General features: G+C 42.1%; 2 protein-coding genes and 1 long non-coding RNA gene across 5 annotated transcripts; 1 reads left to right on the forward strand and 2 right to left on the reverse strand.

The window, feature by feature from the left end:
* Positions 1-18,031: 18,031 nt before the first annotated feature.
* Positions 18,032-24,591, reverse strand: LOC308060578. Of its 2 annotated transcripts, XR_013926797.1 has the most exons (4): positions 23,075-24,591; positions 21,637-21,725; positions 19,581-19,684; positions 18,032-19,036 (listed from the first exon to the last, which is right to left on the reverse strand). It is a non-coding gene; the product is annotated as an uncharacterized lncRNA (long non-coding RNA). The 2 variants fall into 2 exon arrangements; XR_013926798.1 differs by having other exon boundaries at positions 21,637-24,591.
* An 84-nt stretch (positions 24,592-24,675) lies between these two features.
* On the forward strand, positions 24,676-32,484 carry NRSN1 (neurensin 1). Its single transcript, XM_080379488.1, has 3 exons — positions 24,676-24,794; positions 29,688-29,885; positions 30,912-32,484. The coding sequence occupies exons 2-3, from the start codon at positions 29,697-29,699 to the stop codon at positions 31,308-31,310; spliced, it is 588 nt and encodes a 195-aa protein (XP_080235614.1). The 5' UTR covers positions 24,676-24,794; positions 29,688-29,696; the 3' UTR covers positions 31,311-32,484.
* Positions 32,485-35,394: 2,910 nt separating this feature from the next.
* Positions 35,395-121,597, reverse strand: DCDC2 (doublecortin domain containing 2). 2 transcript variants are annotated; one of them, XM_080379486.1, is made up of 11 exons: positions 113,324-121,597; positions 108,000-108,051; positions 94,729-94,743; positions 89,437-89,513; positions 89,190-89,321; positions 84,640-84,786; positions 83,520-83,574; positions 80,775-80,973; positions 61,381-61,481; positions 48,586-48,933; positions 35,395-46,992 (listed from the first exon to the last, which is right to left on the reverse strand). In XM_080379486.1, exons 1-11 carry the CDS (start codon positions 113,614-113,616, stop codon positions 46,885-46,887), a joined length of 1,527 nt encoding a protein of 508 aa, XP_080235612.1. In that variant the 5' UTR covers positions 113,617-121,597; the 3' UTR covers positions 35,395-46,884. The 2 variants fall into 2 exon arrangements, with proteins under 2 accessions (XP_080235612.1, XP_080235613.1); XM_080379487.1 differs by lacking the exon at positions 94,729-94,743.
* Positions 121,598-121,896: the final 299 nt, after the last annotated feature.

The following is a 121,896-nucleotide window of genomic DNA, read 5'->3' on the forward strand; positions in this document are numbered from 1 at the left end:
AGCAAGACAGTTCTGGAAACTACACCTTGGGTCAGTGAGTCCTACTTCTTGTTATTAAAGTTTAAGCCTCATTTGAACAAGTAAATAAATGAGGGCAAAAAAGCACTTTCAAAGCAGCCGTGGCCAGGGTTACGTTTGGGAAGTATAGTTTTCAAAACTCTGCAATTTTGCTTGGATAGGGAAATCAAGAATCAGACCATGCCGACTCCAGACAACTGTTTCCCAGGACACTGCCCAAAATCCAGGGATCAGGGGGAAGCACAGGTGCCCCCTGCTCCTCCACGTGACAAGGAGAGAGCCACTGCACGTGGCCAAAGGGCTTTGGATCTGCTGAATGGGGAGACACACCAGGGCATGGTGCACCTCCCTCTCAACAGCCAAGCCAAGGGGAAGCTAAATTAGCTTAAAACCATATCCTTTGAGAAGGTTCTTCTTCATTTCCTTCTTGTCAGTGGCCCTTACTATTAAAAAGTGTTTCTGAAAGCTGCATAGGAAGAAATATGCTTATACAATAAAAATTTGCCCACCCCCAAAGTCATCCTAGAAAGTCCTTCCATTCACTGCAAGTTGCAGAGCCTCACCCCAGCAGAGGGGAAAGTGCCCATGAAAGACAGAGGAGCCCTTCTCCAGGGAGCCTACTTCTTTTGAAAACACATATAATTTAGTGGATATCATAGGTTTACTGTTATTGCTTCCATAATAAGTTGCAAATCCCCAGGACTGAACTCCAATCTTAACATGGAAATGGGGTGAACTGCTAGAAGTGATGGAGCAGAGAAAAAGTATCACAGAGGGTTCCCAAATGTCCACAGCCTAGGGGCCAAGAGGCTGGGATTGCTCCACACACCACAGATCAGCTGATAAACATCTAGCCCATGGAAGCACTCAAAATAAAGAGTGATAAAGTAGCACAGTCAGTTCAAATCATGTAAAATACACAGAGGAGCTATATGGGTGCAAACATCAAAGGATTCCCCATCTTACTCAGCCCTTTGGGACGAGGGGCATCACTGGCACCTGCTGCTATCTTCTCTCTTTCCTGATCTGGCAGCCACAGCGGGAATGACCTCAGGTTCCCCACAGAAAGGAGGACCATCTATCTGGCCATCAGTTGCCATCACCTTCCCTCCAGCCGTGGCAAATGTCCCTTCATCTTGTCCACTGAAGGAGTCTCCCTCTCCGGGAGTATCTTTTGGAGGTGCTGCTTAACTCCTTAAAAACTAGAGATGTATTCGGAGAGACCCAGCCAGCAAAGAAAGACTAGCAGCTAGCCTCTCTCTTCTCCTGCTGCTGTCCCTGGGGGAGTTTTCCTCCCATTGCATGATCATAAGCGACCTGCCCAATGCAGACTCCAGTCCCTCTCGCTCCCCACTCGTTTCTCTCAGCTGCGGGGGTTTATCTCCCTCCAGTTTCACTTGTGTTTTCCTGCCCTACCACACCCTCCTTCTACAGCATGGTTTCTACGGTGGCAAAGGCCAATCTGAGCAACCACCACAGGGAAAAAGGGGTCATGAACTCCCAGTGACTTTGCCTGCATGGAGCACCAGGCCTCCATCTTCCATCTGATGGTTTCACAGGTTGAAGGGAAAGATTTAGTGCCTCAGCTCTTAGAGCTGCAGGTATAAGAGTCTCTTGGTCTGAAAAGGAATCATAAAAATGTCACGTTGTCACTCCTCACACATGCATTCAGACACGCCTGGGCTCTTTTCTCTTTCCACACATGTTTATGACCATTGAGGACTGCAACTTGATCTCCAGATTCATTTTAATACAAGGGATGATGTAAGAGGGAAAACACGTAACAGGAAAAACAGAAGCAATAAAGCAAGACAAAGAGATGTAAAAGCAGTAAACCAAAGAGAAACACTTAACAGGAGAAGTCTTTAGGTCTCCTGAAAATAATCTTGACAGCAACTACCCCATTTTACACCAGCAACTATGAAGCTTGCTACAGTGGCACTTCATAACTTTCAAGGGGAAATTGTTCACTTTCCCCAATTTCCCTTCGACTGAAATGTAGCAAAAAATGCATTCTTTGCCCAACGTGCAGACAGAACTACACTTACCTGTTTAACAGAAAGGAGCACTAAATCTTACTTTTTCTTGCAAAAACCCAGACAAGAAAAGTAAACAAGAATGATAGTTTGATCTCCTTTGGCCTGTTAAGATGCCACTATAAAGTTGCCAACTAGAAGAGCAATCTTCTCTCCCCCTCACTTTCCTCAAAATAAATTAGAGGAAAAGCTGTGAAAGGAAGAACTGACATGATTTCATCAGAAAAGCATTGCACTTGTCCACACTGACTAGCTCCTGATACTGGAAATTTTAATAAGAAGGGTAGTATGTCAGAAATACTTCTTGTCAAGTGAGGGAAAAAAATTACCACCAAAAAGGTGCTACACTGAAGGGTACAAAAGTTGTTCTGAGATTTCACATTAAAACCTTAAATGTAGAGATTAAAACAATATTTCTTAAACCAGAAATGCTGCATCATTATTAAAACTTCTGAAATCAATTCACCGTTGCCCTGGGGCTTCTTTATTAAGTTACAGAAGTGCAAGACTGATGTAAAACTTCATTATAAAAATCTTACATGGATTTGCATGGAAACCACAAGGAATCAGGAAGGGCATAAGTGGCATGATGAACAGATTTGGGATCCTCTACCACAGGCACAGGAAAGCTGGATTTAGGAAGGAGAACGGGGAAGAAAGAAGCTCATGCTTGTGGTTTGCATAAGACTTAGTTTAAAGATGGAAATACTGAACACAAAACAAAAGTCTTTTCTTCATATACACAGACTTTTTCTTGATATTCAAAGAAAAGTTGTTTTCTTACTTTCACATTTCTGTGCTTCCTTTTCTGGGGAAAAAGTACTGATAATATAGGGAAATATTTTTGATATATCCAGAAAGAGCTTGGAAAACTACAACTCCAAATCTTACAAGATTACTTTTTAGACAACTACGCATCATTTAATCATTTTTCCAAAAAAAATTTCACCAAGCCTTTGGCAGCAGGTCAACTGCCACTCACGAAAAGCCAGACAGAGTCAAGTGCTCAAGCAGCCACCAGAGACAAGGTCCACTGTGCTCACACCGTGGGGTTTCTAAGCTGCTCAGGAGGACAACAGGAGTCAGGACACCACTCCCTTTTCTTCACTGTGAACAAAAGGCCGGCGGCTGAAGAATGAAGATGTACAAGGAGAGCGAAGGATTGTCACCTGCCACCTCTCCCTCACACAACATACTTTTCTAAATCCTCCCGATATACAGGGTCTGAATCCCATCCCAGCTTTTCCTCATGTACACCTCCCATGCTGCCAGGTGCATCCAGCGTTCTCCACCCGACAGCTCCCGCTCTCCACTGGATGCTCATGTTCTTCACAGCAACTTAACTCAAAGCCCCACGAGAATGAAACGTTGCCTGCAGCCCCCGTTCCTGGCACGCCACAGGAGAGCAGCTTGCTTTTGTCTCAGGAAGCAAAGATGACAGCAGCGGGAAAGCTGCAGGTAGAAGAGATGCTGGCTATGAAAGATGGGCCATTTGGAAACTGAAGTTTGGTAACATTACTTCTACTCTTGAAAATGAGAACATCAGAAATCCCAGTCAGTGGCCCTCATCCTCTCAATGCACCCAACCTCATGAGGATCACTTGTGCCTAAGGGAATCACCAGTGCCCACGGCCATAGATTTCTACATCTTATATCGTAAACACTAGCAGAACTATGTGGGATTTAAATTATATTGGGAAATCAACACTGCACAGGAGCACCAGCAAAGGAATATGCATGAATCTTGGGTGTTTTGTTTTGTTTAGGTATTTTGTTTGGTGGTGTTTTGGTAATGGGGTGGGGTGGTATGTGGTGGGTATGTGTGTATGTGCCTTTGGGTTTTTTTAGTCTTCTTCCTTAAATGTGCTGTCCTTGTCTCAGCCAAGACAGCTGTTCACATCACTGAAGGTGCCTGTTGTTATATGGATAGTATATGTATAGTACTTCCAAGATGACACACAAATGTGATTATATAGATAGGCAGCATGCTCCTAAAGGAGCGAATTAGAGATACAAAGTCACACTGTATTGTCTATAGAGAACTAGGTTTTTTTTTTATTCTAGCACTGCGAGCTCAAGAGTGATGCTCCTAGATGATTAGGATGACAGCCATAGGTTTGCTCTTGGGCTGGCAGCATTATTTCCTCCCACCCTCCATATTTGCAGCAAACATACGCTGACTATTTCTGTACTATACAACACCATCACAGCTTCACAGCTCTTCTATAGTTACAAGACCATCCTGACCCCAATGCAATTATTGCTGTCCTGCCTTTTCTGCCTCCTGCCTTTTTTCCATGATTGTTTTCCATTCGATACGAATTTCCTTCCATCAGTGCCCATGGCAACATCCATAGAAATCACAGCAGACTAGACAGAGGCCATGAACAGCTCCCTAACCATGGAAACCTGCCAACGTTTATCACAAATATAATAAGACGTGCCACAGAAGCAAAAAGCATAACAGCACTTCTTATACTCTCTTGCACATTCTTGACATGTTGTGGTAGCCAGAGCAATTTGTGAACATGGTGAACTGCCCATCTGGCCTTTTTACATTTATAACCATATGGATACACTTTAATGGCATGTTCAAAGATTCTAGGACTATACATTCAACTAAATAGATACCTTTGCATTAGCCATTGAATAATACTTGAGTCACCATGCTGTCAAAGATGCTATTGTGATAAAGATGTACCACACAGTCTGTCTCATGCTGAAAGAAACAGCAAAACTGTTTTACATTGGAAAATTTTTAAGATGCACACTGAATATTTAAAATTTGCAGCAATTAGGGATATGGGGTTTGGGTATGGGGGGTGTCTGGATTTCTTTTTAACTTTTGCTATGAGAATTTGATGGCAGGGTGACACAATCGTACCCTGAAGAATGAATGATGATAGCCTGGAATCCTGCAGTGATTTCTTTTAAAATAATCACCAATTGCCTCCCAGAGTGTCTGTTTACTGAGAACAGTTTGCAGTGGTGAATCAGAATGAGTAGCAGACCCAGGCCTATTTGGAAAGCAATCAAACTATATTTAGACTGGAAGATGTTGAATGCAATAAAACACAGGCATGCTGTTAGGAGTCTGCACACAGGGACAGAGAAACTTTCAGAGTGCAGCAGAGAAGTGATCCGTCTAGACTGCATGAGAATCAAGTCCAGGTCTATATGCACTTTAAAGAAAGGCACAAGAAAGTCCATGCCTGGCTGCCGTGTGGTGCTCAGCTACTCAGTTTTTCCTCTCCTTCAATCAATTTAAGATGGGTTATGCCCCAGAGCAGAGGTTCACATCCCTTATTTAACAATCAAGTTCAGAACCTCAGCTTCTGTTAAACAGCCCTTGCCTCTAGGTTACATATTTTCACCTGAATGCCTTCCACTATTACTTGGAATGCTTGGTCACCTGTAAAACTGCTTCTCCTTTCCAAATCCCTGTCAATTTACAAGACATAAGCCTGTGGATGCACCAAGCCTCACACAAAAGTTTTTAACCTGGAGGACTTGCTAATGGCTATATTTTAGCATTTCTGTATGCAGGACTGCTTACCGGAACAGGGAGATGATTACCATAATATCATTGATAATTATGAGGCTTTATTTTCAGGTCCCCACAATGTGCAAGATCTAATGTGTTCTGTATAGCCCAAGGTATGTATTTATGCTGGTATACTATGATAGTTTAACAGCTGCGCACATGCATACACATCTAAGCCAACACATTCCCATCAGAGCATCCTCATATAGGGTTGCATGGATCTACCTACACCTATATAGTTACAGCCATACAACAAGGAGCAGTACTTCTTTTAGAGGAAGATTCAACCCTTCACTTCCACCATCTCAAACTAATATTATTTCCAAGTCCCACTCTGGACTCCTGAAGCTGCCTATTCCTTCTCTCACCTATCCAGTGAAGAGGCTTTTAGGCTTAGCCTGTCTAAGCTGTGGTAGCGCTGCCAGCACTTTGTCAGGTCAGCCTCCAGACCCCTCCGTCGGGTTCATGGGGCCATGAAAAAAGAACCATAGGCAGAATTGAATGAAGACGCAAAGGTGGGGATCACAGTCTCTAAAGAGATGTTATGAGAAGCAACAAGTCCCTGCTCAGGCTGCAGCAGGAATCAGGGGACTTCTATCACAAAAGTGAGATGCCAGGTGCCACCATTTAGCCAATCCACAGTATCTTGTCTCACATCAAAAGATAAACTCAGTCTCTTGCTGTGGTTTGGTTGGGTTTTTTTCCCCAACACATGTAACTTCTAATTTGAGCATGAGAAACTCTAACACAGCACCTCAGAAAGGTGGTCTGCTCCCTTCCAGACCACGTACCAGCAGAGCTTAGCATGCAAGCTATCTGACAGAGAAGACTGCAACAGCAGAACAGCATTTTCACCCATGTTATTAGTCTTGTGACAGTCAGCCTGCCTTCATACTCCTGTAAGATCACAGGACTATTGGGCTTGGTCAGCAATTCAATATTCTTAGGAATGACTTGGGCAAGGCGGGGGGGGGGGGTGGGGGGGGTGGTGCGCGGGGAAATACCTGAAAATATTAGACTGACTCACTGAGGACTAAACCAACTTCTACTTCATCCACCTTCACCCCAGCTATGGGAGTAAAGCCAGCAGAGCCCGAGCGCAGGGGTCCTAACCATACCACCCCTCAGCTTGCAAGCTTAGCATAAACCACACTGGTTTCCTCTAAATGCCCAATGAGTTAGGCACCACCATCCTAGAAACAGTTGTAGAAGCAGTAATAGCAAGTGAACTGCAAAGCAGTGGTATGTCTGTAGTTTCTTGCCCTTCACTAATTACTGCCTGGGTAATGGAGCTGAACCTTTTCACACAGCTTGGTGTTACTGCAGCAATTTGCCTGATGTAGCCTAAAGACCCAAAGAACATGATATTTCTGTGGGAGTTAAAGGGGGGTTAATATCCAAGTACAATTTAAAGGAAATAATTAAAATCTCACTTTCGTGCTTTTCTAAGAAGCTAGTCTCTCAGGATTTTGAAGAACAAAACCTAGTCAGGCACACGAGAGAGATATTTACTAAGTAACAAAGCTGGAATATCAAGACAAGAAATGATTTCTGTACACTACCATCCCCAAGAACTGAAAGTAGCAATAAAAGGAAACTGAGAATGTCATCGTAGACCTTGAGGGAAAAGGCTTTATAATTATATTTTTCAAAACTAGCAATGGAATTGAAAATTACCCTAATGATTTAAACATCTTTAAAAAGTTATAGAAAAAGCTCTGATCTCTCTGGGCATCCAAACAGCATCCTTGGAATGAGCATCAGTGCTTATGGAAGATTCCTCCTTGATATTCCTTCTCAAAAGCAGTTGGGAATTCAATACACTCCCAAAAATAATATATTTTTTTTCATATATATACATACACGCCCCAATATAAAGAGGCAAACATAAATTAGATAGCACTTCTTAAACATCTAGACTTGAATTTTATGTGTTAGTTTATGTAAACCAAGTAACTTACGAGTTCTTGATGTATGTGTATAGCCTGCAAACTGCCCTTTCATCAAGTTTAGGCTGCATGCATTTGGTTTAATTTTAGAAATTTGTCCACTTAACCTTGAACCCAAAGAGCAGCTATCACACGGATAATTGATTTTGGTTACTTTCTTAACTTTCTTTCCAGTGAATACAGCAGGAGCACATGCCCCTTTGACTTTCAAAATATAAAATTCCAAGTTAACAACTGTCCTGTTTCTGCCCTTCCCTGTTAACGCCTTTTCCATTACAAGCATCTTTGATAGAAACAGTCAGGGGGTGATGCTGACTCAGGTACACATAGGACTGATTAATCACGCAGAGCACCGAGGCTACTGGCACAACTGGCTTTGATGGAGGATGTGCACACTTCTTACAGTGCAGTTGAACTGTACTGCAAACTGCCGGGGACGGAGACAGCATGGGTTTTGCTACAGAAAGTCAGAGTACAGCTGTACGAGACAAAGCTTGAATCCAGCCCCAAAGCAGTTCAGACTAAGCTGAACTGAACAGACTGAGTGACTAAGGTGAACCAGACTAAGCGGCTACTATTTCCATGGCCTTTGGAACAGCATTCCAACCTGAAGTGCCCCTAGCATGCACCCTCACTGCAACGTCCACCACTTTATTTTTGGCATCTTTTATCCCAAAGGCATCCTAGCCGCAGAACCACCTGCAAGCCTACAAAAGCAGTGTCTTACATCTCCTTTGCTGGGAAAAGTTACATTCTCGCTTCGCTTTTAAAGCTTGTCTTCATGTTGATCAAGACAGTGCACTGCCAGATTCTGGTGCCAATCTTACATTTTAAAAAAGTATAGCTCCATATTTACTTGCACTAAAATTTCTGTCCTTCCTCTGTCCTCTGAGGAGTGGGAATCCAGCTGCTTATGGCATATAAAGCAGGAGAATAAGCATGGCTTTTGAGACTGGTGGAATACAGCCTTCTGCCAGTAGATTTGTTCAAGGACTGCTTCCAAAGTTCATGTCTATTGTTCTAGCTATCTCACAGATAAGGACCAAAGCAAGGTACAACTCTGCTTCACAGGGGCTCAGTGCGCAACAGGTCACAGGGCACCCTCAGAACATATCCGTCCAGTGTCCACCAAAAGCCTCATACACAGTGAAGCTGCATGCAACTTTATTTCTTACAGTAGAGGTTTCTGAGCTCAAAATCAGAAGCCTATGGATTTTTCAGTTTCATTCCTGCATCACAAAGCCAACCCAGCCTCACTGGCAGGAGATACACAAAGACAGACACTGGGGGATGAGGCAGGGGAAGAGCAGAGACATTTGGAAGAAATCCTTCCCCCAAATAGAATATGCACTTGTAAGAAATCAGTATAAGGAAGAAATTGAGTTCAACCTGTCACATGTGAAGATCTAAGCAAAAGGACAGAAGCCTTGCTAGCTAGCTTCAGATTCCTCCCAAGCCCTTGCCCCACAGCAAGCAGTCTGCAGAACTGGGAACCATTCACTCCGTATTGGAAATCAGTAATCTTCTGATGCAGAGGGGCTGGGAATGTTCGCAAGATTTACACAGAAGCGCTGAGCAAGTTGTATGCATGTGCTTAAATGCAAAGGATATGTGGTATTAGAAGGACATTGATGATGTTAATTATAGCTGTTAATGAGGCAATGGAAAAAACAAGAGAAACAAAGGTCACAATCCTTAAATATCAACATGCTTGAATATCAATCAACTCAAGAATATCTTTGCAAAGAGCAGTGAAATGATCTCATTGCAGGACAGATGTTTCTAAAAGCTGACTAACCGGCAGAGCAGGATGATCATTTTATAGCAAACCAGGTATTTTCAAAACCAGCCCAGTGTGACCAGGAGCTGTAGTGTTCTTGACAGATCTGCTAACATCTACTGTGGGAAGCACATGAGAAAATATTTTCAGAAGACACCTATGAGGTGTAAGAATCAATGGATGTTAACTTTTATACATGGCACGGTTCATGCATCAGTTGATGCTAGTACACAGGACTGAGAACCTCAGATTAGAGACATTTAGGCACTCGTACCACAGAAAGGACAGTGTCTGAGAAGGCACTTCTCAAGAGGCTGGAGCAGCCTGTTGAGATATTCAACACTTCATTAATTTTCAGAAAACATAGGCTCAAATTCAGGGCTCTTCAGTCACTGTTTTAAAACCTTGGAAGGCCTCATACTTCTCAGGGGTATTTGAAGTATTTAAATCCCATTATCACATAGGGGCTTCCACGGATCAGCCCTCAGCATGTACGGCAGGGGATGTTCAAACACGTTTGAATTGGCTCCTGTGGGAGTTAGTCATAAAAACAAAAAAGTAGGACAGGACTAAATATAGACTAAAACCTGACAGAGGTGGTCTATCTTAAGGAATATCTTTGGAGTAACAATTTTAAGAACAACTATATTTAACTGTATAGCTGAATTCACAGTTAGAAAAACAGTCCTTACTATCGCAGACAAACTCCTGCTGCGCAGTATGTCCCACTCCCTGCGGTGTTAGTGGGCAGCTGATTATCCCCATTTTTGTAGCAGTCTTGAAATCTTATGCCCCAACTTCAGCTACTTTTTTTTAACAAGAGCACAATTCCTGCATACTTCCTTTGACGAGCATACTTCTGAAAGCTTTAGTTTTACTACCTCTGAATCTCCAACACACTCTTTCTGGACATTTCAGGATTAAACACAAGAATTCAGCAATGCCTCAATGCTGTTGAGAGGAACATTACCTTGTACAGAACTGTCCTGTTCAGGAGCTGTGGAATGGTATCTCCTCACTGCAAGAGCATCATGTTGATGATCAGTTATGTTTGTAGCCTCTGTTAGCTCTTTTCCATGCCCTCTACTTCTATTTCCCATTCAGCTTTCTTCAACCATTTTAAAAATTAGGCCTCACATTTACCTTTTCCCTGTTCTCCAAGGTGACACCCATCCTCTAATAGTCCTTATGAGGTGACTGCTAATGGTACCAAACCTGCTTTGGTTCAGTCTTTCACCACCTCAGAACAAACATGTCTGAAGGAACTTTATTTTAGCCTTTAGAAAAAGCACACTTACTTAAAAAAATACCCTGCTTAGAACAGAGTTATTTAATGGTAGATGCCCCACTGCATTTCCAAGATGCAATTGCAACTCATAGAGATGTGCTTAAGCCAGACTTAACCATGGTTATCTGGCTCAGTTTCCATGTTCTTACCAAAGCTCATTGGCACCTGCTTCGTGGCTCTGAAACTAGGTGCAAAGTGACCACGGCAACACATTTCTCCTGCTGTACAAACACAACAATGCCTAGCTCCCAGATTCTCCAGCAGATACCTTCTGAACCATTGCAAACGGGATTTCCCATGTTAGCCCCAGTGAGATCTCAATATCTGAACACCACAAACCATGAAGAGGAGAGGCACTAGTCCACAGTGTTTATATATTCTCCTCTCACGTGTCTAGGGGAGAAAAAAGTTAACACAGTATATGTGTTTTCACAAGAACTGCGCATTTATTGCATGTCATTATAAGATTTATAAATGGGTATGCCTGTAAATGTATTTGCCCACATCACTGAAAATTAAAGCACACAAAATCTAAGAACAGAGACCAAAGGCAGAGGAAGGCAACGAGAAACGGCACACTGTGCCCTTACCACCCGAGGAAGGTGTTAATGCCCAACAGAAGACATCGCTGTGGTAATCCAGTTGTCTTTTGAAATGCAATTATAACTTCATAGCAGCCTGGACCAGATAATTTACAACTTCAACACTTTCAGGATTCAGGCAGAATCTTGGTGCAATTAAGCAATTTATTTCTTGATTAGCAATGAATTTAACTAGCACAGGTGACATGGAAGAAAATATGAAAGCATAGGCTTTCGAGAAGTGGGTCAATTAAAGAGTTAATTATTTTATTAATTTATGTAGTGAGTTGTGCTCAGCTTTACTGAGTCAGAGAGGAATTCTTTGTGTCTGTGTCAAGGAGGGAAAGGTGACCCCCTCTGTATACCCACTAAAGTCAGACATGCAAAGGCCTCAGGTGACAAATCATTCTCTGGCTACATACAGCCAATGAACCATCAAACCAAGATGGGTCTGGAGCCCTTCCAGGCTTCTTCCAGTACATCCTGATCAGGAGAGCCATTTCCTCCAGCCACAGCTGACTGATAATCTCTTCCACGCTCAGAACTGAAAACCAAGTTCCTTCAGATTCAGACAAAAGATCTGGATGTGGACAAGAGAGCAGAGGAAGGGGGATGTCACTGTACAAATGACTCTTAAGCATGAACCTGGAATTTCTTTACCATCCCCCATGACCATGCCTATCCTAGTGAGCCAGCCACGGCACAGGTATGAGCACTGCCTTGTGACACTGCTTGTCACGCTGCCTGACCCCATTGTCACCCAGACAAGGCAAGGGCACTGTCACAAAGCATGCTTCTCGTGCGCAGTATGGAGGGCGGGCAAAAGTGGGGACAGATGCGCACATAGCCCTGCTGACAGAAGCCAGGCCAGGCCAAGTTGCCCTCAGGACCACAGTGAAGGACCTGGCCTGTCTAATTTACTGACAGGCACATACCTTATAGAAGTACTGGGAACTGCAGAGACAATTGCTTCCAAGAGATGCCAAGTACTATAAAAATTACACCAGTTTCCTTGGTCTAAAAAAAGCCTAACATTCTTTTTATTTTTGACATAGTTGAGTCAGCAGATAGGAAAGGCAGTTCCCAAATATAGCACCTTACGCCAGAGGACACAGCGAGAAGAAAATTTGATCAAACCTCCTCCCTCACATACATCACAGCAAGACATTGCTTGTGGTGAGCCCCGTCATCCAAACAGCATTGCCCATCGCCAACCCTTCCTTAAAAGGTCCCTGAAGCATTCCAACAGTGAGCAAAAGAAAGCAGTATTTTGCTTTAGATGAGGAGATTACTTCCACAACAGGCAGCTGGGAAACTTCCTGACACAGTTAAGACTATTTGGGGTACCCAGCTGGAACAAGAACAAACAGTGACCAAGCAGGTAGCTATCTGCATTGTCACACCCTACCCAATTTTAGGCAGGTCTCTTACTAAAAGCATCTTCTCTGGATCATTTTGATATTTCCCTGGAAAAGGCTTCCTGGACAGACATTCCAGACAAGACACTTATTATATATGCTGCTCAGCATCAACAGCATGTGCTACAAATTTTGTGACACTACAGGTCTGCCCTAACTGTTGGCTGTATTTCAGTGCTGTGAGATGTAAGAATCCCATAGCCATCCAACGGCCAGTCCCTGGCTTGCCACCTTCTTCTGAAGAAATACTCAGAAAACCCAGTCATGAAACCCAAACCTTTCTGCAAGATTAAGAGTATTGCAATGTAATCCAAATTTCAGAGTATTTCTGGCTTTATGGCCACAAGTCCCAGAAGACAAAATTCATCACAGTTCTACCAGCTTCAGACAGAGCTATATCAATTTACCCCACAGAGGGATATAATGTGAATTAGGTTTCTGGACCCCTCCTTGAAGTGTCCATGAAAAAAAGCTTATGGCATTTGTAAGAATTACCTACAAAGACTCTGGTATCAAATTTTCTTTCATTTGCCCAGAAATCATGTCTTACAGAGTTTTTGAGACATCATTATCTTTGTAACTTGTTTGATATTCTTACATGTTTCTCCTTAAAAACACAAAGATGTCATTATATCTCACTAATACCTGAGAGTAATTTTTGTGTAACAAATTATACAAAGTGTTTGCAAATTATACTGACAACGTACAGGCAGTTTCCTCTTTCACAAGATGTCTGCATACCAGGAAAGAGAATATTTTTATGAGTACAAAAATGCAACCACCAGACTCTAAAGAACATATTGCAGAACTGATTTTTGAACGCAAATATGAGATAAATTGTGTAAGTCATAGTGTAAAGTGAACCTCATTTCTAAGTTCACCCCAATTTCATAAACTGCTGTGTCTCACTGGAATACAGCAACAGGTTTGAGTAGAAGTGTGGTTTACCAAAGTTTCCTGTAACATTCAGGGTTTGTATTTAGCAGAAAAGAGCTAGATTTTAGGAACAGAATTTAATAAGCCTACATAATGCTGAACATAAATCAAGCCATCTACACCTCCTCCTCAGATAACCTTGATGAAGCAGTCAGCCACATTCCACTTCCTAATTCATTGCCTGGTCCAAGAACATAAAAATATTGATGTATTTCCATGAATTTCAGAAGCATTTGAGCCTTCAAATTTGGCCATTTTTTTCTCATGCCTTCAGGATCAAATTTATGCCTTTCCATAAAGCTGTACAGTTGCTAATATGTAATGAGAAGTCACTGTAGTGTACAAAGGCAAACAACCAGACAACTTGGTAAATTATATGTCTCCAAATCCATGGGTATCAAACCACTTACCCTATTTCCATCACTGCCTCTATTCATTTCCAGCCTTACCTCACTCAAAAGATACCAGACATTGAACATATCTATATGCCAAACGATTGTGCTGCAGAAGGATGGAATCGATTTTTGAAGGATGTGTGCTAAGCTACCCAAAAGACTAAGAAATAAGACCTCACAGCTGCATTTTTAATCCAGTTTGCACTCCCAAGTCACTGCATACATTACCTGTAGCTATATGTTGGGCTAATTGTCTATGGTGAGGTATGAACGTGTTGTTGGCATGACATCTTCCTTCTCAGAAAGTACATTAATTGCCTTAGTGCCACCCAGGGTTAAGGATGTTCTCAGGTGAAAGAACAGTGGGTATGAGAACCTGCTACCTCAAAAACATGCCCTTAATAAATAAAGTGATCCAGTCATCAGACCGAAAGCCAAGAACAACAGGTTCTTTCCCCCCCCACAGTTACAGAGCACTGCACCCAATATCTCTCGCAAAATGCATTTAAGGCCTGTTAAGTAAAAGACACAAACCAACAGGTAACATATTTTGGAGACAGAAGACACCAGAAGTCTATAAAATATCTGGTGCAATTAAACAATAACTGATAGCAAAACCCAATTTGTTTTTTGTTGCATTAATGATTTTCAGTACAGTTTTTTCCTAATTTACCTTATAGCTTCCAAGACCAGATCACAGAGAAACATGCAAAAAAGTATAATAGAAGAATGGCCACACTTTACCAAAGCAAACAGATACACAGAAACAAGAAGTTCCTTGCTGGCCTTTCTATATCAACTTTTTCCTCATCAATAAGAGCACAGCATGAATGTAATTAACATACAAGGGGAATAAGAGTCATAACAAACTGGATCTCAAGAGATGAAAACATAGCAGCAGCAGCAGATGGAGGCAGCAGTAAACATTAAAGATGCTGGCAAGACCTAGTTCTCTCCTCTGTCTTTTCTGAAGAAATATTTACTCAGAGTTAAGCATATGTACATAATAGTCAACTTACAAGGAGCACCGTTGTCGAGTGTACAACCTCAGCATAGAAGTACATGCAATTGTATCCAACTCACACAACTAGTGGATGGGCTTCCTTCCATCCAGCAAGCCCAGGAACAAAACTTGTTCTCAAAAGCAACATGCAAAAAAAAGCCAAGGCTTGAGAAACTAATTAGTAGCCATTACACATACCAAGGAATGGAAAGGGCTGGTACCAGCTATCTCCTATCCACTGTCTTGCAGGTCCACAGCCCTTCTAATGACTTTACTAAGAAAGAAGTTGAGCTGCTCATTCCCTTATAGCTCAGGCAACACATGTGTGACCCTCATTATAATGCACTCCTGAAGCTGGGTTTAAATAGGGTAATAGATTAAATACCTATTAACTGGGAGTCAAAGGGCATAAGAGTGTTAATCATGTATTCAGGAGGCCCTTGAGCCATCATGGTAGCAGGTTTTAATTGGGTTGTCTGCTGAGGCAATTCCTCCTTTGTGATTTATCATGAAAAAACGAAATAGTCTTATTTTGAAATGCTAACTCATTACCTAGCATAAGCCTAATTTAAAAAAAAAAAAAAGAAAACCAGCAAACCAAAAAACCCATAACCACCAAAACCCTACTCTGGATAACGCAAAGATCTGAAGAAACTACGTAACCATCCTGCCAAGGAAAGTCTTTGATACCACTTGATCTTTGTGTAGTAATTCTGAACACTATGTGGTGAGCTGCCTCGGTAGATCAGATACTAGAGGCATCTGGAAATGTCCCTGGCCTAAGGCTTGAAGGAATCTGAGACTAAAGAGTGCTATAAGGCTATTTTTCCATGTAATTGCATTGAATTTGCATTTGGAAGCCACTGCTACAACAGTCAGGCAGGAAGACAAACATCTTGGCAAAACACTTTTATCACCCCCATCCATACAATTAAGGCTCAGACAGAGGCAGCCGCAGGCTTTATTCCACACAGCCATCCAAAATGAGGAAGCAGTTACTGCTGAGTCAGTGCTGAAATGCAAACTCCATTGACATTTTGGGGAATTTTGCCATGGACTTCAATGGAGCTACACTATTGCCCAGTAGGTAATAAGAAGTGTTACTCTCTTTTAAGGTAATATTGAAAAGCACAAAAGTGTCTTCTCATCTTCTGCATAATTCAGGCTATATGATCTCAGAAAACTTCTGAATGAAGTTATTTCTTGTGGACTGAGGCATCTTCCAAAAGGACTGCCAGTCCTGATTAAGAAATAGAACAGATGAGAATCTATCAAACTCCTAGTCAAATTATTGAAACAATTAGCCTTTCAGTTAGAATAACGTTCCTCATTTCCAGCCTGCATTAGCACTGCATTAGTTTTGAACACCTTTATCACCATACCATATATTGTCTTAGATTATAGTCATTAACTACCAGAAATCACCTCTACTACAATAGCCACAGTGTTGATTACAGCAATGAAAATGCTATAAATCAACTAAAGAGACACAGTCTAGTCCAATGTCATTAAACAGATTATGACCAAGATGCACCTTTACAACAGCAAGACCATCTAACCACTGGAATAAGTAACAAAGTAATTACCCCCACTATAGCCGGAGAAACAAAGGGCTGGTTGGTTTGGTTGCAAAACACCAACATTTATTTTGGACAGACATGAAATGAGAAGTTTTGTTTCATTTTGGGACTATTCCATTTCTTTTTCTCACTTTTTTTCTCTCTATCTTGGTCATTTATTAAACAAAACCAAACCACTATTTTAAACGGAGGAGTCAAAGGATTACATTTCAAAATAGAAATATTTTAACATGTCAAATGTCACTTGAAATATTTCATTTTGAATAGTGCTTTATCAAAATGTTTTTCCAAAATCCTTACTTCCTACTTCCATTTTTTGATTTCTTCACTGAACCAAATAAAAAACAATTCCTTTTCCCAACCCTCCAGAAACTTTTTTTTAAAATGAATTTACAATCTGTCAAAATAAAATGATGTGTTCATTTATGTAATAGTTAAAAATAATTTTGTAAGTTGGAGAACAGTATTATTGCCCTTGGTTAAGAGAGATGTTGAGAAGCAAAGCATAATGGTATCTTTCAGCCTTAAAATTGATAACATAAGCAAAGAAAATTTTCTTTGAATGCCAGGTATATCAATCATGAATGTAAAATACTAGCTTTTCCACTTCTAGCTGTGAAGCATTCGGATTGCATCCAAACCCCCTAAAGCCAGGTAACTAAAAAGACATAACTGGTGACCCACTGAAAGTTCCAAGCTTTGTCAGTATCCACCAAACCATGTCAGTGATGTTGTGGTCATCTTATCACCAAGCAAAAAATTATTGGGACATTAATGCACTGTAGAGCGTGAAGTGGTAAAAAAAATAACGTACCAATTCCTCAGATTAAAACAAAAAAAGCAGCAATCAAATATATTATTTAGACAATTACATCTCCTTGGTTTCAAAGTGCTTAGCTCTCTTTGATGTGATACCATTGCCAGAATAAGTAGATCCCAAAGCAGGTATTAATATCTGGGCCTTAGTCTTCAATCTTTTCTGCACAGAACACTTGGAGCAAACGGCTATCCTGAGCATGTTATTAAAAAAGGGCATAGAATGAAAAAGCACCTGACTTCCCAGTTAAAAAATTTGTTCTGCAGAGATACCTGGAACACTATTCCTTTTCACAGTGAATTAAGGCCACAACCCATTTCAGCAGTTTCCAAAAGCAAAAGTGGATTCAAAAAGCAGTGGGACTCCTAAACACATGAGGGAAGGTTCATTAACGGCTATTAAACACTAAGAGGTTGGCTATGATTTCCTCTAGCCCATAAGTCCCTAGGCTGCATCCTGTCAGAAGCTAAGAACTTAGAGAACCCCATGTGATTGCCCCATTTTTATAATCTTTCCACAAGCACCTGCAGCTGTTCACCATCAGACACAGGTGGGGACACAGAGGGACACAGGACTGCCCAGTACTCCTAACTGATCCCTGACTTCCAAGGAATTACTCCTCTTTCAAGCCTTACACAGCTAGCTATAACAGCATATCACACCAAGCAAGCAGACAGCAGGAAGCAGACAGTGAAACAGATTTTATTAGGGAACACATGTGCTATTTCCTCATGAAGTCTGCACGCAACTGTTATTCTACTCTGTCCAAATAAGTGATTATCACACTCTCTTTGTAAGAGAAACAATATTAGTCAAGGTAAGTGCAGGTAATTCATCCCTGGGGAGCAGCAAAAAACAATGAAATTTTTGGGTGTCAATGCAAAAAACAACTTTAGGAAAGGTCTTCTGCTGAATTAGCTTTACCAAGCGCACCACACTCCCAGTGAAATATGCTTATAGAAATCAAAAGGATTTTAAAACTCTGTAGGCACAAGCAGAAGACTTACATCAACCAATTTATCCTTGTGACATCTTCACAGGGGCAGCAATGTTTTAAATGTCCCGCGTGCAGGTTTGAGGATAATGTCAAAAGGACAATATTCACACTGGAACCTGGCTGGGTTATACATCAAACAGCACAGGGTAATTCTTCTCACTCACAGGTGCCCATGAGAGTGGAACCTGTCTGCCTATGGTTGTTGCCTATTTACTTTTGAACATCATCAGTAAATTAAGGTGGGCAACGTCACCAGAGAACTTCAATTATTTTTTTAGTTCAGAAATAGTAGTGTTCTGCTCTCTTAAGGGTACCTGCCTGTAATCCCACCAGTCCTGAAAGTGCATTAGGGTCAAATGCGGAACGAAATTTTTACTGGACTGGCTGAAAACATTTCCCTCATGTCTTTATTCAAACAGCTTGTACAGATTTGACACATTTATTTTGTCATAACATCTATAAATCCTGTGAACAACCAGTGTGAGGTCTCCTGTTTGGGGTTTTTCCTTCTAAAAAGAGGTTAAAACTCCAGTAAAGCCTCATAGCAACAGAGGTGCTGTCTTCGGGTTGCAGCTGCATACAGGTTCTCTTGAAAGTAAATATACAGTTGGTTGCAAAAGCATCTAATCCTTCTCACAACCCTCAGAGAAGTAATTGGAGAGAGACTTTCATCACCAAAATCCAGCAGTGTTTTCTGAATGAGGAATACAGATTAACAGACAATCAATGACAGCCTGGCAATTGGCACTTGATACGGTGTCTAATTACATTACAAATACAGCATGATTACACTGTTTCAGACAACAAAAACAACTTCTTGAAGCAGAAGATGCCTTTGCACAGAGGTTTGTACAGCGTCTTCTAGACAACGCAGTTCCTGCCTGATAACAGCCACTCGCAGGCACTGCCAGTATGCAAGGACAGTAACAACTTCACAGTGTCATCCTTCCCATCGTTGGCCTCACAATCACAATATGCCTTTTAAAACCCCATTAACATTGATTACACTGTATTTGTGTACCATCTTCACTCTGCCATGTTGTCAACATTTGGATTATACATAAAGGTATATGAGAGACCAACCACAGAGTAAATGTGTTATTAACTTTCAAAGGCTGCTTTATAAAAGCCATCCAGTTTATCAAAAGCTGATAGGAAGCAGTATAATGACTTCTGGGATAGCGATCAGCCAGAATGTTAAGACTCTACGGTATTTTGAGAGCAGTTACTAATGTTACCCTCATGACCTTCAGCATTCACAGTAGCGGTCAAGTTTTCAGATGCTTCATTTCCATGCAGGCACCAAAATGCAGAAGAACCCGGGCATCTTTAGCAACCTCACCTATGGGGACAGAAAGCACAGGCATGTAAGAGTTACCGAAAGACACTTTGGTTCACACATTTTTCCTCACAGGCACAGGAGGAAGGAATACAACACAGAGAGAAACTCATCCGATGTGGCCAAACCCACTCAAGCACAGTAAGTCACACACGTGGCAGCCACAGCTCAGCACAGCCAGAAACTCGGCCCCTGGCTGGCTGTCCCGCTGGGAGCTGAGCACACTGGCAGGTCTGCTCTTGACAGGGATGCTCAACACTTGAACGTACTTTACACCACAAGTCCTCTTGAGACACCGAATTTCTTAGAATGATTCTGAATAGTTTTCCCCCACCTGCCCTTGACGTTGAATTACGCTTCCCTTGAGAAGCCAAATTTCACAAATTAACCCAAGCTCCTAGCCACCAATCTTCATAGGCAGTGTATTTTAAAACAACACAGCCGTCTAGCGGTAGTAGTAGCTGTTGCAAATAAAATACTTACTGTGGCACATGTTTGCTGTCCAACGCTTGACACTTCTAGAAAATGGTGGGTTTGACATTGTCCCATTTCGTGTGGATCTATATTAAGGTTTTTTGCCTCTAAACCTTGAATCTGCAAAGCTTATTTGGAAACAACCAGGCCTAAGTGCAAGCAAATTTCTTACAGAACTCTGGAAACACAAACATGATAGGCGGAGTGAAGATCAGTCACTGAACACCTCTAATTCCTTCTGCCTATCCCTCTTTGCCCAGCACTTCCTCACGGGCAAATTTTTGCTCCTACATACAAACTCCCTGTTGTTGCCATATCTTCAATCACTTGTCTGTATGTGTTTGGGTTTAGACAGCTCGCAAATATTCCCTGCTATCATACTATTCAAATACACCAGCAATGTGTACATTTTACAAATACAAATACAACAAGAATGAAAAATAGAATTAACAATTCCTAGCCCATATACTTTCAGGGTAAGGTAGAAAAATAGCACCTAGATTTATGATTTAGATTCTCAAGAAAGCACCTTCTGTATTTCTGGCTCAGGGGACAAAGACAAATCTATATAGAAAGATGGTGATGGCAGAATATGACAAATTATCACAATTAATCATTTTTTTCTAGCTAGAACATTCTGAAGAAAGCACTAGGAGATACACCAGTATTTGAAAAACAAGTAGCCAAGTACAGATTTCTAGACAGTATCAACAAGCAAACCACTTCAGATTAAACAAGAACAGAGCAGCTGGCAGTATGTGTCCAGATGCTGAAAAAAACCCCACTCCTTCCATTCATAGACCATGCTCTGAATCAGAAGTTTTGAAAAATAAGATACTCGTTATAAAATACCCTCTGTGTCTACTTGATTCAAGCCAGTCTGCAGAGCGAATGGCAACAGCTGACTCCCCCAGCACCGGCCTGTCTCACCAGATCGCTCTCCAAAAGTAGCTGGAAGAGGACATCAATCTCATTTCTAGCAGCAGAAAGGCAGGCAAGTACCCAATATGTTCGTAAAGGCATCCATGTCTTTTAAGCCAGGACATTGAATCTGTGCTTCTGACAGCTACGGATTTGTCCTCCAGGTTCTGCTATCAGAAAACAGTGTGGATCCCAGGCATCCTAACAGGAGCATCTGTTCCAAATGAGGGGAGGGGGTGAGAAACTGCCACCTTTCCCCTCAGCCTCCTCTAGTCATTTTGAACTGCCACAGTGGCAGCAGAATGAGCACCAGAAAAGCACCACCAACCTGAACTGGCCTCTGCCTTTTTGCCCCATTCCTCCCCAGTATTCCTGCCTACCGGAAGGCACCACCTGAATGGCAGCAACAGTTCCTGGAGCACACTCAGTGCGAGGGGCATGGCAGAGGACAGCTATTAGCTCCTGCTCCTCACAGCCCTCTTCAGGCACTCCTGCAGTGGAAGGAACTCTCCCACCACTCTTCTGCTGCCCTTTAAAGTGTGGAAGGTGGGTGGGTTCACCTTTAGATGGCCGAGCTGCTCCTTGTGGTTCTGTGGCAACTAAAGATTTTCCAGGAAGAGGAAGCTCCCCGGCGAAGGTGAGCCAGGCACTAAGAAGAGAAGGACAGGCAACCATGTCAGTCAGGTCACTACAGTAGAACTATCCAGGCCACGGCTTTCCACAACACATGAAACAGAAGCAGAGCTTCTGGAAGCTTGCCATCGCTGTCAAGCAAATAGGGAGAGACACCTGCAACTCAGCGAACATGAGTCTCATACCAATTGCTGTATTTTGCTACCAGAGAAATGCGTTTTCCAGAAGCTGTAATTTTTCCTACTCAGCACAGACTCCCAGAAACTAACTCAGCTGCATTCACCAAACTAGCTGATATAATCACTTCACTTCTCAGTAAGAGAGAAAGAAGCCCGTAAACTCTAGGGTGACCAACACCACCACCTACAGAAGTTGCTGACATACAGGATCGTTTTCCTTGGTGCTCACTACCGTCCATCAGAAGCCTATAGCACAGCAGGTGGAAGATAAGGAAAGCACTAGGCTTGGGTTCTGTCTCCACAAAAGAGAATAAAATCAAGTGAACAACATCTGTGGCTTGAGGTAGAGTATTAGACTTGCTCTCCATGCCACTCCCTGCTGAAGCCTTCAGGATAAACACAGCCTAAATTCTGCAAAAACTAAGAACTGAGAAAAAAATTAAATTTAGAAATTCCGCCATATAACAACAGCTCACGTCCTGAGTCACACTGTGACCTATAGACTCTGATATTCTAAAACATCATTGCATTGATATTACTGAATTCAAGGCTAAACAGGACATTTACACTCTTCTGTTCGATACCTCTCACAACCAAGCTCAGCTCTGCTTCAAGAAGAGCTCTGATCTCAGACTGAGTTCACAGTTTTCCTGATGCACTGAAAGTACCCTAAAAGCAACTTCTGAGATTATCAGTGGTTAGCCTTCAGGGTTGTTATTTGGAGTTCACAGATCATTTTTAGCATTCCTTTAAATGTGCCCATTGCTACAGTGCAAATCTGTCTTGGTTTGCTGAGCATATGATGTCCATACCAGGAAACAAAACTGTACTGGGCCGATAGAGGTATTTCACACTCCTTTTATTTATTCCCTTTGTCAGTAGGTAAGTAATGAAAAGAAGCTAGCTTTGGAAATAAAGGACAGCTTGTGTAGATTAATTGCTTTTTCTAGAGAGGACATCTTCCTGATTTGGGATAAAGCAGCATTGAGTCCTAGCTGTGATACTCCATGTAAATCTGGTGTTAGCCTTACAGGGCAATCAATCAGGAAATCCCTTTGAAGACTGATACTCCATCCTGCTTTTCACTCATTTATCACTGCAGTGTATTTTCCTGTTTTTTCACAATCAATTGTCAGCTTATAACCATGTCAGTTGCCTAGGGCTGGGGTATGCCCACGCTACTCACCGAATAGAACACTGCTGTGGAAGTACCTCTGCCCAGGTCAGGGGAACCACTGTTGGCATCACTTGTTACTTGAAACAGGAAAGGCACCACAGCTTTGGAAGAACAGGGTGAAATCCACTGAAATCAGCACTTCTTCCTCCAAAAGTACTCCCTTACATGCTCATTTTATAGCTATTTTTATGATTCCTAGTTTGCAATTGACCAAACTTACTGTTGTCATCAAGTGCAAGGTTTTTTCAAAGGAGCTTGGGCATTGCTATTAATGAAACCACCATCAATCGCATCTTCTTCTTCATGCACTATAGTGATTTAAGCACTTTAAAAAGACTTTGTTTTGCCGTTGGCTGATACTTACCCCATTTGGCTTTAATGCACTTCGGTTTTTCTGCATGCAACTGTGGCATATGAAGGTACGGACTCTGGTTGTGGTGCAACCAGAGACACTTCATTGTACAGAGAAGCTCATATTTATCCCTCTGAGCCCGGATACAAATTCCAGCTGCAGGTACCACCAGGCTCAGGGCAGAAACTGTTCCTGCAGTTACATAGCTACATATCACTACAAGCATGCAGACACCTTTTGGCTAGATAACCTTGTTTATCTTTCTTACTTTCCTTCATAACAATCAGTTGTTCTCTAATCTCCTGTCAGATCAGATATTCTCCATCCTTCTCTCATACATCTCTCTTCAGACATTCCCCATCCTCCTCTCCCACATGCAACCACAATCTATGTCTTCGTGTGAGCACTGCAAGGACCCTTCAGCATTCTCGCCCTTCAGGGTCTGGTTATCTGGTTATTTTTTCAGAGGAATTACTTTGTGCGGTACATGTTAGCATCTCCAGCCAGTAGCGCCTTGCCATGCCTTTCCCTCGCTCGCTTCAGTACCTCCTCAGGCCGCCCCACTGAAGCCCGTTTCTGCTGAGCAGCCGACCCGCAGCCGGCAGGGCAGGCCCAGCACCGGTGCCCGGCGCTCGGCATCGCTGAGCCCCTCCAGCCCAGCTGGGGCTGGGGCTGGTTTACATTCCCCTGCTCCCAGCACCTTGCTCTGTGCCTCGGCCACCGCTGCTTGTCACCCCTCAGCCACCCGGCTGGAGCCACTGCAAGTGCCGGGCAGCAGGAGAAGGCAGCAGGGCAGCCGAGGGGGCACGGGGTGCTGGTGCCAGTGTGATGCGGGGTGCAGGACACAGGGTGCCAGTGGGATGTGGCTGAGCCCATGAAGGGAGTGTTCACGCGTCGGGTCGCTAGAGCTGCAAGTGCAGAGTCTACAGCCAGAACCGATTCCCCAGACGTTACCTTACCGGTGCCCTACACCCAGCACCCGTACGACCCACCAAGTACTTCTGACGCCGCGTTTCCCACCACAGCGGCCGAGCCCCCTCCTGCCGCCGCCGCCTGGCACGACCCCGCCATGGCCACGGCTGCGGTGGGCACCCGGGGGGCGGCGCCCCGGACCAGCGCGCCCCCCGGCCCCGGCGGTGCGGCAGCCGCAGGGACCCCGCTCCCGCAGCGGGGGGGCCTGGGGGCGGGGGGCCCGGCCCCGCTCGGCGCAGGGCGCTCAGTGCGCAGGCACGGAGCGGGAGCGCGCGGCGCCCCGGGCCGTACCTCATACGTGGTGTCTGGGGCCGGCGCGGCGCGGCGATGGGCGCGGGGCGGGAGGGCCGCAGCTAGCGCCGCCGCGGCTGCTCGACCGGCGGAGGGGAGCGGCGGGAGCGGCAGGTAACGCCGCCGCCTCGGGCGCTCTGGCGGCGCGGGGAGCCGGGGGGGAAGCGCCTGGGACCGTCGGTGCGCTCGGAGGGGCGCGGAGGTTCCCGCGGGGGGTGGCGGCGGGGGGGGCACAGCGGCGCGCCCCGGGGGGGGGGGTAGGGGAGGCCGGTGCCGCGCTGCCCCGCCGCTGCCGGGCGCTGCGGGCGCCCGGGCCGTGCTCTGCCCTCGGGGCTGCCGGGCTGGGGGCGGGGGGATCGTCCCCTTCGCTGGGGAAAGGGGCGCTGGAAAGCGCGTCCTGCCCGGCGGGCGGGGTGGCCCGCTCCGGCCTGGCCATCGCCCGCCTGCGGGGCCGCCACCTGGCGGGCGGGGAGGCCGCGCTGCAGCCCCCCCCGGCCTTGCCCCCCGCCCCGGGGAAGGCCCTGCGCACAGCCGGCGGGGGGCAGAGGCGCCCCGAGAGCAGCCCGGCACCCCGGAGGGCCCCGGGGGCAGCCCCTGTCCCGCTGCGCGGGGTGCCGGCCGCGGGGTGCCTGGCCGTGGCGGTGGGGCCGGCAGGGAGCCGAGGCATCCGGAGCCCAGCGCAGCGCTGCCGCCGGAGCCGGGGTATTGATTCCAGGATTCACGCTCCCACAGGGCTCTTGCTTCTGTGGGCAGGGGCTGCAAACACGGGTCTCCGAAGGGAAGGGTCAGGGCGTGTGAGCGCGGAGAAGGGAGCGGGGGACCCGCCGGCGCCACCCGCCGTGCCTGTGCCGCACGCTGGCGGCTGGGCGCGGCGGCGGAGCACTGGCATGGCCTTACTTGCTTTGTCCTGCCTTTCAGGGGCCAAATGTGTCCGACCCTTCAGTATGAAAGCAAAATAGTTGAAAAAAAATGATTGGGTGATTTTTCTTGGAGTTTGCTCATCTTTTAATCTGCCTGTTCACCAATCCAGTCACATCTCCCCGGATCAGTGGAGAATAGTAAAGCTCAAAGTAAACAGGACGGCTTTTGCCATGGAAACAAAAGTTGCTAGGGGATGGATTGCTACTACGCAGTGGTGTGCTCCGAAGCTGTGATCATACATCCCACGTGTTCCTGGGCACCTCGGGTTTAGGCACTGAAAAACTTTTAATGATTAAACCGCTTCCTGCGGCCTGGATGCATGTTCTAAGCTTGTGTGTAACACTGATTTGGGCAGCAGTGATTCTCTTTTTAGCAAAAGTTTCCCAACATTTCAGCATTTAGTTTCTCGGCCATGAAGGTGAGACATGCAAATGCACAACACTCAGGAGATCATAGCTACTGCAGGATTTATTCATCCAATGTAAATTGATGCTGTGACACACGTTTCCTTATTTATGGAGAGCCGTTTTCTCCCACCCTACTCTGACTGTTCCAGTTCCTCTGCCCCAACTGTTAAGTAGCAAGAAAAACATGATGTTTACATTGTAGCTGAGAATAGAGACCATCTTAGGCCAAATTACCAGGCTGCTTCAATGACTCATGTAGGGCTGGGAAGCCTTCTCTTTTCTCTAAGGAATGAGATAGCAAAAGATAGGGCATTACTTAGAAGTGGAAGAGTCTGAGCATAAAGAAAATGTTCAGTAGGACTAATATTAGGCAGTGCTTGAAAAGAATTAATGATGCTGGCAGTCTCTCTTTTTTTTTTTTTTTTTTTTTCCCTTCCATTTTAAAAGGTCATGCTACCTGATGCTATTGCAACTCTTTCAAGGAAAAGAACATTCTTGTGTTTTCTATTCCACCTCCCAGCTGTTATTTATCATTTGCTCATATGCCTGACCAAACCCACCTATTAGCATTTTAGATTGCTAAAGAAAAAAAGAGTCTGCATGTAATGTAAGTGATTCAGGCTGTGTGGTTCTTACAGGCAGTTCTTCATCAAGCTGTTAGAAACGCTACACTCTCATTTCTCTCTCTTGACTAAACCTACTGACAGTGCAGTGAATGCAAGATAGTGTTTATACGGCTTTCTGTCACGTTACGTTGAGTTTTCTTAAATTCATTGCAATAAATACGGTTGTTGGTTCAGCAATCTGTTTCACCTGCTTTCTGAATTCTGGAGAAGCCAGAGCAGCTCAGATTCTCTCTTGGGTGGCAGCTGGAGTGAAGCAAGTGAGCTTTGGCAAACCACATTATCTGGTCGTGTTAGATCTGGTCCTTCCTTTTGTTGACCTTATGGAGTCACTTACACCTGGGGAAAACACCTCTCTCTCTGCTCATTATGCGATGCTGAATACGCTTACCTGAATGACTTAAGTTGCTCAAGGAGGTTTTTTAACTTACTTTCTTAATTTAATTTATAATTTACTTAAGGAGGTAGGGTTGATGTGAGAATAAAGATCTAAGTATGGACCCAAGAGAATGAGTCTCCGCAGAGCTTTTGTTACCCTCCATACTTTTTTTCTCTTTCTGATGTGGGAGATAAAGCACCTGCTTACTCATAACCAGAAGGTATGTTGAGGGATATAGATGGAAACTGTCCCAAACCTTGAGGTATAGGCTGTGTGATCCTGCGCGTGAGAGCTGGGGCACCTGCGGTAAACTACACCATTGCTTCATCCTCTGCTTTCACCCTAAGGTATTTTTATGACATGGACAGAACTCTGATTTGATAAGAACTATTCAGTGCTTGTCCTGTGAAAGAGGGTAGCTAGCTGTTGAAGAAATGGTGGCAGTGAGGAAAGAGGACTTCTTTTCCTCTCTTTTCAAGTAGGGAATAAAGAGCAGAAGGAGGGACTCTCAAGGGAAACAAAAAGAGCTCTTTGCAAAAGAGCAAACAGGCTCCAAAAGTAGAATAACTTCCAACATTCCCCCACAAGAGTTCAGATTATATACATGTATCCATACTACTTTTTTTTTTTTGTACCTCTAAGTGTTCAGAGATTCATAGCATTTTAAAAGAGCACAACATATTTTTTTTCAATATATTAACTGTAGTGGGAAACATCAGTATTAGCAACATACAACTTGACAGGAGGTGGCCCAGGTGCCAGGCTCTCTCTGCTCACAGGGTGAGCAGCTGGCGCTGCCCAGGAGTTTCCTGATGTCTCAAGGTCTCTGACTACCCTGCCTGTTTTTCTGCTTTGCCTGGGAAGGCCAGCACCTTGAGCACTCTGGAGGGCACTGATGCTGTACCATCACCAGAGAGCAGGCTCATCCACAGAGTCAGAGAGCACTTCTCTGATTTCCTAACACTTTACTGTGGCTGAGGCAGAAAAGGGAAACCTGCAGGGGATGCAAAGGCAGTTCTGGGTTCAAAGAAGGAGCTCCTGCCAGAAGCTGTGCCTGCTGCCACCCCTGCTGTTTGGCAAAGCTCAGCCACCGGCACTGTGCCCTCCTTGCCTGATGGGAGCTCTGGCCCTTGCTAGGGCCCCCAGCATCCGTCATGACTGCTGAGAGCCTTGAAACCTCATCACGAGTTACAGAGGGAGATTTGCAATTATAAGATGCTGAGATCATGAAATACTGAACTAAATACATATTAGATATAGAAAATAAATGAAAACCAAGATTACTGGGGTTTATAAAGAAGAAAAAGCAAGCCCCTCTTTATCCCTGAGCCAAGAACACAACCATATTCCAAAAGGCTGGAAGATCACTGTTACACCAGCAGCGATTTTGGAGCCAACCGAAAACTTCATTCAGGGTGTTGCCATTCCCCGTCGATACTTTCTGGCTTCTGCTTTGTTTAAATGCAGTGGCATTTGTTTTTCTTGCATACTCTGGTATTTTGCTCCCAGCAAGATCACCCAGTCCTGAAGGGCAAAGGACTGGTAGAGCTGCAAAACTGGGAGGTTCTAGCTGCCATGAGCACGTCAAACCTCTCTTCCTTCCCTCTAAGTAAAATTACTGTGGCAATCAGATGAACTGCTTGAAGCTGATACAAATTGAGCTGTGACATTCAGATGCACATACTGATTAACAGTTCCCTTTGGACTAAGGCTTTTTGAACTTCTTTAAAGAGAAGTCAGTCAGCTTAAGTAGCATTGACCCATTGCTCAAGGTGTTTTAGGGTCTAACATTGCTTCAATGAATTTGGTAGCATCACGTCTATGCAAGCAAGTTCAGGCCTGGGACCTGCATAGTTAAATACAAATACTGTGCATTAGGAGAACTTCCATGAAATAGAAAGAAAGAGTAGGGAACATTGGTGGTAGTTTTCATAGCAGGCAAAATTCTGGTTTTATTAAAGTCAGCAGGAACCTGGGCATTGATTTCTCCAAGGGAGAAGTGGTTGGCCACAAGTTTAGTATTTCCATTTCACTCTCCTCAGTGAGAGACTGGTGCTGTTATGGCATTCCATCTTTTTTTGTTTTAATTATCCATATTTAAGTTATAGGATATATATGACAGGATATATACAGTTTCAATCAGTCTAGTACTACCTTGCCTCTGTTCCTTATGGCTATCAATATGGTTATATCAATGCTTAGTCCTGCACTTCAAAAGCTTCAGCAAAACCATCAAAAAATACACCTAGGCCAGCAGTTTTGGAAGTTCCTAAGGTTGCAAATTGGTTGACTGATAGAAACAGTCTGGATGAGAGGCAGCATGAGCCCTTGAGGGATGCTGGCTTTTGTTACCTGATATATTCTGCTTTTTCCAATCTCCACGGAAACGCAGTAGCATGTTAGTGTGAAAGATGGGGAGACGGCACCCTGCATATAGGAGGGAATGTTCCCAGTAGCAACTTCAGGCTGGGCTGTGCCAAGATGCTGTGTGCCTTGGGTTCGCTCGAGCTGAGTCACTGCATGCAACTCTGTCAGGCTCGTTTGTTGGTTTGGAAAAAAGTGAAGGAAAGGTCTCTCCTGGGCTGCTTTTTTTTGTGTCATCTGGAGAGTCTGTAGCCAGCTTTTCTCTCCCACCACATTAATAATGATCTCCTTTGTGTGAAACCTTTCATTGCAGGTAGGAAGGATGAGCTCCTATGCTGACATCTGTGGGTCCAAGCATGCACAGGGCAGCACCGAGGGAGGGTACCAACGCTATGGAGTTCGGTCCTACCTGCATCAGTTTTATGAGGACTGCACAGCTTCAATTTGGGAGTATGAGGATGATTTTCAGATCCAGAGATCGCCTAGCAGGTGGAGCTCTGCATTCTGGAAGGTACTGCCTCTTGCTGTTTACTAGAGAGAGAGAAACTCCCATTTCAAGACTTTCACATGTAACTAATGGGTTTAGGTATCAATCCAGAAAGGTCTTCTGTTGCTCAGTTTTCCTTGAGATGACTTGATAACCATCTGTCTGAAAGCAGGGTGCTCTTACTGAAATACAGGAGCTTCCAAGGGCATTCTGGGGTCTTTGGATCCTATAGTTTCTCTGTCACAAAGAGCCATGTCACTGAACCATCAAAGTCTTGCGCAGGAAACCCCACCCATAGCTTCAAAGTAGCTTACCTCTGCTCTGCACCCACAGTAGTCCTGCCAGATTACTGGGAACAGGAGTGGTAGGTTAACAGCAGCAACCCCAGGACTGTGTGACCTAGGGATCAGGAAAACCACAAGGTCCGCATTAAGGCCAGAGAACCTGACAGAACTGGAGAAGACCACAGGCTGGAAGGGGCCTGTGAGACCATCTAATCCAGCCTCTGCTTTGATGGTAGGGCTGATCTGTGTGAACCAAAGTGTGCTCTCACACTTGAAAGGTGCTAGAAATATTCTGTGACCTGTTCCCAGTAATGGTAACTTCTTCTAATCCCTGTAAAGGAACAGCATTTTGTGGAGTAAAAGCAAGGGGTGGATATGACAGACCCTGTGCAGGGACTGAACTGCTGGTATTCACCACCACCTAAAGCAATAATCAGTCACAGGGCACTGAGGTCAAACTGCGGTCCTCTGTCGTGGGGCCTTCGGACACAAAATGCTATTTCAATGTGTAGATGCATATTCCATTGTTTCAGAAATGTCGGTTCTGAATTATGTAAATATGAATTAAAAAGACAGTTTCTCTGCATATTCTAGTTCTAGCAGGGCCACATATGACCTAAATAAAAAAAAAAGTATCAGCCCTCTCCTAAAAGAGAGAACTGTCCCTGCGAGACAATGAAAGCTAAACGCCTCCTAGGGCCACTTACCAACTGAAAACTGGAAAGGCATATTAATTGGGGGTTTTGTTTCTTTCTTTGTTTTCCAGGTCGGACTCATCTCTGGGACGGCTTTTATGCTGATAGGTTTAACGGTTCTTGTAGTGGGTTTTCTTGTGCCACCGAAAATCGAAGCCCTTGGGAAAGATGATTTTGTTGTGGTGGATACCCGTGCCGTTCAGTTTAATGGGTCCCTTGATATATGCAAGCTGGCAGGAGCAATCTTGTTTTGTGTTGGAGGGTCCACCATGGCAGCATGTCTGCTGATGTCTGCTTTTGCCAAAAGTTACTCCAAAGAAGAAAAGTACCTCCAGCAAAGATTTAAAGAGAGAATAGCTGATATAAAAGCCCATGCAAACCCAGTCACAAAAGCGCCAGCACCAGGAGAATCAAAGATACCTGTCACTTTGTCCAAAGTTCAAAATGTCCAACCTTTATCTGAAACCTGACCCTTATCCTTAGGTTTTGTTTCTCACTTGTAGATCACTTTAACTGGAAAATACCAGCCGTTGTTGGCGTACGTGCTAGTCAATTACAACATCGAGTGCTCTGCTATACAAACACACAGCTGATGGGGAAGCTGCTCCGATACAAATTTAGGATTGGGAAAAGGGAAAGTATGTGATTAGACCTGTGACCAATATATTCAGTGTATTCAAACATTTTAATCAGTGTTGAACCAGTAAGTCCTTGCAACAATGATTAGGTGTTTAGCTTATCAGATTGCATCCCTGGAAAACATAGGGTGCGTTTATGACAGCTGTACCAGGAACACCCTACATCCCACTGTTTACAGTTTAGATTAGTTGGCTTTTTGTTTAATTTTCTTCTTGCCTTCAAAATATGGTTTAATTTCACTTTTACAGCCTGGTTCTGCTGTCTGGGAAGTCAAGATTCTGCCCTTGTAATTTGCATTTGTCCTCCTGTCATGTGCTGTGGTCTGTATCAAAGTAATACTGCACAGGTGAGACATACATGACAGTGAGTGCCCTTAATCCGGTCCTGGCGCAGGTCACTTCCCAGCGATGTTAGTTTCTGGGAAAAGCAAGTTATACTTGGTCCCGAGTTACAATTAACTGCCACTTTTGTCTTAGTCATTGCCATATTAACAAAAAATACAAAATAAAGATAAGGAATTCATCTGGGAGGAGGAACGTCATACTTGTGTATCTTTGGTTTGATATTGTTTTTCTTTCATTATATTGTATTATGTTTGTAGCTCGTACAAAATGTTTTGGTTTTGGCTGGGTACAGATTACTAAGTGTGGTTTGACGTGCCCAGGGCCCGTATTCTGTCAGGACATTAATGCCATGTTAGATGACCTTAACATACTTATCTAAAGACATTTTGAAATGCTGTTTATATTTTTATAGAGGATAGAAAAAGTTATGCTTAACCAGATACATTTGTGTAAATGCTTACCTGAAGACTTGTCCTTTCATGGAAGACCCTTAATTATTTTCCCACCCAGGGCAATTATTTCACTGTCTTAATCTATGGATTTAAATTAAAATGTTTAAAGAAAGACGTGACATTTGTACTCTCTGACAATATGTGCCACCTTATAGTTCTGTCTATTTTTTGAATGGATTGAATAAAATTCTAGGCGTGAGCCAACCATGGATTTTGTGAAAAGTCTATTTCTAGTCAAGCAGGATTATCTATACATGTAATAGTTCAGTTTGAAAGGAAAATGGGCAGTTGGAACTCGCTGGTCTCTTAATGCAGCCTGGTTTTGTAGCTCCCATAGGTGGGAAAGTCACTTTGGTGCTGAATCAAATAGATTCCAGCACACTAACAACAGGCACATATCAACAGCTGTGCTCCTTCCCTCACTGATAAGACATTTTGTTGTCTGTGACTTGGTTCATACTGCCACAACTTAAATAAACCAGAACATACACGTTTGGAAGTTTCAGCTGAATCCACAATAATCGTAGCTGGCAAGAACATCAGGCGTAAAATTTTCTTCTGCAAAGGAAGTGCCTATCTTAGCAATGCAATTGCAGCATCCAAACATCAGCGACAGAAAGGTGGACAGTCAAGAGCTCATCGCATGCATGCAATTACAGAGCATGAAATGAAGCAGGTTTTGGTGTGTGCGATGGTTCACTGGCACACAGATATGTATTAGAAGTGCAAAAGCACGTTGCACCCAGTGCTTAAAAAAAAGATTGTAATCTTAGGGGAGGAGCAGACAACGCAGGAAAAGAAGAGGAAAAGAAGAGGAGCTGTGTCTTATTTATAAAGAAAACCAGCAAGAACAGGGGTGATGGGTAGAGATTATTCACAGGGCAAGTGGCAGGACTGGGACATGGGAGCTAACCTTTCGTTAGTTATTCCACCTGGAGAGGGTCCTCAGCGCTTTCTTTTCAGGTTGGGAGGAATTTTATTTACTGCCATTAGCTTTCACTGCTGTCAGGCTATCGGCATGTGGGCAGCAGAGAGTCAAGCTCTCCTGACCTTTTCGATGGAGAGTTTTAATTAAAAAATTGTGCATGGAGGAAATATGACATTTTAAGTTTTACAGTGAAGTTCACCAAAGGAGATGAGAGCGAGGGTTCTTGTAGCGATTACCAAGTCCCTTCTCTCCAATACCTTTGGTGAACGCCATACTAGAAGTTTGACTGGAATTCCAGCTAGAAAAGCACACAGAGGTCAGGCTTGTTTGCCTGAAGTAGCTATACAGGTGTACAGTTCTCCTTAGACACACCTCACGTGGGACACACATGCAAATAAGGGTTGCTAAATTTTTGTCCAGAGGACAGCTGACCCCAGCACCAGGTGCTTGGTCACGTTGCGCATCGCTCCTGCAGAACTGAACGTGCTTTGACAGTACGAGAGAGGATGAGTCATGCATGGCATTACCCAGGTGTCAGGGAAAAAGAAAAACCCTCAAGGATCTTACTGAAGCTTGCTGGGCTCAGAAATGCATTTGGGATTTATCAGCAGCAGCAAAGCCGGTAACGCTGTCACGGCTAGCGTTGCCACACACATTTCATCTCATTAAACCCGTGTTGCAGTTGCTTAGAGCTTTTCCAGAATTGAGACCTCCGGAGGCTGCAATCCTTCACAGCAGAGAATCAGTGCCACACAGGGCTTTTGTAGAAATACTAAGCAGAAAATTACTCTGTTACTATTAAGAAGCCACATACTGGAAAGGTTATGACATGCCAGAAACATTCTCAAGATCCATCTCCTTGTAATGTTTTAACACCTCTGTCCTTCGGTGCAGGAACTGAAGCAGCAGCAGCAGAGATGGGTTTTTTGCTGCCCTCATGGAAAATGCCTAGGGTATGTCCTCCAGCTGGGGAGCAGTGCGGGGCAGCCAAGCTCCCAGGGAACTTCCCAGTGAGGCTGGGGGTGCTCTGTCCCTGCACATACTGTTTGCCCACCATATATCATTTTCCCTTTTCCCATCTTCACCAAATTACAGCACAGGCTCCACAGCGGCACTGCCTGGGGCTTCCCCTCCCAGCACTGGCTGCCATCGCCTTTCCAAAGGGCACTTTAACGGACACCCTAATGCAAATAAAATACGGCTTAAGCAGCCGAGCTCTTCTTTTTTCCAACCCTCTGTCCTCCTTGCTGAAGAAGCTTCTTTCAGTTTCTCCACGGTACCTGATTTCTTGTTCCTCTCCTAGCCTCATTTGGCTTAAAATTACAATACAACCCCTCTTAGCCCAACACCGTTTTCTCTGCAGTTGTGGTGAAAGAAGTCACATTTTTCAGTCTGAGTAGTAATCACTGACTTCATTTTCATTAATACATGTTCTCCTGAAGCTTAGGTCTGCTTCCCCTACCGCACTGCGCAGAAAATGCTTTTCTCTTCAGCATCTGTTCTCTCCTCCCCGCTCCCGGCTGCCTTGAGCCCTTCATTCCCCATTTGTCCCCAGTGCACAGGGAACCGCAAGCAAAGGCAGAGACACGGAAACGTCCCCTCCTCCCGGGCTGCCTGTAGGCAGATTTAATTTCAGCCTCTACTACAGCCCCAGCCTGCCGCTTCCAAGTACAAGATTTATTTTTTTTTTAAATCATGTGCAAGCACAAGCAAACCGCCCTCCATGAGAGTGGTGGCAGCAGAGGGGAGGCACTGCGGCATCCCCAGCAGCGACCAGCAGAGAGGGGCTTGGGTGGGGGGAGCAGCAGCAGAACCTGCGCACCGGGGAGGCTGTTAGCCCTCGAGGGCGTGAAATCCAAGGGAGACATCAAAAGACTGCAAGGACCTTCGCTGGAGGCACTTTACCAGCAGTTTTCCATCGAAGGGCTAATAGAAAAATTTTGGTTAAATAAAGGAATTAGCGCTTTGGCTCCCTCAGTGCTGACCATCACCCTGCCATCACGCAGCAGGCTGCCCTCAGCTCCACACGTCAGCGCAGCGAGACAGCGTGATGCTCCCTGAGCAGCCTTTGGGGGCACAGCCTTGCTCCCTCCTCATCCTGCGGCTCCCACAGCGGAGAGAGCAGCATCCCTAGGGAGCATTCCCTTCCAGCCGGCACTGGGGGTTAATGCCCACACACCTCCTACAGAAACAACAGCTCAGTTCGGCCAGGTCACCCCCATGGCACACTTTGCCCCTGAGGAACATCGTTGCAAATGGGGAGACCCCTGTAGTCTCCTCCTATTTCCAATATCTATTTCCTTCTGGAGCCGTCTCATCTCTGGGCAAACAATCCATCCACACCCCGATTTTTTTTCAGCTCTTATCTGGTGGCGTGGGAGATCACACTGGGCACCTCTCCTGCGTCACTTCGCCTGTGTACGTGGAGCGGGGCAAAGCTCAGTTCTGCTGTCAGATAATTTACGGAGGGATTGGTATGAAAATAATCTCTGCGGATTAACGGTAGGTCAGGCAAATACTTCTAACAGCCCTGCCAACGGAAGAGACAGCATCAAGTAACTTCTTTTATTGTTTTGTCTAATCATTTGCAGCTGTTTTTCAAAAGCCCACTTATTCCACAACTTGCCATTCATGGGCTTTTGCAAATAGATAATTTTTAAACGCTGCTCACAAAGGCACCCCCAGGCTGAGGCTGAGAGGATACATCTGTGAGAGAACTTTCTGGAATATCCTCATTTCCCTGTGCCTGCTCTACCTAATGACTTGAGCATCTGCTGCCCTTTCTCTCCCCGTCTCCTTCAGGAATGTGGAGCCCTGACATTTCCTTCCCAAGCCTCCGTGCCTATTTTCGGGAGGGCAGCAGGGATGAGGGAGGCAAGAGGGACCCCTGCCCCAGGCGCCTCGAGGGATGCAAAACATGCCTCCCACCCAGGGAGGGAGGGCTGCAGCACAGGCAGGAGGGGGATGGATGAGGCAAGAAGGTGAGTGGGAAGGAATTCCCAGGGTGAAACGCAGCATTTCAAGCATCAGTACTGGCCATCTGTCATTGAACGTTAGAAGAGACGGTCAGTGGAAATTGAAAGTACAGAAAAACTGGCTGTGGGTCTAAAACCTGTGGCCAGAACAACACAAATAGTGGCTAAAATCTTTATGGAAGCAGACATTTAGAAAAAAAAACAAACCAACAGAAATCAACTTTTAGCATCAGTATTCTGTCCACCAGAGATGGCTAGACAAGCACAAGGACCTTATTGTTGGTCCAGTGCATTGTCTCCGGTGAGAAGATGCATTTTTTCCTATATTATACTACGATGATGAAATATTTTCTGATAGCTGTTGCTCAGGCTGGGTTCAGCTCTCAGCTGACCCCTTGCAGAGGCATTTCTCGTGAAACTGGAGCGGGTGTGTGCCAAGACAAACCCCCTCACTCCGAAGGCTGCCGAGCACTGCCACTGCCTCCAAGGAGCGTGCACCCGAGCCCCCTGCTCCTCGCCACCCCCAGGCTGGCCGGCTCCCGGGCTCGCTGCAGCCACAGCCAGGGGGGCTCACCAGCCCCTGCCCTTGCAACACCACGGGGACGGAGCTGATGGGCCAGGCACCCCACCGGGGCAAAGCAGGGGCCACCACTGAGATCCAGGACAGCCACAGGAGCCAGTGCCAGCTTCTTTCTGCCATAGCTCAGCTTTGAGGGCAGGGGCAGCTCCAGCATTTTTCAAACACATGAACTTCCTCTGCATGCCCCGAGCGGAGGTCTCTGATTTCCCAGCATCAGACACCACCATCTCCTGGGGGACTTGTGACTTGGGCTGTGGTAGGAGCTGGGGCCCTTGGGACAAACACCCATTGAAAGATGACTGTGATAGATACCAGAAGTTTAATGTATAACCTTAGCATAATTATTAGATTGTAATTGAGAAGTCCTTGCATTAGTATAATTATTAAGATTGCGATCGAGAAAACCTGGTATTGTATGGACAAGATTTATGATCTAACTTGAAAGGAACTTCTAGGATGAAAGGAAAGAAGTGATTGAACCTCATGGAAACCTAGCAGGTTTTGCCAAGAAAACATTATAAAAAGGACTAAGATGACCAGGTCATGAAGTATTTAGAAATTAATTTGGGCCGGTGGTCACAAAGGCAGCCCTTCGACTCAATTCAGAAGAAATGATGCATGCACAAAAGGAGGAGGGACTCATGTAAATGAATTCCAGGAAGAGAATGGAATATGTGTGGGATTTGGGGGAAATGCAATGCATATGTATGATTATACAGAATATAAGGGACATGTATTCAAGAACAAGGTGTACACATTAAGAGGAGATATCCCCCGTGCTCCCAGCTCCATAATAAAAGCTGCCTGCCTTCTAAATTTCACAAGTCTTAGGAAGTTTCTCTGACCAATATTTTGGTAACAATTGCACGTAACCAGCTCAAAATCCCAAGAGAAAAGACTGCAGCTGGCCTGAGCTGGCCCCCAGGCAACTGTGGAAAGCAATAGGTTGAGGTAGTTGCTTTAAACGTGTTTTGCATTTAACCATATGTCTACACAAGCTGCCGTCGAATCTTTGCCCTGACCTGGAACATTCTGAGGGTCCTCTGCCCTGCCACGTCCCTCCAGCAGCAGGGGTTGCCCCAGCACTGCCCTCTGACCCAAGCTGCTCTTTCTCTGGGTGCCACACACGCTTACCCCAGGTAGGTCATGAAAGCATCCTCCACATCACGCAGAAGCTCACCTGCCTGAACCAACGGCCCAAGCCAAAGGGCTCAGCTCAGAAGTGGCTCCAGAGCAGACAGCCAGGTTATTTTCTCTCTGCAGACGCACCCACAGCATCCCTGTTGGGAAGGCTCTGCCCCCTCCCCAGCACGCTGCCAGCTCCTGTCCCAGGGGTTGCCAGCAGCCCCCAGCAGGCAGGCGTGCAGGAGGCACTTCCCAAACCACTCCACAAGAGTGGCGTAGACCAGTCCACCGAATCCTCACCTCCGAAACACTCAGCTGGGGAGCACCCAGATGTTGCTGTAGAAGAGCCCCAAAGTGCGTACCAAAGCTCCCCCCGCCCTGCTCCGCTGGGAGGCCACTGGCCATGTCTCCTGCTCGTGGCACACCCGAGCTCGGGCACACGTGCAGCAAAGCGCATAGCAGAGGTGTCAGACTGCAACCCGCACCCCACATGCAGGGGAATTAATGTAGCATTTTTATACTATATTTGCTCTATATAAAAATATTATATTATGTAAATATATATATTTATGTAACAAATATAAAAATATTTATGCTATATATATGCCCGTTGCTTGTAAGCAGGGGCAAGCTGTGAAGGGGGCAGATCTCCTGGGAGCACTGGGGAAACGAGCTGCGGGTGGCTGGAGCAGGGTACCCAGAGACACACAGGCTGCTGAGTGCCCGACACGTGCATCGCTCCTTTCAGCTCCTTTTCACTCACTGGTGGAAGCAACAGGCTTCCAGAGAAGCAGGTACTTGTGAGCAGGGACAAACACTGCCGGGTCAGCCAGCACACTGCAACCTCCCCTTGTGCACCAGCCAGGCTCCTGCCCACCCCATGCCACAAAGCCCAAGGGCCCTCCGCAGCGTGGCTCTCCCTGCAGAGCTGCAGCAGGCAGGTATTAGTAAATAAAGCAAGCCCGACACCAGTGTCAAGGTCTTTGGGATGAGTTATGCACCCCTCCCTCCAAAAATGAAAAAAAAACAACAAACCAAAACTGCTCCTTTTATGCAAAACCCCTCTGTTTCAGTTGGCCCACAGGAACTTGCACTTGAGAAGGCTCTGCCAGGGAAAGGCTCTAATCCCCGCAGCGGGCACGATGCCGCCGCAGCAGACGGCTGCCCGCTGTCACACAGACGGGCCATCTGTAAGCATCGCTGTGCCTGAGGGTGAGATCCCCAGCCAGAAGAACCCAGGAGGTTTGGTGGCCCCACCTTCCTCATCCCAGGATAAACCACAGGCACAGGCAGTCAGAGAGCAAGATGCACCCTTCGGTCATCTTGACCTAGGCCTTGTGTTGCATGAAAAGGAGGAAGAGCCTTCATCCTCCCCTCTGCAGAAGGAGACTGCTTTTAGACAGTGGATTTAAAATCTTAGCCTTCAGCTTACCGAGTTAATTCCTGCTTGGTGCCAACCCTGAGGTGGCAGTGGGAGCAGTGAGAGTGGCAGGGGAAGGTGTAACACCCAGGCTGCCTCTGAGGACCCCAGCCTTGCACCAACGACTTCCAAGGGGGAAATAACACAGAGCACAGGCATTCTTTCTAGAAATGTCTTTTCTCACAACCGAACTGGAAGAGGCAAATGCAGCAGGGAAACAGGAGGCTGCAGAGATGATGTGCAGCAGTGAAACCGTGACCCGTGGCAGCAGAGGAAACAAGGGCAGCGTCTGCATGAGGACACCAAGCCAGGTGTGCGACACGCAGCAGCAGCACAACTACTCACCTCTGACACCACTGCTTCATCACCGAGGCAGAGGGGTTCCAACCACTCAAATCTCTAGTCAAACCAGAAGGCTTTCCCAACCAAGACAAGCCAAAAGATCTACATGTCACTGAGGTCTGAAGGTATTTTCTTCCCTGAAAAGCAGGAGCATCTAGTCACCCATCCAAGTGCAAAGGCACAGCACTTACCCCCCAAGCACTTGCTAATTAAATAGTTGTTCCCTTCTACCTCTAGCACTGACTTGGAGATCTCCCAGTTCCCAGATCCGTGCTTTTATGACATTCAGCTGGTTCTTCCATGAAACTGTTTCAGCTGAAGGCTGGGGTACTTCCCCTGCTAGAGCTGGCTGAGCATAGCCCCTCAAGCAGGAGCCCCACACTCCCACCAGCCTGTTCCCAGGCTGCAGCTGTGACAAAGGGGGTGCTGAGCATCACTCACACAGTTCAGCTGCACGGGGGAGGTGACCGAGGTGGGGGTAAGGGGCACAACCAGCCGGTGCAGCTGTGTGGGGGCTGTGGCTGAGCTCTGCAGGGTGCAGGAGGCTGCTTCTCCCTGAAGGGAAGGGGGAGAAGCTGGGTGGGCTGCAGCCAGTGGTACTGGCCACACTGCCAGAGCCAAACCTGACCCCCCGGCCCCGGGAGCCGGAGTCTGCACATCCCATCCACCTGGGAAGCAGCTGGGTCGGTCACCAGCATGCAGTCACAGTGCCAGCAGGTCCTGCTCAGCTACAGGAGAAAAGGGGTCAGAAGCAGTTTTCTTAATGACTAATTTCTTTAATGATCTCTTTAAAAAAAAAAATTGCTTAAAAATAAATTATATAATCTTGGTTTTTTCCAGCATCTTGACAGGATCTTTCCTATCAGACGATGCATTGGATTTGCAATATGCGCTCCTAGTAATGCTTTTTCCTTGGGCAGAGTTGAACAGTTTTTTGAAGGAGGAGGAAACTTGAATGTTTGTGCATTTGAAAGCTGAAAATCCAGACTGTTTTTTTGTTCATTTCTGATACAGCTAGGATGAGAAAGAAGAGGGAAGGAATGCCCTAAACTGGCAGGGCTGGAAAGCAATGCAGCGAGTCTTAGGAACTGTAGTTGCCCTTAGACTCTTCTTATAAACCTTCTGTTCAACATCTCCACACAGTCTCCCACTATGGGGAAAATGTGATTTTTCCTCCGAATGGTGAGGCTTGGAGCAGTTTAGTTTTCGAGGCAAAAGCTGCTCTGATTGCCAGCTGCCCACGCAAGCACCAGGTTACCTGTAATGCTGGTGCTGAGCGCCCTGCACGCGGCCAGGGATGCCTCTCCTGCCCCCACAGCCCCGACAGCCGAAGGCCAAGGCAGTGGCTGTAGAAAAGTTTGTGCTGGTGGTGCTGGGGCCCTCCTCGGTGTGTCAGCACCTTTCCCTTTATCCACTTTCCTCCCCTTCTGTGCCAAACTCTCCCCTGCGGCCCGCAGGAGCCCGCACGCACCCGCCGTTCCTCTGGGGACAGGGGGAAGGAGAGGACAAGGCCCAGCCCCAGGCACCACAGTGCAGAAGAGCACGCGGCTCCGCACACTGCCTGGTGTTACCGAAAGCATCCTCCACTTCGTGGTACGGGGCTCAATCTACATACCACCTCTGCAAGCTATAGTTCATTTCATGGTTGTTTAAAAAAAAAATAAAAAATGCTTAACCTCGTGCCAAGGGCAGCTACAGAATAACTCACCGCATTCCTTTTCTTCTCCTCTGACCAGATGGGGAAGTCTGGGGGTGCTGAAGAGGGAGGACACAGCCCACCACTCATCTCACGCCACTGGAGTTGTTACAGGGTCAGCAGTGCTTTGGTACTATGTTAATGCTTCATGGCGTGCTATTACTGCCTTCTGCAAGTGCCAGCCAACGTCCCTCCTGCCTGTGAAAGTCAGCTCCCGAGGAGGAGGAGGAGAGGAAGGGGGAGGATTTTGAAGCGGATGCCAAATGGACATTATCCTTCCACATCATCCCATTTCAGGCTCATTCTTAAGCTGCCTTTCACTAACGGTGACTCAGCCGGGACCTCAGATCCGTGGTACCACCCTCTGGAGGGCAGTTTTTCACCAGTCCCAACCTGAAGACCCCAAGGACCGGAGCCGGTACAACGCCAAGGCCAAACGTGCCGAGTGCGGTGGTTTGGGGACCTGGCTGGAGCTTCCTTGCACACCTGGAAGCCTGGAGCAGGGCAGGACCCCTCTCCTGGAAGTCACCGGTGTTGAGGCTGTAACTTGGGGTGCTCAGGATTGGGATTTAGCCTTGGACTAAAGTTTTTCATGTTTTATTTTAGAGTATTGAAAAAGCAAATGCCTTCCAAAATGATTCTACAGAGGGAGCATGGATTAGGAGCTTGACTTCACCTGCTGCACCCATGTGTGGGTGCCAGCACGAGGGCTGGGGTCGGGGCAAACTGTTCTTACAGAAGAGAGACCTGAGCCTGAGTTTGCACTGAAACGCATGGATGCTGAGCAGAGAGTCCACAGTATAAACAGTATGCATGAACCCCGTGCCTTTGAAAATCAATTAACCATAATTATCAATCTACATGTTCTTGACACACAGAACCGTGAATCATTTTATAGAGCATTAGATTCCTTCTAGTTTATACCAAATGAGATTTTTGAAACATTTTTAGATTAGAGAGTAGATGTCTCAACTAACAGAACCCATATTTTGAATTACATTTTGGTCCCACTGAGGACAGTGGAAGGACAAGGAAAAGCACCACTGAATTAAGGATTCATTTATAAAATCACAAATATTAGCGCTAAGTATCATCACAGCTGTAGGTGACTGCAGAAAAAATATCAACGTTTAAAGGCATTCCTAGCAGCCACACAGGTTGTTGGAAGCCTGCCTACTTTTTCAAAACGCGCCTCTGCTTAAATCTGATGTTCCCTGCACTGTAGCCAGTACTAAAGGCCTTTGAAAGTTTTGGTGTCACGTGTTGCAGGAAAGACTTGTACTTTCTTGAATTTTCCAAATCCTGTCCGCATCTCTGTGACCCGTGTAGCTCCCCATCGGTTTGAAGCTGCTATTTCCATTTTACCTTGGGGCTTCAAGCGTTCTGGGCTTGGCCCAGCGAAGCACCAAAGTACACACGTAACTTAAAAAGATGTGTCACTGTTTTTATGAGGTAAGTTATTACTAGATTTAGCTCTATTTTCTTATATAATTATAGCAAATTTCAGCTACAATCAATACTATCTTTTACCATCACTAACATTATTATAAATGCACACTATTTACACGTGCAGTATGTGTGAACACACAGCAAAGGCATTCAGTTACAGCGCTCACACACGTGCCCGTACGTTAACACTACAAATATGCACATGCACAATAACATAAAGACAGCAGATGGCTTTACTGTCTATCGCCACGTCAAAAGCTCTTCTTTTGTTTAAAACTTAGATGGAAGGCTATCAGCCACCCAAAACAACACATCCTTGAGCTGCATCCCATTAAATCATTCTGACTGCTTCTACTTAACAAATTCCCCCTTCCTCAAGATACTTCATTTTGCACTCATATTTATTGTCTTATGGTTATTTAATGTACCTTTGGGATAATCAGTCAAAATATCCAAGCAACAATCCTTTCCCTGTATTTTCAAGTAATCGGAATACTTCCTATGATTTTCTTCTGCAAGCAGGTTTATTTTGCTTTACTTTAGATGGGAGGGAGCAGGGATTATATTTACCTTATTTTCACCCATTTATTTCTGGAAACTAACTTTATTTTGGCTCTGATATGTCCAAGCATCAAAGCATTAGACAAAATTTAATGAAAACTGCAGTCCTATGGGATTTAAGCATATGCCTTAATGCTTTGCTGAAATAAGGAATTTCAGCAGGGAGACATCTAGAAGTTTGGGGAGTTTTCTCAAGTATTGCAAGTGAACAGATAAAACTCATGTTGTTTGCTGAGTATCGGTTGAACAGTACATGCACACCGATAACCCAGCCCTAACCTGAATGATGACAGTGAAAACCAGTGGCCAGTTTAACTGTGCTGTTATTCTTATGGTTTATAACTATGTAACAGCTAAATTGTCAGAGGAAAAAAATAATATTTTTTTTTTAAGTCCTAGTTATGGGAGAAACCTATCAGCTGCAAAATCACCAGGTTTATAAAGCCAGTCACCCAAAAATAGACTTAACATCAAACAGGCCTTGATAAGAGACAAAACACAGGGATACCTGTATGATAGTTTACTTTAATAGCAAATTGTTTTTAAAAACAAAACCAAAACAAGCAAACAAGTCTTAATAAAAGCCTCAGAACTGTTGCATATAAGCTTAATAAAATAACATTACATAAGCTTAAGGAAATAATGTATTTCTCATATAAAACAGAGTTAAGCCATCACACACAGCAAACCCAGACAGAAAAACTATTAGTGAGACCACCCGTATGTTTCTTGTTTAATTTCTACTTTAACATCAGAATTATTTGTTACGCATAAACTAATTTCTCTATATAAAAGAACCTGATACAAAAGCCATGCTGTCCATGTTGTAAGGTGAATGATAAAATGGTTATATCTCTATTTCCAAAAAGGCTGATTTGCCATTCTGAAGAAACATATCCTGTCTTTCTTACAAGAAAACAGAGCATTTTAAAAACTGAATAGCACTCAGACGGGTTTCATGTTCCCATGAAAGAAAACGATCATATTAAACTTCCCTAGAATTTAGTTTAAACTTTTAAAGTACTCTTATTGATACCTGTAAGTCTTTTAAGCATGGAAGACACCGAACGTTTCGGGAAAAGGGAAGAAACAACAGAAACCGTAGGTGGACAGAAGCTATATAAATAGAAACCAAAAGGAGAAAAATATCACGGCACAAATCCTTCATTTTCTTCTAAATTTCATTTCTAGGTACAACGTTTTGAGGCAGAGGTTCTCCACATTAACTATCTCCATCAGATATTTTTGGATATCGATTCAACCTCACACTTTTGAGGACAAAGGACATCTCAGAGGTTGTTCAGTCTTAATCTGCACTAAGATGCCAGCAGGCAGAGCCCTCTCTTTGGTACACTATCACCTTCCAGTGAAGAGCCCACTCCCAGTAATGTCGACGCCAGATTAACATAATTTGTTTTGATCCAGCAAGGTGTTTAAACCCACCCTTACCGGTGAGTGTACGAGCTACCCAGCTTTGGGGGAGCAGAGACGCAGCCTTAGCATTTCCCTTGGCCAGCTTTGCACAGCGGGGTCTGCAGGTAAATTCCCCTGAGTGCCCCAGGAGACAGAGCTGCCTCCTCTGGCTGGTTAAGCATTGTTCGAGGCTTTTGATGCTGCTGCAGGTATTATTCCAGTGCAGGATTAACTCTAAAAGTACCTAGAGGATTTCTGTGTGCTGGTCTTCCTCACCAGCACGTAGTTATTTTATTCATTCTGCTGTGGGGTTTTTTGTGGGCTGGGGTGGAGGGCTGGTTGGTTTTTTTTTTTACTTCTGCTTAACTTTAAATATTTTCTTAAATCTCAGTGAAATCAAAGATATTTGAGCATAGGCTTAATTGCTGTATCAAATAAAGGAAGCACACATACTTGCTAAAGAGCTTGGCTAAGTTAGGAGCTTATTTTGAACAGATCACAAATGTAATAATCCCTCAGCTCTTTGTCAGACAGTCCAACAGAGGACACAACTCAGACAATTCAGAGATGCTGCAGGGCAAACTGTTCTAATCCTGTTCATACAGCTTTTAACATTCTGGGGTTTATACTTACAGTGCCAATGCTCAGAAACACGCTGAAGGATCTCTATGTATTGCTACTCCATCGGAAAATGTATTTAATAGTAGAAAAAGTGAAGATGTTTGCATGAGTTTCAGTCATGACAAGTGGTTCTTCACATTCCTCAAACAGTCTTTCAAGTTCAATTTGTTCATAAATGTAATTTTTGTCTTAATGGCATGAAATCAATGAAAATGACATTTAGTTTCTCATAGTAATAATTTTCCAGCATTAATGATAAAGAAACACACTATTTCTTTTGTATAATTAAAGACATGATGCTCAGGGATGTATTACTATGAACAACAAATTATTCGCATTACTAACAGGGATATATAACAATAAGAGCAATGGAGTTGGTGTCATTAAGAGAACTAACACTGTGGATCAATGCCTTATATACCAATGCACAGCCTACTAGGAGCCAGCTTGCTCAAAGAGATGGTGACACTCTTCCAGCCATTACAGCTACGCAAAGGGTTCATAAATGCAGCGTTTGTTGCTGACTTTTACAGAAAACTGGTAGGCTCATCCTAATGTGTTTCTTATTAAAATGGCTCCATTGACAGCAATGGTTTCATGGCAATTTCAGTCTGAATCTAGGCCTATTCACTTTTTTTCATTAATAAATTAGATTTCACATAGACTGAACCACAAATCTATCCAAAGTCAACTTTTGAAACTCATCTGCTGCATAATCGTCCATTATCTTTTCTCCACTCTGATAACAATCCACTGCTTGGGGAATCGGTGCAGGACAATCAGCACAGCTCCCTGCTGGAAATGGTACCAAGCTGCAGGATTGCAGGCTGCCTACACACCTTCATAGTGCCCGGTAAGTGCTACTTGTGAATGTACAAACTAACCATTCTAATTAATATATTGAAAATCCACTATTTAGTAACATTAAGAGTGACACCTCATTATAGTGCACCATTTTTTGTGGTCATAAGTCCATTAAGTGAGGAACATATTTTAATTATATCTTAATGTTATGTCTGGAAATCATATATATCATGTGGAATATTAAAGGAAAAATTACATATATCCTCATTAAAAGTAAAACATTTTTTCTTTTCTGAACAAATCTGCAAGGAAGTTCTGACATTGAATTTGGGTGGGGGTTTTTTACCTTTTTCTGGAATAATGTAATTTTTGTGGTTATTCTGCTAACCACCTTATACCACAGAATAGCTCGTTCATTTCTAGTGCTATTATACAGTACTCTTGTATTTCCGCCCTCAAATTCTACTGGAAAATATTACTTTGTAAAATCTTACCTTGTAAAAATAATTCTCTGTTCCTCTGAAAACTATTAATGTTTCTTTTCTATATCAGTCCATATGCCATTATCATCTCAAGACTCAGTATGTGGGTACTCAACCTACCTTCCCATTGTAAATTATCAATCACAAAAAATAACACGCTTTATATTTAAAGTATTATAATATTTCATTTTCTGCTCACTACATTTGTTCTATCTATGCGACTGCAGCATAGTCACTACTCTGATCATTTTTTTCACTTTCCTGTGGGCTGGTGATAGTCACCCTTGGATTTGTGGATGTTTTTTCAGGACGGGAATCCACCTAGAGAAAAAGGATAGGTACTGTTGACTGGTTTGGGTAACAAAGATTTCACTTCAATTCAATACAATGTTAGCACTTCATACTAAAACTTCCACAAGGTATTCTTCACATGAAAAAATGTTTTCTGTGAGTGATCACATTAACATTGTTATTTACCTTATACTTATACACCTTCCAGAGGACAAAGTACACAGATCAGAGGTTCCCCCCAGTTCTTTCATCAAACATCCACCCACCCACAACCCACATTCATTTAAAGTGAACGCTCACTCACTTTCTCCACTTCCATAAATAACTTCAGCTTTTCTAAAAATAAATTTTAAAAATCAATATATCCAGCATAGAATAAATTCAAGACCCAAGAAAACGTCACATTACTCAGCTCTCTTAACTGAAAAAAAAAGAGGAGAAAGCCAAGTTGTAAGATGCAAGAAACCGTTCCCAGCATCAGTGGAAACAGAACAGAGACTTTTCTCCAGCAGCCTGCAGGCAGGCAACACGCAGCAAGGTGTCCTACCTCTGATGCTTAAGAGCCCCACTCTTCCGAGATCTGGATTCTCCCCATTAAACAAACATTTTGTTTCCCACATTCTGTTCTCTGGTCAGTTCACCTGAACAGTCAGTGTAGTCCCCTTTATCTTTCTGGCCTGCATGCCTCCAACTAAGCTAACAGCACGTTACCATGTCTCCTAAATTAATAGGATATTTGCTTTTAAACTGGTTAATTTAAGCACCATGCGTTGGGGATCTTATCCATTTCCACTGTCTTTTCCAATTTCTAAGAAAAGGAGATGAAAGTCCCACAAAGACATGGCAAGAGCCCTTTGTGAAATGCAACTTCCATGAAAGTCAACACATCAAACTAGTGAGGCACTGTGGTTTCATGAACACACCCTTTTGCTTTGTCCTAAAGGACAAGGTAATGCAAAAATATACAATGATTATGCTTTTCTGGAAATTGCAAGAATTTTTTGTATTTTATTTTTTTTTCAAAATTCAGCATACGGAAATGAAATTCAGCATAATGAAATGAAAGCCGGAGAGGGACCTTTTGCAAGGGCCTGTAGGGATAGGACAAGGGAGAAAGACATCAAACTGAAAGAGGGCAGGTTTAGATTAGACACAAGGAAGGAATTCTTTACTACAGGGTGGTGAGGCACCAGCACAGGCTGCCCAGAGCAGCTGTGGATGCCCCATCCCTGGCAGTGTCCCAGGCCAGGTGGGATGGGGCTTGGAGCAACCTGGTCTGGTGGAAGGTGTCCTGCCCAGGGCAGGGGGTTCATAAATAGATGATCTTTAAGGTCCCTTCCAACGCAAACCATCCCATGATTCTATGATACTCAGGAAAGCAGGAAATGCAGATCCATCAAATAGCGAGAAACATCTGCTTTCTCAGTTGGAGGGCATAGTGTAATTACTGATCTAACTGATCTGTACAGATGGAAAACAGCTTTTCCACAAACTGACGTTCTTGTAAATGCTCTCAGGACCTTATCAGGAGTGAGCTACTTAGGGACTAGCTGAGAAGCGTAAGGCTGAGATGAATGAGGAACTATAGCTTAAGAAGAACAAACTGAAAGAATGAACACTCACCTGTTTCCGACTGTTAGAATCCTCTTCTTTTATTTCTGCTTCAGGCTGAAGATCACCTTGGTAGTTGAGGTGCTCCATTCCCTCACCATTTTCTTCATTTTTCTTGTCATTTAAATGGATAAGTTCTTCTTCCTCTGCTTCAACAACATTCTCTGTTTCTTCTGCTTCATCTTCATAACTCTCATTCAGTTTCTTCTTGTTTTCTTCTACTTCACTTCTTCCTGTAACAGTTTCCCCACTTTCCTTTCCATTCACTACTGGATATTCTTCCTCTCCTTTATATGCCTCCTCTCCCCTGTCGTTTTCCTCTTCTGCATTTTCTTCTTCATCTACGGTTTCTGCTGGCCTCTGGTGAAAGGAAAAGCAGCAGCATTATGAGGCATTTTTAATCAGAATGCTCCACGCAATTCTGAAACGTGACAGACATCAAAATCACAATTACATCATCACTGGGCAGTAAGTATGCCAATTTGAGATTTGTCTACACGGACAGAAAACACTCCTCTTGTACTAATACCCCGTAATGCACTTTTATTCTACATTAAAAATATGTTGGTGAGATTTGAATGTATTACACTGGGTTAATTCATTTGACCATACCCAAAACAACCGGAATGAGCTAGATGTAATTAATACAGCAACAGCTATACTGTTGCAGCAGTTCCAGGTTCTCCGACATTCTAACATTTCGTATGTACTTGTCTATAAAATCCTGTCCCAACAAAATACCATACGTCACCAACCCACAAGCTGTTCCCCAAGAAGCATTTTACCTATGGACCAGCCATGCCATGCCAGTTGGTCCTGCTGTGCAGCTGCCTTTGCATCCACAGAAAAGCAGCAAGAAAGATGAGGTAGACCTACTGGTCACTTCCATAACATCGTCCCCCTTCCCAAAGACCCCTGTGTAAGGTGGCACAATTAGGATTTGTTTGACATTTAGCAATTAATTTTTCCTACACAGAGGCGGACCAGCAGACAGGAGGAAAAGGATCTTGCCCCACATTGGAGAGGAGTAAGCAAAACTCACTGTAGTTATAGCTGCTAGCAGCATCCTTTCATGACAACCTGGAAGACCGATGCACATGCTCTCTAAGCTTTGTCATTTGTCTTCCAGTTTCACCTTTGAAGATCCACCTGACTGTTCAGTGGACCAATGCCCCCCCTGCCAAGATGACTTGTATACTTGTGCTAAGGTCTGAATGAAAATAAAGAGAAAAAAAAAAAGCCCATGGGAGTGACAGGATGTATGCCTCCCACACAAGCTCATCAGACTCTAAATCTAATGCAAACAAGCTGAGAGCAACAGTTTCTCTCTGTATCAAAAGTATTTGCAATCTTACTATCATTAGCAGCTCCTTTATGTGCAGCTACATGCTACAGACCTGTATGTTTCCCTCACTAATACTAACATTTCAAAAGAATTGTCTCATCACCTTCAACACCAGTAAAAGCCTTCAACACCAGCAATGTCAATAACTGAAGCCTCCTGATGAAACACCTCGCTTTTGTTTTGATATTTAAGTAGCAAGATAAGACAACTTTATTACGCCAGTGCACAATACTGCATTGACACAGCTTCAAAAAGGACAAGTGACTGTGTTGTAATAATCCATAGAATGACAAATAACTAGAAATATTACATGGTTACCTGACCAGATAACTAATGGCTCCATAAGTAATTTTTTAGTAGCCTCTATTTGGTTTTTATTCAAGTTTTCCTGACTGACTTTCATCTAGTAACATCAAACCAGCCTTATTACCACTAAAATAAAAATTAAACAAGCCAAGTCTTTGCAGGCACCTTCAAAGACGGCACCATCCAAAGCAAACCTGAGACAGCTTCGGTAACCTCCAGCATGCAAAGATAGCAAAAATCCATAAATTCTCAGAAGTTGCCTGCTAGTCTTACGCATGTCACCTACTAATTTGTTTTCAGTCTTCTAAGGAAATTAGCAGCTCTGGATTCTGACCAGAAACAGGGGAGGGTGAGACAAATTAAACGCACCAGACACCTCACTAACAGCGAGCTGTTTTGCTGTTGCTTAATGACACCTGCTTGACACAACATTACACCACCAAATGAAGAGAGGGGAGGAGGAGAAGAAAAGCAAACCAGGCTTTCTCAGTTAACTCTTGCAGCCATCCAAAATATTATTTTTTCCTGCTTTTTGTAACAACTGCCTGATGGTGGGTAGGATCAGAAGGGAACTATCTGCCCTTGCCTGAACTGCTTTAGTGGGGTGGCTCATTTTGGACTGCAGAAGAAGGTATGTAGACTTTACTCCATGGTGTAAACCTATGTATCATAACGCATATGCTTCTATTGGTGTCATTGCTGTGGAAGCAGTCTTTGGCACAGAAACACAGTGGATGTTTGAGAGGCAGTAATTTCTTTAAGGTGCTACTAGCTAGACTCATTAGCCCTTATCTGTCTAAAATGGGTTGTGGATGCAAATTTTTTAAGAGTTAAAGCTGAGTAACACAGAAAATAAACACGGTGTTACTGAACCGTACCCAGAAACTCAATGGAAGCTCACAGGGAACTGGCATGAAATAACATTCAGATTTCAACTAATTTAAGTGGACCAGTCAAGCTAAATTGCCTGAAAAATAATAGTACAAAACCAGATCAGTAAAACAAACCCCGTCAGTGTAAGTGTAATTTTTTTATAGTAACTGAAAATTTCAAGATAGCTGAGCATATTACAACAACAGCTATTACTACAGACAAAAATAAAAAGTCATGTTTACACCTAATAATTGGAAAGCAAAATGTCGTCTTCATTTAATCTGTTTTCAAGCTGCACTACATTAGAATGGACATTTTAAACAAGTTAAACCCAACACTGATCCAGAGGAAAAGACCTTCCAAAGGCACCTGGAATGTGGACGGTCCCGACAACTGGCGGGGCCATGGGCTGCGGAATGGCCGGCATGTTTCACGGGGCACAGCAGACCCTGTGGGCTGCGCTGCAGGGAGGGGACTGAACACCAAAACCACCCAGCACATCACACACTGCTCCTTACACAGAGAGTGTGATGCTTTCTGCTGAGATCTAATTGATCTACTAGCTATGCATAAATTAGCATCCTCTGTTTTAACTACACCTTCTTCACCGAGAAAGACATATACTCAGCAAAAGTTAGGTTTTTCACGTCGAGGGAAAAACATCTATGTGTATATGTACATGCAGGGAGGAAAACAGAAAAAAAGGAGAAAACCAGAGTTTTTTATGGTCCAAAGCCTGTAGATGTTGTACATGCTTAACTTCACCTTCTTGAACAGCTCCAGTGATGTCAGTGAACTTGAACCAGTGAGCTAAAGCCTACATCAAAGTGCTTGCGGGGTCAGGGCATAATTTAAAGCTCCCTGGAGTCAATGGGAACCTTTCCATTGAATTTGATACACTCCAGCCATCCCCCCACCTACAACTGTACAAAATGTATACACCAAAGTTCCTGCAAGCTGTCTTCTCTCAGTCAGAATAAATCAGAATGAGTGTATGGAAAGCAAAACAGGTGTGCGCTGATTCAGACCTACATGTCCTTGCAGAAATTATCAGACTCATTTCTAGAGGTCAGCAATAATCTTGTGTACTTCAGGAAAGGCAGTGACCTTTCACATCTTAGTGTTTAGCCTTTCGTCACTCATCTTTTAAATAGCCAGAATATCCCCGGTAAGAGCTCCCAATGTAGAACGCATGGGCTGATAGCCAGGACAGAGGTGGGACTCTGCTGCTCCCCTCTGCACCCAAGAAGTCAGTTCAGCTTTCAGCCAGCACGCTGGCTCACAGCGTCGTACAGGTACACTACATTTGGGAATCCTGGAAAAGCTCAGGGTGTCTCAAATCCAAAGAACCAGCTGTATCTCCAGCCCTGAGCGACAGGTCTGTCACCACTTTGTAACAGACCTGAATGGACATGAGCATCAAAGGCCAATATCGACATGTCAACATGAGAGATTCCAGGATCGTAACAGAGAACAAGGGGCACTTCCAAAATTCATGTTGGAAGCACCCAGCCAGTTGTAGCCCAGGGTAATTAAACACGTATACTGTAATGAACTACAGAATAAGTGTTCCTGTGTTACTTTAGTCCTGTGTCCACATCACAAAAACCAACAGCACCACTTGAACCTGACAGCAATAAATTCAGGACTGGAGAAGCATCAGGTGATTTTATTCTTATTGCTTGAAGTAATTTTCACAGACAAGTTAGCAGCTTCTAGGACAGGGGACTTTCCTAGTGACTGTGATGGATTATCCTCATTACTCCTGTCATCAGAACTACTCGTAATACGGTTTGTCATTTTGGCCTTTTGTGTGGTTGCAAGAAAATAGGAAGTAACCTTCTTTCTTGTATTACTGGCTGCCTATTTGACATGAAGATGATGCTTTTGCGGTTTCCTAGTTGAATGTACAGTGGTTAAAATAGCCAGTTTTCAAACCATGAATGTCAGCATAATTCTTTGCTTGTCGCAGACTAGCAATAAAAAGACTTACTGACAAAAGACTTGTATATGTATATGGAAAGGCATGTTCAACCAAAGGTATGTTCAAGGCCAGGCTGGATGGGGCTTGGAGCAACCAGGTCTAGTGGAAGGTGTCCCTGCCCATGGCAGGGGGTTTGGGACTAGATGGTCTCAAAGGTCCCTTCCAACCCAAACTGTTCTGTGATTCTATGTAGAACAACCGAAGTCATTCCCAACTTCATGCTGGAAACATGGACCCAGCTTGCCTTCTGGAAACTTCCTGACACACTAGCAGGTTGATGAGGAACAGAGTGAATTTCATTTTGCATTCAAGAAGTATGATTTCTTGATGGTATTTTTAATCTCAGCAAAAACAGAGTGTTTAAAAAAGAAAGATGTATTCTAATTACACTCATCACGCTATCATTCATTAAGAGCTACATTACCAAATGCCATCATCATTCAAAAGCAATAAGTCAGGAAATCTTCCGACATGGAAGCATTTGGTTTCTTTTCCTCTAGGGATGCTAATGTAACCTCTCAGAAGGTTTTTACATGACTGATACTAGAATATTGAAAAGTGCAGTATCACACATCATTTAAGGCGGGCGGAAATTATTTTGTGCCATTAACATAAAACATAATTTTGCTTTATTGAAGCCATTTGGAAATGTTTACTTGGCTAATGGTCACAACAGACAAACAATGAGGTAGACAACAAAAATCTCAATTGTCTCAAACACCGGCATGAATACATCTCACACATGCAGCATCAGGAACACTCAACTTGTATTGCACCAAACCTCTCCAGAACAGAGCTGCCCCGGCTCCTACCAGGCAGGAATGCTTTGTAGCAGCACTGCACGGATTCCAACAGCAAAACATTTTGTTCCCAAACAAGATAGGGTTGCTAAGTGACAGCAGCCCTCTTCCACATCATTTACAAAACTCAGGCTCTTAAAAAGCAAGTAAATGGGTTAAGGGTTCATCAGTCTTGCACTTCCCACATGGTAAATGTGCTGTTGTTCCTGAAGGCAAAAAACTCTTTATCACCACAACATTTAATGATCCAACCATTTTATGAGTTGGATGCTTTGCTGGTAATTATTCAATTATTTTACAACAAATGCAGCACCTGAATCTACAGAGTCTAATTTTTCAGAAGATCGTAGCACCCAGAAGTCTAACTGGAAGGAATGGAAACCATGTAACTTGAAGCATAGAAAAACAGCTTTTCAAAGGCCATTCCTCAGTCTCATTGTGTGATAACTGGAAGCATGGCCATGGCAGAGAAGAAGACATCTGATCAGATGTTTACTTCTCTGAGATGCACCTAAGTCAACAATATTTTTCTACATCTATTTCACTGACAATCACGCCTAGTTTTTCTGTAACATCTTCCATGCATACAGTAAAATTTGCTTAAACTTCACACCCTCCAATCCAGTATGGTCTGTTGAGCATCCTTGTAGACAATGAGAAGCATTTTAAAAGCCCTATTGAGGCTGCAAAAAACCAGACCTTTTTTTTCCAAAAATATACAAAAATATACAAAAAAATGGACTCTTCTATGATGAATGAAGCATGCCCTAAAAGTTAAGCAAACTAAGAAATTGTCTGCTCTAGGATTGCTATGTTTTTTCAAGACAGGCACACAGAGAGGAAGCTGTTTTCGACGCAGTACAACACTAGTTTTACAACAGCAGCGCACCGGCAGGCTTTGCTCGGGAGGAGCAAAGCCCTCCAATGGCTGGCCATGCAAGCTGCTAAAGGAAAGGTCAGACCTTGCTGCCATAGCTTCGGAATTCACAGTCATCCAACGAAGAAACTGAGGGAAGATCTGTCTTCTCATTCTGAGCCACAAGGAACCAACCAGAGCAAGTTTCCCTATCTCACGCAGGCAATGAAAAAAATTCAGTGTCTATCAGTGGAGCTGAAAGAAGAACACACAAGGAAAAACCTTATCTGCTGGCTTGGCAGCACTCAAAATCCAGAAGGCTTAAATTACAGCTGTACCATTTGTAGCAAAATTTGAACATAAAAAGTTCTGCATGTATTCTTTCCAAATGCCATTTTGAAATCTTTATTGATGTAGTACAAAATGTTTCCTCATGAAAAGTTCTAGCCTTTTTAATCAAGGAATATCTCTTCGAGCAGTCAGCCTGTTTTAATGTTGAATCAATGCACACTTTAACAACTTGCCTTTAGCAATAGGGAAGATAAACATTTTATTCTGTTCACTGAGGTGAATCTTGGGTCTCTAAGGCAAAATGTATACACCATAATGAAAACTGCAAATGAAAGGTGCAAATTTTCTGCTACTGATGATACACTCCAGCTACAGAGAGAGCACCTAGGGGAGCTACATGACCTCACATCACATTACAGCCCAGGAAATGGGGAATAATGAGTGGCAGCAGGACTGCATTAATCAGTGGACATGTCTGTAATAATGGAAAGCAAATGGCTAGTGAAAGAACCAAGAGTGTCAACATCTACAAAAAAACTCCAAATCAGTGCCTGTTAGACAAATTTATCATCCAATGATTTTTACAAATAAACACAGAAAGAGAGAAGGAGATGGGGATGATGAATCTGGAGGGGGAATAAAAAAACCCACCAGATTAATTCTACACCATTCTTTATATACACTCAAATCTTTAATAGCCAGTATCATACACCCCATGGTGAAGCAGGCTGGCACAACAACATCTGAAATCCTTGTAGGGGTCATGCAATGGACAACTTCTTATCTCATAACTCTCATACTTACCCCACCTCCCAAAGGCTTCATATGGGAGATGAACAAACGTGTTTATGGAAATGGATAAACCAACGCAACCTTGTTATTTCAATACTATTACTACCACCGGCCGCTTTTGTATTTCACAACTTACATAAAATTAAAGGAAATGTAATAGTTTGTTCTGAAAGCTTTACAAGTTAGAAAATTTTCTCTCTCAGAAAGTTACTTTGAATAGATTTGTATTATCACAAATAAACTCAAAGTAACACAATTATCATCTCAAATTAAAAAAAAACTATTGTTTTGCTGCCTCAGTGAAACTAAGAACTGCACTAAAACCACTTTGTTCCCTTGCTATTTGCACAATTGTTTTCATAGTCTGTCACCAGTTCCCATGGATGCTGGCAGAGTGATGTAAACAACAAACCTGAAGTCTGCATGTCAAAAGAAGAATTACCCATTTCGCATTTGGAAGCTGCAGTCTTAGTACAGAATATAGAACAGAAGGATCTGGTTTGGTTTTAGGCAAAACACTGATTTTTCCTTCTTGATGTTCAAGTACAACTGTCAGCTAGTCTGGAGTAAAGCAAATCCTCTTCTTTTAATGTGTTCTCAGCTGGCAGACAGCATTTTACAGAACAGGACATAAGCAGGTGTCTAGCCAGTACACTAAGTTTAGTTAATGGCTAATCTGGCATTTGTTCAACCATGTACTTCAAATGGCAAGACAGAGAAGGTGCATAAAAAGAGGAAAGACTAAGCTCTATCTTCACCACCTCATTTATGTGCCTGATGGAAATGATAGCATATCAGAAGTGTCAGCATTCTAGTGAAAGCTGGCATGTAAATATTTATGCATTATGCAAGATTGTCAAGCCCTGGCTGGCTGTCCTTTTCCATATTTCTAGAAAAAACAGAAACTGCAGTTCAGATAAGAAAAAGCTATAAAGCTTTGCATCACAGAATTTAAAACTATTTAAAATGGTCATTAATAAGAACCTGAACGTGTAAAATGCTAAATAAATGCTTCCAAGGTCTGAACAAGCTCAGTTATCTGGGAATAAAAAGTACTCAGTGGTACTCAGAAGGACCTGGCTTCTTGCCAGATTACCTAGGAAACTATACATGAAGTCTTAAAATGATAAATAAACCATGGCTTGTGTTGCAATAAATGTCGGGGGTTTGTCTTGCTTTTCTGAAAATATGAACATCAGATTATTAATATCGCGCATCACTGATTTTTAATTTTTTTCTTCCCCGCTCAAACACACTTGCTTCCAGTTCCTTGTCCAGGTTGGTAGCAACTGAAAAATCAGTTGGTAACAACTGAACTGAAAAATATTTCCATTTGAGGACGATGAATGGGCCTTGGTACATGAGCTTAGAGGCATCAAGCAAGTTCCTAGCGTTGCAAATTTGCCAGCACAACTGATGCTCACAGGCAACTGTATCAGCAACTGCAGCTACCACTGCCAAGTGCAGAAGTGGTAGTGGAGCGTTAACTGTTATTGCCTCCCTAGGGATGGCCACCATCCTCTGGCTGAGGCAAACTGGTGAGACACAGGGCAGAATGGGCAGAGCTGTTGCCTGCGCTGTGGGATCTCATGGAGAAATCAGGCAGCCATCTCCAGGGCACTTGGATTTCATATGAATTGCAGTCGACCTAAAAAATAAGACCTGACAACCCAATTTACACTGTCAAATACTTTATGCGACCCAGCGGAATTCTTTACACACCTTCAGAGGCCAATAAACAGGCTAATCATTTCTTAATTTGATTAGTACACTGTCAAGACCAGGGCAGAATATACTTCAGGATGTCATAAGAAACAAATATGAAGATGACAGGTGGCATGTTCTTTCCCAATGTCAGTACTATCAGTACAACCCAACGCATCCTAATTACCACAACACCTCATGAGGACAACTGCAATTAACAGGGCTGACGAGCCCAACAGTGTTTAGCACAGAAGTCTCTGAGGCTGGGGCAGGTATTTGCTGTGAAAAGATACAGCTGTAGCATTCCTTACATCAGGGACCAGGACAGTCATGCTCTTGCCTCTTTCAATCACCTGATTCACTTGTCTTCAAGAACAACATCTATAAAATAGCTGAGCAACACTCCTTCCCATTAAAGTGAATAAATCACTGAGAATGATCCTTCAGAGAAACAGCAGCCTAAAATGAAATTGAGAGATCCAGATTTTTTTCAGATGGTATGGTGCCATTCTTCAAAATGGCTAAGCAGCAGGTTTGTATGTGGCTTTTGTTAATGTACAGATTAGTAACACAGGCGGCAGAAATTGATACAGAAAGTATAAGGTCATAATTCTTCTACTTCCCCCTCAGACATTTTTTAAAAGCAGAACACAAGCAAAACGTAAAGATGTCTAGTATTCTTTTACCCAATACAAATAAAGTGAAAAAAATCATCAACGCAGTAGTTAGCACAAAACCCCAAAGCTTACTAAAAAAAGTTGTCTATAGGACTGAAATAATCAAAGATGGACAAATATAGAATCACGGAAAAATTATGCTACAAGAGACCTCAAAAGCAGTGGTCTCCAAACTGTTTTGATTGCACAGCTTTATCAGTGAAAACTTTTTGATCATGAATCTCCAGTACATGTTTATTTATTTATTTATACATTATATACGTGTGCTACTGAAGTTCTAATGTTTTTTTCCTGCATCCCAATGGATAGTCTTGCACAGCCTGGGCTGGGCACACTCCACTTTGAAGACTACTGCTCCAGAGATCACCTAGGGCAGCGCTCTGCTGCACTGACTTCAAAGTAAAAGTGAGTTTTTTGAGGCCCTTTCTGGTTTAGTTTTAAATATCATCAAAGACAAAGATTCCCCACCCTTTCTGGACAGGAAAGTGCTTACAGTTCTCACTGTTGAAAATATTTTTCTTATGTCTGATTAGAATTTTCCTTGCTGCAACTTTTGACCATTGCCTCATCCTTTTTCTGTGCACCACAGAGGGAAGCCTGGCTCTGCCTTCTCTGTTGCTGCCTCTGCAGCTGGAGAGCAGTATGATCTGCCTTCGCGTGCTCAGCTGTCAAGATAAAATAGACGCAGTTCCCCAAGCTTTTCCTTGTGTCATCAGCTCTAGACCCCAAAACTTTTTAGTATGTTGCTGTGCTGGACTCTCTCCTGTTTGTAAATCTCTCTCTTGTACTGGGAAGGACTCAAAACTGGACAACATATCCTAGATGCAGCCCCAGAGGTGCCAAGGAAGATAACCAGTTCCCTTGATGTGCTGGCTGGAAGATAACCAGTTCCCTTGATGTGCTGGCTGTGCTTTTACCAGCCCAGCCTGCACTGTCCACCTCATCACCAAACGGGCACAGTGCCGGCTCGTTGCCAGCTTGCTAGCCACAGGAGCCACATGGCCCTTTCTGCAGTTGATCCCTAGCCTACAATAGCCAAGACCATACCAAGACACAGTTACTGTGTTCCAGGCGTCCAGCTTCAAATTTCTCTTTGTTGAGCTTCATCAGCCTGTTCCTTCAAGCTCTTGAGATTGCTTTGGAAGGCAGCCCTTGCATATCAGCTGATAAATGAGTTTGGCTTTACTACTGGCCCTCGATAAGGCTGCATCCCATGCCATCATCCATGTCACTGATGAACATATTAAAAAGTATCAGACTCACTATCAAACTCTGAGGACCACCATCCATAAATAGGTGCCAGTTAAATTTCAGACAATTGACCTTTTAATTTCACCCAACCAGGTTGTTTTTCATCTACCTTGTAGCCCACAAATCCAGTCCCTACCTTCTTTAAAAATATCTCCATCCCCATATCTACCACTCTTCGAATTTCTCCTACAAAAATGGAAGTCTACACTAAAAGCAAGATCAATGACAATAACTGCTGTCCCTTCATCCACAGAGCCAGTTACTTTATCACAGAGGCAAAGAGGCTGGTTAAGTAGGATTTGCCCGTAGTAAATCCATGTTGGTTATTCCCAATCACATGCATCAGTTTCCATTTCTCACCAAGCTTTGGATTGCCCAACTCCACCCCTGCATGCCCAGGCAATGTCTCTATACTGCTCCTTAGCAGTCCATCCCCTCTTCTGCCTCTTCTAGTATGAGGTCAGGAGTCGTCTGCTCAAACCAGCCTCTTGCTGTGCCTGCTTGTCTTCTTGCGCATGGGGATAGTTCTTGTGCTTTGACGAAGATGCCCTTGGAGATCAGCTACATCTCCTGTGTTCCTCTGCACTTCAGGGCAGCCTCACACAAGACCCTCCTGCCTGCCAGTTTCTCAAACAACCTAAAGTCCACTCCCCTGAATTCCAGGATTTTTATTTTATTATTTTCCATCCCCACTTTCTTCAGGGTCTTGAACCCTATTGTCTGCAGCTAAGGCTGCCACTATCACATCCCCAGCCAGCTCCTCTTAATTCATGAGTAGCAAATCCAGCAGAATGCTTCTCCTAATCATGTTTCCCACTACCTACATCAAAAATTTGTCTCCAACACACTCCAGAAATCTCCTAGATTGTCTGTGCTCCATCATGTTGCCCTGGCTAATTAAAGTCTATTTACAAACAACAGTTTTTAACTCCCTCTCTCCCACTTGTTTACAATCTTGTATTAACAACTGTTTCTCAGCACTGAGACAACCACCAGGAAGTCAGAAAAATGCCCAAGAATCAAGAATCTCTTATGTTGTTTGGATGATTTTTAGCCTGAGAAATCTGTCTGGTAAACTGTGATTCCTTACACTGCAGCATGAATCAGAAACAGTATCTTGTGGCCTAGGTGGCTGGCCCCGAGCCACTATCAGCAGACAACAAAAGCACAATGCAATGTCTTGTGGACTGGACACAAAGTCAAACAAGTTGGAAAATTCTACAAAGACGTAAGTTGAAAAAGAGGACTGTCTTGTGAACAATTCACAAGCAGGAAGGGAAAAAAAAAAGGTAATTTTTCAGAAAATAATGTAAGCAGTTCTATTCTCCACTGGAATAAACTTCAGCTTACCTCTTTCTTATATTATTTCAGTTCACAGGAGTTTCTTTTTAAAACAAACCAAAAGTAAAACAAAGGGATATACTCTTATCTTTGGTTATCAAGACCCATTTATTGTACATAACTCCTACAATTAAAATCTGGCCAACTAAGTATCATGTTGTTCCAACAGAAGAAAGTGCTGGCAGCTTTACTAAAAATCAGATAAATCCACACCTGTTTGTGGTTGAGGACTGCAGGGATCCTGACCTTGATTCTGTGCATAGTCCTTTTACACTGTTCCACCAGTATAAAGGGACTGCAATCCCAGTGGATTTATTTGGTAGGTTGTGACAGGGAATCCTGAGTCTCTACGGCCCTGTAAGGGCTCTCAGAGCAGATCTGAAGCTGATGAAAAGGTAACTGGTATTTTACACTGTAACAGAGAAAGGAAGATCTGCTAAAGCTCCCATAAAAGAAGCCATATCATAGAGTTGTTACCGTCATCCCCACAGAATCATGCTATACACTTGAAAGAAACCCGGGAAAGAAAAACAACACACAACCTGTGATCCTAAAGAAAAAACGTTTACTTCAAGCTTGATCAATACCTGGTCCAGTGGAACTTCTACACGAGTATCTTCATCTTCCTGCACTTCAGCTGCCCCCCACATTTCAGACTCCTCTTCTCTGGCTTTGTAAATATCTTCACCTACAATGGGAAAGACACAGGCGGAAGGAAGTGAAGTCCAACTGTGACACTGTGTGGCACAACCACGGAACTGCATTCAGTGTGGTTGCTGAAAACAGGTTTCTGAGCTGACCCACCATTCCCTATACAGGTCTTTTAATGAAGTTTTCAGTCTCCCATTATTGTCAATTTGTTTTCCTTTCCTTTCCTTTTTAATAACAAATACTTACATGCTGCACCGTTTGGGAAAGGGAAGAGGAAAGGGAAGGGAAGAGGGAAGGGAAGAGGGAAGGGAAGAGGGAAGGGAAGAGGGAAGGGAAGAGGGAAGGGAAGAGGGAAGGGAAGAGGGAAGGGAAGAGGGAAGGGAAGAGGGAAGGGAAGAGGGAAGGGAAGAGGGAAGGGAAAAGGAACAAAGCCCTGTATCTGAAGTGCCTTCACTTCTGGCAAAGTCAGTAGTGAATCTGAACTTAATACATTACAACAACAATGTATTATTTCTGTTTCTACAGTCAATGATAGTACCCTCTAGCAATTAGCATTCTAACACACATCTAGCAAAAATCTCAGGCTTTGAATCAACATGGTGAACCACAACAGGAGTGAAAGATTAACCCAAACAGTTGAGATTAATGCCACTCCCCACCCTGGGGTATGTGCAAGTAGAATTATAGCTGAAACTCCACATCCACATTAAAAAAGCACATACTCCTAGCTAAAGTTAATGGTTACAATGATACTCAATTTTTCAAAGATTTTACACCATTTAGTCATTTTTTTCCCCCAAGTGTAAGTAATAACTAGGGGTCTTTGAAGTTCCTAAGACAGGTCTTTCAGTACCAGCTAACTAGGAAAGTAAAGACAGGTACATATAGAAAACAAACAGTTTCCAAGTGACACACATTCCTCTCCCCCTTTTCCCCCAGAACGAAAACAGCCCAGAAATTAAAACACAGGTTACTCCAAATCATCCCACTTTATCTATCTATCCACCATCTATCTAGAAAGGACAGATGCCCCTATGCTGATGTGTTCATATCCAACAAAATAAGCAACTACAATAAGAGGAAAAAATGTTTGTACTGTTTTGGACTGCCTCTTCATTCTTCATAAAACAATGTGAACTTGATAATATCAACTGACCATGCAAATTGATCTACGCTGCTGGACACTTAAATAAACAGCCCTGGCGTAGCACTGAACCATTGACAGAACCATTGAGGAGGAGGAAAAAATAATGGCTAAAACCCAAGACTTAGAGAAATCTGGAGTCTACCTGCATAAAAAGTCAGCACTGACTACTATGAAGGTTAGTTTTCCAGTTACTTTCTCATCACCATGAAATCCAAGGGAAGAGTTTCCCTTGGGAACAACATTCAAAGGTACACAAATGGCTAGCTGGAGGGGAGGTGCCAGCTCATCCAGGTGGCCTTAGATGTCTACTGACAGGCCACCGACGAGGGCACCACAAAGGAAAGCCGTTCTCACAGTTTGAAATGAAGAGGCCGGAATAGGAAGCACATGAACCATCACAGTGATATTCCAGCATGGTACCGCTGGCTGCATTTTAGGAGAGAGATTTTCTGATGGCCATAGCAGCTTGAGTACCTGAGCATCAGCCCCACAGGAAGCCATGCATCCCACCAAATGATCCGTATTACTCATCCTCTGGAAGTACCGGTGTTGGAAATACCATGCAGTTCTTAGCATCATTGACTGGATTCTTATCCTAAACATCTCACACATCCTGAAAAAGGTCTTTTCTTCACACTTAGCATGGAGATAATAATTTTATTTTATTAATTTCCTTTTTTTGTGTGTACTATTAAATATAATGCATGTGTTGTAGTATGTTTCATTGAAACCAACTAAGGACATCAAATATTTACTGGCAGTATGGCAAACCTTGGACAATCTGTGTGTACATATCTCATTACAGATCCCCTTTGCTGAGACAGGGCTTTTTTTGAGAAATCCAGCAATAAAAACATGGACCAGTAGAGAGTAGCAACAAAATATATCTGAATGGGTACGACTTGTACTTATTCAAATAATCAATGCACTTCACATTTTCCATTTTTCTGAGCTCTGTAAGGGACAGAAAGTTCTGTTTCTTTTACCTGACGTTATCATTGTTACCTCTTCATAGACACTCAACTGAGACATAGATTGCCACCATATTCTGAGAGGAAAATGTACTTTGTTCCTTGAAAGCCACCGTGATGACTCTCCTAATTCAAGGTTCTCCCTTAAGTACCTAAGAAAATAGCCTTGTCCTAGATTCCTTGGCTCACTGAACATTGACCTGAAAAGTCAAGTCAGTGTCTGAGAGAACTGCGTCTGTAATAAGACCTTTGCCTTCAAGATACCCAAGTCTTTCAACCAAAATGGGTTTTCTTCTGCCTTTAGAGGACTTTAGTACAGAGTTAATTCCCATCAGGTTTTCCTCCAGCAGGGCAAAAGAAGAAGTACCAGAGAGAGGAACATATGTTGGCCCTGGAGGCCAAATCCATAAAATTAATCTCAACAATTGAGGATACAATTGTAAAGGATCTCTCCTTAGAAGAGTAGATCAGCTTTGGGGCCAAGTGGAAGAACCCAGAACAAGGAGACAGATGTGCAGTATTTTCAAATACCTTAATCATGAAAACAGGAGAGAGTGAGGGAGGAGGGAAGGAGACAGTAAGTTTCTGCCCAGGTCATGCAACCACCTTTCCCATTCAAAACAGTGTACACAAAAAGCTAGTGACAGGGCGATTTCTATAAGTAAAATATGAAACCGCCATGGGATCTCCTCCAAGCACATTAGCATATTCTAACAGGTGTCTGCTCAGAAAGCTGGTCATAAATGAAAAAGGATTAATTGAAAAGAGCTCTGCACAACATTCAAGCATCTCTCAAGGATACCACCGTGTATCTCACACAGAAAGCACTCTAAAGTGAAATAGCATTCCTGCTCTTCCATAGAGTGGAAGATGCCAAAACTAGATAGCAGGCTGTAACGGGAAAGAATAGCAACCACAGAATTCACCAAAAAAACTTCAAGGACAGTGTTTTCAAACAAAATGGAAAATTATCCCATTTTCCAAACAGCTCTATTCTCTGAAGAATGAAAACATGTAGTTAAAGAATAGCATATTTCAAATGCATACAACACAAAAGATCGATAGTTGGTTTCTGAAGGGATGGCAGAAAAGATTTATTATCAGAAAAGAAAAAGAAAAAACATTTAAATAAAAAAAAATACACAAAAGGGAAATGAATTATCTACCTCTGCACAAACATGAGAGTATGGAAGACAAATGTCCAAAACACAGGTACTGTTAATAGTCAGGGAAGGAAGAAAAATGCTGAAGTCTGAAATGTGCCAAAACAGGTGAAGAAAAGTGACACTAACTGAAAAATGGGAAAGTTGTAACACTTGAACAAAAATAAAAAATTCCAAAGAAAATGACAAGGAATTAAACTGGTCTTACATTAGGACATCTACTCTTGTCTTTTGGTACCAAAAGTGAATGAAATACAGAAATTGTAAAGTAATTTACACAAAAATAACATGACCAAATGGAGCATTAAAAAAACCCAGCTTAAAATGTAAACACCAATAGTGTTGCTACTCTGCTTCAGCCAGAGGCATTTATGGTTTTTGCATGTGTATTTACAAATATCTGGAGGAGGGCAGCCGAGTGAAAGTCCAACATATTACTTGTTTATGTGATTCTGTGTCAGGATCTTGTCAGCAGGAGTTTGCAGACCACATGAATCACTATTATCAGTGCTGCAAATTACTCAGCACCTCCCAAACAAATGTGTTAGGCTGGGTAATTTTGCCTCACAGTTTGTAGGAAACATTTCAGAAATCATTTTTATTTAGGAAAAAAAAGCAAAAATAATCTTATTGATGCAATATTTCACATCTCTGTCCCTGAATCATTAGTCAGAATCATTAGTGTAGTTTCTAACGTCTCTGAGGGAGGAAAAACCAAGAAGGCATTTTACGAAATGCTATAAATTACATGAAAAAATATTTTTGCACAACTTCATTCTATAGTTATGTGCTTATATTGCAATCTGCACTGAAATTAGAAATAAGTATTGTACCTTACTGAAAAGAGAATTCCTGACACTTCCATTAGATGTAACATTTATGCCTACCCAAAATAGTTCATAAAATGTTGTAGATTAAACATGCTTCTCATACAAGAGCCAGTTCTGACTTTCTGTGCCTCAAACTAATGGAGAATTGGCCACAGTCAGGGTCATGGCTACACTGAGGCGCAGACCTCTAGGAGTGGGCCAGGAAGGCAGGCAAGCACAGGCTCGCCGTCAGCCTTGGCATACTCTACCAGTTTGCTCCAAGCAGAGTAGACTTTGATGGCAGCAAAGGGTTCAAGGGCACTTTGAGCTCCAAAATGTCTCTCTGCAGCTTTGCTGACAAGTATAAATCAGAGGATAGATTTCAGCTAGGTTCTCAGTTCCCCATGCCACAGTAAGTGCTGCTTCTGTCAACAGGCCAAGCAAAATAGTATTGGGAGTCTCCTGATCTTCTGTGAGGATATTTTTCTACTGTGTCCAGACAACCTGAAAAGACTGGAATTTTTCAGGTTTTGTCAGTCACTGGGTGAAAACAGACTGTCTTGAGCTAAAAATCACCACTATTTTTTATATCGTATACAGAAAGAAGGAAGGTTACCTAAACAAACATCTCTCATTATTTCCCATTATTTTAAAGCAGGGTCATGTTCAGTAATCCAGGGAAGAAGGGGAAAGAAGAACGAGAGGGAAAAGGCATTCATGAGGGGCAGCCAACTGGACAGAGGGGCTATGCAGAGGGTAGAGGATATGGACACAGAAGGAGATGACAAGGGCACAGTAACGTAATAAGGAATGTGTGGAATGAGGAACTGTACAAGAGCGAATAGTAAGATGAGGAAACACAGGTGGAAATTAAGGGAAAAAATGGGGCCCAGCATGCTGGCAGGAAGGCAGAAAAGTGGGCTGTGTACAGGGGGAGAGTAGAAGCTTGGAAGAATGGGAGGGGAGGACAGAACAAGCCAGCAGATACCCATGCCAGTTTAGGCTTCTTAAAGGAATATTCCTTCAGGAAAGCCTGAGAAGAGGAATGTTGTATTACTGGTACCTATCTGCAACTGAATTTCTATGTTCAGAAGTTCCCACACATACTTACTTGTGACAGAGGTGCAGCAAAATGCAACAATGAAAAAATGCTCATTGTTGTCAGGCAAATATTTTTCTTGATTTCTTATTCTTATTTATTCCTACAACAAACAATATTTAGTAAGGCTCTGTATAGTGACCCTACCGCCTGGGGAAAGAATTCTTACAGTGCTTTTCGGCTTCAGGATGAACGGATGAACGAAAACTGCAATTGCAAATGCTTTCCTAAGGAGCGTCTTGAAGAATTATGCTCTATCTCACCTCTTCCCCAGCTCTGTAATCCCCCAGAGGGAAAGGCTGATGAAATATCAAGAGGACCCTGACTGCTTCAAGCACTGAATTCCCCAAAGCCTTGTAAGGGTTACCAGGAAAGGGAACACTTGGAGCCTGATAACAGCTCTGCTGAAGAGAGGTAGCTAGTGTCTCAAAAAAGCTGTGAATCCACCCAGCCCACCCCAAGCGAAGTCAAGTGACACAGCTGTTGAAACACTGGCTTACAGCTAGCACCAATGGAGCCACACAAATAGTAAGAACAAAAGAACGTTTTCAGCAGAAAAGGGTGGTGAAATTACATGAGGGAGGATGATCTCAGAAGGCTTAGCTCTTTGGAAATCAGGTCCAGAAGGCTATGGGTATGAGAAGGGCAGAGTGGTCACATTTGAATCAAAACCTGAGAAAATATGGTGACTGATAAATAGGGTGTGGGGGTTCTGATTTTGCACTTGCCCAAGGTCTATTTCATAAAGCAAGCAGCTCGGTCCTCAGCTGGTTTCACCAAAGACAAGAAAAGGTGGTGGTACTTTTTTCCTACAGTACTTTTTCTCCTCTGTGACTTTGTTGCAAATGGACCAAAAAAAACCAATAGAATTTAAGACAATGTTAAGACTGTTGTGAATCATGCTTCTTGCATAATGGCTCTTAATAGCTTAAGGATCTTCATCTTCAGAGTTCCCTACTCTGTCCTGTCCCCTTACCCATCACAGCTATGCTGGCTTTGCAGCCCCTGAGAATTCACATGTGTGAAAGGGAGTCCACTGACCATTCAGGGGCATGTTCTAGGTATTTTATATTCTGGCTAGTCTCCCGATAGGTAGAGAAGAGATTAATTATCAGCAACAGCAAATTCATAAATGCCCAAATCATTCTGACTAACAACATTTCACCTGACATGTTACAGGTAGTTCAACACACCAGTGTTCAGTGTATTGTGCAGTCACTGTTCACTATGTACACAAAGAAGCAATGAATCGGTGCACGTATAATTGAGCAAACCTTGGCTAAAGTGCAAAGATCATTTTCTGTCTGATACCATTCAGTATTTCAGCTGGAATCTTTTTTGTGCGCTTTAATAAACAAGAAAGTTCTATGACTTTATTGAACAGTAATGGAGTTGTACATTGAACTAACTCATAAGAAATCTATATATTTTAAATAATTAAGCATAGCAATTAATGGCCTTTATATAAGCTCCTTTTCTAACCAGTATTAACTGTAAAACATTTATTGCAGCACAAATTACAACATTATACAGTCATTAATGCAGCTGAAATTTTAAACCGATTGAAGTTTAACAGTAGGGATAAAAAAAAATCATTGTAATAATAGCCTGCCCTGAATATTTTATGGAAATCAGAGGCATTTACTAACTGAAAGCTCTGTATGTAAGCAAGGAAGTTAATGTGACTATAAAAAAAAAAATTAATGTGACTTACACAGAGGCTGCCTCATAAAAACATTAAGTCAAATTAAAAACAAAATGTGAAAAATCTGTGGCTCATTAAATTGAATAGATTCTTATGAGGAATACAGATGACATGCATTTATGCCTGTCTACAGCATAATTTGCTTTTCTGTTTGCGTTGTGTTGGTGGTAGTGGTTTTGTTTGGGGTTTTTTAATTGCAAAATATCACTGTTGTACAAGGCCCATTTCCAGCAAAAAGCCATTGCCTTGGTTTGCATACATGTATGTGCCTGTGGCTCCTGTCATCAAAAAGTAATGGAATTCAAAATAAACCGGTAGCAATAGACATATGAAACTGTTGGGAATATTTAAAAAATACTTATTTTTCTTCACCTGATACTATTGCAGCCTCAAGTTTCTAAGCAATTACTTCCTCTCTTCAGAAAATATTGAATTTCTAATAAGATTTCACACCGTTATAGATTGCTGACATCTAACTACCTCAACAGAAACTGCAAACGGTGCTTCTAGAGGCTGGCCCTGTATGAACAGTATCCTTTACTGATAGGAAACGCAGTAGTGCTAGAGCCGAGGAAAAGCTGCCTTAGCTGCGATAGCTCAGTCAACTTTATATATATAAACAGCTACAAAAATAAAGGACTGTGCGTCATAATACAAGGTTTTTTTCTTCCCTCTCCCCGCTTCAGTCATTCACCTCATTTATTCTCCATGTTTCTAAGCATCTAATTTATTCATTTATTTAAATGACAGATCATTAAGACCATTTGCATTTTGAAAATAATAAAGCAGTTCCTGTTAAGCCACATCTTTTTTAATTCCATGTCTGTTCCAAAATGCAGCTTTCTCTTGGCTACAGCTGAGTCCTAAGGGCTAAACTGTCACTAAGCAAATGCAAAAGCCCTGAAACGTCTGTGCTGGTCCAGTCGTTCCAAAGCGAGCACCAGTACACCTACACTCCATCCTGCAGCGAGTTAAGCAACCTGGCCTTCCTGCTGCCAAGTACAATTTGCCCATCATATGTTTTGCAACGTATTCATTTTCCTACAAGCAAAGCCAAAGAAACTCACCATGCGCTCAGAGAAAGAGGCTGCAAGGTTTACCATCACCTTGGTTCCCCACTGATGTTAGTATGTGCTGCTACCACAATTCAGCACTGTAACAACACACACTAACAGCAACAAGGCTTCACATTTCTTGCTATAGATTGTGATTTTATCTCTGTTATGCGAGGAATGAACCTACAGGTCCTGTAAAATCTCTGCAAATAAGAAACGAGATGATCTCATTTCTTCAGCACAGTTTTTGCCTGCTTTGACCATACAGCAGTGATATGGTCTTTGTGTTTATGCTTTAACTACAGAGAGTTTTTTCACCCTAAAAGTTGTTAGCAGAAAAAATGGACAACTGTTTTAGCTCACAATGCACAGCTGATATTCAAAAGTCCAGGCTGATATTCTGTGGCAAGTCCATCATTTTATTGAAAGTAATTGAGATGATAGCATGATAGCAGGAGCAGCTGCTGTATCTGATGTTCTGTGCAGCATTTTTAACTAAGGGTTGGCCTTTCCCCACCGCCCCACCCACCCTTTTTTTTAGCCAATGGTAAACGCAGGAAACTGGAATGCTTGCTAAACTTCTATGACCTCATGATACTCCAAACTAGATCTGAAAAAATGTGGAGTGGCTCAGCCCATCTCCAGTGTAGTACTTCTCCAAATCACAGCAAGAACTCAAACTTCACATTCTATTATCTCTAGAACTTGTTTTATAGTTTGGATAGGGGGTTACTTTGCAAGATGTGAGACTACAATTAAAATACTGTATATGAATGGAATAGGCTTTAAAGTGAGGGTGCTTTCTTACAAGAATCTTCTACACGCTTGCTACTTTCCTGTTCAACTTCCTACGGTATAATCTTTACAGAATATAGTACAAACTGAAAAATAAGTAGGTTTTGTTTGTTGTTGTTATTTTTTAAACCATAAATGAAGATGCGAATCATTAAATGTGCCTTTGGTGTCACTTTCATAAGCCCAAATTCTGCTGAACCAGCAGCACTAGTCTAAGCTCTAAACCTCACATTTCCAGTTACAATTATTTTTACATATAATACATTCAATATTATTTAGGTTTCTACCAGTGCAATGAGAGTCCAAGCATAACATTAATAGCATGCCTTATAAGTTACCTAGCACCAGCTCACAGTGTACTGGATTTGCTCTAAGAAGTGTGAATTTAAATCTTGCAAAGAGCTTTCAACACTAAAAAATTCTTTAATCATCTTGATTTGAGAGGATTATGAAATGGATCTGTTGTAATATGGATGGCATGCTGGTGAAAGTCTCAGTGTATTAAAAAAAGGCATTCAAAGTAAATACATAGCTAGCCCAACTGAACTCCGTTGGAAGATTAGGTTAAGCTTTAAAGACATTATGAACATAATTCTTCAGATGTTAAGTCCCAGGAAACAATCACTTTCAAGCAATCTGGCACTCAAAAGAAGGAGATTCAACATAGCTACTAAATTGGCAGGGGAAAGGACATCAAAGAATATGGGATACATTTTCTACTATGAATATTTTCTTTTTATCTATTTCTGTATACTCCAAAATGTGCATGTGTAAACTCACTGTGCAGTTTATTGGTTTCAGATTAAAATAAATTAATCCCACATCAGTGACAGCCAAATGCAGATAACTAAAATTCCAGTGAAAAAGACAGTCCATCAGGAAAAAAAAAAAAAAATTGTAAGATGGTGGTAAGTGCTTCCCTTATTCAATCCAAAGCCTTTAAATTTGAAGAAATTATTTGGAATAAACCTGCAAAGCCAACTGAGGAATTGCAATGAGCCTTCACAGTAGATGGTGGAGCTATACTGATCAAAACAGTACTTGGGAGCAATCATTGTTACTATTTTCCTGTGTATAAGCACAAATACACACACAGCATGTCTGCATGCCAGTCAGTGTTAGTCGTGGTCACTTATTTGTATTCTAAAACCCAGAGGCTCAGTATCTTTAAACATTAACTTCAATGAGACTTTTTTTGTTAAAAATTAAACAGTTCTCTAGTTTTTAACAAAATTTGTCCAGAGAGTTTGCCTCTTTCCTTTTAACTGAATTAAAGATTCTTGTTCTTGTGTACAGTCGTAGCACAGCATTCACATTAACTTGCAATGAATACTTAAAATGCAAGAAACCAATAATCTTTGCTCTGTTGAGTTCTCAACACACTTCCATTATTTTGATACAAAGTACACTGCAATTGCACAGAAAACTACTTTTGCTTTAAAAAGCCATAGCCCATAAATCAACCATCAAAAGAACACCAAGAACTTTTTAAAAAGCATCAGGTCATATGTTTAATGGATACATTCAAAAGAATAACTTTGTATTACTCAGAGAAAGGTTATACTTCACACTCATGTAAGGACTTGGAAAGCACTCCAAAAGAAAGCTACAATGCCATGAATTATGGCCTGAATAAAGTCTAAAGAAAACTTTTCAAGCTATGAAGTTACTTTATAGAGATGCCTGTTATACAGCTGATGCAGCCTCTTGACAAGTCTGCTCTTCAAAACCACAGCATGTGTCACCACTTGGTGCAAATCTACACATGGCCAAGTATAAAATGAGGAGAAAAATAGACAAGAATAGCAAGTTGTCCCTGCTCCCAAGCTGATTAAAGGAAAAAGACTTGTGATAACCAGGTGGAGAAGCAAGCTAGGAGAGCTTTTGTCTTCCCATTCACCACCTCTGACCCTATGCAGCAAGTCCAGAAGAGCCTTGGCAAACCAAGCGTTTCCACAGCTGCTCCCTGACGTGGCCTTTAGCCACATGGAGGATGTTTCAGAGGGGTGGGAACAGCTTAGGAGGGCTAAACTGCCTCCTGTTACCCACATTTCTCTCCCTGTAGATACTTCACTGACTGCAGAATGTATCTAGGCCCAAGCAATTGCTGAACAGGAAGACTGAAACAGAAAAGGGGTCGAAGCCAGACCTCCAGATCCTGGTGAATCAGCAGCGCACAGGAAGGATTACCTGAGGAAAGACCACAAATGGCATAGAAAGTAAACAGATGACATCAGATAAAATGAATGAAGTGCTACGTGGACCCAGGAAAAAGCATCAGATAATAACTGGAAAAGAAAGTAGCAAAAAGAGCAGGGGGGGAAATAGCGAAGAGTGGGGATGGATGGGAGCGGAAGAGGAAGGGAGCAAAGAGGAGATGGAGAGTATGCAGGGAGGCCAGACTGGTAAACAGTGAAGGAGTTGTTAGGGTAAGCTCGCCACAGCGATCATGGGTGCCACAGGATGAGTTAAGACAAACAGAAACAAGTTTCACAGACACACAAATCTTTCTTCCACGGTAGTATCAGGAATGGAGAAAACCGCAGGTATGAAATCCAGCTGTTGGCAAACTTGGGGTCACCTGACAATTTTGCTGCAGTCACAAAATACTGATAGTGCCATTAAGGAGTAAATTGACCTATACTAGCTGGGTTACATTCCTTACTTTAATTAAGCAGTATGCTGCAAGTACTGCTAAGTACTAACACACATTACATGTTTTTTCCTCTTTCCACAAAAAGCAGGATCCTGCCTCTGGACTAATTCAATCCTCTCCATTAAGACTGATTCAGCCTGAGAGTCTTCAGTCTTAGCTAAGAGCTATTTAAATGCCAATGTTTTAACCAAAACTCCTTTAAAAACATTTCCATAAAGAGAAAAAAAATAAATGCAATAAGCTCCTATTGAACTAATGGAACGACAAAAAAAAATAACTGAAATAAGCCTCCTATTGTATTAATGGAACACTCACACCACCCAATTAAAATGACAGGATATTCAAATATTTCTGCAGCCATTTCATTTGAGCTGTGTGTACATTTTATATTTTAAATTGCACAGTTTACGAAGGACAGAAGCATCCTTAACAACATTGTCACTTGATAAATGAAGACAAGAATAAAACCTAAAGGTGCAATGGGCACATGTTTACACTTGACAACTAGAGATCAGAGGCTTTTATATGGCTTGGCTTATATATTATTTTTTTAAAATGTTTTATCAATATCACTGGCATTAATAGATTCTTTCACTTAATATAGTAATGCAGATATGCTCATGTGATCACTTATATGCTGCATAATGGTTTTGGTCTGGAAAATCTCTGTGAAAGTTACATCAGCCATTGGTAATTAATATCGTTAGGAATTATATACTTCTCTAAGGTTTTATCATTAACTTTTAGCTCTGTTTTTACAACAGAGACTACAAATTGCGTCAAATGAAATATGAACTGTTTTCTCCACGTTTTTTAATGGTGATACTGAGAACATCATGTGTGTGGAAACTACCATTAAATATGAAATAATAGCACTTAACAAAATCCTATGGTTTCCCAATGATTTGTGTGGTGATTTATATATTTTAGGTTTAGGATAATAGCTCCTTCATCAGAGTAAATATGTGTAAAGCCTTGAGCTTCCAAATCCACATGTCCATGCTTAAATTTAAGCATGACTAAGCCTAACAAAGACACAGTTAAGTGATATGTGACTGACAAATTGGGTCTTTTCAGGAACATACTGCTTTACTTTTAAGCAAGCAGGTGCCAAAGTCTTAGTTAAAGAAATGATACCTAGATTGCATGCTTAAAAAGTTTAAGCATGCGTGTTAGCATAACATGGTGAGAAAAAAATATAAACACATGCTTAAGCACATACTGGAATTTGGCTATTTTGATAGTGGTTCATCTTCAGACTCCATGCCATCTCCTGCAGAACCCCACAGCTCTTCTTGCAAGAACCTTTCACACAGTGCCCTTCACCGCTGAGATCTTAGAGTTCAGACCTGATGATAGTTACAAAATCTTTATCTGAGCTGTGACCTAACAGAAGAAAGCCATGCTGTGGGACTCAGGGATTAATTCAAAACACGGGCCAAATAAAGTGAGCCAGAGGAGTAATCTTAATGCACTGACTCACATCACAGTATCATCCACCTCTTTAGATACACTTGGAGAAGAAATTGACTCAACTTATTTGGAAATGTAGAAGACTATGTGTTCTTATGATATAAATAAATAGACACACATCTTTACCCAGATTAACCAAATTTTATAGAACTTATTCATATATTCAGACAGCAGCATTTTTGCATTCAGCAAAAATTACAGAGACTAACAATATTTAAATAATACACCTGAAACAAATCAACAGAGTAATAAAAAGAGTGTTTTATACCTCCCATCTCTAGTCTGCCTTAAAAAGCCTATTGATTTACCAGTGTTCTTCATTACTGAATTCATGGTATACTTCATGTCAGTCATCCTTACTTATTGCCAAAATTCTTTAAATTAATTTCCTATGATTTTACCATTCTTAACAACACTTAACAGCTATGGTAAGGATAAAACAACATTAGAGATCTGAAAAGGCATTAAGAAAACGTTTCTGAGGGAAACCAGACTACCACTGCATTCATATGGAAAACAGAAAGTTATTATATGGCAGACACTAAAAGTCTCATTTCAGAGAGCTAGAAGGATGGAGAGAAAAGGAAGAAAAGACAAATACAATCAGTTCTAGCAAAGAGGAGAAAAAAATTCCTCAGAAATAGGTTTATTTCCTTAGAAAGAAGTTAGATGCTCTCTACCTATTTCCCCCCTCATGCTTAATGAAACTTCCAATAACAAGAGAATCTGAAAGGCTCAAAAAAAATTATTGACTATGAATATTCTTTAAAAAAGACAGACAAAAGAATTATACATACACTATTAACAGCTTCAGCTTCATAGATGAGCAATCAGCAATGACACAGGAATGAAAGCATCACAGCAGCCTACAGTATAAACTAGAAAGCTTTTGAAGGTCACCCGTTTCAGTTATTAGCAAGAAATCAGCCTCTCCCTGATGCATCACCTCAACAGTATGGAAAGCATAGCAGGCAGCAGTAACTCCCTACAAGATGTCCTCTACAGATAAAAAAAGACAAGTAGAAATAGAGTTGGGAACTTCGGCAGATCATCTTCTCTACTAGGATCTCTGCATGGGGTTAATCAGAACAAAGGTTGTCAGAGACAGTGTGGCTCAGGTGAGAAGGCTTTCCCCACAGTAGGACCCAGATACAAGCAGTGGGCTTAACTTACAGATCTGCTTGAAGACCTGCCCACTCAGGGTACTGATTTCTGCAAAGTGCAGAAATGAACTTTTTAATAGTGGACTGAAATGCAACTTCAGTAGCAGTATGTTTGGGAACACTCAGACAAGAACAATGACAACACTGTTGCTTGACATACAGAAAGCTGGAAATAGCACCAGGCAGGATACCTGGCAAACCTGGTGCCTCAGATGACATACCAAAGAACACTGCAAATGATGATGCTTACACTTTCTGTTCTTATCTCAAGAAGGCAAGTACATTCAGATGTACTCCACGGGAGCAAGAGATGGGCAGGCAGGTTAAACCCAAGCAGCTTACTGACCCAGGAACAACCAGCTGTAGGATACAGATACATTAAGTCATCTGGGTATGAAAATATTTGCAGTGTTTGCGTATTTCTAACATTTCTTTCTTTCATGCTTCATTGGTATGCTAAAGGTCACCTTAGTATGTCAAAAGAAGCAAGCAGAGAAGCCAGCCACAACATGGTCTGCTTGAAAGAGGCAAACAAGCTTTTTCTTTCATTAGCAAGGAAACACGGTACTGAGACTTCCCCACTGCGAGCTATTTTTTTGGTCAAGAAAGGGCTGCACAGGTCAAAACTGAGCCAGGCGACTCCTCTATGATGCACCATAAAAATGATGCCAATGCTGACAAGGGCAGAATATTTCAGGCTTCACTTACTTCAACACATCTACTTGTTTCTCAGATCCCCCGCTGACTGAGCAGTCAGTGGGCTCATAAGGCTGATTTGACTGGTGAGGCACTCTAGGGTAAGCTTTTGAAGGGGACTGTTCTGCCACCTACCTCTGTTCCATAATGTATATCCATCAGCTAAGAACTTCCACTTCCCACCTGCAGATAGATAATTCAGTGGAAATACTTAACCAAGCTCTTGTGCTATATTTAACTCAACAGATAGTCCCACAGGTGAAAAATATTCAGCTAATGAGAAATAAACAAACAAACTTGATAGCGAGACAGGCTATCAAATCACAAAATAATATGCCTTTGGCAACAAAACCAACATCATCACAAATCCCACATCCTAGTGCTTGTGACTCTCCAGAGAGAAGCCCGCTGTTCATTTACATGGGAAAGCACAATGAAAAGGAACATACAGTGATAGACTTTGGTTACCAAACATGTCATAGTGTATTAACTACTCTTTTACATTTGTAGGTTTCAATAGAAAACAAACAAAATAGACTATCTGTCTGTATGTATAAAACCTAGAGAAGTTCTGAGTAACACACAGTGTGCTATTAGTACATTGCTCAAGAATAGTTCCATCTGTAAAGCTACCATTACACTAATAAATTTTAAAAAATATTTTTTAAAATAAATGCTTTCTCCAGAGATTCTCAAAGATAAAAGTAAATTTAAACAAATGTAGCTATGAATCTAGACATTTCCTATCTCTCTGAAAGGCATTATTGCATCCTAGGGAAAGGTATACTAAGTACATTGAAGCGCTCAATTTCAAAGTAATTGAGTGGTGTTAGGTATGATCTTACAGGTGCATTTTAGTGCTTAATGTTAACGGTGAAATACATGACTTTTTTTGGCACCTTAATTATTTCACCATGGAATAATTTCCTACATTTTTGTCCCGCACTCACAAGAAGAGCACATTAAAAAGTTCTTGTATACAGTCATCACTGGAATAAACGTCGTGAATGTTTAGATTTTGCCACTATATGAGTAAGTTACTCAAATGACCATACTTCAGAACAAAACAAAAAAGAAACGGCACTCAGTGTAGAGTCTTTGGGTTTGGTTGGGTTAACAGGGTGATTATGAAAAAAATGTATCATTTGATTTGAATGCCTTGCCTGCTTCCTGCAGTAGAAGCAGCAACAGCTGTCAGTGCTCTTTCTTAGTCCTGCTTGGCGTCCTCTCCAACGCTGCACCTCACATGCCACCCACTCCCAGAAGGCTATTTCTGCTTCTCTTTAAATGGTGACACACGCCATTTGCCTCAGTGGGTCAAAACAAACATCAAAAGTTTTGCCAACAGCACCTGCTTTTGTTAAAAGGCCTGTTACCTCTACCAGTCTGTGAGACTTGAGGCAAGTCAGAAAACAAACTGGGTACAGAGGCTGAATCACCCTCTCTTACAAGACACACCTATTTCAGAATGTGGTTCAGATATATTGCTTGGCTACTGTGACAAAAACTATTGCAACAAGCACAGCTGTACCTCTTCCAGAGAGGGGAAAAAATCCAAAGCAAACAAATAAAACAGCCTCTGTGGATTTTAAGAGACCTGCAGCAATTCCTTACAAATTTCCAGCCAAAATGACTAAAAGGAAAGAAAACAGACAAGTGGGATCTCTCTACAGTGCTCTGTGCACCCTACAAATGTTTACCAAGCAATGACAAACCACTTATTTAAAAAAACATGATAGCAAAAAAATGTTCCACTAGGAACTAACAGATTCAGAACAATTACACATGGTTTCTCACATGGAACGGTGAATACAGGGTATTAGCTACTATTATTGATGGCTTGTAAAGCAAAATGCAGGAAATGGGACATCCTAATTTTGCTCTTGATCACAGAAAAATTTTTTGTCATACTTACTGCAAAGTACCAGGGAGGGGCAGAAGATACCAGAAAGGAAAGGAGAAAATAAATAATTAAATACGTGAAATACCATTAAATTTAGTTTGAATCATGCGGCAAAGAACTACATTTAAGCTGAACTAGAATAATGTAATAATAACGATGCACCTCTTGTTAAAATAGAAGCAGGGCTGAAGAACACTTTGAATAGTAGCCTTGTGATGCAAAGCTTAAGGCAACTGCTTCTTGGAATATTTTCCACTTGATCTGGATGAACAAACATTAGGAAACTTAAGTGGGGAAAGACAAGTCTGTAGATGTCCACAAGTCAGCAGTTGTCACTGTGCTTGGCCTAAAGACTTAGAGGAGCATGAGATACTTTGCTTTTCAGGCTTGGCAAAACAGTTCTCCCTGACTCAGTATACGTCTCCTCGTGAACAGAGATCCACTGAGGGCAGGGATTGTACTCCACCAGAAACCTGGTACCTGGCTCTGGATTTCTTACCCCACACTGTTATCGGTATTTAACCTAGAGACTTCATCTCCCTCAGTACCTGCCTGCATGACCAGCTAGGCAGGTCTACCTAGACTTGCAGAACAGCTCAGACTGCCCCTTCCCACTTCTGCTAGCAGGTCTGCATATACTGGGGATAAATAGGGGAGCACAGAAAGAACAGAACTTCTCCCAACATACGCTTTAGCTCAGACCAGAGAACTGTCTGCCTTGAACAGCTTCTCCTAGTTACACAAGACTCACAAAGCATGGAAAAGCTGAAGTGAGAAGCAAGCAGTCATTTCTTCAATAAACTTACTGGATTTCCAACCATTCCTGTCAGCAGGTGGAGCAGCAACAGCGCTAAAATATAGAGAGGTAAATACCTCCCTGTATTTGTCTGTACCTACCAAAGTAAGGTTTGTCTCTTAGCCACTGCCTGCTGAAAGGACAGAGAAACTATTGCTGCTTCTAGTATTCCTCCCTCCACTGGGAAATCAAAAAAAGTAATCAGAAACCTCTGATAACCTAATGGAAGGCCGACAAAGGCATCGAATAAATTTCTCTCCCCTGGGCAAAAGAAGTGTGTTTGCTTCCAGGAGTCATCTGCAGAAAACTTATTTACAAAAATCCTCAGGCCAGAAAAAATAACATATAGAAAAATCACCATAATGGCACTATACCTATAAGGAAAACTACATGGTTTGACTGTTCTTAATGTAAGACGACTGAGATCTGTCTAGTCACACGTGGAAGTTCTGAGCAGTTCAGTACTCTGAACAGGAGACCAGACCAGAACATGTGGATTTTGAGCTCTGTATGAAGAATTCTGTACTGGCATTTCCCAACAGAATTCAATGCATCTGTTTCAGAAAACAAAAAAACAAACAAACAAACAAACAAAGCAAAACAAAAACCCAAAACAAACAAAAAAAAAACCAGAAAACATATCAACAATTGAAGATATGCAGAGTGGACAACAGCATGTATCACTCAAATTGAAAAAAGTTGGGATACACCATGATGAATTCAAGGAGAAGAATATATTCAGTCATTCCATGAGTTATAAAGGACAAATGTTTCCTGTCACTTTCATCATAACATAATCATTATTCTTCAGCAAGAAAAAAGAAAAAAAGATCAAAAAAGTTTTGGCTAAAATTGTGTCTTACTTACCAGCAAAATGATAGAATGGTATTTGAATCAAGACTAAAATAAACCTGAAATTCAACAAGCTAGCTCTTGAAAAAACAATTATATTACAGATGGTTATATTTCATTGGTCTTTTAAAACTCAAATTGACAAATGTGTTCCTCACTCAAAGTAAATTTACAACTCATGATTCTAGACAAGGTACATGACTGTGCTGCTGGATGCCGTATACCAAAGTTTTAGACCACAATTTGTTATTGCACACTTAATTATTAACACGTAAACATCAGTGAGAAGAAATGTCAAATCCTATGAAAAGTATAATTTATTTCTCCTGGCAGATATTAATTGGCCACTATTAATGACTTTTGGAACTATTACTAATGAGGAAAACCAGCCACCCCAGCATGGTAGCAACATCCATAGTGAGGCACCAGCCTTTCAGCCATGGAAAAAAGTGGAGGGAAGGGGAATATCACAGCACAAGATAAGAAAAAGAGTTTCTCAGAGAGTATGTTCATGACTAAATTGCTGCCACAGCATGGGGGGGGAGCAGGGAAATTCTGAAAGGGCCTCCAGCAGCTCGGCTGCATGATTAGCCAAGGCAGCTAACTGCCGTTCATGTCCGCATCATTCCCCCACGGTCTGGTCATTTTATTATACTGAGCCAGGCAGCTAACCAGGAATCCTGAGGGACAGGGAGGTGTCCTTTGATCAGACAGCTCCTTTTCTTCACTTTTTTGCAGGGCAAAACAGTGGGAAAATAGTCAAAATACGTTTTCTTTATGCTTTTATCAAAAGCATAAAGATAGGACTGTATTAGTTTAACTGCCAAGGTATGCTAAAAATCATATACAGCCTCCCGTGGTATGAAGCCAGGAATGTAGTGGTTATGCATAGGTACACTTCCTAAGCAGAAATAACTTTTCTAAATTCAGTTAGCCAGAGTAAATGGACAATTCAAGAACTATATAAGCATATTATTCAACTAATTCACTGTTTTAACTGAAGATCAAAAGCCATTATGTTACAATAGTGTTTTTCTCAGTACTGACCATTATCCTGAAGGACTCCTGTGGAAGCTGTTGCTCTTAGTGTCTGTTTTACTTTTGTAGAGTTGTTAGAGTGTCGTCTGGACACAAATTCTTCTAGATTCTGGCTTTTTTTATCTTTCCCTTTAGGAAGCTGAGGTGAGATACTGTTTTCTCCCTGATCACTGGATCCAACAGTAGATTTAGATTGCCGATCATTTCCCTGAAAAGAAGTGTGTGTAATTATCGCTGATGCAAATGACTAAGTTGTTGGGTTTTTTTCAATATGTTTTTTTTTTAATTTCAATATTAGTTCAACCTTTTAATACTAAGGATCCATATCAGGTGTTAAAGCATATTAACTTACAACCAATACAGTTAAGCGATATCTTAAATGATCCAAAAAACTGTAACTATCTAATCAGCTTACTGTATGATCCCACTGATTAAATGTTCCTCAACAACTCCCAAAAGAAAGTAATACATTTATTACAATGACATAATGCTTCGTTTCATTAAAAGAATGGCTAGGTGAATCTATACATGCATGCATATGATATACAGCTATATCTCATCTATGCATATGTGTGGAAAGCCACAAGATGTAACATATATAACATGAATAATTCATTGCCTGTGTAAATGACACATGGCCATTAATCTAAGTGTCAAAAGCAGCTGGAAGAGGATGACAATCTTCGGGTGGCAGTAACGCTGACTGCCAAGTGGACACTAAGAAAGAGGGCTGCCCACACGTCACCTCTGAATCACCTCCAAGGCCATCAGCCAGTTCCTCTGCTGGCTCTGTGATATATCTAGAAACAGAACCAGAAACTTGGTCCTTATTTTTACAGCTTCGATGTATGTATGATGCTGGGTGTACCAGCCATACACATTCTTACATACACATACCAGCCATAGACAGATTCAGTCTAAACCTGTTCACAATCAACATCATAAAAATCTGAAGTGTACACAACAGGTCTTTAGGGTGCTGTTTATATCGTTCTAGGCTGCGTAAAGTCTTTACCAACTGAACACCCTCATCATTGCCTCTCATTAGAGGCTGTCAGCCTCCTACCTCGGCCAGTCTAAGAGCACATGTAGTTTCTTCCTAATCCAGTTCTGTCAAAACACTCCATATAACAACAAAATACTCAGGCAGATAGGGTAGAAAACCTTAGCAGTATCTGGAACTGTTCACCTTATCACAAACTTAGCTGAGTCACAGCAGATTTCATTCTACTTCATTGTTTCGCTTGGTGTAGCTGCATGAGCTATTCATGCCATTTTAGAATTTGCCCACCAGAAAGACCTTTCATTTTGCAATGGTCATGGACAATTCTTTTCACCTCACTGCAAAAGTTAAAAAGGTAATACTATATAAAGTTAAAATCTTTCAGAAGAATAAATCCTAAACAAAATCCCACATCTCTATTAAAAATCAGGCATACATTATTACAGTTTTATGTGCTTCTTCTAGAAATCAGTTCTGTTTAAAATATCTTACTTAAATGCCATCTAATCTACCATTTATCTACCAATACCATCAAATCTACCACTTATCCTTTCTCTGTAAAGAAAAATGACGGCATGGCAATACTCCCATCTCTTCTAATTCTGTTTACTCCCAAGCAATAATAGTAAAAAAGTGTAGATACCAAATTGAAGTAAACAATTGCATGATTTATACCAGTTTAAGTGTTACATTACATATTTAAGAGCAGAGGTACATAATTTTGCCTCCTTAAGATTTGACACTTGTTATCAGTGTGTGTGGCATGGTTTTGGCTGGGATAGAGTTAATTTTCTTCCTAGTAGCTGTTATAGTGCTGTGATTTAGGATGAAAATGGAAAAAAAAGTGAATATCAAATAATTTTCTGTACATGTTAAGTAACACTAGAAGAGGCAAGAAGTTAAAACTGCTAATGAGTTATTCTTATAAATGCTAGAATTGCAGAGCTCACATTTTAAAAACAAACACCACTTGAAAGTAGGTTCTTTGGTGAGGTTTTATCTTCTACTTATTTTCAACAGAATGGATCAGAGACTTTTATATTTTACTGCTTCTTTTGTTTAGCGGCTCCAGGGTTTTTCATCTTGTAAACAATGAATGTGCATGATCAACACCCACAATTATAATGACACACTGTGAGTTTGACTATCCCCTGTCTTGTACAGTAAATTGCACTGGTGCAGAATCGATGCCAACAGATACGTATATTCTGATTTGACACTGGTTTAAATCCACAGTGGACTCATTTTGTACACATATAAATAGCTATACAGGATACAAAGCAGTGGACGCTCAAGCTCTGTATTTAATGGTTAGCTAGGACAAAACACACCAGATGGGAAACTGGTTTAGGGCCATATTAAGACTCAGCATGCAGAAACACCATCTTCTGCAAGATATTTTTGTTAAAAGGTTCTGTGTTTTTCCTTTAGGTGTATAATTTCAATAAATAAATACACAAAGATAGCTGACAAGGTTTATGGGAAAGACCTCAAAGCAGCAGTTGATCTTTGCTATGGAGGTTTTTATAAAAAATAATGCAGCCATTATTGCAAGAATATTCTCTCAGATTTCTTTTGTCTAATTGAGACTGCAAATAGCTACAGATTCATCAAGTTTTAATAAGCATACCACCAGGTGGCTGAGGATTTTTTCTCCTCAGATTTAATTAAAACCCAAAGGAGAGGGACTTTCCATCTGCTGGAATTAAGCAAAATTAGAAACAAACTTTATTATGGCACTTGTTACTTACACTGCCTTTAGACTTTCGAGATCCCACAATTGGAGGTAGTACAGAGGCTTTGGAACTGCAGAAATAAACCATATTTTAGAAATGTGTACACTGTCACTATCATAGACACTACATATCTATAACCAAGTCAGCTATGACAACAGAGTTGTTTCATTCATTGTGTGTTTTTACTAAGAATCACTCGTTTCTGTTTGCTAGACTATATTTAAATGCATAACCATTAACTTAAAAAAAATGCACTACATTTCCTCACAATGCATACTTTATACACTGAAAATCTGCAGAGCAGTATTCAGTGTGAAAGATCCATATAACTATTATAATTAAAAGTTCCAGCAATTCCCACAAAACTCTGTTTACATCAATTGATCAACATAGCTTTTCACTGTCCTTAAATTCATTTGTTGCAAATGCTGTTTCCTAAAATACTTTCCAGTTATTCACATTGTCTACAGTTGGTTACTGAAAAAAAAAATTACGTTACACTCAGGTTTATATGCAGAATATGAGACAAATTCTCTAAACTACACCATTTGTAGGACAAATTTCCACTTCTTTCCATTTATTTCAATGAAATGGCTCCCAATTTTCATGTTTGCAAAGATGCTAGAAGCCCAAGTTCCTCCCTACAGACACCCAGTTTAGGACTCTATTATGTGATAATTCTAGCCTATAAAAATAGACTCAAACATAAAGCATTCTTAAGGGAGTACATATTCCACAAAACATTACCAAGCAAGAGTAGATCTAGAATGGTGTAGCTGCACTTAATCTAATTCAGCTGTACACATTTGTATCCCAGGAAAAAACAAATTAAGCCTAGTCAAAATAATCCTTTTTCTGACATTAGTTGTGATACATCATAATGGCATGTTTACGTCTTGTGAATTTCCATTTTCTCTTTTGGTTTTCTTATCTCAAGTTTCTCTGAAGTTATCAATGAAGTTTTGCATCCATGCTAATACTTTTATCCATCCATCCATCCATCCATTCATCCATCCATCCATCCCTCCCTCCCTCCCTCATTCTTGGAATGATGATTTTGTGCTTTACTGGTGGTACTTTGTAAACAAGTTGACACACACAAGCACGTGAGAAGTCTATCACCTATAGAACTTACCCCTGTGGCCTTCTCACTGTAGATTTGCTAAACAGCAGATCACCATACGGCAACTTCTTAAACTTTTCTCTGCCCACTGCAACATAAATTTGCCCATTCTCCAAGTCTGACCCATTCTGAACAAGTTTTCCATCTAAAGTGTACAGTCTGAAAAATAAAAAAATGCTTAATATAATAAACCTTAACATTCAGGTAGGCGTATTAAAAGTGTTGAAAGCTACATTAATCTAAGCTCACTAAAACGGGATAACGTAAAAATAACATGTTGGACACTCCCCTGTCTGGTCCCAAATGCATTTCTTCCTTCTCGATAAAGGGTACAAACAGAAATTATTGTTGTAAAAATCTATCTGATGTAACGGACATTGATTATTGGTATTGTAGGTGCCTAAGATACATAGCCCCTCGTTAGAATGTTGCTGTATTGGCTGCTACTCCCAGCCTTAGCCCACCAGGTACAGCCATTCCCTGCCCCTCTGATCCGTGCAATATAACAGTGTAAGTGTAGTGTTATCCGCTTGGTCTGTGCTAGTGGACAGGTCCTGGCTTTTCAGTCATGGGGCCATGCACGTCCTGTTATCCCAGGTTACTGCGCAGTGCCCAGAGCACTGACGGGACGTGGAACTTGGCATGAGAGAGGTCAGGAACTCATGGAGTAGATCCCTTCAAAGGTATCAGAGGAAAGACATTAAAGACCTCCTAAGTAAAGCATAATTTCATTTTAGAAATGTTTCCCATTTTCAAGTTTGTGATTTTATTTAAGGATGGTCAAAACAATGAGGAAGAAGGAAACATTCAATAACAAATAAGCTCTTTCCCACGAAGCATATTCCAAAACTCAACAATATTTGTATCTAATTTAAAAGGCAACACTAACTGTTTTGCATTTAACTCTGAAGTTCCGAAATGCTGAATGACTGTCTCAACTGCCTTTCTAGAAGCCTTCCACAGGAGCTACTACAGGTGTTACTCAGAAATTTCAGCACAATGCAAGGGGATATGAAATTATATATACATGTATACAATTAACCTTCTAGGAAGAGTATCAAAAGCCAGCCTTGAGAACACCCCTGACTTACAAAGTGCAAAAATTCTTAACTTAATAGAGAAAAAGCTGCATGGTGACACAGCCTTGAATAAACACAGAAGAAAAAAAAAAAAAAAGATGCAGATTATAGGAACCAGGAATCACAGAATAGCTAAGGTTGGACACGATCTCTGGGGACCACTTAGTCCCATCACCCCATGCAGAGCAAGAGCAATTACAGTAGGTTGCTTGGGGCTGTGTCTAGGTCTGTTTTGAATAACTGCAAGGATGAACACTCCACAGCCTCCCTGGGCAATCTGTTCCAGTGTTCAATGACTCTTACAGTAATCTTTTTTTCTTTCTGGTCAAGTAAAATTTCCTGTATTTCAGTTTATGCCCATTGCCTCTTGTCCTTTCACTGGGCACTACTGAGAAAGAGCCCAGCTCCATCCTCTTCACTCGTTCCCACCGGGTATTTATACATATTAACAGGATCCCCCTGAGCCTTCTCTTCCCCAGGCTGCAGGGTCCCAGCTTTCCCAGCCTTCCTCACATAACAAGTATCTTCAAGCCCTTCATCTCTGGGGCCCTTTGCTCCACTTGCTCCAGCATGTCCATGTCCTTCTTATACTCCCCTCATAAAAGTACCTTGATTTTCTAGGTGCCTCCTGCCAGTACCTTGGTTTTCTAAGTGCAAAGACTAAAAGTTCTCAAAAGTGAAATCGCAGCTTTTTAAAACTTTGATCACATTGCTGCTTCTTTACGAAGAGGTATGCTAACTCTGAAGCAATCCATTTGTATTACACATATTTACTTTTTAGTACAAACATTTCACAGGTATGCCAGCAATTCAGAGAGCAACTTACCTTTCACTACCATGCAGACACATCAGTTTCACACAAACAATGAAAATAAAAGAAGCAATCTAAAAATCAGCAAGAAGCCTATTTCTGAATTAATCTAGATTACATGCTGCTTTGGGGAACTCAGGGGAAAAAAACAGCAAATCAATATACCACATTTAAGAACTGTATTATATATTTGTGTGGTGCTGCAGGTATACAGGGGTACATACAAACATGACTGTGGGGGGTTGTTCACAATCTTCACTTTGCTTGTGTTTTAATGTTAAATTTAATGCACAAAAGTCGTTTGCTTAATATAACTCCTGAAAATGTTATGGATTATCTGGCAATCTCTAGTTGTATTTTTCACCTAGAAAATAATAATCACAATAACTGAATCAAACATAATCCGTCCCTGAAGATGAAAGTGAATTTAAAAATGCATTTTTAAAAAATGGAACTTCAAACTAATAAATAACTACTGACTTAACAAGCATCACGCAGGTTTTGTGACACTTACTTCTGAAGCCTTCTACCCACCCACCTGGCCACAACCACTCATACACCAGCGGGGTACTCTCAGGCTAGTTTATGCAACAAATATGTCCTTGTGATCAACAAATATGTCCTTGTGATCAACAAATATGTCCTTGTGACCACTTCTTCTGGTCACTGGCAGAAGACCTAGTCCTTTCCCTCTGGGATGCCAGTGGACTTCCTTTTTCCTTCCTGAATCCAAGCCAAAAAGTGGCTGCCAAAACAAAGCAAGCGTACAGGCTGACAAAGGAGACAGCAAAGACATAACCTGTGGAACCAACATCCCCAAATTCCCACTTGCTGATGCACCAGGTACTTTCCTATCAGGCTGCTGTACCCCATCCCCATGCACAATGTGGCAAGCAGAAAAGCCACTTTCTCACAGTCTCCGGTCACATATCTCTTACTTACATCACTATTCTGATGGGGATGATCAATTATTATATTTTTTTTTAAGAAGCCACATGTTGAACTGCATAAGACTTGGCAACTTTGTATGTCTTTTAATAACATGGAAAAGAAAAACTGCCATATGCATAATGCAGTTTCTCGTAATTCCACTTAGCCTTCTTTAATGAGAAATTATACCTTCCCAGCATCAGTGGTCTTACAGGACCTCCCATAATGCTAGCATACTTTCAGTAAACCCCAGCAATTAATGCGTAACTTATTAAAGAACAACAATCACTTTACTAATGTCTTTAGTATGTATTCCTAGCATTTTAAGGAAAAGAAAATGAAAACTGGGTTAATAGAAAACCAGAAAAAGGAAAACATTAAATAATTCAACATGTCATGTATGTTATCTTATTTTTTAAACGATTGAAACCAAGCACTGAAGAGAAAGCAATCCTAGCTATGTACAGAATGACTTACACTTTCATGTACATCATTCAGTTTCACCAAGGAGTGACACCAAGTAATGAGAATGAAATAGGAAATGTTTTTAAATTGCTAAACAACCTGAGAGCAGAAAGAATTGATGTGTTGTAAAGGGCTGTTACTTTGCTCACTCCTGAGTTACGCTAGCTGAGAATCAGATCCAGAAAGCTGCAACACGTGTGTAGAAAAGTGCTAAGTAACCAGATAACAGGAGCAAAGAAATGCAGGGCTGAGAGGAAAAGTTAAATGAGCACTAATAATCAACAGGTAGCACTACCTTAATCTCTTATTTCTGTATCAGCTCTGGGAAAGCAATCAGAAAAACTGAAAGACTACCTTATCTTCATTGATTTGAGAAAGATTTTGCAAGGTTAGCCTCAGACATTGCGTAAACTGTGAAGAATGATTTTCCACAAGAGGCCTTTTCCCATCTGAGGAATGGATTTCTGTAATGTACTCTGCATGGGGCAACACTGGAATGTCAGTAATTTGCCTGCACACACCTTGACAGTCCGCTTACACTGCAATGTTTCTCATGGAACCTGCATATACCATTTTGCTCTAAAACTTGCAACTACCATATACTATTTTAGAGAGTTTATTTTACATTTCAAAAGCCTTAAGGGACAGAAACTTACCTATCCAAGAGGTCATCTCCTATTTCTGGGATACCACAACAACTCAGAGCAGCTGAGATACTGGAACTGGCAAACTCTCAACTACAGCTTTGGCCTTGGCTCTTATAAGGAGGCTGAGCTGTGACTATAAAGCACATCCTAGTCATAGCACAGGTCTTCAAAAACCAAAGAACCTATAATATTTTCCTTGAAATTGTTTGCCCCAAGGTATTTAAAGAACCATCAAAATTAGAAGGTAACGTGGATCAGATCTATTACTGCATATTGCAGACTCTTCACCAACTTCACTGTGCTCATTTATTTTATTCTGACATTAACTTAACTATTAGTACTAATATATTGCATTATTGTATTATTACATGCCTGATAACTAAATATTTAATCAAGAAATAACAGTTTAAACAAATTGAGGTTTTTCTTTTTTTAGATAGCAGTTGAAATGAAACTCGAAGATTACTTTGAGTCAATGTATTTCCGTTCTGTGGCTTTTTGATGTATTTTAATTTTCTTATAGTGGAATTTCCCATGAAGCAGGAATGATCCATTATATCTACCCACGCATTTTTAAAAACTTATCGATGCATATGAAATGTATCTTGCAAATATTCAGCTTCCTGGTACCTGTGAACGGCTCCGCTTCTGAGGGTAACTTTCCCTGTAACCATTTCGAGAATATGGTCCCAGTGATTCAGTGTTTTCCTGGGAATGAGGAGGCGCACTACAGGGCTAATAAGGTCTCCGTTAGCAATCAGGCTGAAAGAGAGCAAAGTAAAATAATTTGGAGGAGCATTTTAGACAAAACTCATCTGAAGTTAAGACACTACCTCCAACCCTGGAATGGAGTTCACTAATTGAAAATTCTACTTACAAAATAGTGTAGGGCTCCTGGAGTGGTTTTCGAAACCGTGCTGACACAGTGATTCTACTGTGAGTAACAGGCTTGACCTGAAAGGACACAAAAAAAAAAAAAAAGAGAAATTACTCATCCTTCACACTGGAAAAGAGTTTGCCCCAACCACCACCAACAAGAGGGGCACCATATCTGCAGAAAGAAGTTCCTGTTTTTAAAACATGCATTTTATTCCATTCAAGCTTCACCTTCTACAAAGCATACATAATAACTGCAACAGGTTTATATACGTGTTGAATAACAACCACAGCATAGTACACCACAGTGCAGCACGGCACAACGTATGGTTTGCACTGACAGGTCAGAACTGTAGAGACATCTTTGGTGACTTCCCAGCTGTTGTTCCTAGAGACCCAAAGCAACACTTGAAATACTGTTCTTGCTTTCTTAGTCTTTATCGCTTATAACCATTGCCCAGGCAATTAAACCATCTCCTCTTTTTAACAGTAAGTGTCATCTCTAGGTCTCTCTGCTATTATGTAATAAGTACTTCTGCTCTTGTACAGGTCTTTATACCCAAATCCATCAGTGATTTATAAAAGTTCCCAAACACTACGCTCACTTAAGGGTAATGACTCACAAATGAGGTGAACTGCAGATTTTTAGCTCTCAGGATAAAATATAGGCTACTTAATTCACAGCATTATTCCCTGTAATCTTTTGAACAAACACTGCATTGAGATCAATTAGGTGGCTCAATATTAATACCATTATACTAAACAGAAAGTTATGCAATACTGCCTAGCTAGGATTCCCTATTGTATTTATAAACACAGTTTCAAATTTATTTTTTTTAAAAAAAAAAAGGATAAACCCAAACTCCAAAATCATCAGGAAGATTTTTTTTTTTAATTCTCCATAATTACCAAATCAAAGTAAGGTGTCAAACCCTAATAAACATTCAAAAGCCATAATACATGCATGAACAAATTGGCTACATTTCTAAAAAAGGACCATAAAAGCTTAAAGGACTAAACAGACAGCATGCACAGAGACATGCTTTCAAATAGATGTACAACGTTTATTTAAATCGACAGTGTTCCAGTCACTACGTAAAGCAGTCTAATGACACAATCTGTTGCAGCTTTATCACACTTTGTGCTCACTTAACCAGTACTTCTCATTTAATTTATGGAAAAAGTCTCTGGACTCCAGTGCTTTAAGTCTTTGCTTCGATTTTCACACAAATCCATTTAGTACTGACCAGACTGTTTTCCAGATCTTTCTCTGGTATATACTGGAAAAAGCAAGAGAGGTGCTCAACCTACTAGATATTCCAAAGTAGCTAAAAATGATTGTTAAAATAATCAAATCTGACTTCCCACATATCCCAAAGGACCTCACACAGCAAATTCTGCACCAAGCACATAAATTCCGGAGCTATGCTAGCTCTCTCAGGAGGAAAAGCAACCACCAAAACAAAAGCAAAACTAGCATTCCTTGATGTACAATCACTTCAAGTGAAAGACAGCAACAGGTAAATCTATTGAACAAAATCTGTTCTCAACATCTGCTAAAAAAGAAGCATATCTATTCTGAGTTCAACTCACTTCAGCTTCTCGCCTTTCTCAAAGGCCCTCGTGAGCAGTGTAGCCCTCCCAGTCTTCTGCTTTCTGACAGACTCCGAGGACGCGAAAGCCTACGCTGGTCACAGAGGGAGGAAAGCATCAGCGCTTTGCGTGGCAAAGTGACTGAGCAGAAGCAATCAGCAGCAGTAGGGCGGCGGTGCTATGAAGCTCAGTGCAAAGGGGTATTTTGGCCAGAGACTTCTGCAAGGTGAGAGTCAGCAAGAAAGATGTTACTGCCACATGGTGCCACAGTGCTTGTGGACCAGGCTAGAATGGTCCACATTCCTGGAATGGCTGGAGAGCTTTCCTTTCTGCAAGCTATTAACTAGGCGGTGTATTTATTCCTTAAATTCTATTTCGTAGATATGTTCGTCTTGGCCTCATACAATGAGAAGTTCTGTATAAGACAGTACATAAGCTATGCTTTAATGCCTAAGCTAATTGCAACTCACAGACTTGCTGTTAATTCCAGTATGCTCTGAATCAAGTGGAAGATTCACATCTACTACCACAGACTTGGAAAAGGAGTAAGAGGTTGTTATCATCCAGCTCATTAGGAGAGGCAAAGAAATTTTTAGAGACTGCCAAATAATCTAGGAGCTCAGCCATTCTTGCAGAAACATTTAAAGCACATTTTTTCAGAGCATAACTGGTTGTTCACGTCACCAAAACTTAAGATGAAAATTTACTGAGTCTCTAGGAAGAAAAATAAAACACACCGTAAACTGCAACATCTGAAAACATTTCTATTGCTGCTGTCAGCCCTTAAGGGCTATTTGCACAATGTAAGCAACCTAATAAAGATCTTTACAATACAGAGAAAATAAGGTAGCTTTCTAAAGAAGTTACTGAAGGCTGAGGCAATACTGATTTACTTCCATAGCATCAGATCCTAATATTTAGGCTCCAAACACAGGTTGCATCCAAAACAGGAGTGATTTAACTTTGGCTGCCCTTACATTTTTCTGTATAGCTGCTAGGTCGCCAGGCTAGCCCCCCATAAAAATATTCAATGTATACTAGTAAAGCCTTATACCACTTTTTCTAAAAGTTGACTCCTCACCCATTCCTGATGCTCTCTTTGCTGTTCATACCTATGCTCAAGCTCTCACACACTCCAAGCAGTCCATCACACTAAGTTCTCTGATCCAGTCTGCAACACTCTGGTTTGACTGGAACTAGTTAGAAAGCATTCACTAAGCACAAAAGAGCCCTTCAGAATAGTCCCAGGTGTGCCCAATTATTTAGTTGTTCCTGCAGGCTGATGAAACCATTAATTTTCATGTAGACTCCTCAGAAGGCCATCATTTTATTGCATACAGTTACGAGGCCCCTAGAAAACAAGCAACCTGACAGATGTTAAGAGCTCATTTATTATTCGATGGATTGTATTTCTGCCAATAATAGATACTGTGGCATCAGCTTGCCAGTCTGTCTTCTGAGTTACACTCTCAAAGAACCATTGATATTTCTGGCAGCCTTTTGTGGCTTAACAAGTCAGCCCTGTTCTTAAACGAGCAAACTGCAGGGGACTGTAAGATGGGACCATTTGGGGCAAAGACTTAATATTGGACTTTTCTACCTAAACAAGGCCTAAAGCAGAACAAAATACAATTTTGCATTGTTTTGTTAAGCTTGTTTAAATCAAATGTACTTCCTATATCAAAAGGGGAAAAGAATATGTTAATGCAGTTGTTTAGGCTATTGTTTGTCTGGAAGAGGAGGGATAACTAATGTCTTTGGGTCTGCTTGCTCCTGAAGGCATGTTTTAAAGAAAGGTAAGCACAGGAACACTCTGATGCTGCAAAGGAAAGAGGAAAGGAGAAAATAAACATATAAATTATAAGAAAATGTTTAAAAAGAACCAACAGAGAGAAGTGCCTGCACGGGGGTGCTGCAAATGAGCTGTGTACAACACCATTACTTTTGAGGCTGGCAAGCATACAGGCATGCAAGCAACTACATCATATAACATGGTATTCCACAATACACAACAGCTCACTCTTATAGATGCCCAATACGTGGTCTGGCTACAGCATAGTATATCAAGCTCTCCAAGCACAACAGCACAAAAACCCAGCACAAGCTACTGTAGCCTGCTCCAAAGCCACCTTTTCAAAAAACAGTTTGGCTAGATCTACACTGCACTGTGACTTAAGAAAAGATAAAATAAAAAATAAATAAAAATTGTAATAATAATAATAATAATAATTAAAAAACATAAAAATTCCACCTTATACATTATTCTTCTAATATAATTTTCTGTTCTTCTATTCTTAACCTAGCTGCTCTGTTGTTTTGGGGTTTGATTTTTTGGTGGATTTTTTTGGGGGGGAGGAGGGGTTGGCACAGTCTTCAAGTTACTAAGAGTTTAGAACAACTTCTGTCTGACCATATTTATGGTTATGAAAAGCAAGCCACTTAATTTCAATATACATTAACAATGACCAAGTGCTCAGCCACTGGATCAATGTAGTTCCTTTAAAGTATATGGCATCATGCCAAACCACCCCAGCGGAAGAGCTGATGCAGGATTTAATTAAAGAATACCTGGTTCTGCTCCTGTTTTGTAGGAGGTACCACAGCGTTGCAGTGTCTGGAATAGCCTGACCTCCTTGGCACTGCAGAGTTACATATTAACAACGATGTGGTCTTGGGTGAAAGTCTGTGCTTACATTAAGAGACCAGCACCACTAGCCCCCTAAACCCTTTATTTTCTTTTAATTTCACCAGCCACATTCTCAGCTGATGTAAATCAGCACTTTCCCATTTACGTCAGCAGTTGTAAGAAGATTTACATTAATCAATGGTCTGGCCCCATTATGATTTTATCTTTAAATTTTGTACATTTTCAGTTTGAAAAGACCCATTCAAGGTCAGCTTCCATATCCTACTAAGAAATGTTACCAACATTTCGTAATTTGTGGCAAGATATTTATCTGAGGTATTACATGACAACATACATCAGCAACACAAAGTATTAAGAAGAGGAGGGAGAAAGCATTATATCAGTTGAAACTCAGAGGGAACTGTAAGTTAGCTGGAGGCAGTCAATAAAATGAGAATCTGCAAGGCAACAAGAGCTAAACACAGTTGGAAACACACCATGGGATCACAGACACTCAAAACCACCATAATTTTTATCTTCCCATTCTACAAAGAATTTGTTATTTCCCACAGTGCCTCTTACACCAACAGCAGTGTGGATCTTTCTTGCTTCAGAGAGGAGTTACAGCCTGTGAAATAACTTTGCAAAGCACCTTGCAGAGTCTGGGAAAAAACAACACAGCTAAATTCAACACAGGCTAGGTTCTGGGAGTGGGGATCAGTCTGCAGTGGTTTAGAACTCTCTAAACACTCAAATTTCAGAATACATTCTACAGAGACTCTCTTAGAGCCCAGCTTTCATCTGCAGTTATAATTCACTGTGGCTGAATTTGTGCTGCTGCAGCTAGTGCCTCCAAACATCCCTTCGAAAATACAAAGCCAAGATGCAGATTAGCATCTAACTGAAACATGGTAAAAAAAATGCACATCCTCACAGCTGCTTTATAACAACATTCTATAAATTTTTGCCTTATACTAAAAATATGCTAAATATTCATGAAGAAATTTAACAAACACAGACAAAACACTTAGCAAACACAAACAACACATTGCACAATCTACTCCAGGTACTTACATCTTCCACTGTTGACTGTTGGAAAAAAAAAAAAAAAAAAAAAAAAAAAAAGATCAGCAGACAAAACATTACCTCAGGTATACTATCGTACATACAAATATGAAAAACAGATCTTGTAAAAAGCCATTTTGAATTAGTGTGTGCACGTCCACATGCGTATACATGTTTACAACGTGGGTATGCATGCATATACACCAATTTAATATAATTTTCATACAAAAAATTCTATCATGTTTCTCTTCATCTGACCACATGAAAGACTGAAGATCAACTAAAAACTCCTTTTTGGAACACTATGGATGGGCTTGCTCATGCAATGCTTCTAACTCAAAAAAGTGTTACACTGGGGAGAGATATACACATTATATATATGGCATTACAGGGAAATCACCATTGAGAATGGCTGTTCCCCTAAAGACTCTGTGGAACCCATACACTGGTTTGAAATACGCAGATAAAAAAGAATGGTCTTCATTTCTTTCTTCAGAAATGTGTTAACCATTAAAAGGTAAAAAAACATAATCCCTAAAATGGAGATGTAGCAAAATGATGTGTATTTGTTTTGGTAGGTGTGAACCTGCTGATCCCCATGCATAAAGTTTTTGCTTTTATCCATGCTACGTTATACTTTTCACGCTTCTTATTCAACTATAGACTGGGAAGTGGGAGAGACCCAGCACACCACCCAACCTCCTGTTGGCTACTCAGGACCTGCAAGAGGCCTGTGACACTTCAGAGGGTCTGTCCTTGTATATCAGAAAAGTATACAGTTCATTACATAGTATTTTAATTGTCCTCTGAACATACCATGCTGCATATTTAGTTTTTAAAAAGATGAGTTTATGCACTTGAGAATAATTTCAAATAGAAATGTGCCATCCTTAGCTTTTCTTTTTCCTCCATTGCATATTAAATAATTAGAGACCTGCTAAGAGGTCTGGCAGCCTGTGAAAGTGGACATGAGGACACAGGCTAGTTATCCATAGCCAAGAAATGGCACAACTACCTGATTCCTTTTCTTACCAGAAGTGCCCCCCAAAGGGGGCAACTGAACAACTGCAAGATTTACAGATTTCTACCTATTTTTAAAGCCATATTTATGGCAGCAAAATAACAGTCAAAAACCGTAATCTCCCTGAACCTGATGATCTGTCCTGGTTTGATTTATAGAGGTTTAAGAGCTGGCCTTACTTATGGCTCTGTTAATGTAGTCTTGGGTGCTATGAACATCTCACTCATTATTCACGTCACTTTATAACTAACTTTTTGAAGTTTTAAATATTTCAACACAATGTCACATTCCGAATTTATCAGCTCATGCAATGAGCCATGGCTTTGCCAGTTTTTTACAACGGCCTGTTAATCAATGTGCCCAGGAAATTGAGAACAAATATTTGCATTCCCCTAGGGTAGAACTAGGGTCAAAAGAACCAAAACCCCATTTATACACACCATCACCACCCTGTGATGTGAAAGAAAGGAATGTTCAAGGTTCAGTGATCAAAAGCAAATTAGAATGATAAGCTTTCTAAAGCTATTACAGCATAGGGAACATCTTATCTATTTAATAGAAACATGACTTTTGTTAAATGGACATTTTAATGCACTTTGATGAAAGATGAAGAGTTAAACTCTTGGAGATATTTGGTCAGAACAAAACCATTTCTGTTATCCTACACAGTAATTAAGCTGGATAATCCGCATTTCCCTGGCTACTTTGCTTTGCTAGATGGTACATTGGATAATATAGAACAGCCTTGAGCAAGAGACTACTAGCCTTTCTACTGGTGTGGATACAAAGTACCACTCAAAGTGCTATTAACCGAGCATATTTCCAGGCTTACAGAAATAGGTCACAACGCCACAGCAGTACACAAACTTCTCAACCCACGTAAAGCATAGATGAGCCAGAAACAAACTATGCCAGAGCAAAGGAATGGTCAGGGATCATTCTAGACCACAAAGCTCCTACAAAATTCCCAAAATGTTTAATCGCTCTGTTCACCTCCAAGGTAAATCACCCTCCTTTTCAGCCATCCAGTGAAATGGAGTTCATATCCCCTGGGCATCTGAGGGTAAGTCACACCTCACCTAGCTAAGCCCTGGAAACAAAAATGTTTCACTTGGGATCTGCCATAGTTTTGGGGCATTGGACTAGGGGCCAGATTCAGCTGGGATAAACCAAACAGTGGTATGGCCTTATGTACCCAGGCACTTAGCTTGTGCAGTGCTGCAAAACAGATCATACCTGTGTTGCTTTGGAAGCCCAAGAATAGCTCCTGTCTCTTTCTGGAGTTGCATGACGCTATACCCTACATGGCTTACAACACACACAATGATGGCATCAGTAATGTAGAATTTATTCAGGCAAAATAGATTTGTATACTCAGTGACAGACATAATACTGTCAATCCTGACCATTTGTGCCTCTCACAGTTTGTGTATTTTCCCCAAATTCTTTAGACTCATTTAAACCAAAAGGAAGTCTTTGGCCTTTGCGGCTGATCAGAAGGGCCTGAACCTGTGAACAGTGACAGCTGAAGACCAAAAAGCAACCCCCAAAATATCTTTTTTTTTTCATCATTTTTAATCAAAAATAAAAGTTTTTCATGTTTCCAGTAAGTCAATTTAATATGCATCAACAAGTTTGTAACAAGACTAACATGTCTCATTAAAAGCTTCAGTACTGGCATGTGTTCCTTTGCCAGCCTCCTCACAGAGCAGAAAAAGCAGTAACTCTGCAGAACAAGGCAGATGTTAATCAAAGAAGAGCCAACTTCCAGGTTTCATATCAAATTCAATACAGACCATTAAATTCTCCAGTGGTATGAACCAAGCCTCTACAAGTCTTTCTGTTGCTCCAAAATCCACTAAATCCATCTGCAAGCAAGCTGTTAATTAAAATACTCCAAATTGCACAATTCAGTTATACAGAAATATATAAAGATTAGTTTTATGAATTCATAGGCCCAATTAGAAAAAAGGACATAGCTTAAGATTGCACTGGATGTCTGATCAGTTCTTCTCTGATTCTGCCTGGTATTAGATTATGAACAGTCAGGAAGAGTATCTGTTTTGTATGTCTTGTGCTAATTATGTTACCAGGATACTAAATACCAAACAATGACATATACGATTTAACTAGTAAAGAAGTTGCTCAGATGACTAATGATGTATATCATGGGGTTTTTTAATCTTTGCATTTTGATAGACTTATTCCCTAAACTATACCTACACTAGAATTCCTAATTATGATTCAGCATCAGAAAATGAGGAACTCCTTACGCAGTCTGTGACACCAGCACAGAAGAAATCAAACCGGTCAGATACAGAGAAGCAAGAGGGTTTAGTTTTGCATATTGGCACAGGAGTATGAAATGGACCTTTATAAGCAATTCGTTTCCAGATATACAAGTATTTTGTGTACAGTGATTTTGGGTACCACAAACCGTGCTTGTTTCTTTCTAATTCTTAGCAAAGAATTAGGAAAGAATATCCTGTCAGGATAGACTGACTTGACATAAATGGCTGTAATTTGCACATGTTGGGATAATTTCTAATATATATTCACGCACTTTCCTACCCTTGCAAAACTATCTCCTGTACAGAGAAAATATCAATGAACCATTTCTAATTGACAAAAGTTAAAGTGAACCAAGAGTCCACTCATTGAAAAATTAGGTTTTTTCTTATGATTAGACATGTACATTATTTATCAGATATGATAAATGCTAGGTTCAAAATAAACAATAATTATAAATACTATGATTCTTCATGAGAATGTACTTGGGGAAAAAATGCAAGTATGTTAGGGACAAGGTATACCTAGCATAAACAAACCAAAATCATTCGTGAAATCAAGGCATTATAAACTTCCAAAATTCAATTTCTACAGATTAATCCAGTCATATCACTGCTGACAGAAGAGTGGTGACTCCATTGTCTAGCAACAAAGATGCACTTCAAGGAGGCAGAAGAAAAAATTGCCATAAATGATACTAAAATAATTTAATTTTTAAATACGGAGAAACAGAGGGAAATGCAGAATTGGCAGCTCCTCAAAATACTTTTATAGCAACATTTCAGATGCTTTTTTGGAAAATTCTGATGGTAGGTCCAGATCTTCCAAGTCTCAGACATCCTGTTTTCCACCTTAGCTCCCCAGGTCATGGTGCCCACCTCTTCTGCCAGCACTGGACAGCTAGGGAACCTTTCCTGGCCCAGGATCTCACCAGGAACACAGTGACTAAATGACCTAGGCTGTGACCTGCCCATTAACTATGCCTGGCCAGCAAGACCCCACAGCAGGAGCGGTACTAACATGTACTGATGTGCCGCAGCTGGAGACCACCAGTAGAAGGCACGTTCTGCCAGTCACAGTTTCATTCTGCATTCATGTTTCATCACAGGAACAGACAAACTCTACAAAGTCCCCTAGCAAGCGATTGTGCTCTACTCCGTGTCCTAGCACATGTCTGTGCCATCCAGTGTGTGACCTATGTAAGGACTGACAAGCTCTGGATTGGAAAAAGAAATTTGAAAGTTTCAAAATTTTCAAATGCTCATTCAAATCCTTGTAATTATCAACTGTTTTCACTAGAGATGTTCTGGAGTTGCATGCAAATACAAATATTCAGGTCATACATATATGAAAGCTTTGAGGAATCTTTACTAGTCCTCTGAAGAATCATAAGTAAAAATATTGATTATTCCATTCTGCAAATACTCCTTCAAATATCACCACACCTAAACCACCTGATAGGAGAAAAAGCTGCAAATGAAATAGAGTTATAGAACAATAAAGTACATTTATGTGGGGAAAAAAAAGTGATGAATCACTGGAGAAATGTGACCAGAACACAACTACTACACATCAGGCAACAGAACTGCTGCAGAGTACCCAGGTGAACGTGGGAAGCACCTGGAGCTGGAAATGTAGGACAAGAGCTGGTGGGTGGCAGGCAGAGTCCCTAGTGTATCCCTTGCACCAGGGCCCCTGACATGCATCATTGAATCTGACAGTCCAAGGGACGTACACAGCCACTTGTAATGCTAAATGGCAGCACTCCGGAATGAAGGCACCACTCAAAGAACTGGGTAAGGCAACCCTTCCTCAATCGGCCACACACTTGGCCTACAACCAGCCAGCTCTTACGCCTGTTTTCATACTTACAGCAGTTCCCAGTCGACTGATAGTAATGTTATAAACACAACATAAGTAGGCAAATGTTATAAAATTGTGGAGAAGGGTGTTTTCATTGCTTAAACATCATAGAAAACAGTGGTAAACCTAAGGAAATGAGTCTACATCATCTTTATCTCCTTATAGTGTAGAGTTAACTTTTGATGTGCCTTATGTAGTGTAAGACATATAAGCAAAGTTTTCTTAATTTAAAACTGCTTTTCTAGAATGTAAGTCAGTAAAAAAAAACCCAAGTGTAACACGAACAACAATGAATCTTGGGCAGCACAAAAAATACTTATGTCAGACCTTGCCGCACAATCACCTTGTTCTAGAAGCCCAGGAGAAAAAGTGAAGTGTAGACAAAAAAACTCAGTGTTTTTACTACCTAAGAAAATGTCTGATATTGACCAAGGGCAAATCTATCTATATGGTCAGTAAAGCAGCTTAATGTGGGCCCCCTATAAACTTTTAAGGTAATAGATGCTGTTTCATAGAGACACTATGACCTTCCTTTTTTCTTTCAGTTGCAAGAAAATGGTTCTGCAACACCAAAATACATCTGCTTTTCTCAGGTGCCTGCAGTTCTTTGCTTTTACAAAAACACATTGCAAAGCCCATTTACTTCAGCACGTTCAAAAAAGTGTTGGTCATAAGAAGTCAAAGAAGAAAAGAAGTTTCGGTTGAACACATTTTTGTGAAGCAAAGACAATTTAAAACAAATAGTTGCTTATAGGATTTGCAAATACAAAAGCCCAGTTAATTCCTCAGCAGCTTACCCAGCCCCAATGACAAGTAAAATTCTTCTTTTTGAGTGCACAGGGAGAGACGACCTAGTGCCTACAGAAACATAAATGTCCATACTTAGCACATTCTAATGGGAAAATAACATTCAGTACCTTTTACAAACAATTAAGCTTACAGTAAACAAATATTAACTCTGTTGTCCCATACTTCCTCAAGAGATTAATTTTAGATTCCTCAAGCACATCATTTAAAATGTATTTGTACTTGCAAATCACCTTCAGTACAGAAGGGATCTCTCTTGCAAAACAAGAAGTTCAGTTGCCAGAGCAAGTGGTGGGTGGAAACACCTGAGGAATCATTTGTACCAAAGCTTTAGCTTGGGTCAGGATTAAATCTTTTTGCTACTTTCCCTACCAGTAACATAACAGCAAAAAGTTTTGAGACACATTATTACAGCATGAGGGCTTTGCCGGAGGATTTAAAACAGCCAAGAGCCTGGCTGCCGTCTGCTGAGACTGACACTCAATTGCCCTGTGCTTCTGCAACAAGCGTCCTCTTTCCCCCTTACTGCTGTGCCTGGTTGAAAGAGGGAGAAGGCAGAAATCTGAACTTACTCTTTACCCCTATTCTCTCCCCAAAAGGTCTAAACTAAAATGGGATACGGTAATTCTAGGGGATTAGCTTGTTGCAAAGGCTGTCAAATGGGAATTGAAAAATCAGACTTTTCCTAGGAAACTTGCTCTAGCATTCCATGCAAAACAACTACCACAATGCTGCAGAGCAAGAGATGTATCATCTCTTATCTGCTGGGATAAACAGCAAAACAGAAGGGAAGGAGTATTGCCATGACAGTAAAATGCTTAAGCCAGATACAAACTTGCTCATACAATCAGTCTCTCTCTTCGCCACAGTCGCTCACTGCATTTAGGTCTGATTTTTCTTTCTTTCTTTCTTTCTCCCTCTTCATAACCCACAGCTCACCCTTCTGACCATCATGCACACTCCTAGTCAGTTGAATTTGCAGCACCGTGAAAATCAGCTGAGTGGCACACGGACCTGGTGTTACAGCAGCGTGAAAACTAAGGAGCTTTTCCTAAACTGCACTGCTGCTGTTGCTAAGGGCAGCAAAACACAAACAGGCAAGGAAGTGCCCAATACACTTAATACACTTCACAGGCGAAGTGGGAAGACAGAGATGTGGCTTTAAAATCCCACCAGCTCTAGCAGCATGCAGCTGGGGGTGACTTTGTGAGGATGTGCTTGATAATTGCTCGAATGCTACTGCATCAAGATTGTCTCAGAAACCAGCCAACTGAAACTGGATGTTAACGTGAAACTAAACAAATTGCAGATTGATGTTCTGAAGTGAAATGGACCTTGCAGGCCTTTCCCATTATAACCTACTTCCTTCCTTCTGCACAGTTACCAACCTTCTCTTGAACTATTCCCTTCACCACATGCAGAAGTACAACAGTCTGAGGAAGATTTCCAAAAGTAAAAATGGTATTGAGGCATCTAACTATCCTTGAATCCATTGACTGTTACAAGCATCACAACTGCCACTGGTACTTGTGCCTAACCAGCAGATCCCATCTCCCTCCTGGCCCTGGGCATGGCTGAAAGTCTGCCGGAGTCACTGACCACCGAATACAGACAGCGCATGAACGGACACTACTGGAACTCCTGCTGCTTAGAAACATTTAATGAGTATTCAGTATAATTTTCATGCTCTTCTATCATAAATTCCATTCTCCTGCAATGAGATGTCAGAGAGGCCCTCCCTCATTCATCATCCTATACTGACACTGGTCTATACATCATACTTCACCTAGAACAGGGCTATAAGTTCAAGGCCATATCTGGGGTAGGTTTGTGAAAAAAAATAGCTATTTTCCAACAGCTGAGCATTTGGCCCATTTATTTCAGTTGTTTGGAGGCCTTAGACTGGTAAACAGCCAAATTTTAAGAAACTAGGCACTGAATTAAAGAAATCTATCATCGATACAAGAAATTATAGATGAGATTATTTCATTGAAGACCACCTTCAAACCTGATTTGTATCAGTAGAAGAATGACTAAGAGCTTTTTAAATAATAATTTTTAAAAGACCCAACTCTGATTGATGGTTAGGCCTCACAGACCAAGACTACAATTATTTTGCAAAATTTTAAAAGCGTTATTATTACTGTCATACTTCAACTATTTTTAAAACAATTATTAATTTTCTCAAAGAAAAGCCCCTTCCTTACAAAATCAGATTCACAGATTTCACTAGAGAAGATAAATCTATTTCTGATGGACTACTTATTCTGTCTTGTCAGTCCACGAGAAAAGTGAAAAGAGATTTTAGTAAGAAGTCAGTGCTTTATAGTTCCCATCTATTTTCTTTCTGAATGCAGATCACTGTACTTACACCATATCTTGAACACAAATTTTATTGTTTAATTCTGGTTTGGCACACATTTTCTAGTTATATGCAAATTTAAAGTAATTTGAAGAACAACATTAAAGAACCCCCAAAAGCAGATGTCAAACATTTAGCAGTTTAACTAACACAAAAGAAACGCTACAGCTGCATACAAATACACAACATACAGCTGCTGCATAAAGTTTTCTTCCTTTTGCCTCCTTCCTCACTAACCAGAATTGGAAATAGATAGTTGTAATTGTTTTATTGGAGAAAAACTGCACTGAAAAACACTTATCAGGTAGGAAATGCCAAATTATATGTGCTTCATACAACCAGAATTGATAACCTTGTACCTAAGCATAATGATATCACCCTTAATCACTGAACACAAATTTCTCCATTTCTGTGCTACTTTTCTAAAGCTTTCAGATCCTTGATAAATGGCACTATGCAGGTACCAAAAAACTGTCACCACCACCAAGCCAGCCTCAATGTGCTTCCAAAACTCGGTCTAGGACAGGCCAGCTCTAAGAGCTCCAAGACCATCTCCTTCACTGGGCAACAAAAAATCCTGCACCAATTCTGAATGCGCCACCAGCCCTCAGGAGTACTGGGCACAGGGCCATATATCGCTGTGATTGCTCACCCTTGAGGGCAGTGGTCAGAGCTCAGAGCCAGGCCAGCTGCCTGGTGAGGAAGGTGGGAGGCCATCCCCAGGAGCATGCTTGAAGAACAGTCTTTGCTGTCTCCAGGCTTGAAGAACAACAGCACTACTGAGGTCATAAGAATGGGCTGGTGTCCAGCGCATGAATGTGGGAGCCCTGACAAATTATATCATGTTCTAAAACCATGTGGGGGTTTGGGGGAAGAGAAGAAGGAAAGGAAGGGAGGGAAGGAAGAAAGGAAGCAAGGGAAAGAAGGAAAGAAAAGGAGGTGGAGCTAATGAAAGAGAGCAGGTTAATACTTCAGCACCAGCACAAAGAGAGTAGCAATTGCCCTGACAAAGATCAACCAGAAAACACACCCTAACATTAACCTCAAGTTGTCTATGAGGACATCAGTGAGCTTTTTATTCAACACCTAGCACACAGGTCCTTTATCTGCAAGGAGCCCACAAAGCTGCAGTGAGCCAAATAATCAACCAAATTATTTTATTAATTTATTTCCTCCTGCCCCCACCCCAGCCCACTGGAACACTAAAAACTCAGACGTGAGCCAGAGATTTCTCTGCACATGCATAACTCCATGGCAACCTTCCTACTGCAGTCATTAAGACAATTCACAAATTACACTTTGCTGTGCTTGCAGGACTGAGCCATAATTTTCTTTCCTTAGCAGTGTTGTCATTCACACGTAGACTGATCTTTTCTTTATTATTATTATTATTATTATTATTATTATTATTATTATTATTGAATAAACAGGGGGCATTTTGTTTCTGAAATACAATCTAAAATAATGCCTTATGAAAGCAAAATAACTTTCTAGGCTACCATCAAAGACTGCTACAAGTCTCCATGGAAAAACATGATTTTTTTGGTTGCTGATGCAAATCTAGCAGAATCAAAGACAACACTGCTGCCCTTCCTGGTCCTAAAACACATTTAGGTATTAGATTTCTAAGTGAATGCCTGGAAAAAAAAAAAAAAAAGAAAAAAAAAACAAAACAAAAAAAAAAACCAGAACTTGCTTCCTCACATCATTTTAACAAATATATTTAGGCAATAAAACTTCTGTTACTAGCCCTCTGAAAGTTAATTCCTAGGACTAAATTGATTAGGGCATGAAAACAATCGTGCTATTCATAAGCCCAGAAGAAAATCTGTAGACTATTACTAGGTTCTGTCTCATTTTTATGACTTCTCTCCCCAAATAAATCAATCACACAAAGTTAAACTCAACCTGGGGACTTAAGCTCTCCACAGAGATAGTTGAGACTGCAAATGTAAGTCGAATAGGAAGAAAGCAAGATGAGATAATGGGTGATTTATACTGGTTTACTTCAAAGCCCTGAGAGATGGCTGAATTATCTTAATACAGGAGTACTGATTCTAAAAGAAATAATAGAAGCCTCTCTTACCAAACACGCAACTGTAAGTGAAAAACCACTACAACTACTTCTCTAACCATACATAATTTCTATTATATTGAGAATCTTCTGAAGATTCGCAGCAAAATAATCACCCTTAAAACTAGCCTTAAAGTAGCAAGCCTATGGTCGCCCTGATAACTGTGTCAGGAGATTCGGTAAAGAGTCTTCCATGAAGACAACTACCTTCTCAGCAAAGCACACACAGAATTAGTCACACTGCACATGATTAATGGGAGTCACACAAAACAAGGAATGCAAACCACTGCACTTTGAGAGATAATTAGAAGCAATTTCCTCAAGTTCTTTTTCTTGTCCTGGATATGTAAGAATAATACTTTTTTTCACTCAGGTACTGTTTTAGCATAAATTGTGATGCTATCCACACATCCAGCTATTCAGAAAAAAAAACAGTAAAGACTGGATTTACATCCAAAGGTGAGCTTTTTGGTTCAGAACTATGTTTTTTGTGTTCAGGGATATGCAATACTGCTACTGTATCAAAATTTTACCTCCCCCCACAAAATTATAATCTCTTACTTAGATCACAATTAAAAGTGAGATGAATTACTTGATTCTCTACAAGTAACTAGTTTCAGCAAGATTTACAAAACTTGATCAAATTAAACTCAGGACTGGAATAAGAAAATGCTGGAGGTCAAAAAGTGAATTTATGAATAAAAGACATTGGAAAGCTTAGGTAGTGCAGATATGAAGGTGTGTTGCTCAGTTTTATATACACATCAGTAACAGAGTATAACCTTACTGCATCATCAGTGTTTAACTAACTTTTCCTATTTTTAAAAATTGTTCTCCTTCCTTTGTAAAAAAGACCCAAACAACTGGGAGAAATGAATGGCTACACAAAAACAACAAACTTTCACTACAATGTTTGGGTCAATTGCATAAATATATAAATGGGGGGGGGGGGGGGGAGGGAGGGGAGGAAAATACAATTTGGAGTAATTTTATATGGTACTTGTAGTAGCATATCAAATCTGTGACTTCTACTTGATCTTCCTGTTGATTGTGCCCATTTGAAACAAAAAAAAAGTTATGATCAATTATAAAATGCAGGTGTTGTATTTCATCGCCTCTGAATAAGAAGTATGCAAGAATCAATGAAGCAGATGAAGGGACAGTGTGCCCTCAGAGAGTTTGCTGGTGGTACCGAACCGAGGAGCAGCTGGTGGCCCAGCGGCTGCGCTGCTGCTCAGCCAGAGCCAGGCAGGCTGGGGGGTCGGCAGAGGAGTCCCATGGAGTCCAACCACGGCCAGTGTCGGGTCCTGCCCCTGGGCAGGGACAGCCCCACGCACCAGCACAGGCTGGGCTGGCCTGCTGGGGGGCAGCTCTGCGGGGAAGGGCCTGGGAGGGCTGGGGGGCAGCACGTTGCCCCTGGGCCAGCAGCGTGACCTGGTGGCCAAGGGGCCAGTGGGACCCTGGGGGACGTGAGGAGGAGTGTGGCCAGCAGGTCGAGGGAGGGGATGCTGCCCCTCTGCTCTGCCCTGGTGAGGCACATCTGGAGTGCTGGGTCCAGTGCTGGGCGCCCCAGTTCAGGAGGCAGGGAGCTACTGGGGAGGGTCCAGCGGAGGTTATGAGATGATGAGGGGCTGGAGCATCTCCCTGAGGAGGAAAGGCTGGGAGAGCTGGGGCTGTTCAGCCTGGAGAAGAGGAGGCTGAGAGGGGACCCTGTCAATGCCTACAAATATCTTCAGGGCGAGTGCCAGGAGGATGGGGCCGGGCTCTTTCCAGTGGTGCCCAGTGACAGGACAAGGGGAAATGGGCACAAACAAGAAGTTCCACCTGAAGATGAGGAAGAACTTCTTTACGCTGAGGGTGCCAGAGCACTGGGACAGGCTGCCCAGAGAGGCTGTGGAGGCTCCTTCTCTGAAGACATTCAAACCCGCCTGGATGTGACTGTGCAACCTGCTCCAGTGACCCTGCTTGAGCAGGGGGTTGGACTGGATGATCTCCAGAGGTCCCTTCCAATGCCGACTAGTCTGTGATTCTGTGATGAGAGTAAATGTAGGGCACTAAGGCCTCAGTTTTGAGGGTCTTCTAGTACAAGGTGTCCTACTATCTGAAGACGTCTGCTACACAAACCACTAAATTCCTGGGAATGTGGCATGAGAGCACAACACAAAAGAAATTGAAAAACAAATGAGCTGATGCATTTTGACAGGCAGAAGCTGTAATTCAAGCATTTGTTGAGAATCACTGCTATCTCCATACAGATTAAAACAGTAAAAATAATGCAGAGTCATGCATCTCACAAAAATCCACATAAAGTGTTTTCTGAAGCCTGCAGTTATCTCCTCAGGCTATAGCCTAACACAGTTTGAAAGAAACAACTGTTCAACAGCTTGGAGAATTATGGACTAGAACTAGTCAGAAGTTTACAACTGATACCAGCAGTGACTGGGAAAAGCATTTCAACCAAGTGTGATTTTTTCATATGAAAATGTCCCTTCTCCAGAGAAAATACTGAGTTTTGAAGAAAATTTGCTGGTCTAAGACTTCCAAAATTGTCATTCCCATCATCTTTTTCTGCATGAAAAAAGGGTTTCTTAGGTTTATGACCAGATCCAATGAAGACAACAGATTTTCTTTATTGAAGGTTTTTGACTGGATGTGGCTTTTCAGAAAGCTGAGTAGAAGACAATCAGTGCATCATGCTCAGAGCAATCAGAGTAATAATTATTGAAATAATCACTGAAATCAGAATGGTAGATATTTGTGTTACTATTAAATATAACAAACAAATATTAAAAAATAAGGCATAATGCAGGCACATCACTAACATTAAATACAGGTTTATTTCTCAAATACTTCAGACATCCTACCTCATTATTGACTTCAGCAGGTTTTTTCTTTGTTTCTCCAATGTCCAAATAGCTGCAGAAGGAAAACAGTTTTGATCATTTACAGAAACATCTAACTTACACCATACAAGTATTTCTACAGTTTTTTCACACATGAAGCTTTTACAATTTATCATGCCTCAAAGTAACATAAAACATAACTAATTCAAGATTTTAATGAAGGACTGTTAATATAAACCTGCAGGCTAGCCCTCTGAGCTAATACAAAAGACAGGGGAGAACCAACCACCTACCTTCAAGGTGATTAGAACAGACCATCAACAACTGCCTTCTCAGGAAGAAGCTCACATGCTACTGTGAGGTGGATCAATAAATCTCAGCACAATATCAACTTACCAGAGTTTTCAAAGTCATTATCTTGCTTCTTAATTTCTCACAGTAAGTCTCTGACAGATTTAAAGCTTTTCTCCATACCCAAGTTTAACCCAGCGTATCAGCTAAAGTTTAAAAGGATCTACTTGTGTTTCAACAGGACATGGACACATCTGAACACTGTATATCCTGGTTTCTTGTGGTTATGACAAAACAATAGCATCTTCACAATTGTTTTTTGAATAAACAAAATACAACCTTAACTGAACAAGAGAACACAATACATCTATTTGAACAATACTGTTCTCCATCAGAGTACATACTCCCACAAAAACATTGCATTAACACAGAAGTGTTAGTTACAACACACAGTGATGGATTAGCTGTATGTTGCCTTTCCAAAGCAAAGGATGTAAATAAGCCTTCAAGCATAAGTAACCCATACACTGGCAAACAGGCAACTGTCCAGGTACCCAGGCTATGCTAACTTCTTTCCCTTGTCAGCACTCTGAGAGCCATGAGAGTGGTTCTTCTCATGAACGCAGCTCTCAGCAGCTGCCAGTACTGCAAGGTGTTTCTGGTTCTCAACACCATAGGAAGACATACCTTCGTGGGCAGTTATAATTCAGTAGAGTAGCACCTTTCAGCACCTGCTGCCAAGAGCTAAAAATGGCTAGGGCATCTACTTCATACCAGGAACATCTAACCCAACATTAGGTAATGGGCATTTGTTACAGGTTCTCCCTATTCCCACTTTCAGTGGGAAACCACAAATGCTTTGCCATGCTTTTAAGACTAGAAGACCCTATCTGAGAATGTCAGGTATACCTGATGGCAAGCACCAGTGCAGGGTCACCAAAAGACCTCAGAGCTCACAATGCAACTGCAGTCCTCCAGTAATGTCATGCTCCCTAGTTAATGACAAAAAATAAATAGATTCGTTTGACCATGGCTGAATGCTAGGTGCCCACCAGAACAGCTCTATCACTCCCCTGCTCAAGTGGACAGGGGAAAGAAAATATAACAAAAGGCTCCTGGGTCGAGATAAGGACAGGGAAATCACTCAGCAGTTACTGTCACAGGCAAAACAGACTTGATTCAGGGAAAATTAGTTTATTATTTATTCAGATCAGAAAAACACTTTCCCCCTTCCCTCCCTTCTTCCCATGCTTAACTTAATTCCCAATTTTTCTACATCCTCCCACCAAGCAGCACAGGGGAATGGGGGTTATGATCAGTTCATTCCACTTTGCTTCTGCCACTCCTTCCTCCTCACACTCCTCCCCTGCTCCAGTGTGGGATCCCTCCCATAGGAGACAGTTCTCCATGAATTTCTCCAATGTGAGTCCTTCCCACAGGCGACAGTTCTTCACACACTGCTCCAGCATGGTTCCTTCCACCGGGTGCAGTCCTTCAGGAAGAGATTGCTCCAGCCTGGGTCCCCTGCAGGATCACAAGCCCTGCCAGCACACCTGCTCCAGTGCAGGCTTCCCTCAGATTACAGCCTCCTTTGGGGATCCACCTGTTCCAGCATGCGGTCCTCCCCAGGCAGCAGGTAGAGATCTGCTCTACCATGGACCTCCACAGATGGAGAGAGACAGCCTGCCTCACCATGGTCTTCACCACGACTGCTAGGGAATCTCTGTTCCGGCACCTGTAGCACTTCCTGCCCTCCTCCTGCACTGACCTGGGTGTCTGCAGAGTTATTGCTCTTACATACTCTCACTCCCCTCTCGCTGGCACAGATATTATTTTTTTTCCTTCTTAATATGCTATCACAGAGGTGCTAGCACCATTGCTGATTAGCTGGGCCTTGGCCAGCAGCAGGTCCATCTTGGACCCAGCTGGCATGGGCTTCATCAGACATGGGGCAAGCTTCTGGCAGCTTCGCACAGAAGCCACCCCTGTATTCCCCCCCCCCCCCCCCCCCCCCCCCCCCCCGCCGTTATCAAAACCTAGCCATGCAAACCCACTACAGTTTGCCAGAGGAAACTTTCCTGCCTGGCCAAAGTTAAGAATTCATGGGACATGAATGTAGGCATAGAAGCAAGGAAGGGGGAGGAGAAAAAAAAAAAAAAAAAAAAAAAAAAAAACCACACACACACAAAACAAAACAAAAAAACACAACCAGAGAAAGAGACAAAGAAAAAGCATTGTTCATTCCATGAAGGAATGCCAATTGCTTATCGATGTACCGCAGAATGACCACAAGGATTTCAAGGCTTCAGTGTGCGAGGACAGTAAGACACAGCAAGGCCTCCAGGCAACCCTTTGAAGTCCTGCCAATGCTTTGGAAAAAGGTAAATGTAACAATGTAGTGCAACATTTAAAAACAAAGTATCTAAGCCTCCTGTTTAAAAACAAACGAAACCAACTGTTTCAAGCTTCTCTATGTAAACAGGAAGGAGTGCTCTTCAGACCAAAAAAAAAGAAGTCTTAAAGCCTGCAAGACTGAGAAGAAATCAATGTCTCAGTAAAATAGTTCCACCAGCCTATAAAACATCTGTTGACTGTGGTTCTTGTTTTCTGGGCATCTGTGAATTACTTTGAGGAGAACTAAGAAAGGAAAAATATAGTCAAAGGCTTAAATTCACTATGCAGAGGTCTGGGCATTCAGTTGTCAAATTTCAGGGGTCTACAAATCTGAAAAAGTCTAAACAAGGACCAAAGGCTTTTCTTAGAATAACAGCACTCAAAAGAGTCCCAGACCAAAATACAAAAGTATTTCCACTCGCGAAGAAAGCAGAAATACTCAATGACTATCCAAGCCAGTGATGAAACTACAGTGTTGTTTAAAGAGACACCGCCAGAGAGAGGACAATCTACCATTAATTAATGAGCACAGATACAAGTAAATGGGCAAAGGAAGGAGGAGGGTAGAGCAGCATGCTGGGGGGAAAAAAAGCTAAAAATCTAAACCTGCTCCAGTGTAGGCAGTTTTCTTCCAGGAAGCTGAAAGTCAGGGAAGAACTCCACTGGGGTGCAGGCCTGAATGTGCATTCTTACTCACCACTGCAACAACTGCCATACACCAGCACACCTCACTGCATATACACCAAAAAGCCTGTACTCACTTAGCACACCTGTATATGACAAAACAAGTGAGAAACTTGCAACTGCTTTATCTTTGCCTGTGACATATACACAAACATATGCTCTTTTCTTTAATTCCTACAAAACCTTTCGGAAAACTGTCCCTTTCAATTAACCCTGCCTCTATGACTTTTCTAGCTAAGGTGTCTCCCTAATTATCATGATGTCTACAACACAGTTAAGAGATAAAACCAACATTAGCCCTTCAGCCTGTCTTAATGCTTGTAAAGGCACTGCCAACACTTACAGCACTGTATCAATAAATACTAACAGTGAAGAACTCCCAACTCTGAATGCAGAAATGGAAAAGATATCAAGTCATCCCATTTATCCTAGGGGCACAGGACTATGGCATACTATCAAGGCAATTATAACACAGCCTACTTTTACCAAATCCTTTAGGTTAGCTTTTCTTAAAGTATTCTCTTCCTATCTTGTTGCATGTGGCAACCATAAAAGCCTGAAAAGGTTACACCATAAAATTCTGACCATAGAACACAAAATGACAAAAAGAAATGCTTTTTCCCATCCAAAATGAATCCAGAGTGCCCAGTTCTCTACATGGTGCATGCTAATGCTAAACAATTTTAGCATGTCTGTTGAACATAAAACACCTTTAGAGAGGTGAAACATGATGTGCTGACAACCAACAGCTTTAAACCATCCACAGAATCACAGGACTTAATACTGTTAATTAATAATTTAATACCAAAAAGACACAGTGGATCTTTCTTGAGAGTTGAGCACTGTATTTGACATGGAAGAGAGTACAGAGGGAAAGGGGCTTATATTTAGCCTGTCATACATCTTTCTCTCTAGCTTTGCCACTGAAGCACTAGAAGCTTCAATAAGTCTTCAGAAGCAGCCAGTGACAAAAATTGTACAGAATGCTGATACAGATCCTGTTAGTTGCACAAAGTTTCATCCTGAAACATAATGAGCTCTCCTGAAAAATGTGGTGTCCTCCAATCTATGAAACCAAGATGAGCAAGGTCCTGTAAAGCTGGTAGTTTATCACAAAAATTCCCAACCACCTCAAGAAAGGGATTGTTAATTTTGAAATTATTTTTTTTTAACTCAGCTGTAGGAAAAATGCCCACAAAGACTGAACAAAACACTTAATTAGCAAATTGAGACCATGAAATTCACTGCCAGAATTAAGAACCATTATTGATCGTGTGCAGAGCCACTCAGGAAACACACCTAAAAGCCCCAGTCTCCTCCACAATATTCTCCCAGTCACTTACAGAGAAACTGTCAGCTTGATTCTTGGTGTCCAGGCAGGGAAAAGAAAGCAAATAGTCATCTTCTAAAAAACAGGAGGGACCCAGCTATTCTGGTCATAAAAAGGCTATATAGCTACCCAAAATAAACAGAAGGGATAGAGAGTTGGATAGCTGAATAGAACATTTCAGACACTTAAAAAATAGCCAAGAAAGAAACTGTGGGGAATTAAATTCCCAGGCTCATCAACTTCACAGCAGGACTGTCAACACTCCACCTTTCCACAGCTTTCTCCCTGTTACCACTGAGCACGAATACTGACACTTGCCCCTCGGTTAGGAACACACATCACAGCAACGTGCCATTGCCACATGTCGGGCTAAAGGGCTGTCTCTCCTTTTCTACCATCACCTCAAGGAGATGGCACTACATGACCGATGGTAACAGCAGCTTTTCTACGGCTCACCTCTAAAGCTCTTCTGCAGTTTTAATTGTTACAAGTACCGTTCTCTTTGCCTCAGGTCACAGCCTTTAAGTCCTCTTTCTGCAGCACCTAATAAAAGGGGATGAGGGGTGTCCTCTGATGTATTGCCACAGTGCCGAACCCCAGATGTTGATATTGCACATAAAACCTATATCACTTTTTAGCCACTCACTTGAGTTTCTTGAAGGCTTCCCTGCCACCAGCCACATACTGCTCTCCGCTCTGAAGCTCCTCCAGCTGCCGGACACGATGCCCACCCCGGGGGGTGTAGATGTTCCGCACAGCTCCAAAGGGGGCCTTCACCCCACCTGTCACCTCTTTCAGGAATACTTCGAAGTTGGACACTTTCTTCTCGTTGATGACAATACGGCGCCCTGGGAAGAAAGGGTCCCCGTTGCGGTACACCAGCACGCTCTTCACGATCGGCTGCGAGAGCCACGACCCCTTCACGCCAGGGTTAGTCATGCTGGGGGGCTTCGGGGCTCCTGGGCAGCCCTTGGGCTGCCCACACCTTGGCTCGGGGAGGATTCCTGCCTCAGGAGCCTCTGACAACAGCCTGCCGGGGCTGAGGCGCCCACCCACGGCCCCGCCGGGGCCCGGGCAGCAGGGCCCACCTCCCGGCCGGCAGAGGAGGGAGCCCGGCGCCGCGGGGAGGGACTGCAGCCTCCCCCGGGCTTGCGGCTCCGCGCAGCCCTTCCCTGGCAGCTCCGCCTAGGCAACCGGCTCCTGCGGCTCCCTGGCGCCTGGGACGTTAACGCGGATTACATTAACCCGGGGCGGGGGGGGGGGGGGGGAATTTGCATGGACGTAGGTCTGCCCCAGCAGGGAAGCGGCCCGCATGGCGTGTGTCCAGCCAGGCGGGGGCCTGCCAGAGCCGGGGCCGCCGGCCAGGGGCAGGGTGCGCGGGGCCGGCACGGAGGCGGCCGAGTCACCGGGCGGTGGCTGCGGGAAGGAGCACGGGGAGGCGTCGTGCACACGGGGGCAGCGGGAACCGCACCTGAGCGAGGCAGGGAGGGAAGCCCCCGCCCTGCCGCCTCCTCCCCGGCGGCCGAGGCAGCGCGCCGGGCTCCCCGCCACAAGGGAAGGGCCGGCCGAGCTGCCCTGAGGGCGAGCGGCGGCAGCCAGGCAGGCTGAGGCGGCACCGCGCTCCCGCAGCCAGCGGCGGGGCGGGGGGAAGCCGGCGGCCGGGCCGGGCCGGGCGAGGCCGAGCTGCCCCAAGACGGCGGCCCGCGCCAGGCGGGGGGTCTCCAGCACCGCCACCGCCAGCCTGTCCCCGACGGGCCCCGCCGCCGAGGGCCGGGGGTCAGGGGCTGTGGCCTGCGGCCTGCTGCCTCTGGCCCCGCCGGGGTGGGCAGGGGAGAGGGGTGACTGGAAAACAGGCATTTCATTCACATCTGGCCAGCTGTTTGTGGGAGTTCTTACTAAAGGGGTCAGGGTTTCCCCTCTCAAGAAGAAAACGGGCTTTTAATAGACCATCCAGGACAAGCTCACGAAAATGTGAGGCAGCTGGCCCAGCATGGCAGTAAGGGCCTCACCAAAGGCAATTTCAGCAACACGAGTGACTGCTTCAGGCTCCCTGCACTGAGTTCTTTTCTGTATTCCTTTGCTGATTCTGATACACGCTTTCCCCACTGGAGATTTAGTTACTTGGTTCCCGATTTTTGCCTTGCCTTCATCATTAACATCTAATGATGACCACTTGTGTGTGCAGGATGGTCCATGTACAAAGGAAATGAACCACTGAAAAATCATGCCTCCCATTATTTAGTCCGTTTTTACTTTCCTTGTCAGTTGCTAAAAGTACCACCTGAAAAGTGGATCTTTGTTCCAGGTTGCCCGTAGACATTTGCTGTTTACATTTCCAGAGAGTCAGAAATAAAGCTGGACTCTGATCTTGCAGGGAAAAAAAGTTATCAGTGAGGTTGCAATTAGGCTCTTGGACTACACAAATTAATTGCATATATGCAAGGGCCACTGATATATATTTTTATTTAATGTGCCTACTAACTTGATGCCCTCTGAATGTCTTTTTGAGATGGTATGTAAACATTAGAGATGCTGTTTGGATGCTTCTCCTCCATCCTACCATCCAAATGGGCAAAACTGGCCAGTAACACAAAACTAAACTATGCTCCCCTGGTATTTGGGGGTAAGTTTATTTAGTTATTTGCATTTCCAAATAAATTTCCAATTATTTCCAAAATAAAATATTTTCAGTATTTCTATCATTCTTTGGCTGATTGAATCTGCTACACTTTGTTCTCTTAAGAATCTGTGATCTATCACAAGAGCTAATACCACTTCTGTTGAGCTGGTCCAAACCTGCAGTTCTGTCTGAATAATTTCAGTTAATCAGACTCCGAGGTGACTTGCTTGAATTTGAAGTATACCATGAACAGTAGCCTGATAAATTAGAAGAATATCCTTGGGCACAATTTATTTTTAACAAAAATACATCAACAGAATAGAACAGGAAAACAATAGGCAAAAGAATTAAAATAACCCGTTTGTGGCTCAAAGACTGGGTTAATGTTGCACTCTTTCCTAAGTTTTTGTAATTCTACATAGTAGATATGACATAGTATATACAGATATACATTAATATATATACTTAGTACCAGATCCAACCTCTACCATTATCAAAAGACTCCCTTAGATTTCACACATAAACATATCAGATCATGATACCATTTTCATCTTAAAAAAATACGTAAACAAATGATCCAATTGCAAGTTGCATTTTCCTTGCTAATTCTCAGCCAAACATCTCCAGATCATCCAATGTTTAAGAAGTAACTTTGGGTATGGCATTATCAAAATAGTAGACTATTTTTTAAAAAAATCTGCTTAGATTATTAAAAATTGTAAAAACTCAATCAAGCACGCATCTTATAGACTTATTCAATGAGCAGATGTGTCTCTGATGTGTCCAAACAAATTCTGGCTACAGATAAGTTCTCTTTACTTGAAAACACTTTAGGCACGCTTGGGACATGACTTTTGGCTACACTTTTTAATGTTTTGCTCTTTCCAGGAAACTGCATAATAAAATACAGAGACTTTGATTCCACTGTGGATTTTTGCCACACCTTGGGTACAAGAAGCCGTGAAACCTGAGAGAAAATAAATAGAAAATGCCTTAGATTCAAACTGAATTCCTTTAACAGCCTCTCTGCCCCACAGACTGTCACCAGACTGTAACTGGTCTAGACCGTCCTAGGTGGAATTGTTTAGTGTAAGGTAATGTTTGTTCTTCCAAATGGATTTTAACACATGTGATGGAAGGAATTTTTCTTTCCTTTTATCTTACCTCCTTCGATTGGAGAATTGCCCCCCTGCTGTGAGTTACAACAGGGCAGTTAACCATTACAGAAAGAGCAATTTCAGGGTGTGGGAAGCCAAATATGCTACTGTTATTGGTTAACAGTTAAATTTCACTAGCTGCTGCTGGATTCCTTCTAACTAATAAAGGGGAGAACTAAGCATTTACTGTCCTCGAATTAATGCTGTTTAACATTGATCTATTGCAACCTGAAATTAAAATCGTGATTAAAAATGTGGTTATGTGTGAAAATGAAAAATGCTGCTGACCTTCACATCGTTCTGCAGTCAAGCAGTGCTATGTCAACCATCTGCTATTTTGTGCCAGATTCTACCACTTTTGGTGATCTTAGGCCTAATTTGCAATCAAACATCTTTGGCATAGGAATAAGCCACAAAGTGTTTTACTGGCACACCCATTTCGACACTTGGGCTACTCGTCTTTACCTATGGCCATGCTAGTTACAATCACTTTTGTGGATTGCAATAAAATATCCCTTAAACAGTACCAGAGCATTGCTGTTGTCCAAAACTGAGAGAACAGTATGAATCCTTTGCAGAACTGCAATGAATTTTGCCCATAGTTTAACCTTTACATAGCTAATAGCTGTGCCTCTAAAGACTTCATCTTTCAAATTCAGCTGCTTTCACGTCTGACCTCTAGCCTTTTACTACTGCTGCAGGGGAGTCTCACCCTTTTCTTACACTTAAGGCAACAACCTTCAAATCCAGCCCCTGAAAAAGCTGTCCAGCTCACCGTGGGCTACAGAGCCCACTATTTCACACCAGCCTTTTCAGAATGAAAGATTTTATTTTCTTCAGTAATAGAAGCAAACCAAAACCAAACCAGAGTTTTTCCAATTCAGTATGAAGTCACCATGTTTTCCATCTTGCTTAAGTACAACCGCTGCCTGAAAGCTAAGAGAAGCTCAAACGCTTCAGCCCATGATAGCAGGGCCTTCATCCATGAAAATCCGTTCCTTCTAGCCTTGCCAGGGCCTGACCTCTTATCCCCACTATTGTTTCAGTTTCTAAGCAATCTCCTATCACATTCCCAACAGTAACAAGACAACTGGCTGAACGCCCTGACACAAATAAGATAAATTCAGAGACACATAATCTCTTTATGATGGAGTAATGTTAGACCTCTCATCTTACTTGAGGTGGATGCATGAGACCACATCAGTCAGGTCGTGTGTCAGGAGCTCATGATGCACCTGAGGCCACGTAACAAGCACGCCTTGGGGGAGGTGATGAGAACAGAGCCATGGCATAGCAACACAGCATCAAATAGGGTCACTTTTTCTGCAGCAAAATGCTGTGAGGTCTCTGGCATTTCAGGACCAGGAAAGATTTTGCAGCTCGTTGCAGGTCCCTGGTAGCATAGCTCATTGACAGCCAAACATGAGGGCATGAAGACAGGAACATGTCCTAGTGTGAAGAAATGACTGACAGAGTGGACAGAGCAGTAAAGGAGAAATGTTCTAACCACAGAGAACAAAATTCAGTTTGTTCTATTGCACACAGTGCTGAGAATGACACTTAATAACAACCTTGTGCAGCTTATCTAAAAATCAGACTAAGCGATAGCATCCACTTTATTCCCAATTATAATTCTCAAATATTTGGACTGTCTGCATTGACAGTTTAAAGTACATAAATACCAGGTGGTTCAGTTCTCACACACACAAACCAAGTAGAAGAAACAAAGTACTGATGCACTGATGCAGTTGTAAATTTTAAAACACACGTCATAGCAATTTCACCTACTTATACAATTGCCAGATCAAAACCTCCTTAGAATAACAGGATCAATTATTTTTGCTTTAAAAAAGGCATTAGACAATCACAGTTTAACCTACAGCTTTTTGATGTTTTTCGTAACAGTGTTCTTGAGACACCTGAGATGATAAAAGGTTGCACAGGGGAAAGGCTTTGGCAGACCCCTAGAGGCACATGAGGAAATGGTTCTTCATGGAGAAAAATTTCGCAGGCGTTGCATAAGTAGGGAAAAAGCTGGAAAATAATCTTTCGTGTGGTCTTTATACGGAGTAATGAAAGTGAAGTCATCCTTTCTAGGCAAGAAAATCTCATTGTGTTACTGTATCTACCTTTGATCAAGGCACCTGAGATTATCAATTAAGTATTCCTTATTCATTCACATCAGAGAATTTATTCTATATAGAATGCTATCTTTTTAAAGTTTTCCATGGGGTCTTTCCTATTCTCTCTGTTCTTACTCAGCTGCGCTCATCATCCCCAGACACTCACCTACTGTGTGGAAGCACACTTTTTTTTTGTTAATTGTTTTTTGGCTTGTGGTTTGTTGTGGTGGTTTTTTTTTTCCCTCAATGTGCATAAAATGAGGCTCCTGAAAGCTTTTCTTTTAGGAGAAGAAACAGGTAATAGGTTCAAACACATCTTTGTATATAAACAGGATTGATTAAATGTACACATCATACGCTGGGAGATAATTTCTCTGTAGTGAAACATCTTTATGCCTTTCTACCATAATTTTACCAAAAAGTTCTCTGAGCTTTTCTTCAGCGGAGATTTATAAGGACTCCTCTGGTGATACCTACAATTTCCTTCTCTTCCTGTGTGTTTTTCTTGATCTTTCTGTTCTTTCTTTTCCACATACCCCAGCTGCAATCAGACCAGTCCCTCATGTCAGCACTGACAGTCAGCTGGCACTGGAACTAGTTCCTTGCATCATTCGACCTCACAAATAGTTTGTGTTTTGGATGGCAATTTCATGGCTAAGCAAGCCTGTGCAGGAGCTAACCTCTCAGTTTGGCTGAATGCAGAACAGCTATCGTGCCCACCCATGTCAGTGAGCTTCTTCCACAAACAGCAGATGAACTTGACCTGTTATTTATTTGATGAAATACAGCAAACTGCTCCCAAAGTTTGGCACTGCAGGACAGACCAGGTACCTGATGTGCATGCAGCAGAAGCAACCAGCCGCTTGTTGGTATTCAGAGCTGCAATAAATAGATGGCAGTTCCAGATCCCCAGTTAGCTTTTGTCAGCAGCAGTATAAAATTAGACATTCTGTGCTGCACAACTTACCCCGGGCTGCCAGTTCACCCCTCTGAATGAGAGGTGATACTTGGTTATTGTCTGCCCTTCCAGACCATGACAATGATGACTGATAATGCAGCTGTAATGAGATACAATACCAATACTTACTGGTTTATTGCCCTATTATATTGTACATATCAAAGTTCGTATCAATATATATTCAGTGTGAAGTTATGTCATCTTATCTCCAACCCTTCTGTTGTGTAAGCAGCTGGGATAACAGATGGACAAAGGAAAACAAATAGATCAGCCCAGGATCTTTTCCCTTGCTTTACTGAAGAGTGTGAAGTGTCAGCTGTGACACTGCAAATTCATTAAATGTAAATTTCTGGCAGATGTTCTTCAGCTGCTTCCCTAGCTTTTGCATTCCAAACCTGCACTGTCAACGTAAGCTGCTGTTAGTTGCCAACAGTGGTGCATGTTTGTTGCCCTCTCTCCTGCAGTATTTTCTGTGCTGTCTGGCATTTCTGAAATTTGGTTAAGTATCTCTGACACCCAGGAGTATTGCGTTAGCCTTGTATGTATTGCTGCCTCCTGTGATTAACCAAAACTAAAGTGAAAATAGGCCATTTAACTAGATTTCAGCTTTTTTCTTAATCTTTAAGGGGGGCAATATTTGCATTCAGGCATGCTTACCTTGATGCTGAAAACCTCTGATGGCTTCAGTCTGCATGCACATGCTGCACGTAACTACTAAGGAACTTTTTATTCTTAATTACTTCCTTGTGAAGTCATTTAACTTTGCACAAACCATCCTTCTGATTCTGTCCTCGTGAATCCTCTTTGAACAAGGGCTCATCTGCGCATGTTAATGTATGTACATACAAACCCACACAGGTGATGTGGTGTAGGGAAGGAGGGGACAGTGTCTGCCCTTGGGTGACTTCCCTCTAACTTACAGCCCGGCCAAGAGCAGAATTTGGTGCTTTCCCCCTTGTCTCCAAAGCTCAGCCCCATGTTCAGGACAGCGTTCAGGTTTGTGAGCTCTGGTTGGGGCAGCTGATACAGTGAAAAACCTAGAACTCTGCTGCAGACAGAAGTTGCATAGATAACAGAACATTAACACCCCAGAAAGAGCGAAGGGTGGGATCTTAGTGCTTAGCACTTCGAGAAGGGACAATTAGTATCGATGTAGATGAGCCCAACAAGAATGTAAATAAGGAGCCTTCTGACTGGGACGTGCTAACTGCTAAAAGAAAATAAACCAAGGTAAAGTAATTGTGGTAGGAGATCAGCAACCTCCTACTCACATGGCCCCCACGCAAAGAAGGTGGAACCCCTGTCTGGGGATCACGCTGATATAGATTAAAACTAACCCAGTGGGCATATATTAGCTTGACATGTTTAGAGAGGACAGTAAGGAAGGCCTAATCCTTAGCTAGCAGATGTTTTAAGATAACGGAAACTAAATGACAAAGACTGCTAATGTATGCAAAGATAAACAGGAACTTTAGGTAAGTGCCCAAGAAGATGAGAAGTACATCTTGAAGAGGCGCCAGAGGGAGGAGGTTCTGAATGTTCAGAAACCTTATGTATATGCATGACTTTGTATAATAAATATCGGGCTGCTTGTTGAAATGGTGCGCAAGTAAGGAGGAGCTATCCCCCTTGCACCTGGTACTGCAATAAACATACGTGCTTTGTAACTCTGCTCGAGTTGTAGAGCTCGATTTTGCACATCACAGCTGTGCTGTACAGATCATTTAACGAGCAGCGTAATCGTTGTCTTTGTTATTGCCCCGCGCAGTAGTAGTGGGTAAGTACTGCCGTTGCCAGACGGTGATTTGGGGCAAGCACCGTCCATGGCCAGCCAACAGGAGGGTTAATTTTGCAACGGGGGCCACATGCTGTGTTGCATGAAGCTGTGTAACCTCCTCCTCGAGCTCTGCTGCTGGAGTCATCATTCAGTGCCCTGCAGGCTGGAGGGATTTTGGGGACCTGACCTCACCAGCATAGAATGGCTTTGTTCGTTAAGCTCGTCTGCACACCATGAGCCAGGGTGCTTGGGAAGACCTGTGCAGCACCCTGCTTCCCAGGCACGCTCCTGCGGGGCTCCGCACAGGCTCTGCTCTCAGGCCGCCCGACGGCCCAGGGAAGGGTGCTGCTGGTGGGGGGTGACCCCGAGGGAAGGGTGCTGCTGGTGATGTGTGACCCCAAGGAAGGGTGCTGCTGGTGGGGGGTGACTCCGAGGGAAGGGTGCTGCTGGTGGTGTGTGACCCCGAGGAAGGGTGCTGCTGGTGGGGGGTGACCCCGAGGGAAGGGTGCTGCTGGTGGGGGGTGACCCCGAGGGAAGGGTGCTGCTGGTGGGGGGTGACCCCGGGGGAAGGGTGCTGCTGGTGG

The sequence above is a fragment of the Falco punctatus genome, assembly GCF_963210335.1.
Source record: "Falco punctatus genome assembly, chromosome: 3".
Classification (NCBI taxonomy): Eukaryota; Metazoa; Chordata; class Aves; order Falconiformes; family Falconidae; genus Falco; species Falco punctatus.

What these genes read in the sequence shown, in the direction of transcription:
- NRSN1 (XM_080379488.1), top strand. Translation starts at nt 29,697, where the DNA reads ATGAGCTCCTATGCTGACATCTGTGGGTCCAAGCATGCACAGGGCAGC. An exon ending in GGAGCTCTGCATTCTGGAAG is followed by an intron (nt 29,886 to 30,911) that starts GTACTGCCTCTT and finishes TTTGTTTTCCAG; the next exon opens with GTCGGACTCATCTCTGGGAC.
- DCDC2 (XM_080379486.1), bottom strand. Translation starts at nt 113,616, where the DNA reads ATGACTAACCCTGGCGTGAAGGGGTCGTGGCTCTCGCAGCCGATCGTG. An exon ending in ACAGTGAGAAGGCCACAGGG is followed by an intron (nt 83,575 to 84,639) that starts GTAAGTTCTATA and finishes TTATTTCTGCAG; the next exon opens with TTCCAAAGCCTCTGTACTAC. An exon ending in ATTCTAACAGTCGGAAACAG is followed by an intron (nt 46,993 to 48,585) that starts GTGAGTGTTCAT and finishes CTTTTTCTCTAG; the next exon opens with GTGGATTCCCGTCCTGAAAA.